This window comes from Bombyx mori, chromosome 14 (assembly GCF_030269925.1).
Source record: "Bombyx mori chromosome 14, ASM3026992v2".
In the NCBI taxonomy this organism is placed as follows: domain Eukaryota; kingdom Metazoa; phylum Arthropoda; class Insecta; order Lepidoptera; family Bombycidae; genus Bombyx; species Bombyx mori.
Genome location: NC_085120.1, coordinates 6,896,102 through 7,036,901, shown reverse-complemented (window position 1 = coordinate 7,036,901; position 140,800 = coordinate 6,896,102). Strand labels below are relative to the sequence as shown.

Below are 140,800 nucleotides of genomic sequence, written 5' to 3'. Positions count from 1 at the left end.
GAGCATAAAGCGACTCAGTGACGCACAATGCCGAATTATGCTGAAGCTTAGTTGAGCATTATGCCGCATAATGCGCTCTTGTGCTGTAATTGGAAAACTACCTATTTCATTTCATTTCAGTCCATATGATAAAAAGTCTTAGTTACCAAGTCATAAAATCCCTCAAAAAAAACAAATAAGATATGACCTAAAGGTCTATGTTACCAGGTCAATTAAAATTTAAAAGTGCATATGTCAATTGTCATAAATTATTTAAACACTGCTTAGATATTGGGAGCCGGCGGTAGTGTGTTTAAGTGTGTTTAATCATAAATATGTCTTATCTATGAGACTAATAGTTCTTAAACTGCTTAATATACGAAATCCGTATCTGCATTTAAATTGATTAATACTTGCTAGTTTCATTAAAAATATATCATTCCGTAAAAAAAATACAAAAGGTTATTTATAAACTATTTAAATTAGTGATTGAACAATTGAATATACCTTCAATACCAATTTCATAAGGTAAGCTTTACTATTATTGATTTAAATATGTAACTATAAAAAATACATTAAAACGGTATGAAAAATTCAATTCAATTTGACTAAACTTTGGAAAACGTTACTTAGTTATTCATCAAGAAGTTTATTTACTGTACAGATAATTGGGAATAATGCCTATTTAATGTACAACTGCGGCATTATTATAATTTCCATTAAGACATGATTTTTCAAATGTGGTAACAATACATTGTGTCATTGCCCTTTAGCCTGAATTAAATGTAAGGTAATAGTTTTGCTTACTAGACGTTCTGTTATATATTTTATTTAAAATTGTTTTGTGCCGTGTAATAACGCATCCACACAAAAATGTCAATACCTGGTGTAAACAGGAGTTTTTTTTGCAACTAAAATGCTTAAGGGGCCATTCCAGCTATACTCTGATAGGATTTTTAACACTGTAAAGAAATGGTAACGTATCCAGGAAATATTAGAAATTGACAAAGCTAATCAAAAAACCTTTATATTTCAAAATTTTCTGATTTTTCTCATCTCAATCCTATAGTGCTTAATAAAACGCTGTTAGGATTGCAATAGCAGAATTAACATAAAATGCATCTTATGTCTGTCATTATCTAGTATCTCTGAAGATTGAGATTGTGTTTTAGCTTGCATAGAATATCTTACAGTTCTCTCTATTTACTTAACTATTAATTATTTAATAATATGGTAAAGTGCACATGTGAGTTATGTTTATTTAATAATTTAATAGTATTAGCTATAGAGAAATAGAGAGCCAGAGAAATAGCAATTTAATTGCCATAGTTAAAGTCTGTATCATTCAATGGACCACAACATTACAAATTGGGGGCCACTTCAAGAAAGAGATGTTTAGTGTCAACTACTATAATTTACTACTTACATAGTACTAGGAGTGGGTAATATCGGTTTTGCCGCGTATCGAATCGTATCTATATATAGAGTATCAATATCGGATATTGAATCTATATATTTTCTGAATCTATATATTGATGGATGCTAGTAGATTTTCTCGATTCATGATATTTGAGATTTGAAACGATACGCTGATATAATATCGTAGTAGATATAGATTTCAGTCAACGTTATACGGTTGGTTTTCTGATATCAATTTATAATATGATTTTAAAGTAATAAAAAGAACATGAAAATAAAAATATTGTGGTGGGTAGCCATCATACTACGCAAGATAATTGACAGATGCCTGAATCTCGCTTACGACATTTTGAAGATAAAGCGCATATATACAAGTTCCGAACAACAACATTCGGACCGTCGGTCTACCGAGCAATATCACCCGCTCGGTGGAAGATCTTCCCTTTGTCGTATATTGCTACAACTGGTGACCCCGACGTGATAATCGCAACCTTCTGATTCATCATCAGCGCATCAAGAACTTCGGCTACCACAATCCCCGCATTCTCGCAGATAAAAGCAAGTCATCGACAGTAGTCCCACAGCAAGCCAGCATCGCAGCCTCAACAGGACCATCGCAGCCGACTCACCGCGCTTCCTGGCCCTACGGCACGCACCTACACTGCCTTATCGCGCAGCATTCAAGCTCAGTCTCGACTCACCGCAGACTTCGAGCAGCACTGGCGACAATCACGCAGCATTCAAGCTCAGTTTCGGCTCACCGCAAACTTCGAGCAGCACTGGCACTTGCAAGCTAATCTCAGCACGGACAACGATAACTAAAATGACACGACCTCCGGTCTCGGAGGGGAGTGATGTGGTGGGTAGCCATCATACTACGCAAGATAATTGACAGATGCCTGAATCTCGCTTACGACATTTTGAAGATAAAGCGCATATATACAAGTTCCGAACAACAACATTCGGACCGTCGGTCTACCGAGCAATATCACCCGCTCGGTGGAAGATCTTCCCTTTGTCGTATATTGCTACAATATCAAAAAAACTTTCCTTCATGCTTTTATCAGGCTTAGGACTGGCTACATTATTTTCAGTTTTTAGTATTTTGTGTCTTAATTTAAAATTACAAAATATACCAAAAGAGTGTAGATTTCAAAAGTTTAATACAAACACAAGAAATAAACTCAATTATTTGGATTCAACTAAAAAGAGAAAAATGTGTACTTTAAAAATCAAACACAAAAAACTTTTAAGTATTTATAAACACTTGTCCAAAAATTCTAGTTCAAGGTCAAAGCGCGTGAAATTAAATTCAACGATGCAAATAGGCTATACTGCATTCAAGTTAGGGTCGAAAGTTGAAACTTCTTTCCTAAATTGTATCCTGCTGATACGCTAAGAATAATCTACAGACATATGGACTTAAATATAAGGTTTACAATTGTATGGATAATGCCTGTTTCTGTTTCATTCATCACATGATATCCCTATCGTGCGCTCACTCACTCTGGCCGATTCGATACGAACCAAACGAATATTGCTGATATTCACGAATCGGTACGATATGCCGATGCGCATCACATCGAGCAATATCGTGTATCGGCTGATATCGATATATAGATTTCGATTCACGAATCGGTACGATATGCCGATGCGCATCACATCGAGCAATATCGTGTATCGTCTGATATCGATATATAGATTTCGATTCACGAATCGGTACGATACACAGTGCGTCGATACTATGATTTTAGTGACTTAGAGACCAACTTTGTTTTTTTATAAATTTTTTTATGTAGATAGATAGAGCTCGTTAATCTCAATAATAATTGTTTTGGGCAAAAATTACAAAAACTTTATAGTTTCGTCAGAAAAATGTGTTTTGTGATTTTTTTGTATGGAGCGGGTCACATTAAATTAAATTCCTGCTGAGTACCGCGAGGTCCCGCTTTGAAACTTTATTTTCCTTACACCTTGTCTAGTCTACTATCATTTGATGCTATGAACATGTGCATAAAGTTGCAATTCTACCAAATAAATGGATCGAAAAAAATGAATAAATACATAGAATAAAAACTTTTTTTTTTTTTTTGTAAGTGCTTTTAAGTTAAATTTGATATGGATTAGTAAGTAAAAGCACGTAATGATACCCATAATTACATAATACCTAACAACAATACATTTAGTAGGTCTCTAATTATGCAATCTCTCTAAGTATTATATATTTAGTTTCACCTTTCGATCTTTGGGTCAGAAGACAAAAGAAGATTGTATAAAATATCTTCATTAGTTGACGTTCTACTTATCTTTCTAGAATAACAACTCTCTGTATATTTCCGAAAATCTTTATTGGGAGCTTCCGCTACCTCTTCTGAGAGTTTACCTATACGAATGGCACCAAAGTTCTTCATTATTGTATATCACTGCCACATGCCAACAATTTATGGATACTGGAAGGCATATAATATAATACCAGGGATATAAATTAACATACAATTCCGCAGTATATCTAAAAAATTCGGAAAAATTGGAAACGTCCACGCGTTCTCCAGATGCAACAGACTGAAGAATCACGTGAAACCTCTCTATTAAATCATAACGTATTCCTGTTATGCGGGCTGTTTCTTCTGCATCCCTGAAAAATCTTCTGGCAGTATTGCCATCATTGGTTGTTCCTACTCCTTGCTTGACAACATCTATAAGTAAACCGCATTCCTTTTTAAACGCTTGCTGTATAGTGCTCTTTCTGATTGATATTTTTTCTTTGTCATCGTCCCTTGCAACTCCATTTCTTGAAGTCCAAACGATAAGATACAAACAAAAAAAGTGTCATTTCAAAAATAATCTCACAGGAAACTACATACGATGAAAAAATTGTGAAGTAATAAAATTATATTTACCGATATGAAGTAAGCACTCCACGCATCTTATCCAGGCATGTAAAGATGGCATTCCATACTGGAATATTTCTTCATTATTTTCTCTTTGATAAGCTAGTCACTCCAAAAAACTCTAACGGTTTTGCTTTGCAAATATCACAGACAGCAGAAAATGTTTCTGACAAATATGAGGTTATTTTGCCGTCTATCATCGTCATGTGCAATTGATGCTTAACTTTAACTTGTTTGATTTTTTATGGCTGAAGTCTTTCTATTTCTTCTATTATGCTAGCTTTTATAATTGTCACTGTTGACTGCGTTTCTTTTGTAAATTTAAACATTATTGGACGGCAATAGAAAGTTGATGAGGGTAGGTCGTTATCCCAAACAATTGTTCCATCAAATTTCTGAAGCCTTATAGGAACTTGACTGACCATAAAAATAGATGAATCATCAAACTCTGTTTCAGTTTTTGGTTTATAATTACTTTGACCTGGAGCTCTATCAAAGCCTATTTGCTTATAAGCAGTAGCTCTCTTGCCGAGTCCAAATCCGAAGTAACCACATCTAAATGCCTATATAGCGCTAAGTTTAGTAATGCTTGCATTTTAATAGCAGCTCCTTCTTCAGTAATAATTACCTCGTCTTTCCCTGGATAACATTTGGTCTTTTCTTGCTTAATTTTATATTAAGAAGGGTATAAATCAGACCCATTTTCACTAGCTGCTTCTCTTAGGTTTATATACTGCCACTTAATTTAAGTGAAACTAATAGTGCCTTATCGGGAGAATATGTACTACTTTTCACTTTACTTGTAATTAAACACTCCTTAACTTTTTCTAGATCTTCGGGGTGATTTGACAAGTGGTTCATTATTTCTCCTACATCTTCAATTCCAGTGTTTCTCAAACTAGCAATTGTAGTAGCTTTCATTTCATCCGGGGATAACGAAAGCGATTGGTAAATTTGTTCAATGCGTCTTCGTTTTTGCCTGGATCCCAGTTCTTCAAAAGGTTTTCGAGGTGTAAAAATAGATGTCGAGGCTTCTGTAGTACATTTGAGGGTGGTACATTTTCAATATCTTCAGTATTAGAAATCTCGAGCCTTTCCTGTGCAGTGTTGATAGCTTCAGGTATCAACATTGCACTGGTTCCTTCGGGCCAGTTTATTGCACATTCTAACCAATCACATTTTTTTCTTATAAACTGTGCTAACATGCGACTACTTCGTTTCCATATTGCACTTATATTAGAACAAAATTGCATACAGAATTTTTGGAGCTCAACACTTTTCTCTTCGGCCACGTTTATTTGATTTTGTAGGAATTGAAAGAGTTTTTTATTATCAGACAGCGACTGTAGTTGCTCTCTTAAAATCGTAAATAATTCTAAATTTTTATCAAAATTATCAATTATAAAGGAAACAGGAAGATCACAACGACAATCACGAGATGTTAGTAGTAGTACGAATAAACGAACACTAGTTAGTATATAATAAACATGGTCACTTTATACTTCCAGAGACAAACAAATGTTTACTATATTTTCTACTACCCAGTAATGGCTGCTTAACTAATTATCCTCATTAAATAATGTTAACTATCCTAATAATTAGAGAGATTGCTTAATTAGAGACCTACTAAATGTACTGTTGTTAGGTATTATGTAATTATGGGTATCATTACGTGCTTTTACTTACTAATCCATATCAAATTTAAGTTAAAAGCACTTACAAAAAAAATATAAAGGTTTTTATTCTATGCATTTATGAATTTTTTCGATCCATTTATTTGGTAGAATTGCAACTTTATGCACATGTTCATAGCATCAAATGATAGTAGACTAGACAAGGTGTAAGGAAAATAAAGTTTCAAAGCGGGACCTCGCGGTACTCAGCAGGAATTTAATTTAATGTGACCCGCTCCATACAAAAAAATCACAAAACACATTTTTCTGACCAAACTATAAAGTTTTTGTAATTTTTGCCCAAAACAATTGTTATTGAGATTAACGAGCTCTATCTATCTACATAATTTTTTTTATAAAAAAACAAAGTTGGTCCCTAAGTCACTAAAATCATAGTATCGACCCACTGTGCGATATGCCGATGCGCATCACATCGAGCAATATCGTGTATCGGCTGATATCGATATATAGATTTCGATTCACGAATCGGTACGATATGCCGATGCGCATCACATCGAGCAATATCGTGTATCGGCTGATATCGATATATAGATTTCGTGCGGGGCGATATCGGATTCAACGATATTGCTGCGATATATAGATATTGAATCTAGATACGATTTATATCACCCACTCCTACATAGTACTTAAAAATAGGAGAATAGAGTACAAGAAAAAGATACTGCCTTTAGTCATTATAAAAATTGTATTGATTTATACACATATCTTACATTTTATTTATTTATAGCATTGATTGTTGGATGAGCTCACAACTCACCTGGTGTTAAGTGGTTACTGAAGCCCATTAGCCATCTACAACGTAAATGTGCCACCCACCTTGAGATAGGAATTCTATGGTCTCAGTATAGTTACAACGGCTGCCCCACCATTCAAACCGAAAAGCATTACTGCTCCACAGCACAAATAGGCGGGATGGTGCTACTTACCCATGCGGACTCACAGGAGGTCCTACCACCAGTAGTTATGCAAATAGGTAGGCAGCGGCTTGGCTCTGCCCCTGGCATTGCTGAAGTCCATGGGCGACGGTAACCACTCACCATCAGGTGGGCCGTATGCTCGTCTGCCTACAAGGGCAATAAAAAAATTAAAAAAATAATAATTTTGCAGGTTTGATTTTTATTACATGATGTTATTCCTTCACCATGGAAGTCAATCGTGAACATTTTTTAAGTATGTGTTTGTATCTAGTGATGCACCGGCTACGTCTTATCTCTATCTATCTATATCTAAATCATCTACTATCAAACCGTGAGAACTTAGTTGCCCTGGTAATCAAAATAAGTCTACATTAATTGTTAAACTGTTTAATAAACTTTATTTGTTACAGATTATTGAAAATAAAATGGGTGTGTTTAGAAAATTTGTTTCGCATGCATTTAACAATGGAAAAATTGGTATGAAGAGCAGCGGAAAATCTGTAAGTTGATATATGGTCCTGTCAACTATCTAACTAGATTTTATTCTCTGTAGCCTTAAAATTACCACATTCTCTGTCAATATATTCAGACATCTGAATAATATGAAAAAATTTGCTTCTTAGCAGATTAATTAAAAGCACGGTAATTTAAAAAATAACTACACACCATTTAAATAGTCTTCTACAAAAGTCTATATGTATGTACCTTTATAATTACGATTTTATTAGACTCTCGAAAACCTAGGAATATACTACTCCTAATTATCTTGTCTATGTATCTCCTAATGTATGTATATTGACCTTGTAGGCAGACGAGCATATGACCCACCTGATGGTAAGTTGTTACTGGCACCCATTAACTTCAGCAGTGCTAGGGGCACAGCCAAGCCCCTACCTACTGTTAAGTACCCTCCACAAGTACTCTCCTCTTTTAAATATTTATTCGTTGTACGTTCAGTAAATATCCATATCTAGATTAATAATAAAATATAAATGCGTTTCATAACAGTAGTAGTACATAACCTTTATTATCTAAGACATAATTAATGATTCTCCTAGACAGTATCAAAATAAAAAGTCAACTAATGATAATGATAATAATACCTAATCTAGAATTATGATCACGTTTCTGCTTCATTCGTTATCAGCATACTGATCACGTGTGTTGCAATTGCAGAGTTCATTGCAGAATAAATTACGTATGGTAGTGTGACGGCTAATATTATTATTGCTATTACTAATATACATTGATACATTTAAAAAAAATGCTATATGCCGTTGAAATTCGAAATCCAGTTTCATATTCATATTAATCCTCTCTAGTCTTGTATTCAAGTCAAAATCGTGTATCACATTGAAAATTATTAAAATTTCATACCCGATCCTGTGGACTGAATGGTAAACACGACGAGGTCGCCCTAAACACGTAATTACGGATCGTCCCGATCTATTAACGGAACTTTTAGGTACCTCAAGCACCGGTCACCGTCCTCGCCGAACCCGTCGCTTGCGACGAAGGGCTCGACGAGTAAATTAACCCATAGACACAGCCCACTAAGTTTCTCGCCGGATCTTCTCAGTGGGTCGTGTTTCCGATACAGTTGTAGATTCTGCAAAGCACTGCCCTTGCTAGGGCCAGTGTTAGCAACACTCCGGTTTGAGCCCTGTGAGCTAATCCTCACGTCAAGGAGAAGCTGAAATAGCCTCTCGAGGCTATCAGCATTTGTAGGAAAATAATTTAAAATTTATTAATTAGTTTTACACAAACTACTTTTACAATCAAGCAATAATAGTATTGTGTGTTCTATGGGGAGGGCTTTGAGGAATTGTTCGAGATGATCCAGCCATCCCGTTTTTATTATCCCACCGCCCGCCATACCTTAAACCACTGCGTTCATCGGCAGTGCGTTTACAGAGAACTTTTCTATCTGGCTTTGGAATAACTCTCCTCGATATTTCCCGAGCGCTATGAAATGTCTTTCTTCAAACGAGGCTTGTGGAGTGTACTTAACGGTAGGCAGCGGCTTGGCTCTGCCCCTGGCATTGCTAAAGTCCATTAGCGACCACCAGTATCCTATGACATAAGATGGATTACGGCATTCACGTGATGGCTCCAGTACCTGCATGCGTAGTTAGTTCGTCTGCACTATTTAGCAAATAAAAATACAGTTTAATTTATAATACCAGCGCGTAACCCCGCCTTCGTTAACAGTAAAAATGATCAGTCACGTTAGTGGGGCGTCTATTAATAAGGAAACTAAACAGGTCAGCTGTACTGTTCAAAGTCTAGTCCTAGATAACATACGTCATAGCTGAAACGATTTAGATATACAACTACAGGAAACATCGAGTCTTATCGAAACATATAGATTTAATTTATTTTATTAAAACTACCCAAATACGGCTCGACAGTTTTTTTCCACTATTTTCGCGGTCTTCCCTTTATATGAAACTAGCGACCCGCCCTCGCTTCGCTTCGGAAACATTAAAACACACATGCAACAAAAAATAAAAAATAAAAAAAGTGTGTGTGTCCGCTCCGACGCACGACTGGAGTTTACTGGATATAAAAAATTAAACGAAACAATACGAGAAATAGTTCTATATTACGACAACACGATACACTACAGATTATTAACAAATTAACGAGACACAAAACAAACGACTAACAAATATATGAAAATACAATAATGAGAGAAACGCGCGATCAGTACGAGGCTTTGTGGCGGACTGCCGGCGCAGCAGCCCGGCGCGCATTTCGTGTGACATGCGCAATCAGGCGCATAACGCATTTCGTGTGACATGCTAGTACGATTTTGGTCCCCATAATTTTCATACCCCGGGCCTATATATGTAAATCGATTCTAAAGGAGTAAACTCCAAAAAAAAACGTAGCCTATGTTCATCAGGGACAATGTCGGCTTCTAATGGAAAAAGAATTTTTCAAATCGGTCCAGTAGTTTCGGAGCATATTCGAAACAAACAAACAAACAAATCTTTCCTCTTTATAATATTATTAAGTATAGATTAAAATTAATCAAAAGTAAAATACATACATAATCTTAGGTCTTGTATTATAATATAACATATCATATTTTTATGTATGGTCATCTATTTAAAATTTGTTCCCTTCTTTTTATTCCTTAAAGTGGTGGATGAGCTCCCAGCTCACCTGGTGTTAAGTGGTTACTGAAGCCCATTAGACATCTACATCGTAAATGTGCCACCCACCTTGATATATAAGTTTTAAGGTCTCGAGTATAGTTTAAACGGCTGCCTCACCCTTCAACCCGAGAGCATTACTGCTTCACGGCAGAAATAGGCAGGGTGGAGGTACGTACCAGCGCGGACTCGCAAGAGGTCCTACCACCAGTAATTACGCAAATTACAATTTTGCGGGTTTGATTTTTATTACACGATGTTATTCCTTCACCGTGGAAGTCAATCGTGAACATTTGTTGAGTACGTATTTCAGTAGAAAAATTTGTACCCGCCTGGGATTCGAACACCGGTGCATCGGTCAACACGAATGCACCGGACGTCTTATCCTTTAGGCCACGATGACTTCTGATTTGAGTTGATGGCGTAGTTATTTTTTGAAATTATCTTTAATAGCTTTGGCGGATGAAAGATCACACGGTCCATTAAACAGCTTGAGACATGAGATTGAAGTACCAATCGTATTGTATAAGGGCTGTCCCAACTTCCAAACCTTAATGAATAACTGCTTCATGCCACATGCTGTTTTAATTCGAATAACTTAGCCAAATTAATTTGACATTTCGACCTAAAGGTGTATGATAATGTATAATAAACAATGTTCTTTTTGATTAGTTTATCAACAGACAGACTGATCGATAGTCTGGACGTTTAAAAAACACTTACGACACAGAATTAAGTTTATCAGAACAGACTTTGCACCGTAGATAAATCATAAAATAACATTGCTTAAAGGAATTGCGATTGCTGACGACTCAAGCTGCGGCAATGAACTTGAACGTTCGACGGCTTCTAAATCACGCGGCACATACCCATTCGAATGTTTTGTTCCGTTTTTTTATTGAGAGATAATTAAAGAAACAGCCTTGAATGAGTTTATTGCCACCCTGGTTCTGTGAACCGGCTGTGGTACTGTAAAAACTGAGACCTTATGATTCATGTCTCAATGTGGGTGGCAGCATTTATGATCGTAGATGTATATGGGCCCCGGTAATCAGTTAACATCAGGTGGGCCGTGAGCGAGATGAACCACCTAAGAAAAAAAATCAAAGCAAACCTTTTGTAGTTTTTATGAAGACACGATAACTTAAAAACTATATACAAAAATAGCTTTTGCTCGAGTAGATATCCTATATACTAAATTAAGATTTATGTTATTGTGGGCCCGCTTCAAAGTTTTTGGAGTGTAAGTAATCGTGGCCTTCAATGCGGCAACAGAAGTATTCTGTATAATATTCCTCTTGGCTGAAGCATCAGTTAGAGTGACCTTGAGAAAATCTGGTAAAATTAACATAAGACACATCAGTGCAGCCGCAGTCGGATATATTTTATCATCTAAAATGCGTTTTTTAAAATTTTATTTTATACTATAATTGATGTTGAAGAGAAAAAAAGAACTGCGAATGACAAAATCAGTCTACATCGAATTATAACGTTTAGTTAGACGAATTGATCTCAAAAAACACAACACACGGTTTAAGTATCTTACTTATTACTTACTAATACTTACTATTACTTATACTTAGTACTTATTTTAATTCACATATTTCTTTCTGCATAAACAGCAATATCAAGCACACATTGGCTTGCACACGATTCGAATATGATTTTTTTAAATTTTTATTGCTTGGATGGATGGACGCGCTTCACAGCCCACCTGGTGTTAAGTGGCCACTGGAGCCCATAGACATCTACAACCTAAATGCGCCACCCACCTCGAGATATAAGTTCCAAGGTCTCAGCATAGTTACAACGGCTACCCCACCCTTCGAACCGAAACGCATTACTGCTTCACGGCGGAAATAGGCGGGGTGGTCCAGCCAAAAGACAATTGTGACGATTTTCATGTTAACGAGCATCAAATCGCTTGACTGTTTGTGAATCACAAAAGACACACAATAAATGAGCACTTTCCTTGTTTCTGTGTGAATAAACTATTGTAATTCCCGTGGACTAATTGTTTTATGATTGTCAAATAAATAAACGTAAACAGGATGTTGTCACGTAATTGCTATTCATACGATTTTTTTAACGATATCAAAGCATATTTCAATTCGTTTCGTTAAATTATTAAAGATAATCTATTTCATTTTCAAGTAACATTTGAGTTCAAAGAAATCAACGTGATCAAACCACGATTGTAAATTAATTCACCAATATTATTTTTAGAGAGAGACAGAGAGAATACACTTTATTGCACACCAACACAACTTTACATTAAAAAAAAAAAAAAATACAGTCAAAAGCACATGTACAATAGGCGGTCTTATCGCTAAAAGCGATCTCTTCCAGACAACCGTTTAATTTACAGAAATTCTGTAAAATATAAAAAATATAGCAGGTATGTTGCGGTGTACCATATACAATACATTATTATAGAAAATATATACATATAATAAACAGATATATACCGTTTACATAATATAATATATACCAATATACATACTTACATACAATACATACTAATATACTTACACACACATAATAAATCAACAGTATGGAAATTATAAATGATAATGATGCAACAAACAGCACTAAGCAGATAAATAGTGTTCCTTCACCATTCTTTTAAAACAGTTTAAAGTTTATTTTTATTAGGATTTTTCATTAGAAATAATTATTTTAAACCTATTCAGAAGTGTATAATAGTAGCTGTAAAAGTCAAATTTATTCTCGTTTATACTAAATAAGGGTAAAACACGAAGTTATGTTGGATATTTAAAATTAAACAAAATTTAAAGTAGTTAACAATATAATGAACAAATTCTGCTGATTACCAATATAAAAAAAAATCTATGTATTCGCTGGTCGTTTCGTGTCTTGGTCGTTTTTCCTTATGTGAATATATTTATCTGGGTAAGTGTCTAGCCCATCAAGGTAAATAGGTACTCTCAGACACAGCCCACTGAGTTTCTCGCCGGATCTTCTCAGTGGGTCGCGTTTCCGATCCGGTGGTAGATTCTGCGAAGCACGACTCTTGCTAGGGTTCATGTTAGCATCGTCGTCAGGTTTGAGCCCCGTGAGCTCACCTACTAGTTACGGTTACGTTGGAATAGCCGCTCCAGGCTAGCAGCTTAGGTAGGAAAAAAAAAAAAGTAAATAGGTTAAATAGTTGTTATATTTTCATAAAATTGTATCTGATAACGTATTTTTAAATTGTACTTTTTACAAACATAGTAGAAGGGCTAGGGTAACTGTTCGTGAAGCCAAAACAGTAATAAAATACCCACAAGATGGTATCCGTTTGCTGGACTAAGTATAATTACATATTGTCCAAGTAGTTTCATTGTATTTCGTTAACCCGCAATCGAAAACGAATGGAAATGTAATCTTAATATATATAAATAAGGGTTTGGGCCAATTTTCATGAAATTTTGGTTTTCTACTGTATTCGAGAATGGTTTAGCTTTACAATTCGGTCCACTAAAAATGCTTTCTTAATTATTACTTTTGTAAAAAAAAAATTTTGAAATTTTCGGATTTAGGACATGTCTTCCGTCGGGTCCCCTATTATAATAAAAATAAAGAAAATAATAGTAATGAAACTTTTTTTTCCACCTAAGCTTAGAGCGTCACCGAGTGAAACAAAGATTCGTTTTTTTATTTTTTATTGCTTATATGGATGGACGAGCTCGCAGCCCACCTGGTTTTAAGTGGTTACTGGAGCCTATAGACGTCTACGACGTAAATGCGCCACACACCTTGAGATATAAGCTCTAAAGTCTCAAGTATAGTTATAATGGCTGCCCCGCCCTTCAAACGCAAACGCATTACTGCTTCACGGCAGAAATAGGCAGGGCGGTGGTACCTACCCGCGCGGACTGACAGGAGGTCCTACCACCAGTAAAACGATTCATAGAATGTGTTAATAAAAATGATACTTAAATATATTATTCAAAATTATTATTTAATTTACAGTCGCCGTTTCGTTCTCTGCTATCATGCGCTCCGGTAGCGATGGTAGGCTTCGAGCGTAGCGCTCATTCCCAGGACATCACGAAGAACATTCAATACATTAGCAACGAGAAAGTCAAACTAACAACGGATCCGAAAACAATGAAGTAAGTGACGCCAGGCAAAAATGTGTTCTGTTTTAATTGGCAAGACGATCGTTATTCCAGTGAACTTTGATCGCATGTTTAAACCGTAGATTTTACGCAACAATAGGGGGAAAGGTTAATTGGAGCGGTGGATTATTCCTATTATAGACCGAGAATTGGAGTAAAAAGTATTCTTCGATGGAAACCGCGTCAACCTATTTAATGTAACATACTCTGACCTGACCACGACCAATCAATAATGATCTTAATAAATTCGCGACTCGCGTTGTATAACAATTGATTTGGTCAATTGACTATTACCCGTCGTATTTGTATTATCTGATGCAATGTGTACAGTATGCCTTATTTCTAACTAAAATTGGATATCTATTTTACTTTAATGTAAATTGAGGTCAATGTATAGTGCTCTACTTAAACTTATATTACACTATTTTTTATTAATATAAAAAGAAAATGATATTAAATAAAAGTGTAATATTTACAAACAATACTAACTATATCGTATCAAAGTCCATGAATTGTCTAAATTAATTTATCTAAATCCTTTTCTGAATCGGTGTATTTATTTAAAGTTTCTCCATTATATTAGTTAATAATTAGCTGTATATTAATTTTAGGAACATTTTAATGTTTTAGTCTACTTAACATCTCTATTCTTAAGCAGTTAAAAACAGAAAAGGCTCAACGTCCATACACAACTTGCCTACAAAGAATATTGCGGTATTTTGGTCATGTTGCACGCAGGGATACCAGCAATTTGGAACGCCTTGTGGTGATTGGTAAAATCGAGGGAAAAAGACCTAGGGGTAGAGGTCCCAAACGATGCTCAGACCAAATAGCGGAGGAACTGAAAACACCTGTCAGCGACGCACTCCACCAATCTACAGAATGGGATCAATCGATCGATCGAGAGACAGCTAGTTGACGGAATCGGACGGAGTCACGATCCTCAGCAATGAGGGACCGATTGAAGAGAGAGAGCCTACTTAATAATGCATACTTGTTTATTGAAGTGAAACTTCTTTATCGACGTAGGGAGGAAAAAACGTATGTAACGTTTTTCGGTTACGCGCCATCTTAATTTCTTCCGTTACGCGCCATGTTTATTTTATTTCTATTTAGTTTGTTATCAACAGTTGTCGCTGCACGTAAATTCAACAATTCCTGAATCGCGGTGACGTGATGTTACACAGTTGATAGACGTTCTTGTATTTCTCTTGCTAAATCATACCTACTTGGCGTCGGGATACCGTGATCATGCAGGCGGTTCCCTCGGGGTGCGGCTGTTCCATTGCACTGCGGAGTGGTTGACCCTTGCGATTATTTTTATATTTAATAAGTTTCACTTCTACCGTGTGTGACTTGCACACACACACACATTTTTTATTTATTATATTTTTCTCCATCAGACTGGACCAGCAAAGAGACAGGCCTCTCTGCATAATGATCAACTGGCTGCTGGCCCGACAGAAGCACGTTATGAAATACGCGACGTTGTACTTGGAGCAGGGGTTCGACGTGCTCTCGGTGTCGTGCACTCCGTGGCAGCTAATGTGGCCCATGAAGGGATCACAGGTAAATTTATTCCTTTTTTTTATTGCTTAGATGGGTGGACGAGCTCACAGACCACCTGGTGTTATGTGGTTACTGGAGCCCATAGACATCTACAACGTAAATGTGCCACCCACCTTGATATATAAGTTTTAAGGTCTCGAGTATAGTTTAAACGGCTGCCTTACCCTTCAACCCGAGAGCATTACTGCTTCACAAACAACGTAAATGCGCCACCCCCCTTGAGATATCAGTTATAAGGTCTCAGTATAGTTACAACGGCTACCCTACCCTTCAAACCGAAACGCATTACTGCTTCACAGCAGAAATAGGCAAGGCGGTGGTACCTACCCGTGCGGACACACAAGAGGTCCTACCACCAGTGAAGAGGTCCTACCACCAGTATTTCCCTATCAATATTTTTTTTATTGCCTTTGTAGGCAGACGAGCACACGGCCTACCTGATGGTCAGTGGTTACTGTCGCCCATGGACTTCAGCAATGCCAAGAGCAGATCCAAGCCGCTGCCTACCATAATATAGTACGTTAAACTGTTTTCACCATGTTTTATGATTCGTAGTCGGATTTCGTTCTGCGAAGCTAGCATAACCCCTCCATGTTACCAGAATAGGTAGGATAAAAAAAAAGTCGGATTTTTCACTTCTAAGAATATATATGAACATAATATGTAATGACAAAATAGTAAAAAGTTAAAATCGCCTTAAAGTATATCTATGTTTTTAAATACAGGTATACCGCTCTTCCAACATGTTAAATTTGTAATTTAGAAAGATTGAAGCATGTTGGAATTTCTGGGATAAAAAAATTCTTTGGATACTCTCTCGTTCATGAACTACCAGTCGATTTGTATATTAGATTCGTTTTATTATTATTATGATAATTAAAATTATCTTACCCGTCATTCCAGGTAACCTAGGTAAAAAGGTTTTTTTTTTCTTCCAAATAACGATATATATTATATATATATTTTTTTTGTTCTGTTTGTATATCTTTAATATCGAGATATACTATTCAGAGTTGCGTATAATTTAGTAATTAAATATTCCCTAAGTTTAAATTATCGCAGCAGTTCTAACATCCTCAAGATCCCCAAGGCCTTTAGAAATGATGATATTGATTCGGAAGACGAATAAATTAAAATTATTATATATTTTTTCCCTACCTATTCGCTGATTAGGGGGGCGCTGTAAAATTTGTAATTTCATTTACTTTATAGTATTTTAAATTTCACTAAAATTAAAACTCACCTACTACACAATAACGAATAATTAGTTTATATTTCTACCCTGTATGATGTTATAAAAACTTAAAATAATTAACATAGATTTCGTAGGATAGCCCACACACCGTACGCAATCAAGTTGTAACAAGTTTTTGCGGAACATGATCGCTGATAGTTAAAAAATTAGAGCAATTTTACCTTAATTACATTGCACCAGAAATTATTTTAAACATTAGAAAAAAAACTACCATGCAGAGTTTTAAAATATTACACATACGTAAACTAACACAAATTGAGGTTTTCTTTACTTTCTTTCTTGTTTTTAACATAAGGGCATTTTTCAGCATTTTCCTAGCATTTTATAAGAAATTACTGATGTAAGAATCATAATTTTTATATAAAATGGAAATGCGTATATAATTATTGTTCAAAAACTTGTCTTAGATTATTATTTTTTACAATTTACCCATTACCGTCCAATGTCAAATAGTATAGTAAGCCTAAACAGCTCACTTATTGAAAACGTTGTTTACTATTTTATTTCTGTATAATAATAGGTTGTAGCTTAAGTGAGTATTCCAGCTACGCCCGGACGGGTAGGTGAACTCACGGGCTCAACTTGAGAGACTTTGCTAACACTAGCCCTTGCAAGAGCAGTGCTTTGCCACCGAATCGGAATCGCGACCCACTGACTTATTTTTATGAAAAATGATAATTTGGAGTGAATTGAAATGAAATGAGATGAGATGATATGGGATGAAATATAATCTCAGTAAAATTGTGGCCATTTACTGAGATTTTTTTCAGTGGACTTTTTGGAGGATCCCGAGAAGTTACGTCCAGCGGCTTTGTTTCATTTTCCCACATTTGTGCACTTTCACAGATATTAAACAGTTAATAAACCCACGTTATTACACATTTAAACCTGAAAAAACACTAAATAGACAAAATAAAACAAATGACACAACTTCACTCCTCGCGTTCCCGCCAAAAAGTCTCACCATAACTAATACATCAAACCACAGATGACAAAAAATCTGTTTGTCACGTCGGCAGCTAGTTGCCGGTGACGTTCTCAAATTCATGGCTTCGAACGAGAATGAGCAGCCCCTCGTGGTGCACGGGTTCTCGATTGCTGGATACATGTGGGGAGAAGTTTACGTGCACGTCATGAATAATAGGAAGATGTGAGTATGAGTTTAATCTCTTTACAACGCGTTAGTATTTTTAGCTCTTATTGCATTCGATTAAGGTTGAATTTAGAATGGTCTTCTTGTGCTAAGCGTCATTTTGTTATTGAATTCGTTTTTCTGTTTACGCAAGGAGACGCGCTAAGTCTCAACCTTCAATGAAGACTTATAGCTAGTCTTTATAAAATGTACATAGAGAATGCAATATAACCCAGGTTATAATGCAAATCGTAATATTTATAACTGTGTTAATAGCATATGCTATGGTCGGTCATCGATTGGTTATTTCTTGGTCATGTGGTGGCCTAGACTAAACCTATTATAATTTAAAAAAAAAAACAGATTTCTCAGAGTATATTATCAATTGTCTGCAGTCGTTAATCCGCCTCTATATTGCCTGTAAGGGCAGATTAGCATATCTTGCTGATGGTTAGTGGACATCGCTCATGGAAGTGAGCAATTCCAGGAGCACAGCCAAGTCGCTGCCTATAGCTTTGATGTTGGCAGAGGATGAACCAAAACGGATGGGTGCCACCATCTTATCTATTGCTACTTTATGGTGGAACAACGGTCGTAGGACATAAAATTATTAACACAGAGAGAGAGAGAGAGTACACTTTATTTCACACCAAAACACAATTGACATTCAAAAAACAGTAAAAAAAGCAGATACATTTGTACAATAGGCGGTCTTATCGCTAAAAGCGATCTCTTCCAGACAACCGTTTCATTTACAGAAATTCTGAAAAATATAAATATATAGCAGCTATGTTGCAGTGTACTAAAGACAATACATTATTATAGAAAATATATACATACAATAAACAGATATATACCGTTTACATAATATAATAATTATAATAATATGAAATATATAGCTATACGTAATTTACATACAATCGATACTAATATACTTACATACGCATAATAAATCAACAGTTTGGAAATGATAATGATAATGATGCAAACAAACATTCCATTTTTCAAGGGAAATAGTAACTTCATGTTGACCATGAGATCCGGTAACTGCTTAACATGAAGAGGACCGTCAGCTCACAGCATTAAAGAAGTTGATTAAAAATTCCGCAGGTACCAACCGGTAATGGACCGCATCGCGGCGCAGGTGTGGGACTCTGCCGCGGACATCAGCGAGATCACGATCGGCGTGCCGGCCGCCGTCTTCCCGAAGAACCAGATCATGCAGAATACTCTGCGGGCGTATATGGAGTGAGCTGTATTTATTTTTACTGGTGGTAGGACCTCTTGTGAGTCCGCACGGGTAGGTATCACCACCCCACCTATTTCTGAAGCAATAATGCGTTTCGGTTTGAAGGATGGGGCAGCCGTTGTAACTATACTGAGATCTTAGAAGTTATATCTCAAGGTGGGTGGCGCATTTACGTTGTAAACGTACTGTTATACGGAATTAACAAATTATCTTTTTAAAAAAAAGATTTTATTGACGAAAATGAATATATAAAGATTTCACGACGATTAATGACGGCAACCGTGCCGTGTGGAATTAGGAATAGGACTGACTGGATAGGGAGGGGATTGTTCTCTAATAAAGGATCATAACTGCTGATGCTGTTCGGGAAAGGTGATGATGAAAGGAAAGCTAGGAACCAGAGGGCATCATAACAGCCCCCCGACCAGGACTAAACTTACACCCTTAATGGTGAAGTTTATGTATGGATGCGGATTCTAGGATTACTAGAGATAGGAGGTGATTCTGGATCTGGAGAGGCATTCGAGTTATGGGAAGGGTTGGATCTAGAAGGGATGCAACGGTTGCTGATCTTATAAAGTTTATAAACTAAAGCTAGACTTAAAACTATTACAATAGTGTATACAATTAGAGATAATGAATTATAATGATTATCGTCACTTATAAGTACTTGAGGTTTTTCAATGATCTTGTTAAGCTTAGTGTTAAGGGTTTCAAAGTTGTCTTTATAGGTAATTAATGAATCGAGGCTAGTATGTTTGAGATGAGTTCTAGGTAAGGGCACGGCTGAATTAGAATTATTTAGGAGGTTTGAATGGTATCTGATAATGTCGAAGTCGCTGGTAATGTGACTTATTTTTATTTTAACATTCTTTCTAGATGGTATTTGGATACCATTGCAATATCCTATACAGCCGTGCGGGATCTCAGCAATTCCGGTGCCACAAATATTAATTTCGTAAATATTTTTATCAGGACAATCGATTGACAACTTTGCAGTCCTTGACATTACAAATATCCATTTGTTTCCGCTTAGTTCCTGCCATACTTCAATATCTCTTTTTATTGTTTTAATCGAACAACTATCAGGCATGGATATTGGTGTCTTTGTAACAATTTCGCTTTCACATATAGGGTAGGTTATGCTAGACAGGATGTTAACATTTTTACAAATATAATTTTGAGATATTGATTTACATTTACTTAAATCATTAAAATGACAATATTGACTTCTGTCTCTTGAAAACGCAATATAATTAGTACTAGGGATAATAGTAATGTAAGATTCATTTTTAAATGACAATGGGTAAGGTAATACGCGATACATACTTAATTCTAAGGGGTTAACTAAAGGTATTTTGACAACAAATATGATCTTGTTATTCTCATAAAATGTACTTAAGCTAGATACATCCATTAATATATGAATATTACTTGGGTTTAAATGTATTGGAAGTTCTCTAGAACTGGGAAGGAATCTATAATTATCCACTAAATCGTTATATAGTTGTTGAGGAGAACATATAGCAGGGTAAAGCACGTTATTCTTACTGAACATTAAACCGTTAGCAATGTCTTCTAGTTTAAATGATAAAGTGATTATACTATTTTCTAACATATAAACAACTTCCATTATTTTAATTCTAATATTTAATTCAGAAGACTCTTTAGTCAAGTTTTTTGATGTTTCCAATAACCAGTTGACAGCGCTGTTCAAAGATTTTTCGTTGGCTACGAGGTTTTTGATAGTTTCATTGAATACTTTAAGAGTGGAAGTAGAAACGCATTCATTTTGTACAAATGTTTGACTCTTGTTACATAGAGTACGTGTCAGACTTAGGAACGCGTTTATATTGTCTAGGTGAGGCTTTATAAAAGATATGTCTACAGGTATCATTATACTTAGATGTTCGTTAGTTATTTTTATTGAACCGACCGGATCAAAATATAGGCCGATGCTTGAGTTGACCCTTTTCACAAAATCGGGATCACCGTATACAAGTACGCTGCAACCAAAACATAGAAATTAAACTAACGTTTATCATTATATTTACATTCAGTTAGATGATATTGCAGGTTTAATTTGATCGAAATGGTGTGTAACATGTCTTCTGTTGATGAGTAAGGTTACAGTATTATTATTATGTATTTGTAGAATTTTATACGGGCCTTTCCATGTTGGTGAGAGTGCTTTCCTAAGGCGTAAGTGGTTCCTGAGATAGACTAGATCTCCTACTTTGTATTTCATAGGTCGTGAGTGATTATCATAATATACTTTCGATCTTTCTTTAGAAGTCTGTATGTTTTTAATCGCTTTCTCTCTTGAAAATTTTAGTCTGTGAGTTAGCATTTTGAGATACTCTGGGTATGTTGGATCGGGAGTAGATTCATAGATGGAATCAGGTAAGTAAGGTTTGTGACCGAATAACAATTCGTAAGGGGTGTAGTTTGTCGTACTATGAACACTAGTGTTATAAGATAGCATGGCGGTGTAGACGTAGCGATGCCAGTTATCTTGATCTTCATTAACAAATGATTTCAGGTACTCCTTTAAAGTTGAATGGCTGCGTTCTAACGCGCCCTGAGTTTGTGGGTGATATGGACTCGACCAAAGCTGTTTGATTTTTAAAAAGTTGCAGGTTTTCTTAAAGAGTTCTGATGTGAAATTAGTCCCTTGGTCTGTTAAAATTGCCTTTGGTATGCCAAAGAGTGAAATAAAATGTAAGAGGCACTCACAAGTTTCCTCTGCTGTAGTGGAACGGGTCGGATAAGCTATAGAATACTTAGTGAGGTCATCTTGTAAGGTTAGAATATATTTAAGTCTCGCAGGGCCGGAATCTGGTAAGGGACCAACTATGTCCAGAGCTAGTCTTTGAAATGGAGTTGATGACGTAGTTGTGATTCGCATCGGTGCACGTGAGATTTTGCGCAGCGCCTTGTTTTCTTGGCACAATTTACACGATTTGACGTAATTTTCGACGTCACTACGCATGCCCTTCCAATAATATTTTTCCTGAATCCTCTTAAGCATTCTAGTACCGCCTAGATGACCAGCAATGGGTAAGTCGTGATTATCTTTCAAAATTTGTTTTATTTCGCGTAGAGTCGGATATCGTATATTATTATGATAAATGTGTATTTCGATGTTAGTGTTGTTAAAGAGATAAAGAATCATGTTGTAAATTTTAATGAAATGATGTTTGTCAAAGGGGGTCTTAAAATCGGAAATAGAGATAGCATTATCACTTTCGCTCAATAAGAGGATAAGTTCATTTCTGAGCGCTTTCAAGCTCTCGAATATGTCTGTGTATGAAGATTGGTCAAAATGATAAACTTTCGTAAACAAGAAATAGTAAGTTTTTTGTTGTTTAGGGTGTGTTAAAAATGAGTTTAATGTTCTTTCTTTTCTTAGAAATTGTTCTTTGTCTTCAAAGCTATCGATAATGTTTTCTGTATAAGGTATTGATTCGTCGAAGTCTATGGATGTAGGAATAATTATATGTTTGTGCGGCGAGTCTAGTAAATTTCCATTGTGTTCTATAATTTTGGTGTTAGGGTGGTAATTCCTATCAGTTATGATTTTAAGGAATTCTGAATATGTTTCTGACCTCAAGTTGGGACTATTCAGAGGATCGATTATGTCATTCGAAATATTAGGAGGGTTAGGGTCAGGTGTCGGAGGAAGATTAGGAGTTGGATTTTCATTAGGTTGATCTGGAGCATCGAGTCCTTCGAGGTTCAGATCTCTGAGGTCATCTGGTAAATCAAGTGGGTCTCCTGGATTTCCGATTAGAGAGGGTATGGCATCTGGGTTTAGGAGGTGATCGCAGTCAGGTGAATTTCTAGACTCTGGAAACAAGGGACTGTTGTCGTCGGTCACTGAGGGTCCTGGAGTAGGTTCAGGATTTATAGGGTTTACTAGTACCGCTTTTTCAGTCGGGTAACGTGAAAGAGCATCTGCAGCATTAAATTTTCCTTTCCTATATATTATTTCATACTCATATTCCTCGAGTTTCAGTCTCCATCTTTGTAACTTACTACTCGGGTCTTTGTGATTAAAAAGCCATTTTAAGGGTCGATGATCGGTTACTATTTGAAAGTGTCTGCCGTACAGGTATGGTCGAAACGTTTTGCAACCGAATAAGATGGCGAGTAATTCCTTTTCTGTAGTATTATAGTTACACTCGCTTTTATTCAGGGTTCTCGAAGCGTAGGCTATAGGTCTATCCTTGCCTAGTTCGCCCTGTGACAGAATAGCGCCGATGGCGTAATTAGATGCGTCTGTAGTTAAAATGAATGTCTTTGAGAAATCGGGGTATGCTAACAGAGGGGCTGAGATCAATTTTTGTTTTAGGGCGTCGAATGCGAGTTGTTGTTCATTTTCCCATAAGAAGGGAGTGTCCTTTTTTAGAAGGTTTGTCAAGGGTTTTGCTAACTTAGAGAAGTCTGAAATGAATCTACGATAATAAGAAACGAATCCCAAGAAAGATTTGATGTCTTTTGGAGTCTTCGGAGTGGGGAAACGTTCTACCGCTTCAATTTTATCGGGGTTTGGTTTAACACCTTGGTCAGTTATAATATGTCCTAGATAAGATACTTCTTTTCGTAAAAACTCGCATTTATCGGGTTGTAGTTTAAGGTTATACTGGCGGAGTCGTTTGAAAACATTTGATAGGTTGTAGATGTGATCATCGAGATCAACAGAATAGATAACAATGTCATCCAGATAGACGAAACATTGCATTCCTTGCAGACCCGAAAGTGCCGAATTCATTAGTCTTTGAAATGTAGATGGTGCATTTTTAAGACCAAAAGGCATACGACTGAATTCGAATTGACCTTGGGGAACAGTAAAAGCTGTCTTCGCAGAATCCTCAGGGTTCATTTGAATTTGATGAAATCCGGAAGCAAGGTCTAACGTGCTAAAGTATTTACTCTTACCAAGTTGGTCTAATATTTCAGATATGTTTGGAATGGGGTATGAGTCTCCGATGGTGATATCATTAAGTTTTCGGTAGTCTATGACTACCCTCCACTTCTTTTCACCAGAAGCGTCAGCTTTTTTAGGTACGACCCAGATTGGAGACGACCAGGGGGATGCTGAAGGTTTAATGATACCTTGTTCTAACATTTTGTGGATTTGTGTGTTGACTTCCTTCTTGTGGCACTCTGGGAAACGATACGTTTTAACGTGGATGGGAGTTGATGTTGTCGTTTTTATTTCATGTTTTATTTCATTTGTATATGTCAATAGATCGCCAGGGAGATGGAAAATATCTGAGAATTGTTCGCATACTTCGAAAAGCTGTGATTTTTCTTCGTAGTTTAGATGGGCGATACGAATTTGTTCAAGAACCCTTTTTGTTCTAAGGTATGCATTGTGATCATTAGGGTTGTTAGAATTATGTGGGTTATCCGAATCAATATTGTATATTTTTTGTATTTGTTCTATGTTATCGAGTGGTGTCAATTTTAGTTTTAGATCGGAGCTAAAAGATAGGGGTTGTTCGGATGTATTTACAACGGATATGTTGACTCTTGAATTTTCTTTGATTTTGACGATGCAGTTGGCAATGAGTAGGTTTTCAATTGGACGTTGATCTAAAATGAGGCCTTCATGGATTTCAGGGTTTAATACGGTGCATTCAATTATGGTTTCGGATCTTGGAGGAATTACGCATATAGGCTCGTTAAATTGTAGCTTAAATGGAATTTTATTTAATATTAATTGATGTTTGGTGTAATCGATTTTTCCGTGCATTACATTAAAAATGTCGTTCCCGATTATACCATCGTAAGGTAAATTCACTCCATCGACAATGTGAAAGTTGTATTTTAGTGCGTCAAATTGAACAGGGATATGCCCGAGGGTCGATTTTGTACCTGATGAGTCAATACCTTTGAATTTAATAATATGTTGAGTGATTTCAGGTAACGTTTCGATTGATGATTTTGATATTAGACTAATAGATGCACCTGTGTCGATTAGTAGTGATAGTGGTTTCGAAGAAATAGAGGTAATTGTTTTTATATAAGGCAAGTATTTATGGGAGATATTTGTGCTATAATTATAAATTTTAGAATCATGTGTCGATTCATTGATAGTAATCGTTTTAGTTAGGATCTTGGGTAAGTGATGTGTGCTTAAATTTTCAGGGTCGCGACGAGACCATGTAGCGGACGTCACTGTAGGCGATGTTTGTAGGAAATTGGATTCGCAAGATTTGGTATGTTGATTTTTAAATGATTTTGTGTCGGATTTTTGAATAGGGCGGCCCGACCGACACGATCGCGGGCCTCTACTTAGTTTAAAAACGAAGGGTCACACTCGTTGACGTTGTCAACCGTGTCTTCCCCTTCTTCCACGAAATTGACACGGTTTTCATTTGGCTTGTTTTGTGGAAAATCGTACCGTTTATTGTTATTGTACTCCCTTTTTCGGCAGTTTTCGATTACGTGTCCATTAATTTTACAATATCGACAGAACAGGGGATAAGTGCGTGGTTTATTTTGATAGCCGAAGTTTGGTCTAAAGTCTGGAGTTTCGTTTTTGGCCTTATAAAACGTTTTAGGCCTTGAAGTACTTGGCTCGTTAATAGCAATAGGTCTCCGATTCATGAATTGCAGAATCTTTTCTTCGGAAACTGCAGTGTTGACGGCTTCGTTAAGGTTTAGGGGATTTTTACACCGAACTATATTTGAAATGTTCGGCTTCAATCCGATTAAAAAGGTATGAAGGGCTAGGTCTTCCATAGCTGCTAAGCGACCGACTAGTTCGTTATCTTTTTTATTGCATAGCGTTATTTCCGTTAATAGTTTGGAAAGGCATGTTTCTAAGCGTAACGCGAATTGCGTAACTGATTCGTTTAATTGTTGGCGACATTCTTGTAAATCGGTTAAAAGGTGTGTGTAATGTTTTCGTTCTCCGAATTGTGTCTTGAGGAAGTCGTTTAATTGATCCCATGAGTCAAAGTCTTTAATAGAGCACGCAATTTCAGCTTTTCCCTCAAGTTGGGATAGAATAAATTTTAGTAGTATATGTTTTTGTGACTCGGAAGCAAGATCGATTGCGTTTTCGCAGTTTGTTAAAAAGGGTGTTAGTTTGTCACGTGATCCGTCAAAGGGCTTTATAAATTTGAACAATGTCCCTATTTGTATACATTCTCCCTTTTCGGTTTTTGTGGTTTGCGTTTCTTTTTTGGACATGGTTGTTAAAGTTCGAGAAATGTTTAAGCAACAATGAAATTACGACACGGTGTAATAGTCGGACCAACAAGTAATTCGATAACGCTACTGTCTCGACGAGATAAGCACCGGATGGTTGACGAAGCTATTCGATGGTCTCAAGGACTAAAATTGTAACTTAAGTTATTAAAATTATATCGATGTAATTTATATAATTTGATATACGGTTTTTGAACAATTTTCTTTGCTGATTATATTAATTTATTAATAAGGAGATATCATATGCTATTATCTAATTGTGTAATGTCTATAAATTTGCAATTTCTTGACTCGAGATAGCACTGTTTCACTTACTACATAGATGAACACCACCATAGGAAGAATTTCAGGAGCATGATGCTGTGTCTTCTGTTGCTTGGCCTTGGTGTGATGGATTGTGTAGTCTCAGGATGGAGATATAGTAGGGGCTCGGCTTCACCCAATTTGAGTAGACGAACAAAAGTAGACGGGCTCGAACAGGCGAACTTGAATTTTATTTTTTATGGTAAACAAAAGTTCTCTTGTTTTCAAAGTTCACACTTTTATTTCCACTTTTCACACTTTTATTTCCACTTTTAGTATTTGTTTTGCACTTTCGTTTTGATGATTTCTGGTTTGGAGGATACCGAGGACCTTTTGTTTTGATCCCTTTACGCTGCCACCAATTTGTTATACGGAATTAACAAATTATCTTTTTTAAAAAAAGATTTTATTGACGAAAATGAATATATAAAGATTTCACGACGATTAATGACGGCAACCGTGCCGTGTGGAATTAGGAATAGGACTGACTGGATAGGGAGGGGATTGTTCTCTAATAAAGGATCATAACTGCTGATGCTGTTCGGGAAAGGTGATGATGAAAGGAAAGCTAGGAACCAGAGGGCATCATAACAGTACGTGGTTTACGTTGTAAATGCGCCACCATGCGCCATATGGACTCCAGTAACCACTTAACACCAGGTGGGCTGTGAGCTCGTCTACCCATCTAAGCAATAAAAAAAATGATATTAGGGGACGTCCATTAATTACTTGAGGCATTTTTGAAAGTTTTCGTCTCCCCCTCCCCCATTAGTGAGATTTAGCTTGATCCCCTCCCCCCTAGAACACCCCACGTAATTAATGGGCGCCCATGGTTTGCTTGGTAGCTAACACATTCTTAGAGGATTGATACTTATACCTCATAACTCGAAGTGGGGGCGGCATTCGAGTAGTGTTGTTTATGGGCTCCGGTAACCAACTTAACATCAGATGGGCCGTGAGCTCATTCACGCGTCTATGCAATCAGAAAAATCTTTGCAATTCACTGTTGCTTATGTATGATATATACTAAGTGTTACCTGCGGCTTCGACCAACTGATCAAGGATAAGTGTCTGTGTAGTTTCACGTAGAAGTGTGTCTATGTCGCACTCCTAACCTAATATTAATCATTTTTAGTCATTATTAAATACTGTCATTTCATTGCTTCGTTTCAACGTGAAACAAGGACAAACAAACACACTGTAATATTTATAAAAGTATGTTATATTAGTTGTTATGTTAATTGCTTGTTCTGACTGGCTAATAACGCAGAGCCAAAGCCGCCGGGACTTTATATTGTAAGAATCCACTAAGTTTGAAAGCAAAAAGCGCATCTACTTGCTTCAAATCCGAAATAAATGTATACGTGTAAAAAAATACGATGTTTATTCGTCCCTGAATGTAATTTTGATATATATATATTTTTCCGTTTCTTTATTATCTTCCATCGACAATCAGTGGCGAGCTATGGCCATTGTCAATGTACACACGACCGACCTCGGCCCTGCCAATTAAATATCACTCACAGCGTAACGATCTAATAATTTCGATATGAAACTTGTCGACTGGAATTTAGAAGCGCTGATGTCCATGTTTACTTCGAGTATTTCAAATTGTCTACATAAGAATCGATTTTTATGTATAGTTTTTTTTTTTATGTTTATTGCTTAAAGTAGTTATTGCATCTGATATCGGAACCTAATGAATGGAAAAAGAAAATATTGTTTGTTCATTACGGGATTATCTTTTTAAGAATTCGTATGGTTGAGTAAATACTATTTGAATCAGATGTTATGACCTTTAAAACGGAACACATGGTGGATTAGTAGTGGCATCAATCTCCATTTCCAATACGCTCTGTCACTAGTAAATGCTGATAGACGATCACACTATGCTGGTCCAATACTACGGTCCATTCCCTGATCTCTGTGCGTCATATCGCACCTTTAAAATTGAAGTCTCTTCTTCAACCCGTGTCCACCCAATGTTGAGTGAAGGTCTTTTCGAATGCACCCCATTCTCTTCGGTCTCTTGCCTTCGCATCCAGTTCTTACCAACCACTTTGATCTGGTCATCGGTCCACCTCATTGGTTGTCTACCCACGTTACGACGTCGAGGTGTCCACAAGGTCTCCACTCCAGTACTTTTGTGCCCCACCGATTGTCGGTGCGACGACATATGTGGCCGGCTTGCTTCCACTTTTCCGAGCCATCACTGGCTATGTCAGTCAAACCAGTTCTTCTGTTGATTTTGGTTTTTTTTTTCTCCTACCTAAGCTGATAGCCTTGAGAGGCTATTTCAGCGGAACCTTAACTAGTAGGTGAGGTCACGGGGCTCAAACCTGACGAAGTTGCTAACACGAACCCTAGCAAGAGCCTTGCTTCGCAGAATCTACCACCGGATCGGAAACGCGACCCACTGAGAAGATCCGGCGAGAAACTCAGTGGGCTGTGTCTGAGGGTTAATTTACTCGTCGAGCCCTTCGTCGCAAGCGACGGGTTCGACGAGAACAGTGACCGGTGCTTGAAGTACCTAAAAGCATCGTTAGTGGATCGGATAAAAGTCGATTTGTTAGTGTAAAGTCGAGTGGGTATTATTGCTCGGTAGGCCAACGGTCCAAATGTTGTTGTTCGGAACTTGTATATATGCAAGCTTATCTTGAAAATATCGTAAGCGAGATTCAGGCATCTGTCAAATATCTTGCGTTGTATGATGACTACCCACCACAATTTTCTTAAACTTTTTAGTTAAGCCACTTCAATTCGAATGGTGCGATATATGAAGTAGATGGGTCTATTCTAGGCTAATGCAAGTGTAGGCTATGAAGTTATGTAGTTATGAAGCGAAGACTTTTTGGCGGGAACGCGAGGAGTGAAGTTGTGTGATTTGTTTTATTTTGTCTATTTAGGGTTCTTCGGGTTTAAATATGTAATTACGGTGGTTTATTAACTGTTTAATATCTGTGAAAGTGCACAAATGTGGGAAAATAAAACAAAGCCGCTGGACGTAGCTTCTCGGGATCCTCCAAAAAGCCCACTGAAAAAGTCTCAGTAAATAACCACCATTTTACTGAGATTATATTTCATCCCATATTATTATTATCTCGTCTCATTTCATTTAATTTCATCTCAGTTAATTAATGTCTCAAATTAATCATCTTCATTTCATTTCACTCCATATCATCATTTTTCATAAAAATAAGAATATAAATTAAAATAAGACTTGACCTTACTGACTGACTTGACTTAAAATTTCTTAAAAAAAAGTTACGAAACTACGGATTTTAAATACGTAAAAATGATAATATGGAGTGAAATGAAATGAAGATGATTAATTTGAGGCATTAATCAACTGGGATGAAATAAAATGAGATGAGATGATAGCTACGGATGTGTTGTGCCGGCACAGATACCACATGAAGACGTTCTATACGAGCGCGACGTCGCACTACATCCGCTCGTCCCAGCTGTTCCACTCACCGCTGTGCGCCGCGCCCGCGCTGTTCCTGCTCTCCCGCAGCGACCCCGTCGGCGCCGAGCCCAGCAACCGCAGCGTGCACGACTCCTGGTGCAGCATGGGGATTAAGGTAACGCGCATCTCTATACTATCGATACTAGGGATGGGCAAATATTTTGATAGTCGGGAATATGGCCCCATATCGCAGATGAAAATTTTACCTCGGGCCAAACAGTTTTTTTTTTCCAATTTTATATTGTGCGACTATTATGCATAATGTAATTGTTCAAATCAAATCAAATCAAATCAAACTTTATTAGCTAAAACACGGTTTACAAAATTGTTGATAGTTATTTTATAGAACAGCATGTTTCTACCAACCAGGTCGGCGTGCAAATATTGTTCATAATTATTTACATTAAATGCAGTAAATATGTTAATTAATTAAAATATCAAACAACAAAATAAATTAATTGAATAAGAATTAGTTATTTATATCATAAAACGAAAACAAAGAACAGAAAGAAGCAAATTAAAAATTAACATAATGTTTTATCATTTAAAAAATCGTTTACTGTATAATAACAATAACATCTTAAGGTTAATAATTTTTTCAAGTTCTTTTATCATAATTAGTTAGTTCAATTATCATAATTATATTTTCGAATAGGAGGCGCTGAAAAGAGCGGTTGTCCGGGAGAAAATTTTGGCTCCCACCGGCCCCGATAAATATATCAGTATTGCTTAATATTTTATCTAAAAAAAATTATGCACCAATTTATGTTAGACAAAAACTAATATTTGTGTTTTTAATAATAATATATACAATGCTTCACGGGCCAGACAAAATTCTGCCGTTTGCCCAGGCCTGATCGATACTGATTACAGTTACGATTGACCGACCAAATAAAGGCAGCTCTAAACGGTCCAGTCAACGAATGAAGTCGGGTGTTCGAATCCCGCAGGCGGGTACCAATTTTTCTAATGTAATACGTACTTAACAGATGTTCACGATTGACTTCCACGGCGAAGGAATAACATCGTGTGATAAAAATCAAACCCGTAAAATTATAATTTGCGTAATTACTGGTGGTAAGATCTATTGAGTCCGCACGGGTAGGTAGGAGCTCACAGCCCACCTGGTGTTAAGTGGTTACCGGAATCCATAGACATTTACAACGTAAATGCCGCCACCTACCTTGAGATTGAGTTCTAAGGTCTCAATATAGTTACAACGGCTGCCCCGCCCTTCAAACCGAAACGCATTCCTGCTTCTCGGCAGAAATAGGCCGGGTGGTGGTACCTACCAGTGCGGACTCACAAGATGTCCTACCACCAGTAAACCCTACCTACATAAATGTGTACAACAGACCCTAACTACAATACGATTTCCAGTGCACGTGGAAGTGCTGGGATAAGTCTCCCCACGTGCAGCATTACACTCACCACCCGAAGGAGTACCTCACCGCCCTGTACGCGCATCTCGACGCCAGTGGACTTATCTCACAGCCTGAAAAAATTCAACGAAGGATTGCTCTCTAGCCCTCTACACATTTAATAATTAGTTCTTACACGTTTTCCGATGTTCTTTTTTTTGTTTTTTTTTTATATTTCGTTACGATTTTAGGAATTCGTAGTTCCTATGGCGAGCGGTGGCGAATGAATGAAATTTGAATGAACGAATGAATGACATTTTTGTGATTTGGCGGGAAAATTTAAAATTCGAAAAATCTAGTATGTCGTTACTAGAAAATTAAAATTTACGCATACTCAGAAACGTATCCTATTAAGATTAATGATTCGCAAAATACTGTACTCTTTAATTTAAGTGTCAAAATATTCGGTCGTGTCTTTTTTTAACCCTTTTAGTGCTTGAACTTGTTTTGCAGAAATTGCTAAAATATTTTTGAAAAAACGTACCTTATAAAAAACTTTTACTTAAAAATAATACGAAAATGAATGCTAATAAAAATCATTTTAAATGTGTAGTTATTTATAAAAGTTATTAACTTATTAATAAACGTTATGCATGCGCGCGCTAAGTCACGTCCGTATAGGTCGATACCTATAATCAATCTGCAGAATAGTCGGTATTCCGACGGTCCGCACTTTATACGCATTAATAGAGAGTCGATATATCGACGGTTCGCGCTCTAAGGGTTAAATAGCAGCCATGATGTTAGCTTTAGGTGATTTTAGTGATATTTAATCTTTTTACTATTTACTACCTTTAGTTATGCAATTGCCGTTATCACGTACGCTTTTGTGTCTGACGTATTTGACAAGGGCCTGGAATGTAGAAATGAAAAATACCTATGAAACAATATCAATTTTATATTGAACTAGCTGACCCGGCAGACTTCGTAGTGCCTCAATCGAAAAATAAAAGAGCTAAACTTTTGTACAAAATAAACTTAAAACAACGACGGGGGACACATCAAAGGAAAAACAAAATTGTTATTTTTATTTAATTCCGAGCATTTTCATATTTATCTACCTTTTAAACCTTCTCTGGAATTCTATAAATAATTCAAGACCAAAATTAGCCAAATCGGTCCAGCGGTTCTCGAGTTTTAGCGAGACTAACGAACAGCAATTCATTTTTATATGCCTAGATAGAATATAGATATAGATATATGAAATCAATTTGTATTGAATGAATGGAAAGCGAGTAGGTCCGATTGGAGATCCACTAAGGAAAATTCCGTGGCTCCCTACGGCTTAGGAATTTTGAACCTTGTTGTCGGGCGCTAACGACACGCTTAGGAGTTCATTCGCAGCTCAGGTAGTATGGATGAGCTCGGCTCTAGGATCGACTCATTTTCCAAATTCCAATGATACCATTGTTTTTCTATTTACTGATGTTAAAAACGCGTCATGGAATATGATAAAAAAAAACATGACTGCATCAAAGTGAATGTAAATATATGATAATGTGCCTTGTTGCAACAACAATATTAAGGTCGATGGACGACTAGAAAAATAATTATATGAGTAATCAATACCTTAAGGTACTAAATTATAATCGTTACTATTTCGATTCTAACTCTCAATCGATTCTAATATTCAGTTATAACTCCACAAGTACCTACTAGGTTTTTATGGTTTATTATAAAGGTGTCAAACCAAGTGAAACATAATAAACTGTAATTGTTGTGTTCACGAATGCTTACGGTTGATTGGAACTGTTTTTATGGGTGTGGGTTGCACATTTTTTTTCCTATTTCTATTAAGTAGAGATTCGGTTAAAATTCTTGTATTGGTCTGAAAATATCTGCAAATCTGTGATTTTATTTAACATTACGACTCTCGTTTAAAACAAAACAAAAAATTGTGAAATAAAAATACATTTTGTACCAAAAACCTTTTTTTCTATTAAATGTAATCGTATTTAAATGTTTACTTACTTGTTAATACGTATCACAGAATATTGCTTATATTAGTTTAGTTAGTTTTGTGTAATGTTATTATAAGAAAGTATTGTTAAGAAAATTTTATAAAATTTAATAAAATGTTTTAAATTGTTTTTATTTCTTATTAAAAATAATTTCTCACTTTTGCAACACTAAACTGAACCTCTCATCCAAGACTTTTTGGCGGGAACGCGAGGAGTGAAGTTGTGTGAATTGTTTTATTTTGTCTATTTAGTGTTTCTTCAGGTTTAAATGTGTAATAATGGTGGTTTATTAACTGTTTAATATCTGTGAAAGTGCACAAATGTGGGAAAATGAAACAAAGCTGCTGGACGTAACTTCTCGGGTTCCTCCAAAAAGTCCACTGAAAAAATCTCAGTAAATGACCACCATTTTACTGCGATTATATTTCATCCCATATCATCTCATTTCATTAAATTTCATCCCAGTTGATTAATGTCTCAAATTAATCATCTTCATTTCATTTCACTCCATATTATCATTTTTCATAAAATTAAGAAAATAAAGTAAAATAAGACATGACTTAAAGGTCTTAGTTACCAGGTCATAAAATCTCTTAAAAAAAAAAAAACCTCTCATCCAAATGTATGAAATGTAATCACATCACTATTTTGCAAAACTTTGAGAAACTGATGAACGATAGAAAGGTTTGAAAGTTTTGAAACCATTCTACCGCTCAGCAGTCAAACATCCCTATTCTTGACAGTGGGTCGGTTGATACATAATACCATCTAGATTTCGATCTCATGTATATATGTTATAGCATACATAAATTCACTCGCCTCTTAAGATCAAGGGAGCCCACGGTGCAATTGAGGCTTGACTTGCCATAGTCAAGTTGTGATGTCTCCTCCTTGCGTCGTATTCCTCACTGCTGAGGGTCGTGACCACCACTTTTGTTTCACCTTCTCACGCACGATCTTTGATGTGTACGAAATTTGTGAGGGCTATGATGATGACCTGTGACCAACTATCACAAAGTGAGTCGTGAACTCTTTCAGGCGTCTACGCAACGTAAATAATCACAATGCGGCTTGCCACCACCAATGAAATTATTATTAGGCCGGGTAATTATTTTGTGATTATTGAGAGCTGTGCTGTGTGAATATTGTACCTTTTACTTATGGAGAGTACAGGTAAGGACCACAATCTTGTATAGAGTACAAGGTACCGTATGTTTCATGGGGAATGCTCTGAGGAATTGTTTGAGATGATACCATCATCTCAACCTCCTTCCTCCAATCTTCTTCAAACGAGACCTGTGGAAAGCACTTAACGGTAGGCAGCGACTTGGCTCTACCCCTGGCATTGCTGAAATCCATGGGCGACGGTAACCACTCACCATCAGGTGGGTCGTATGCTCGTATGACTACAAGGCAATAAAAAAAAAGTTGAAAAGGTGTCCATCTGTTAACAGAAATTTATTGTTGGAAGACTCATCGAAATAGCGCTAGTGTAGGAAGAAATGACATGAGTATAGCAGTTAGCTATGCAGTGCTGGATTGTAGTGAAGTGTGGTAGTTACTATGGCGCCACTTTTATTGGTTCCCTTACAGCGGACACTTTTTAATACACTGACATGGTGCTCCTTACTTGTATTACTCATTTGTAATTTTCTTCATGATTGACATAATCACTCTTGGAGAATTAAAAGATTATGTACTTTGTTCGCCCACCTGTCTGCCAGTAGCTTCGAGGGACTGTTTCGGTTTCACTACGACTGCTTGAGCTGGTAGAAGAAAGCCACGAGTAGAGGAGTCTGGAGAGACATATTCGAATAGACTAAGGCACACCCTGGGTTCTAAGGTCTAACATGATGATGATTATGATGGTTGGTGGACACACCTAGCTTATTCAGAAAGATTTTTTTATCATGTATCACCAGATCGGAATCGGGACCCACTGAGAATATCCGGCGAGAAACACAAGAGAGAGAGAGCGAGAGAACATACTTTATTGCATACCAAAACACATAACATCAGAAAACAGTCAACAAGCAGATACGTTTATACAATAGGCGGTCTTATCGCTAAAAGCGATCTCTTCCAGACAACTTTATTTATTTATTTTTTATTGCTTAGATGGATGGACGAGCTCACAACCCACCTGGTGTTAAGTGGTTACTGGAGCCCATAGACATCTACAACGTAAATGCGCCACCCACCTCGAGATATAAGTTCTAAGGTCTCAGTATAGTTACAACGGCTACCACACCCTTCGAACCGAAACGCATTACTGCTTCACTGCGGAAATAGGCAGGGTGGTGGTACCTACCCGTGCGGACTCACAAGAGGTCCTACCACCAGTAAACCAACTGTTTAATTACCCGAAATTCTGGACACATAAAGATACAGCAAGTATGTTGCGGTGTACTATTAACAATACATTATTAAAGAAAATACATACATACAATAAATAAATAGATAAATACAAGTCGATTTGATTTAGAGTTTGTGTATTTTTTCCCCTTTCAAATCTTTGGTAGCATAAGAGGCTAATCCAACTTCGCGCGGATCCTCTATCTATGTGTACCGGTGTGTAAGCGCTTCCGAGTAAGAGAAATAAATGTACCTACAGTGAAAAGTGATGACTAAACAAAAAACAACGCTGAAAATCTTAAGTCCATAGTAACTATAATATTTGCATTCGTCGGTAGACAACCTCGAATTATGTAAATAAATTCATGATTTATTTAGCATACACATTTATTCGTCACTAGCGACCCGCCCTCGCTTCGCTTCGGAAACATTAAAACACACATGAAACAAAAAAAATAAAAAAAAAGTAGCCTGTGTTCACCAGGGACAATGTCGGCTTCTAATGGAAAAAGAATTTTTCAAATCGGTCCAGTAGTTTCGGAGCCTATTCGAAACAAACAAACAAACAAATCTTTCCTCTTTATAATATTAGTATAGATAGTATTCTGCATACACAGACGTTATCATTTTTCTTTTTTTCCTACCTATCCTGATAGCCTCGAGAGGCTATATTAGCTTTACCCTAGCGTGTAGGTGAACTCTCGGGGATCAAACCGGAGGTTTTGCCAACACTGGCCCCTAGTACGAGCAGTGTTTCGCAGAATCTACCACCGGATCGGAAACGAGATCCACTGAGAAGATCAAAACCCTCTTATAACACGGTACTTCTACAACACGATAAAAAGATTTTTCTTTAAAATTATTTAGATATGTAATAATTTAGGTACCAGGAGCGTGGGGCGTCCTCCAACCAGGTGGACTGACGATTTAGTGCGCACGGCGGGAAGTCGTTGGATGCGGAAAGCGGAGGACTGCATTATGTGGAAGGCATCGGGGAAGGTCTATGTCCAGCAGTGGGCAGATAAAGGCTGATGATGATGATGTAAGAACTGTGAACTGTGAACACAATAAACGGGAATAACCGAAATTTTACTTATCTTTTATGTATAATAGGTAAAAAATACATACAGGGATAGTTGAGATGTTTCATTAAAAAATATTACTCTCCCCTTAGTACTGGCTACTAGTCATAACACGATTTCGCACAACACGGGACTTTGTTGGAACGTATCTACCGTGTTATAGGGGCGACCTGTGCGGGTATGGTGTTGTAAAGATAACTGTAAATGGTAATGTGACTTCGGCGAGTAAGTAGCACTACAAACGAATTTTAAAATACTTATTCTGGCCATAAATACTGTTACAATTAAAAATAAACAAAATATTACATTTGAATTTGGAATCTGTCATTTTATATGATTGCTCATTGAGTTTTCTCATTTTGGCGCCAATACATTGTACAATATTTTGCGATATTAAAATGGAGTGGGGTGATAAAGAGTACCGAATCGCTGTGATTGCATTACACAAAGTAGGTATGGAGCCAAAGGCAATTTTTAAAACTCTCCATACGCTTGGTATTAGTAAAATGTTTGTGTACCGGGCTATTAATAGGTGCAATGAGACCTCCTCTGTTTGTGACAGAAAAAGTTCTGGCCGTCTACGTAGTGTTCGTACGAAAAAGGTGGTCAAAGCAGTAAGGGAAAGAATTCGAAGAAATCCTGTCCGAAAGCAAAAGATTTTATCTCGGGAGATGAAGATAGCACCTAGAACCATGTCACGTATTTTAAAAGATGACTTAGGACTTGCAGCTTATAAGAGACGTACTGTGTCATTTCTTAACTGATAATTTAAAAGAGAATAGGGTGGTAAAATCGAAACAACTACTGAAGCGGTACGCAAAGGGAGGTCATAGAAAATTTTTGTACGGATGAGAAAAATTTTACAATTGAGCAACATTTTAACAAACAAATTGACCGTATTTATGCTCAAAGCTCTAAGGAAGCTTCACAATTTGTCGACAGAGTGCAACGTGGGCACTATCCGACTTCAGTGATGGTTTGGTGGGGTATTAGCTATGAAGAAGTGACTGAGCCATACTTTTGTGAAAAAGGTATCAACACATCGGCACAAGTGTATCAAAATACCATTCTTGAGAAGGTAGTGAAGCCCCTTAACAACACCATGTTCAATAATCAAGAATGGTCCTTCCAGCAAGACTCGGCGCCAGGTCATAAAGCTCGGTCTACGCAGTCTTGGTTGGAAACGAACGTCTCGGACTTCATCAGAGCTGAAGCCTGGCCGTCGTCTAGTCCCGTCCTTAATCCGCTGGATTATGATTTATGGTCAGTTTTAGAGAGTACGGCTTGTTCTAAAGGCCATGATAATTTGGAGTCCCTAAAACAATCGGTACGATTGGCAGAGAAAAATTTTCCCATGGAAAGAGTGCGTGCTTCTATTGAGAACTGGCCTCAACGTTTAAAGGAATGTATTGCAGCCAATGGAGACCACTTCGAATAAGCTTTTTATACTTTAAATTGTTTTATATTTATGTATTAAACTAACACACTGTAAAAGTAATAAATGTTATTTGCAATAGAAATTTTATTTTTTCCTTTGTAACAGTATTTATGGCCAGACTAAGTAATATTAATTATAATGCATAATTTATAATATATATTTTTTTACGTATTTCTCTTTTAATATAAATTCTTGGTAAGTAACAAACTGTTTCGCCATCATCCGTTTGTTTCTTTGATAAACGCGTTTTACTATGAATATGTAAGACAGTAAACGTAGACGTCACCCTAAACACGACATTACGGATCCTCCCGATCCATTAACGGTGCTTTTATGTGGCACAAGCACCGGTCACCGTCCTCATCGAACCCGTCGCTTGCGACGAAGGGCTCGACGAGTGAATTAACTCATAGACACAGCCCACTGAGATTCTCGCCGGATCTTCTCAGTGGGTCGCGATTCCGATCCGGTGGTAGATTCTACGAAGCACTGCTCTTGCTAGGGCCAGTATTAGCAACACTCCGGGTTAGAGCCCCGTGAGCTCACCTACACGTCAACGAGAAGCTGAAATTACTCTCAAGGCTATCAGCACAGGTAGAGGAAAAAAAATGCTTCGATCGACAATAATAACTATTGTTGTTATGTTAATATTGTTGATCGAAGCAGTAATGTGTCAGAAAAACAAGCAAAATTAATCATTATTCTTAAATTTAAATATTAATTAAACAAACAAGAAACATCTATAAAAACAAAGCGGAGGTATGACATACACAAGCATGCCCCGCGGTTACTTTCTCGATTTTGTAATTTGGTTCGACTTCGAAAAGAAAACTAACGAAAAGTTGTTCGACTTGGATAAAGCGGCTAATACCTTTACCTTACCCTTTTAAAATGCCTTTAACCATGCCTATAACCATCCTATAACTTTTGATATCGTACTTATTTACTAAGTATAATTTCAAAAGGTACGGTTGGACAGATTATCAAAACATGCTACATAAAAATACATCTTATCGAAGTGTCGTCCAATACTTTATCTGCACCTTAAGTTTGTATGAAAAGGTGCCGTTCCGGCCAATCCACAACACATTTTCTGTTGTAAGCGCGTACAATTTCATGTCAGAAAAGTATTTAATTGGCATTAAATCGTATTTAATTAGATTGGATGGAAGGATTGAATTAAATAGAAGGAATTCTTTGGAAAAGTAAGTCTTCATTACTATAGAAGACAAAAATAATAATGAAGAGAATCATTATAATTTAAATTATTTTATTCGTTTAATGTATGTATGTATGTATAAACTAAAATTAAAGGCTTAAAGTTCCGTACCTATAACATTACCAAACTATTTATACATATTTATCATTTTTTACAAAATCGGTTGATATATTTTATTTGAATTTGTTTTCGCTTAGTTAGTATTTAAATTCACCTCGAAAAATCAACTTGCACGATGAATATAAGATAACATACATTCTCCGTGAAGCCAGTAGTACTCTTTTCGCTTTTTCATCAAAATGAGCTGTTTTCAAGGCCGAACAAACTTATTCATCGCACATTTAGGAAAGCTCCAACTTTATTTGAAAAATGTAAGTAACCTTATAGACAATTTGTACAGAAAATTTCCAAACCGCAATTCGTATTTTAGACAGACTACCAAGTTTTATACTGTTTTTGAAGTTAGACGAGCGTACGACCTATCACCATCAAGTGAGCGGTCAAAGATGCAAATTAACATCAGCAATCCCAGCTGGATAGCTGAATGACACTTAGGACTCCTTTCAAAATGAAGGAAGGACACGTCAAAGTGCTCAAAAAACACCATTCATTATCGATGAGCAAAGTGATTCCATGTATGTAGTATGAATGAACTGGTCCAATGCCCACTTCGATAAAACGGCACGACACGAGAACCCTCTCATCGTGGCCGCCTGTAGCTACATTCCCAATCCTGCGGACAGAATGGAAAGCAGTCGACGTTGCCCAAAACACGTCATTTCGGATCCTTCTGATCCACTAGCGGTGCTTTTAGGTACTTCAGGCATCGGTTATCGTTCTCCTCGAACCCGTCGCTTGCAACGAAGTGGCTTGTTTTGAAGTCGTCGCGTCGTGGCCTAAAGGATAAGACGTCCGGTGCATTCGTATGTAGCGATGCACCGGTGTTCGAATCCCGCAGGCGGGTACAAATTTTTCTAATGAAATACGTACTCAACAAATGTTTACGATTGACTTCCACGGTGAAGGAATAACATCGTGTAATAAAAACCAAACCCGCAAAATTATAATTTGCGTAATCACTGGTGGTAGGACCTCTTGTGAGTCCGCACGGGTAGGTACCACCACCCCGCCTATTTCCGCCGTGAAGCAGTAATGCGTTTCGGTTCGAAGGGTGGGGTAGCCGTTGTAACTATACTGAGACCTTAGAACTTATATCTCGAGATGGGTGGCGCATTTACGTTGTAGATGTCTATGGGCTCCAGTAACCACTTCACACCAGGTGGGCTGTGAGCTCGCCCATTCATCTAAGCAATAAAAAAAAAAAAGAAGGGCTCGACGAGTACATTAACCCACAGACACAGCTTACTGAGAGTAAAATAGCCTCTCAAGGCTATCAGCTTAGGTAGGAAAAAAAGGGTCCAGTGACGGATGTGAGACGATATTGCGACGATATTATTTATTTATTTATTTATACTTTATGCACAAAACAAAACTTGTACACAGGCGGACTTAATGCCATGGGCATTCTCTTCCAGTCGATATTAGCAATCAATAGATCAACAGCAATCATAGCGTTGCTGAGAGAGGAATTTTGAGAATTGAGATTGAGAGTCCAATCTGGTGCAGTGTTTAGGATTGTATGAAGCTTGTTGTTGGATTTTACAGTTAAGCTTTCTTATAAGTATCAAAATATCAAGGAGTAAAATCACGGAGGTCATTTTGAATAAACTTTAGTGTCATAAGAATCTATGTTTTGTTAAGTTCATTTTGGTATATGAATGGTTACATAATGAATAAACTTGTTTCAATTATTTTACATTAAACATGTGACAGAATTTATGACCCGACTAGGTATAATATTATAACTATACTTATATCTCAGGTGGGTGGCGCATTTACGTTCTAGATGTCTATAGGCTCTAAGCAATAAAAAAAAGCCGTTAGTTCGTTCACCGATCTATACAATTCCAAAACTTGGAACTAGTGCAAATGCAGGCGACCTTAGGTACAGGAAGACAGAACCCTATTGATGATATTTGAGAGGCGGTACAAGCGCATTATCTCGGGTATCCATTTCGTCTTTCATAACACTAAAGGATGTATAATTTATTTTATTTTAATATATATATTTAGATTTCACAGATGTCCAAAATCACTTCAGTTCAGTTGGGAAACTTTGCGTTAATACAACCATTAAGCCGACGTGTTCATATACAAACAATAAATAAAAACATGCAATACATAAGCAATGATGACAGAAACATTAAAGTAGATTCTAAAACCATGAAGTGAGTACTTAGGTGTTTTATTTTTCTAATGTTGTTTGTTTTTATTGTTGTATTATTGTGTTGATTTGCAGAATATCTCACAGCCTTGAGACACGAGAACGACAAAAACTTCGCGGCAGAAATAAGTGGCAGGTTTTTGCCTTTTAATACGCCACTAATAACGCATTTTAATTTTTTATATTTATAAGTATATTATTTCATCGTATTAGTCGTGCAAGAAACTACATTGAGTACACTAAATCTTTGCCGATAATTCTCATATTTATCATATGATATGTATTTATCATGTACTCGAAATTGACCGGGTCATGTCATTTTACAGAATATCCTATCTAATAATACTAATATAGGTTATATATAAGTTTAATAAAAACAATCTTTGTGCGAAATTTACTCCAAATCCGTTCACCCATTTTACGTGCTAAAGAAAATAAAAAAATAAAAATAAGGGTTGATCGTATAAGAGTGAAAATTGAGAGTAATATGTATTTTTTTATTTTGAAGTCATGACAAAATAAAAATAAAAATGAAAATTTTGCCAAAAAATTAAAGTTTATAATTAACAAATAAAAAATAGGGGTTGATCGTAGAGGGGTGAAAATTTCAGAGTAATATGAATTTGTTTATTCTAAGTCATAAAAAATTAAAAACAAAATTCTAGCATAAAAATTTAAAGTTTTTAATTAGCAAATAAAAAATAAATGGTTGATTGTAGAGGAGTGAAAATTTAGGGTTGTATGTATTTTTGTATACTGTATCATAAAAAAATAAAAACAAAAAATTTTGTCTAAAAAATAAATAAAAAAATTAGGGGTGGACCACCCTTAAAATTATGGTCGATGAAAAATAGATGATGTTCGATTCTCAGCCCTGACCGATGTGCACGCTAAGATTCATGAAAATCGGTCGAGCCGTTTCGGAGGAGTTCAATCACGCACACCGTGACACGAGAATTTTAAATATTAGATATATAATAACAATAATAGATATTATTGTTTCGGCAAGTGCTTGTAATATCTAATAAGCGCTCTTAAATATCTCTCGGGATTAGAAAGTATAAATAATTTAGTGTTTCTTCGGACAACCCCATACAACGAAAACTTAACCGTTCGCATGTACATTTTATGTAATCCCTGTGTAGACAAGCAATCCTCCAATAAAAAGCCAACATACAAATTTTCTTTATAGATGCAAAATTACACTAGGTTAGAGCCTGAATCACACTAACGACATTTACAAGATAAATTTGCAAATATACAAATTTCGAACAAACAAAATTCGGTCGTGTCGGCACCCAGACACAAAAGGCCGTCTGGTGTAGTGGTAAGTGACATGGTCACTACACAAGGGGGTCGCGGGTTCGTAATCCCGCCAAGGGAAAATATTTGTATGATAAATATAAATGTCTTTTCCAGGGCTAAAAATCTTATATTTATATCCGTTATCTGGTACCTGTAACACAAGTTCTTTACGAACTTATCACGGGACCAGTTAACGTGGCGTGACTGTTAGTAAATATTTATTTATTATTTATTATTTACTTTAATTTACTCGTTGGAAATCCTTCTCGTTCGCAGTTTCACTACAACTTTAGCGATTTTGCTTAACTATATCTGTGCTGACTTGGATAAGTTTTCGATAAATAACAATTTAATATCATTGCAGAGCAAACAATTTGACTAATAGGCCCCTCTGTATAATCCTGAGTTGGATGCTAGCAAAGCCCAAACATGTACTACAGTACGCAAATATTTACTTACAGCAAGACTTCGACGTATTGTCTGTGTCATGCTCGCCGATGCAGTTCATGTTGCCAGTCAAAGGTGCAAAGGTAATCGTTTGAATCCATATTTTTATTTTTTTTATTTTTTTTATTTGCTTAGATGGCTGCACGAGCTCACAGCCCACCTGGTGTTAAGTGGTTACTGCAGCCCATAAACATCTACAATGTAAATACGCCACTCAGCTTAAGATATAATTTCTAAAGGTCTCAAGTATAATTACAATACAGTACATACAAATATACGGGAGATATATTTTTCAATGTTATAATTTGCTCATTTCAATGTTCTCGTTCCAGTTAATAGCCGCAGACCTAATGAACTTTTTAGAAAATAACCAAGCCTACGGCCCGCTTGTCATACATGGATTCTCTGTAGGCACTTACGTCTGGGCTGAGTTACTAGTTAAATCTTTGGAAAATATAAAAAGGTTTGATAAATTAATAATTTGTTACATTCACCTGTAGCTGAACATTCAGCAGAAGATTTTTATAAGCTCGACACTGGCAATAAGGGCACCGCAAGAAGCCAATTGCCATACTTAAAAAAGAAGAATAAGAAACGCCTAGGGGGCCGTTAGCTCACCCATATATAAAATATACATAATATATTTTTATTATAAGCTCGCTTCGACTATATACTACTTCATATTAAATATTAAAATTGAATTTGTTCTTCATACTTTCACGACTTAACTATTGAAACAGTTACCATGAAATTCGCATACCCTTTGTCATGGCTACAGAAAAGAACATAATCATAGTCGCATTTAAAAGTTCATCAAGTCACTATATTACCTTTTCTGTACATATTTTATTTATTGACCGCAAAAAAGTATATGTTTTTCCACATTTCATTTTTTTTTCACTAACAATTTTCAGATATAAGCCAGTACTTGATCATGTCACTTCTCAAATTTGGGATTCAACGACCTACGTATATGAATTACATCTCGGACTTCCTTACGCTGTGTTCCCTAATAATAAAATTCTCCGGAAAGCATTTACAGCGTATTGTGTGTAAGTCAACATAAAAATTAATATGAACGTAAGAATCAACAAATAGTTATACTAGAATTGATAATTAAGCAGGTGATTCTTCTTTATACATCAGATCGATTAGGTGATTATTATTTCTCTTTTACGATTGTTGCTTGCTATGTGCTTGTACACAGTGAATTTTGCTATCTTTTACAAGCCTAATTTAACCACGAAAACTGTCTCTAAATGTCGGAAATAATACACAAACGCAAGACTAACCCGTAAAACTAGAGAGAGAGAGAGAGAGAGAGAGAGAGAGAGAGAGAGAGTATTCTTTATTGTACACCAAAAAACAAATAAACAGTGCGAGCGATACATTAAACACAAAAAAGTACAATTGGCGGTCTTATCGCTAAGAGCGATCTCTTCCAGACAACCATCAGGTGGACAAGAATCATTTGGAAACGAAACGAACTAGTTTTAATTATAGCTACACATTCCTAAAATGTTAGTTGATATAGCCTATAACTATTCCTAAAATGATAGTTCTAAGGTGAACCGAAAACTGAGACAGCATGCTTATGTTTTTACATTATTTTAGTTCTCTCTCTGTACATGATATGAGAGATAAAGTCAGATATCCATGATATTACTGTCCTGAAATAGCGTTTGATTTCCCAAGATTTTTTTTTGCTTAGTTCTGTGGGTGAGCTCAAAGAGATGTAAATATGTAACACCGTTTTCCAGCGATAATCACTTATGTCAGTCAGATAAACTACTAAATCTGTCTATAATGGTTGGATCACTTTAAATTATTCACGCATAATAATTTATCCTGTCGTATTAATTCAAGAGAAATTGATGTCAACAATTTCAGTTTTCATTTGAAATTATTCCATAACACTGGGACGAAACATTACTTACGGGCGACGGACGTTTACCGCAACACACCTTGTCGAGCTCCCGGCCTGTTTCTCTGTTCTATAACGGATCCCATCGCAGCTGCCAAACGAATTAAACAAACCCACGACACTTGGAAATCTCTGGGTATCGAGGTACCTAATTAAGTTATTAATAAAATCAGACCCTTTTGAGACCTTAGACCGTTTGGTTTTATTTATGGTTTTGGTCATTTTGGTCTTTTATGGATCTCACAAAGTAAAAACGACAATGCTAACAGACCTTGCGCGTCGTGACGGCCTGTACACATAATATTTAAAATCACTATTTGAAAACAATGGGAAATGAGGAGCCAAATAAACAGCGGTAGCTATCAAAGAATTTCAGATAATTTCAAGATCTTACATTACGGCAGTCAACCGACTAATGTCATCCAGCTAGTGGAAGAACTTTTATTTTTATTTTTTTATTGCATAGATGGTTGGACCTGCTCACAGCCCACCTGTTGTTAAGTGGTTACTGGAGCCCATAGACATCTACAACGTAAATACGCCACCCACCTTGAAATATAAGTATAGTTATAATATTATATATAGTCTCAGTATAGTTACAACGGCTGCCCCACCCTTCAAACCGAAACGCATTATTGCTTCACGGCAGAAATAGGTGGGGTGGTGGTACTTACCCGTGTGAACTCACAAAAGGTCCTACCACCAGTAATTACGCAAATTATAATTTTGCGGGTTTGTTTTGTAACATTATACAATTTTATTCCGTCATTCGTGAATATGTGCTAAGTATGTAGTTAATCCACTAGAAAAAATGTTACTTACCTGCGGAATCTGAACACCAGCATATTCGCATAGCCAGGACGACTTCAAAAATTGTATTTGTTTTTAAATGAAATTATGTACTTAGATATTTGCGATGGAGATGCACTCCAAATAACATAGGTATGCATGCGAATTCGTAGTTTAACAAATAAGATGAAAGTACAAAGTAGGTATTTACGCTTGGCTCAACAAATGAAAATGTTTACTTTAAGGTCATTACTATTAATATTACTGTGTTGATAGCGTTGTTTATACGACCTATATGGTGACTAAAAATTAACTTTTTTCAAATTGGGATTAATTGTTACGCAATATTCGTAATATCTCATTTTTCAAATTTTAGGTTAACTGGAAATGTTGGGACGAGTCACCGCATGTAAAGCATTTGATTTACAATCGAGAAGAGTATCTTGCAGCGATCTATTCACATCTGCAGCAATCCGGGATAATGACTTCTGTTAGATAAATAGAAAACTCATGACCACAATTTATTTTTATTTCGTGTCGAATTATTTCTTTTTCTTCCAAACATGAAATCTCCACATCTCGATATATTCAGGTTTAACGCAGACCTGGCGGCTATCACTGTTCAGTTTCAGTGATTACTCCACAAGCTTTGCATGATCTTGCGAAGATTTTGCGAAATAACTGAAGCCCTGAAATTACCTGATGAGTTATCAAACGAGTCATATTTATTTTTAGGTTTGATACAAAACGATGCATTTTAAAAGGGTCTTGAAGAAGTACCCGTAGTTGTAAATTATTGTGGCGAATGATCGTGTTCCTGTGATAAAACCCAAAAATGGACTAGAAGGAGGGTAGACAAAATTTTCTGCTCTTAACATCCTACCCACATTGTCCCATCATGTTGGTCTGCCGTAACAAGGACGCTCAGTGTTACCGGGAACACTAAAAGTATAATATTAACACACGCTCTAATTGGTCTGGCAGACCAAATTTGCCTACCCAATCAGTTCTCGCTACAGACGACCAGATCGGACTGATCGGACAGTCGTTTCACGGACGTCTTCAAGTGCACACGGCTGTCATTATGTCGTTGAACAAAAATATATGGTGGTAACGCCTGCTGTAAAATGAGCGCCCGCGCGGCCGTCTTTCTTGGCGTTCCAGATCTTACAAATTAAATATATTATCTATGATAGATAATGCACTTAATATCCTAAGCACAACGAGTCGTAGTTTTTTTGGCCTAACTGTCCACACGAGCAGATTCGGTATAGAGCAACCATATCCGATCTGCAAACTAGCAAACTAAGGCAGACTCGATCTATAAAATTCGACACTTGAAAGGCAAACGTGACTAAGCGACAATAACTGCTTTGTACATAAATGATAGGCAATAACCATATTCGATGAGCAAAAAAAATATATTTCTAGGTCTAATAAAATCATTTCAATCCTACAGCTAAATTCGTTAAAATAGAATTTTTTTTAGGTATTTCAACTTTAAATTAGTCTACTGTAAAGTTCACGCACTGTCGCTTAGTCACGTTTGCCTTTCAAGCGTCGATTATTTAAAAACGAATTGCTTTTTTTTTTTTCCTACCTAAGCTGGTAGCCTAGAGAGGCTATTCCAGCGTAACCGTAACTAGTAGGTGAGCTCACGGGGCTCAAACCTGACGACGATGCTAACACGAACCCTACCCAGCAAGAGCCGTGCTTCGCAGAATCTACCACCGGATCGGAAACGCGACCCACTGAGAAGATCCGGCGAGAAACTCAGTGGGCTGTGTCTGAGAGTTAATTTACTCGTCGAGCCCTTCGTCGCAAGCGACGGGTTCGACGAGAATGGTGACCGGTGCTTGAAGTACCTAGAAGCACCGTTAGTGGATCGGGAGGATCCGAGATGACGTGTTTTGGGCAACGTCGACTGCTTTCCATTCTTTCCGCAGGATCAGGAATGTAGTTACCGGCGGCCACGATGAGAGGGTTCTCGTGTCGTGCCGCTTTATCGAAGTGGAGCGAATTGCTGTTCGTTAGTCTCGCTAAAACTCTAGAACGACTGGACCGATTTGGCTAATTTTGGTCTTGAATTATTTGTGGAAGTCCAGAGAAGGTTTAAAAGGTAGATAAATATGAAAATGCTCGGAATTAAATAAAAATAACAATTTTATTTTGCCTTTGATATGTCCCACGTCGGACGGATTCCTTTTTGTTTGTTTTTAGTTTATTTTATACAAAAGTTTAGGGTGTGGCGAAACCTTTGGTTCCGTCACGCGCATGCGCAACTAAAAAAATCTAGGAGGCCATGAGCCGCCATAAGAAAACAAATTGTACACTTTTTTGCATAAAAATAAGCACTTTATTATTTTATTTAGAGCCGCTTTTATTTATCGATTGTGGCACTACGAAGTCTGCCGGGTCAGCTAGTCTATACTTAATATTATAATTAATATTATAAAGAGGAAAGATTTGTTTGTTTGTTTCGAATAGGCACCGAAACTACTGGATCGATTTGAAAAATTCTTTTTCCATTAGAAGCCGACATTGTCCCTGATGAACATAGGCTACTTTTTCTAATTTTTTTTATTTTTTTTTTATTTTTTTCATGTGTGTTTTAATGTTTCCGAAGCGAAGCGAGGGCGGGTCGCTAGTTAATAATAATTATGTTCGCAAGACCACGCTTCAGACGGTCAGATCTGGTTTAGTAGCAAACCAAATTCGTGGTTTGTTCGAACCAAATTGGAGCGTGTATTAATTTTTTTTTTAACCTACCTAAGCTTTTTTTTATTGCTTAGATGGGAATAGAGAATACTTTAAATACGTATTTCATTACAAAAATTAGTATCTAACGGCGAGGTTTGAACACCGGCATAGTCGAAGTACTTGATACGAGCAAATTGAGTACCTTATCTTTTAGATCACGACAACTTGAAAACTAATAAAACATTAAAACTACTACAAAACTAATAAAGTCTTATAACAAAAATGAAATCCGCAAAAATTATAATTTGTGTAATTACTGACCGCCCTACCTAAATATTTCTGCTGTAATAATGCGGTTTGAAGGGTGTGGTAGCCGTTATATTGTAAAACTTAGAACTCATGTCTCACGGTCATTAGCGTTAATTATGTTGTGGATGTCTATGAGTTATGGTTAGAACACCAGGTCGGCCGAGAGCTCGTCTACCCATCTAAGCGACAAAAAAATCGTAACCAAAAATTAAAGATGCATTACATAAATTCGAACGTAATTTCAATAAAAATAAATGATAGCTTAAAAAAACGGGTGCGTGGTATAAGTAGTTATAAATATTTTATGAACAGATATGAGTGGAAGGGTTATTTTGATAATATCCTGAAAAGCACCCCACGCTTTTTTTACAATAAAATATTTTTTTCTTACACTATTCTTAATTCAAATTTATTAAAATTCATTTTCTATTTTTTAGTTGGATTCTCTATAAAACCGTAGGTATTTTGTTAGTTTTTTTAAACTATTATTTATTTTTCATTTTTTAGTTGAATTAAAATTTTTTTTCAATATCTTTTTCAATTTGTTTTTAAATATTGAATTGTCATCCGTCCTTAATAAATATACCAAATTTCAATTTAATCCGAAGTTTTAAGGGGGTCAAAATCATGTTCAAAGATTCCGTTACAAACATACATATATACGAACGTCTGAAGCTAATAAAAGCGTATTAAAAACGTCCAAGTCTTGAATGTAAGCCAGACAGACAGACACCTTATTTAGTCATGTAGGTAGGTTGACTGACTGACTGTGTGCGAGCGATGAAAGTCAAAGATCTCACATACATTCGTTATGTTGCTAAGTTCATTGCTTGCGTTTCGCATCAAAATCGATATAAAGCACTTGTGTGTCTAACTTGTTTACAAATAATTTTTAATAGTTGTGTATTGTATGGAGTGTTCATACAAAATAATTACGTAGAGCTGTGTTTTAGATAACAATTTCCGATTATATGTGCAACAGACGAATATTGATATAAAACTTTTATCTTTTAATAATGATTGAAAACAGACGTGCGTAAAAATCGTGTTGTACCTACTATATCTTAAAGTTGTAAGAGCACATTAGGTATCAGTGGTAAGAGTGTACCTACATCAATTTTGTCTACTTATCTTAAAAAAAATCCTTTTGATTTCTTGTTTTTTTCAACAAACTAGTTAGAACCGTTATACATAGATCCACGGATTGATTTGTATTGTATACGTGTGTATACAAACCACAATGCCGATATAATTAACACAAACTTTAAATGTTTGAGTTCAGTATCAAAAAGTTTTTATTATAATTATGTATATTTTGAAAATTAAAATTGTAAAAATGCTAATTAACTTCGTATTCGCAATAATATGCATATACGGAATTCTTATGCTAACATGTATTTTATATTCAAACGTATCATGTTCACATCACGCGGTTTGCACGACACATACGAGTGTATTATATCGTAGACATAATACCATTGACTTAATGTGAAATTAAAACAATTTAGGTACTTCTGAATGAATCATTCCAAAAATCGTAGCGATTCAAATAACAACAATACGCTCGTAATTTTCAAAGTTTGAATTTTATTTTGAGTATTTTATTTTTTCGAAACTAGCGATGCGTCTCTTTTTGTATGAATAAATTTTCATGCTTTGTGCTGTGTCAGTGTAATCCAGTACTTAAATACTATAGTTATAATAGTAAATATCTAGTTTCGTCTAGAACAATGAAAACATAAGAATGCTTACTGAAGAAGAAACTGTACGCAGACACCGCCACAGTTCGTGTTGAATTTGCTTCTTAGTACACGCATACTCCGAACAGATTCACGGTAAGAACAAATATTAAATATCTTTAAATTTTCAATAGTATTATTTCATAACAGTAATTTATCGTTCACATAAAAAATGGTGTGCCACAATAAAAAGAAAACTCATATAAATTAACAGCAGATTCATAAGCTCTGTCCACGAAACAAGGTATTTATTGGCATTAATTTGGAGATCGAAGTCACACCCCTAGCTATCATAATATTTATCATAACGTGGAATACCGTGGCCCATCTGGAGATATCTGTAGTCAATGAAAAAAACGAAGAATTGTTTGTGCTGAATAACGGAATCATAGTCTTGAAAAAAACAAGAACACATAACAGTTTCTCACTAGAAATTGGCACTATAGTGGCATCTACGAATTTTGACCGACATTTCCGTTTTACGAACAATATGCATGATAGAGGAGTGAGAGAGAATTATTATTATTCATAATAGTTAATAATTTAACTGAATTTCTCTTATATACATATTATAATTATATTGGCCGTTTTTATGCTTCGTTGTGTATCTTTTGGTTTTCCGCAGTAAATGAATTAAATGTGAATTAATCAATGTTAAATAACCGAATACTTAAAGAAATACTTATAGCCTGACAATTATCATTTGAACAAACATGAAACGTTCTGAACATTCGTCTAGTCACTCTAGTCGATACAGCGAGCCAAGCGAATCGTCGGTGAAGATTTGAGCAGACGCTTGTTTTACGATAAAACCATCATCTGAGTATTACACTTTTTGTCGGGCTGTAATTTTGAACGTCTTTAACATATTTTCATTTCCTTCTCACAGAGTGCTAGTGGAACTTAAACATTGAACAATATGAGACGTTTTCAATTTAACACCATCCAACTATTCATCAGTTTCGGAAAACGACAGACAAATGTAAGTTTTTATGTATCCTAATATCATTTACGCCATTTGCAAATCTGACAAAGATAAGAAAAAGTAGTTTTATAATTATTTTATTCGCTATAATATGCGAAATCAAAAGAGGTGCTGGTGGACATGAGGCCTTTTGACTCTGTCTAGACTGAGATCACAATAATATTGCAAAAGCGGCTGTCAGAATTTCCACACCTCTAAGGTCATGGCTACTTACTGAACAATTTCACAAATTAGAATATACAAGACACTGGTATATATTAAAGTGAGAAAAACAGAGCCAGCAATACATATCTATATATTTTTAGGAGGTTATGGCAAAGGGTATAAAGATCTTCCATCGAGCGATTCATATTGTTCGGTATACTGACGGCCCAATTTTTATTGTTCGGAACTTGTGTATATTCAAACTTATCTTGAAATTTTCGAAAGAGAGATTCAGGCATCTATCCAAATATCTTGTGTTCTATGATGGCCACCGCCACATATTCTTATCCAGGATATCTAGCGTAGCGTTCATGGAACAACATATGCCGGCAAACATCCAAATCGCGCTAATGACAAATATTCATGATAATCTTGCAATAAGGTCTGGCAATATACTTATATTTAAAAAAAAAGTTTTTTTTCCTGTACACGTAAATTTATTATTGCATTGGCGTTATTTTAAAGATTAAATATTATATGATAATAGTATTTTAAAAAAGCAAAGTACATTCAGAGCCATCTTCCCAGGACGTAATACATTTCATTACTAATCAAGGTTTAACTACCATCTCATAAATCTTATCTTGATACACTTGGTTCAAATACATTTTTTTCATTTATTTAACACGGATATTTGCAAGGGTAATCCTTGGAATTGCGGCTCTATAATAAAAGTCATTTTGACCGCCGATATATCGCACATCCTCGGGCTGTCGTCAATTTAGGAATGCATGCTATCATGGATAGCGTGTCATTGATATGCAAGATGAAATACTTGGGAGAGAGCAACAAGCCTTATGGAACGCCAGTGGTAAGGATCAAATTGTCAGAGCAGCAGCCGTCAACGATGATTGCGATGCTCTGTCTATCCAAAAAGATAGCGATCGACTTGTAGAGTCCCTTAAGGACTCCGCGAGCTCCGAGATAACTTCAACTGAAGTAGTCGAACAAATTCAAGAAATTAAACCGAAAAATTATTATAAAATGCGTGGTCTTATAATTCGATCCATCACCTTGAAAACCAAGGAAGGAGTCGCGACAGGACTGTAGCTCAAGGGTTCCAACCAGTCACCCTTTACGGGTATAAGGGGAACATGGGTAGTCTTTGAGGAAGATGGAACATTCTGTTGGTGCTATACAAAAGATGATTCAAACCGGTTAGCGCACATATCAATTCGGGGACCCATATTTTAGGACCAACTGCGGGAATGCAATTCGGCACATTCGACCTATGAAGTCGAGAAGTTTCTGCCACCGCTTGACTATACAATATCTGTTGCTTATCTCAGACAGAAAGCTATCACATCACACAGGTGGATGTTCGGTGTAGCTCCTCCGTCATCGAAAGTTAGTTCGAAATTAAGTTTCACCACAAATCAGCCTTCTCTTTCACACGATTAGCCAGATATACATCGAATTAAGTTAACCTAACTTAACGGGACTTCCCCGGACGCACGCGTTTTTTTTTTAATTGTAATTATAGATATATAGACTGTATAATAAATTCCGAATAACATTATTCGAAACGTCTGTCTACCAAGCGCCATCTTTGCTTCTTCCCTTTATCATTTTCCTATATACAGAGCTATATTTTATTTATGAATAAGTGAAATATCTGATCCTCGAGTAGTTGGAATATATTGGAATATATATATCAATATATATTATATTGATATACATATTTTGAACTCTCGCTTCAGATGTTTTAGGAAGCTATTAAAATGAGATAGACTGTTTTAATTTGTTCAAACTGTATCTGTTGTCACTCTCACCGACGTCATATTTCAGGTTTTTAACAATGGAGCAGTTCGCGCAGATTTTTTTGATGCAACGCTGCTCTCGTGCAGATCAGTTCACATGCAAAACATCAGTAAAAACATGCAGTACATAAGCAAAGAAGACAGAAAAATTACTTTAGACCCGTATACTATGAAGTAAGTATGTTTCATGAATTCTTTATCTTTAATACATAGGTAGATAGATTAATGAACATACCTAAATAGTTTATTCTGCCACGAAGTACATTACGATCTTACTCCCTATTTACAACACTACATCTTTTTAAAAAAAAAAAATGTGTGCGTGTACTAGTGTACACACGTAAGAAGTGAAACTTCTTTATGGCCTTATTTTTCGAAAAATGATCTACATGCAACTTTCTAGAAATTGGTTAAATAAAGTTAAATTAGATAAAGTTTAAACAAAAGGATTTTATTATCATAGACATGAATACAAAAAAGTTAAATTAGATAAAGTTTAAACAAAAGGATTTTATTATCATAGACATGAATACAAAACAGATGGCGCGTAACGGAAAAAAGTGACGCGTAACCGAAAAATGTGACGGTAAATTTTTTCCAACGCCGATAAGGAAGTTTCACTTCAAAAATCAATTAACAGGTAACATGGACGAAGCTATAAAGGTGTAGTCTGAATTTAGGATCATCGTTTATCTATAAGAGAGTTAATGTAAGTTAATATTTACAACAAAGATTACAACCACGAAAATCAGAAGTCAGAAGCTACATTTTAACCGTTTTTTTTTGTTTCTATACATTTTCAATCTTTCAAATACTGTAATATACTTATTACGAAACGTTTTTACTAAGTACGAACATTATAATATCTACTAAAATAACCTTTAATAAAGTTTATTATCATAGAAACGTTAAATATTTAACTTCATGTCTGTAATTTTTTATATTTCCACAAATTCGACCGTGGAATTTTGAATACAATTGTCGAAAGAAAACATTTGTTATTTATGTTATGTACTCAAATGATTTCGGTTTCACCCAATTCAATGTCGCTCATTAAAATAAATGTATTTTTAAAGCTTAGATGAGTGAACGAGCCCACCTGATTTTAAGTGGTTGCCAGAACCTATAGGAAACACAACGTGTATGCCACCACCTTAAGATTTGAAGTATAAGTCCCAATTTAGACTAATTAAAGTTTTTGCGGGTTTTATGTGTCAACATTTTAAGCTTTCATGGTAGAAGCCATTTTTGAATAGAAATACGTACTGCCTGCGGAATTTGAACACCGGCATAGCTGCATCATTCGATGCAATACACAAGCCGTCTTATTCTTTAAGACACGACATCTTACTAATAAAAATTAATTGTTACATGTTTATACCTATTTTTTAGACACTTTCGTCTTTCTTTCACTATGTTTGAAATTTATTTCAATTCCTTTTTGGTGGCAATAAGCAGAGAAGCTTTGAGCACACCTTATAGCTTTTGGTGGCCGCCGTTTCTTATCTTACAGTAGATCTCTTACAACTGATACACTGAAACCGATAATGTAAGAGCTATCTCAGTTGAAACACTTATAACACCATGCTTTTAAAAAATTGATAATCAGCTGCTACAAAATTGTAGCAGTTCCAATCATTAGTAAAGAACATTAATATGTATGCGGAGTATGGATAATAAATCCAATGTTACTTTTATCAGCTAAATAAACTAAACTAAAATATTTCTCATTAAAACGATTCACAATTTAATTAACCACCTGCGCATCCTATTGTTATGTTTTATTTAATTTATATTAAATATAACTTCGATTATATTAAAATTTATATTATACATCCGGTTCTCTCTTCAAAGTTACTAAAAAAAAAACAGTACCAAGATTCGGATATACAAGACTATGAGTATAGTCTTTTTTTTTATTGCTTAGATGGATGGACGAGCTCACAGACCACCTGGTGTAAAGTAGTTACTGGAGCCCATAGACATCTACAACGTAAATGCGCCACCCACCTTGAGATATAAGTTCTAAGGTTTCAAGTATAGTTACAACGGCTGCCCCACCCTTCAAACCGAAACGTATTACTGCTTCACGGCAGAAATAGGCAGGGTGGTGGTACCTATCCACGCGGACTCACAAGAGGTCCTACCACCAGTTAAAATCAGACCAATCTTACTGTATGGATGTGAAGCATGGACGCTTATACAGAAAGAAGAGACGAAACTTCTTGTGACTGAGCGAAAGGTCGGCACGTCCGGAAAAACAAAGATGTTGAAAGGCTTTTTGGTGGGCCAAAAATTCTAGGGTGATGAAGGCGCGGAGGCTCGGATGTCTCGGACATGTAGTGCGTGTGGAGCAGGATCGGCCTGTGAAACTGGTATATGCGGGTGTACCGGAGAGACGTCACCCCGTAGGGACGGCCAAGTATCGCTGGTCTGACGCTGTGGAAAGAAATTTCCTGAGCTTCAAGTGTCGGACTGGCAAGGCGTTGCGCAGCGCCGGGATAAATGGCAACGTTTATTGTCGGAGGCCAAGACCCATTTCGGGGTCATAGCTCCAGCGCAGTAGTAGTAGTAGTAGTAGTAGTACATATTTCACTTTCATTTTTTAGATCATATAAATAATTAGATTGTAATTAATATAAATTTATTAAGGGTTATAATATTGACGGACTTAGTGGTTCAAAATCGGACCTCTCGTTGAAAGTTCGGACCTCTGGAACTCAAAGTTGGAACTAAAGAACTACAGGGCTCTCAGTCGGATTTATTTCGAGCTAGAGGGTCCTATATAGGCTCTAAATTTCGAGTCGGAGGAGCAGGGATAACCACAGAATAGATAAATAAGGTTGGAATGGTAATGTAGGCGGGGCAAGCGTGCCACAGTTATGATTGTACAAACATAACTCGACCGATTCTTTCATTCACCGCGCTTAGTGTGCTTCGGACTACTTTGGCGAACAGATCTCCGCTTTATAATGCCGTGTTGTGCAATTATAGCTTGTAAAACAAAAAATCAGACCTCAAGTATAGAGCGAGGAGGTATATCTTTCGATCGGTAAGTCGAAATTACCATTTAATTACAATATTATTTGTCTAAAACATAAAGATATACTGAGCATTATGAAATTCCAAACATTAACAATATTATTGCAGCAAGTTATAAATAGCATACATTGCGCGATGTGTACTCGCCCAATGAACGCAATGACCAAGTCAGCTTCCAATGTACTACATGCATTACGTTCTCTACACTTCAATCTTTGAAATTTCGGCCTTTGCTCTGATTGGCCGTGGTGCAGTTTGTCGATAGTGAGGTAACCATGTGGTGAAATAAATCATCATCGACAGAATTCTCGACTATATTTACATTTGACATGGATAATTTTTGCATTATTTTATATTTAATTAATGATACCTAGTATATTCTTAGTGAGACGTATTTTGAGTAAAATAAATATGTATTATTATTATTGAATTATTATCATTGAGTTAAAGTGAAGGTATAATATAAAGGGACATGTAGACCTCTCATTTACGGGTATTTACTATATTGTCTAAGACGTATTAAAATCTAAGTAAAATGCTATTTGACTTATGCAGTAAATTAAAAATTTTAGGTTTCCTAAAGAACCTAACGCCAAGGAACAATGGATTGACGTGACAGGTAGAGGAAACTGGAGACAAAGACGAGTACTATTTGCTCTAAACATTTTACTGTAAATGATTTTACCATAAAAAAAATCAGAATACACTTAGTTTTGAAAAATTCATTCGCAATTAATAGCAAGCGCCAACTGCTTAACAAATACGTTTTATTCCAGCGACATTTGACTATTTGTAATTAATAAAAGTGAAATAGTTTTTTTTTTCAATATTTATTTCATGTTTCATTTTCTCCATTCATTCATCAGATAATTTATCGATAAAGAATATCGATTTTATCAAGCACTAGCGTGTGTGAACATTTTTATTGCCTTTTGCGTGTGTGAGTGTGTATGCCTACGGGTGTTTTGTGCTAGTTTGTGAACGAATATCTGTCCTGAGATTTATGTGTGGGTGTTTTTGTTGTGTGCGAAATACTTGTAATTACAATGTGTGTATGTGTAGAAATTAAAATAGTGGGGATGAAGCGGCGACACTAGTTCTAATACAAAATTAGAGCAAAGGCCTTTCCAACCTTATTTATCTATTCCGTGGGGATAACAATGAATACCATGAACACCCATCTTGAAACTTAGTACCAAATTCTCAATTATAATGTACAGAGAGGTAAATGTTTAATTGTTTAAATTTACGCACAGAAAACTTTGCTAAAATTATCCAAAGGAAACAGTGTCAAGACTGTATACCAAATCAACCAACCGCGATACACATAGGGGTCATCTGTACCAAATGCGCTTTCAATATATTGGTCAACATCGATATAATTTTCATATCTCTGTAAAGTAAAATAAAAAACACTAAAGATAAAATTCCGATTGTACTATTACAGAACAAACAATCCGATTCAAAGACCACTATGCGTAATGATGAACTGGATGCTAGCGAAGCCCAAGCACGTACTAAAGTACGCTAATGTTTACCTAGAGCAGGACTTTGACGTTGTGGCCGTATCGTGCTCGCCGATGCAACTCATGTGGCCAGTCAAAGGCTCAAAGGTATATTAATGTATCATTGTATGTAATATCAGCAGTGGTCGGAGTAGGTAAGATTGATTTTATATACTTGCGTCAAGATATTATAATATGGACATGCCATTTTATCCATAATGATTATTTTTTTAAATTGAAAAAAAAATTTTTTAATACTCATCGGATACAATTTCTATATTTATGAGATAAAGTAACAAAAAGCCCTGTCTAAGTTTTGTCTCATACTGGCAAGCGTCATTTCTAATTCAACAGAAAGGGACAAAATACGGTGTAACTATTCCAAGGTGTTTTTATATAAAATAAAATACTGATTTCTTTCACAATTAGCTAGCACTGGTAGCGTAAGTTAATATTATTAATACGTTTTTCACCTTAAACAGAGATTCATGCTAATTTCAAAATTCCGGAACAAATATCCGGTTCCGGTATTTTGGAGGCATATCCATATTATCCTCTACGTTTGACGTCAACGACCTTAAATCAATCTACTTACTACCTCTAACAGGTAATATGTAAAGAGCCGTTTAGTTTTGGCAGTTTAATTTCTATTAAAATACCTCATTTCAGATAATTGCGGCAGACATGATGAAATTTTTAGAAAACAATCCGTCCTACGGTCCTCTCGTCGTACACGGATTCTCAGTGGGAGCATATGTATGGGCTGAACTACTGGTTCATTCTTTAGAAAACAAGGAAAGGTTATTATTAATAATCAATATTTTATGAATAATTCAGTTTTTTAAGTCTTGTCAACCCTGACCACTATGTTTTTGCTACTATGCAAATTCTTTGCTAACTAAATTTTATTGTGTACATTCCCCTTCCATATATACATAATTGTGAAATCAAATTATATATTATGTTTTATATATGTTTATATGTGCAGGTACCAACCCGTTCTCGACCGTGTTAACGCACAAATTTGGGACTCACCAGCCGATGTGTATGAAATCCCCATTGGACTTCCAAATGCTGTGTTCCCTAAGAATAAGATCCTCCAGAAAGCTCTCAGAGCTTACACAATGTAAGTGAGCTATGTGAATACAGTGATCTATAAATTTAAATTTATTTATTATAAAAAAAAAGAACACAATATTCCTAACCTAAAAGTACATGTTATTATCCGCAACATGCTTCGTCAGATTACAGAAATAAAGTTATCAGCAACATGCTTCGTCAAAAAGTACAATACTTACTTTCAGCTGCAAGCGTCGTCATCTATAAATTAATTGTTACATCAGTTCAGAGGTGAAATGGAATTAAATAATATTTTATTTCAAGGTAGGGTCGCATGCGGTTCTGTTGCACGCGGCAGGTTCTTGCCGCGGCGGTAGGCTTGGTAGTCTTATCATAATCGTTTATTTCAATGAATGGAGACTTATGCGACCTCGTATATGAAATTGGGTGGTGACGTTCTCATTTAAATGCCGACGTTGACTCTTAACATAAGAAGGTCCAAGAGACGGCCTGTTAATCTACACAAAAAAAAAAACAAAGATTTTTTATACCCACTAATTAATATTTCCTTTTTCTCTTCTGGTCTTGGCCTCCAGCATTATATATTACTCTCTTTCACAATTTACAATTTTTATATAATATAAACAAAAAATCTAGCATGAACATATAATGAACTTCATAAATACATAGAATAACTTTAAATTACGATTTCAAATTTGCTTTAATAACTAATTATGTGAACAAAAAGCAAAAATTCTTAAAGATAATATTAATGGACAATGAGCGTGTCAAGCACCATGTTTTTTGCAAGCACGTGACTGAAAATAAAATTAAAACGATAATTAATTCCAGCTTTCATATGAAATTGTTAAATGATGTGGCGACTAAACACTACATGCGTGCAACACAAGTTTACCACAACACACCTTGTCGAGCGCCGGGACTGTTCCTATGTTCGTTGACGGATCCCATCGGCGCAGCCAAACGAAGTAGGCACGCTCATGACACGTGGAAGTCTCTGGGAGTCAAGGTAAATTAAACACTGACCTCATCTCCTCACCTCTGACCTCGGAAATTACATCTACAGAAGCTTCTCAATTATTCAGTAAGGTCTAAGGTCACATTACACGACTTCAGTGATGATTTGGTGTATCAGCTATCAAGATGTGCCGAGCCATGTTTTTGTATAAAAAGCCATTAAAACGTCGGCTATGGTGAATAAAAAGGTGGTTAAGTTTGTAACTCATTCTTAGTAGGTACTCTTAGCAAAACTCGGCATTGGGTAATAAAAAACGGAATAATAATAATATAAAGTATAATAGTTCTAATAATAATGGAAGCATATTTTCATACTGAAATTGATATTGTTATTATATCAATTAGAGTCAAAGGAATGTTATCTATTATCAATCTTGTTATCTTTGTTCTAGAATCATCTGATTGTTATTCATATCGTATTCTAAAGACGAGTTACAATATATTAATTAATATGATATCTATACTTATACTTAATATTATAAAGAGGAAAGATTTGTTTGTTTATTTGTATTGAATAGGCTCCGAAAATACTGAACTGATTTAAAAAAATAATTCAATGTTGGAAAGCAAGCGAAGCCGGGGCGGGCCGCTGGTTAATCATAAAGATATACCTACATTTTGACGAAGAATTATTTTCTCAAAAGACTTAATAAAGTACCTGTGACATAAAAAAATCCACCACCAGCTTACAATAAATAAGCTATAGTTTTTCAAAAAATACAAATCGATTTCCTAATCGTCATACGCACATAATGCATATAAGCCAAATCTAGGAGTATACCAAACTGACTTAATTGCGTTTTTAATACAGGTTAACTGGAAGTGCTGGGACAAATCTCCTCACATACAACATTTCATTTACCATACAGAAGAATATCTTGCAGCACTCTATTCACATTTAGGACAATCAGGGGTAATTAAGCCGATAGCACAAAGGTAAAAGTCTTAGGTAAACTATAAATAGATAATAATAAAAAAGAATAACAGGTCGACAAAAAAGAAACCGAATACCACATAATATATTTTTTTTATTTTGTTTTACTCATAAAGATCATATTAAATGAACACTTTACAGATTGTATTTTATTTTATTCCACTCTGTATTGATGCAAACTATAAAGCCTTCGTCAAACAGAACGCGTACTTAGCGCGCGTAATAGCGCTAAACTAAAGCCGCGCTATGACGCCGAGATGTGTTTTCATACTATGGTAACATAAACTATGGTAACATACCGTCAAACAGAGCGCCAGCGCTATAGCGCTTATAGCGCTGGCGCTCTGTGTGACGGTATGTTACCACAGTAGTACATCACATCTCAGCGTCATAGCGTAGCGCTCTGACGCGCGCTAATTAAGCATTCTGTTTGACGAAGCCTTAAGCATAATAATTAATTGAATCAATTCTGTAATATATGACACCACTCAAACCCGATTCTTGATATGCTGGATTCGTAATTTTTGCTAGGACAAAACTGCAAGTAGTAAGGACAGTCTTTTTTTTAACAGAATAACATTTCGTCGTTCTGTTTATCTTGGTTAGGATATTATATTATTGTATTGACATCGGGGTTTGATACGTGTGCAATTGTCAAATGAATCTTGTCTTGTCTTGAATTTGATGAAAATAGCGTTGAAAGCTTAGAGTATACATAAAATATATATACCCTAAGGTTGAAAGGTTTCGTCACGTAGGTAGATAGAAAATTTTAGCGTAATTTTAACACTCTTAAATTCAAGACGAAAGAAACAAGCAGGATTGTACCTGGTGCATTGCACCTAATGAGCTGTGAAAAGCTTTTCTTAATCTGGGCCTCATAGTTTTGTCCGCGCTCATTAGGGATTTAATTTTTTTATTTATTACTTATGTGGGTAGACGAGCTCACGGTCCAACTGTTGTTAAATGGTTACCGGAGCCTATAAACATCTACAACGAAAATGCCGCCACTCACCTTGAGACATGAGTTGTAAAGTCTCACTTTAAACAGTACAACGGCTGCCCGCCCCGCCCTTCAAACCGAAACGCATTACTGCTTTACGGCAGAAATAGGCGGGGTGGTGGTACCTACTCGTGCGGACTATTAATACATTGATTCGAAAAAATATCAGACTCGTGCGTTTTAGAGACGGGTAGGCAGGTAACGATTTATGCGTCATTGAAAATTACGTAAAACGTAACTATTGTATTCAAATTTCCAACGTCGAATACACGCGCCGGCCAGCTCTGGTTGTATTTATTACCTGTGTTGTTATCTGTAATGTATGTTTTGTTTACCGCTTCCCTAACACAAAAGAAAACCTGGGTCTATCGTCTTAAATGATACGTATAGTATTAAGGTTTTTGAAATAATAAAACATAATCTGTAACATATTTTACTTAACATACTTAATGTGTAATGTACAGAACTCATTGTGTTCGACGTTTATTCTTTTTTCTCCGCGACTCATTAGTCTTGTTGATCGGCTGTTTGGGCTGCTTGATCCTCTCCCTCGCCAACCTCTTCAGTTTCAGTGCGTGCTTGCCTTTCTTTTTCTCAATCTTCATGGCCTTTTTATGGACCTCAGCCTGTTCCTTTAACTTAAAATTACTTCTCATTTTATGTTGGGTTCCTTCCTTCGCTGTTAATCCGGTAAATTCGTTGACATTTTCTACTTTAGGATTTCTAACGAACCTACCGCTGCCGTATTCAGTGTTGTTCTGTTTATTCTTCTTATCGTATCTCCCTTTCTTTGCGTAACCTTCTTCGGGTGCTTTGTTCGCTTTTCTCTTTCTGTTTTTCCCGTAGTCTATGGCTCCGTTATTTTCTTGTTTTTTAGCGAGCGGATTGTTGGCGACTGACTTTTCTAGTCTCTTCTTTCTTGCGTTCAGAGCTGTCCGATCTTCTATTGAGAACGATACGATTGGTCTCTGTAGAAGAACAATAACGAATGAAACTTCAGTCACGACTTTTTTTTATTGCTTAGATGGGTAGACGAGATCACAGCCCACCAGGTGTTAAGTGGTTACTGGAGCCTATAGACATCTACAACGTAAATGCGCCACCCACCTTGAGATATAAGTTCTAAAGTCTCAAGTATAGTTACAACGGCTGCCTCACCTTTCAAACCGAAACGCATTACTGCTTCACGGCAGAAATAGACGGGGTGATGGTACCTACCCGTGCGGACTCACAAGAGGTCGGTCCTACCACCAGTATTAACCATTTATAAATGTGATGTGATTTAGTTAATCTTAAGGAGATTTTGAATTGATTTTGAAAAACAGACATGGAACAAATAATCATTTTTATAAAATAAGTCACAAAATAAATAAAAATTTCTACAATTGTTTTTTGTTGTTATACATTTTATGAAAATTGGAATGAAAATCGGGTATACCCACGTTATTTTTATCAAATATATCCGGATTATTGTTCAATTTCCTGAGACAGGCCAAGGCGTCTTCGTGTCTTGTGAACATCACGAAACCGTAACCTTTAGATCTGTAAAAGAGAAATTAGTAATATATTTGTAGAGCTATTTGATGAGATTTTTTTTTAAACTGGTTTCAAGAAGATGAATTTATATGAGTCAAGGGCGGTTTCACTGTCCACCAAGGCCTCAACAGCTACTGTGTGTGATGGTGCTCATCATCACTACAATGTGAACATTGTATTGTCCGTCTTGAGGTGTCCAATCCTCAACTAGTTTTATATTTTTGTTATAATAAAACCACTCAAAAATTGACATACTTAATTAGGAAACAGAAAGTATTGTGTCATCGATGAGTTCAGAATAGGTATTTAAGATGTGCGTATCACAAAATAACAACTTGATGTTTTTGGTAAAAAATATTTACTGATCCAAATTTCAACGACCGAGAATACTAATAATAGTAATAATAATACTGACGGATGTTTCCCGTCCCTCCCGACCGGCGCGCGGAGGTCCCGCATGACGCGCGCCTCCGTCAGCACGCCGCCCCTCCTCGCCGCGCCCCGCCCCCCGCCCTCGTCCATCCCCGCCGCGCGACTGCACACGCGGCGCAGCGTGGAGTCGTCACAGTTCGGCGGCAGGTTCGATACTACCAGGCGGTACCGCGATACGAATCTAGAAGAAAAGATTACAGTTATAGATCTTTTTTGATAGTATATGTTAAAATTATCTTTTCATCATCATCATTCTCCTGCCCTTCTCCCAGTCACCAGATGTCGACACAACATGTTTTCTCATTTCATACTCTTCTTCTTCTATATCGTTCCCTCACTACTGAGGATTGCGACCACATGTGACGTTCTTCCACTGTGTTTGGGTGGCATGGACCGCATGGTACACACTACCACCAAGTGCTTCTCTTACTAGATCTGATCATCTGCCCACGGCGCGCTTGCCCTCTATGCGACCCGCAATTATGAGCTTCTCTAATTCATGTCTGGGAGACCGCACTATACATATATCCGAAGAAGCTCATAACATATACCATTTCTTCGCTCACTCCCCTCTGCGCGCAATCCATCCATTTCTACTTAGGTCTACCTCTTCCTCTATAGTCTTCCACATTCATAGTTAACACTTTCTTACCAACCTCATTATCATTTCGTCACATCACATGTCCATACCATCCCAAATGCGCATTTCTCAACTTCTCTGTCACACATGCCACTTTCAGACTGTCTCTAACATATTCATTCATAAAAGTGTGTTATATTATTAGGAAATTACAAAAAAGTACAAAAAGTTTGGCAGGGGTGATTACTATTGAGATGCCCAGCTTGATGTGATCTACTGGAGATACGGAATTGAACTCTACATTGTATTTGTGAAATGGAACAGATGAGTGTTTCGGGGCAGAAATAGGTAGAATAGTGCTTCTCATCTGTGCGGACTCAGAATACGCCTTACCACCAGTGCATGTGAGTTGGCACTCGCAGTATTCAAGTGTAGTAATGAGAAGAATTATCTTTCTCAATGCTTAATAATTCACTGACCTATTCAAGTTCTTTAACATCTGTGTCTTACTTCGCTCTAAGGCCAATCTCTTAGACATATCGGAAGCGGATACGCCGACAGCTGCTTTTGTACCGGCCACTATGACTGTAATGACAAAAAAAAAAATTTACTAAACTACACAAATCCATACTAATATTATAAATAGGAAAGTGTCTTTGTTTATTTGTCCTTTAACGAAGCAACAGATTGACATGATTTTTTTAAAGAGATAATTTTAAGTCCGATAATTGACAAAGGGAACATTTTGAAGAAAAAAAATTGCCTTTGTAGGCAGACTAGCATACGGCCCACCTGATGGTAAGTGGTTACCGTCGTACGTCAGCAACGCCAGTGGCAGAGCCAAGCCGCTGCCTACCGTTACACATTTCGTGACATTTAAAATAAAATCATTAACCCTTTTCTTTAACACGCATGCGAATCCGGGGGTAACAGCTAGCAAATTATAAACAAGCTCCTCTCCAATAAATGTTTACAAAATATCAACACAAGTATTTACTCAGGGTGTCTACAGTTTACCCCATAGCCTTGTTTCCAAATCCATAGGCACCCCAACTTGTCTCTACATAATATGACCTCAAGACGCAAGGTAAAAAGTCCAAGAAACTCTGATATAATACACTAGCATTTGTATATTAACTGGAATAATTATTCCATTCCAGTTCCAAAGGTAGTAAGTAATAATAGTAGTGAAGGCAGCCGTTGTACTGTAAGAACTGAGACCTTACAACTTATATCTCCAGGTAGGTTTTTTTTTTTTTATTGCTTAGATGGTTGGACGAGCTCACAGCCCACCTGGTGTTAAGTGGTTACTGGAGCCCATAGACATCTACAACGTAAATGCGCCACCCACCTTGAGATATAAGTTCTAAGGTCTCAGTATAGTTACAACGGCTACCCCACCCTTCAAACCGAAACGCATTACTGCTTCACGGCAGAAATAGGCAGGGTGGTGGTACCTACCCGTGCAGACTCGCAAGAGGTCCTACCACCAATGGTTACGCAAATTATAATTTTGCGGGTTTGATTTTTATTACACGATGTTATTCCTTCACCGTGGAAGTCAATCGTGAACATTTGTTAAGTACGTATTTCATTCGAAAAATTGGTACCCGCCCGCGGGATTCGAACACCGGTGCATCGCAACAACGAATGCACCGGACGTCTTATCCTTAAGGCCACGACGACTTCAAACGGTGACGGCATTTATGTTGTAGATATCTATGGGCTCCGGTAACCACTTAACATCAGGTGGTCCGTGAGCTCGTCCACCCATCTAAGCAATAAAAAAAACACTTGACCAAAAGAACTACGTTGTGGACCGAAATATACCTCCTTCTTTGACGAGATATAAATTCCTGTTATCTTTAGGTTCTTTCTTCTTGCCATTCTGTAAATTTTCTTTCTTTAATGCCGGCTTCACCTGTAACACTTGACCCTCCAGCTTCAAATGATCTGCCGATGCTGACAGGATTTTATCTGCATCCTCCTTGTTCTGAAATTTAATTAAAGCATTCAAACTTTAAAGTCTCACAGTTATTGCTGAACATCAAGTGGACTATGAAATTATTTTTCCATCTAAACCAATAAAAATAAATAACTTTTCAAATAATCAGTTTACATCACCAATATTAAACATTAGCATTTTTTTGTAATTTCTTAACTAAGTTTTTGAAATGCCATCCTATCCAGGTTCTTACTCCAGACTCTTTCGTTACATACTCATTATATTTTTCTAGTGTCTTTTTAGATTTGGGAATCACTAGACTACATACAGTCTCAAATACAGCAAAACAATATTACATTAAATTAATATTATCTATATATATAAAAATGAATTGCTGTTCGTTCGTCTCGCTAAAACTCGAGAACGGCTGGACCGATTTAGCTAAGTTTGGTCTAAAATTATTTGCGGAAGTCCTGAGAAGGTTTAAAAGGTAGATAAATATGAAAATGCTCGGAATGAAATAAAAATAACAATTTTGTTTTTCCTTTGATGTCTCCCCCGTCGGACGGATTCCTTTTGTTTGTTTCTAAGTTTATTTTATACAAAAGTTTAAGTCTTTTATTTATCGATTGAGGCACTACGAAGTATGCCGGGTCAGCTAGAATTATTATAATTATCTTCTCGGGTGCTTAACTTGAAATTGACAACTCGTTAAAACTCAAAACAACTCACCACAAATTTAATAAAGCCAGTTCCTTTAGAATGTTCAGTGAGCTTATCCATACATATAAGTGCATATTTCACGGGCCCGATTTTCTCGGCGAAATCTCTTAACTGATCATTATCTATACTAAAAGGTATATTTGTTACAAAGACTGTGCATCCGTCTTCAGCATCGTTTAATCTTATCCTGTAATTAAAGTGTAATAATAAGTTAATGAAGTGTAATGTAAACTTTTTTTTTTTGCAATAAAATGCCCATGTGATGTAATATTGTTGTTAAATCCATTACAGTGATACAGCATGAATGTGATCACCTAGCTTGAGCTCTCTAATGGAATAATAGATTTTACTTCTGCTTCAGTCTTCAGAAGTCGTCGTGGCCTAAAAGATAAGACGTTCGGTGCATTCGTGTTGAAGGGATGCACCGGTGTTCGAATCCCGCAGGCTGGTACCAATTTTTCTAATGCAATACGTACTCAACAAATGTTGACGATTGACTTCCACGGCGAAGGAATAACATCGTACCACCGCCCTTGCCTATTTCTGCCGTGAAGCAGTAATGCGTTTCGGTTTGAAGGGTGGGGCAGCCGTTGTAACTATACTGAGACCTTACAACTTATATATCAAGGTGGGTGGCGCATTTACGTTGTAGATGTCTATGGGCTCCAGTAACCACTTAACATCAGGTGGGCTGTGAGCTCGTCCACCCATTTAAGCAAAAAAAAAAAACTTCTATCACATTATTGCTTGACAGTAAGTAGAAGTGGATTGGTACAGAATTTCTTACGTTTTAATGAATAGTGTAGACACGCCCTTTTACTTTTTTATTTTTGTGTCTTTTTGGCTTATTTTTCCTTAAAACTAAGCTCTATTGCACTATATGTCTTTTCTCATTAAAAGTGTACAATTTCCTAAAATATTCGAAATTGGGTTAATATGCGGAATCATTCAATATCACCAGTATTTTTCTCATAAATACTGTCAAAAGAGGTAGTTTCAATTAGATTTTTTTTTTAGTTTGCCTATTATTTGACTACTATTAACATTAATTCATAATTTTATCTTACTTTAATAGACAGATAATGTAACAGGTAAACCTTTAAAACACTCTCCTGTAAAATTAGCAAGTTTTGAGATTATACAGTTTTAATGTGAGTACATGATTGGTTCAAATAATTAGTATATTTAGTGAATCTAAAAGCAGCCTTTAAATTTACGCACAATTTTTTTTAGGCAATATTATAAGGAATAAGGGCGGATGTCGAAAAACATTTGATATGGTCACTTACGACTTTGCTTCTACTATGATCTACAGCTGATAATATAAAATAAACAATTGACATTTTATTTTATTTTAACATCAATTTAATAAAAATATGTTATGAATAATAGGCAATACCAACCAAAAGGTAGGAGTTCTAGAAAAGAAGACTGGTAACACTGGTAATTTCTGATAGACATTAAAATTTATGTTGTGATTGCTTCTATTGTTTTTATACTGTCAATGAAATTTACCATACCTTTTTGTTTCAGCTTGTGTGCTAGTCTGACTTAAGTTATCATCCATATCTTCCTGATCTTCATCAGCTGACTCTTCGTCTTCTTCTTTCTCATCATCACTATTGTCTTCTTTTTCTGAATCACTTTCTGACTTTACATTATCATCAGTGTCATCATCAGATTCACCTGGCAATAAATGTTCAGTTAATGATTTACTTGTTGGTACTTAAGCTAGCAGGCCAAGAATAAATTATTACAAGGTTTTTATCTAATTAGGTATTTAATCAATTTAATTTACATAATATTGTGGTGTCTAAGCTAGCACTCTGCAATAAAAGTGAATTAAACTTACTCTTAACTTCTGGTTTAATATCATCACTTGACAAATTCAATTGTGCTCCATCATCATCACTATCTGACTCCTCCTTCTTGACTTGGTCCTGAAGCTCAAGTTGTTGGTGCACGATGTGTTGCATATACTTGTCTTTCGGTACAGCCCAGTCCACTGATATTGGTCTGCCTATAACACAACACCTAATATAAGTAATACCAAATATCTAGAATTTCATTTGTTCAGTAGTTAAAGATATATATTCCCAGTATTTTACATCTTTTATTATTCAGTGTATTCTCAGCTCAATTTGGCAAATGATACAAATAATAAACAAATAAACGTGTAGTCTTTTTTCATTGTAGATTTATATACTTTACAATCTGAAATAGACAGAAACTTCAAAATTGCTATCATAATTGAACAAGTAAGAAACCTTTAAAAAAATTGAAAATGGAGATAGCTGTTATCAAAATAAATGCACATTACAGTTTAAGGTATCACTCAATTAAACTGCAGTAATTGAAGAAGACAAAATGAGGTAAGTATTCCTACAGCACTGCCAACAGACAGTAGCAGAAGAGCACTTGTGCACACTGCTGTTTGTACTCACCTAAAAAAGGTTTCATATTTGTATTCAATAATGCTTTCTTAGCCATTGGTACATTCTTGTAATGAACAAAAGCACATCCAACCAATTTTCCATCCGGCTTTTTTAGTAATTTCACCTCCAGTATATCACCATAAGGTGCAAAATATTCTTTTAAGGATTCTTCTGTGGCTTTAAATGATACATTCCTAATAACTAATCGAGCATTTCTATTAACTCTTGGTTTTTGTTTTTCTGGTTCAGTTTTGATTTCTCTTTTACCTGTTAAAATAGATAAAAGTAAGAAGAGATTATTATGCAGTTTAGTTTTTTGTTTTTTTTTTCAGGTTTTGAGATAAACATCAGAGGATCCATCCAGTATTATGCAATTCGCTTTTTTTTACATTAAACTAAATATGCTGGCCTTCAAAATAGGAAATAAATATTAAAACACCATTCCTATGATAATTATGGTATCCTCTAGCTTAATACTCTGTAACTTGGTTATATTTTGTGGCGGGTAGCCATCATACAACGCAAGATATTTGACAGATGCCTGAATCTCGCTTAGGACATTTTCAAGATAAGCTTGCATATATACAAGTTCCGAACAATAACATTCGGACCGTCGGTCTACCGAGCAAATATCATCGGCTCGGTGGAAGATCTTTCTTCTTCTTCTTTTAGATAATTTGGCTCCAACGCCTTTGGCATTGATTTTGCCAATGTCAAAGTATTTACAAAAATGACAGGTGCTTAGAGAGGGAAAAAATTACTAAATCTAAATACAAATAAATTTGGTCGGTTTTTCCATACGCGAATCTGTGGTTTTAAGAACAGCACAAACAAATATATGTTAGACTAACTACTTTAGAGATAAATATTATTAGCAGATAAAAATTTACACAGAATATTTACATGTTTAGAATAGACTAAAGTTAATAAACAATTAATATTAATAGGTCGGGGAATGTCATTGGGAAGGATATCATAAAGAGGGGATACGATATTGGGGCAGTCGAAGAAAATGTGATCCAGGGTACCCTCATCTAATCCACACTCACAAAGAGAATGGTCACGGACTCTAATTTTGGCAAGAAAAACAGGGGAGCACCATGGCCAAGTCTAAGACGGATTATAGCTGAGACAATTTTTTTAGGAAGATGGCAGTGGGAGGAAAACCAAGGCTTAGAGGGCAGGGTCGGTTGCAAGTTACCATAATGCTTACCTACTGACTGACGAGAAATCTGCCAGCTTTCATTCCAAGATTGAAGCATATCAGATTTTGCCAGAGAATGTAAATCTCGAGGAAAAATTTTGTTATACTTGTTACAGCCCATAACAACAGCCTCCTTGGCACAGGAGTCAGCAAGCTCATTCCCACAAATTCCGCTATGACTTGGGATCCAGACGAGAGTGACATCAAGTCCGGAGCAGTGACATTGAAACAGAGTTTCTTTAATTTTTAATATAATTTCAAAATTGACTTTTGAATGCGATGGAAATTTAGTTATGTCTTGAAGACAGCTTAAGGAGTCCGAAAAAATTACCGATTTACTTAGACCGCGGGTTTTAATAAAAAGAGCTGCTTCTAAAAGAGCAACAGCTTCACCAGAGTACACAGAGGAAGTCTGAGGGAGTTTGTATTTTAGGGAGATTTTAAACTTGGGGATCCATACCGCAGCACCTACAGGACCATTTTGGGATAGTTTAGATGCATCAGTGAATAGGTGATAATGATTAGGCCATTGTAGTTGTACTATGTTCTGAAATTGTAAATTTGCTCCTGGGGAGTCTTTATGGATCCCAATATTCAAGAAGGTAGTGGGACGAAATAAAAGACAGTCAAAAGAGAAAAGAAAGAGGGGGAATTTATCATATTGAGAAATTGGAGAAGCTAAATTTTGCAGTTTCTTATACGAGTTGACAAGAGGAGGTACAGATTTATGACGCCAGTATCTAGAGGTTTCGGTCAGTTGAGCAAGTTGGGAAAGTAGAGCTAAAAGGGGGTGGTTTGAGAGAGAAATTACTTTGTAGAAAAATCTATCAGCTAGAAACTGTCTACGCAAGGCTAAAGGAGGTTCAAAACATTCAACTTGTAGGGCATTTATAGGAGAAGATTTCATGGCGCCAGAGATGATTCTGAGGCATTTTGATTGAATACGATTTAGTTTTGTAAGTGCCATTTTATTACAAGGCTCCAAAACAAAGCAACCATAGTCAAAGTGACTTCTAATTAAAGCATTATAAAGAAGCTTCTGGCTGTAAGGATGTGAACCCCACTTAACACCGGAGAGTGCGCGTAGAACATTGATGCTCTTCTCAACTTTATTGCAGATATAGTTTAAATGGTGAACACCGGAGAGTTTAGAATCCAAGAGAATGCCCAAAAACTTAACTTTACTCAAGACTGGAATAGATTGGTTACAAATTTCAATATTTATTTCAGGGATAGCTCTCTTACGGGAGAAAACAACCGCAGAACATTTAGGGATGGACAGGGATAAGCAGTGATCATTCAACCAAGAATTCAGGTTAAACAAAGCAGAATTTAGACAATTACAAGCTTGTGAGAAAGAATCAGATATGGTATAGAGGGCAATATCGTCAGCATATTGGAGGATACGGCAAAAAGGGTTCACAGTAGTATCTAAAATAGCAGTGTAAATATTATAAAGCAGAGGACTGAGAACAGAACCCTGAGGCAGACCTTTTCAGGTCCGATGAGAAGAATTTTCACCTAAGATGCGAACTATAATAGATCTGTCATAAAACAAATTGAAGATAAAATTCACAATTCTAGGAGGCATATTCAGGTTAATAAGTTTTTGTCTAAGTAAATGAAGGTCGACATTGTCGTATGCAGAGGAAATATCTAGAAAAACTGCTATAACATGACGATTTTGAGAGAATGCAACACGAATATCTGAAGTGAGGAGGCTCAGGCTGTCCAATGTTCCGTAACCTCGTCTAAAGCCAAACTGACTATTAGGGAGAATAGACCTGTTTTCAACTATCCATTCTAGACGATTTTTTATCAAATGTTCCATAATTTTAGCTAGCACACTCGAGAGAGCAATAGGTCTATATGAACAAGATTGAGCTGGATCCTTGCCTGGTTTTAGAATTGGGATTATCAATTGAGTTTTCCATGAGGCTGGAACAGAACTGGAGAGAAATATATGATTTAAAAGATTTAGAAAGATTTTTTTAGAAGAGTCAGATAATTTTTTTATAAAAGAGTACGGGAAGCCATCTATACCTGGGGCTGAATCTCGGAGGTTGTCAAGAACACAGCATAGTTCTGCAAATGAGAAGCTGGAATTCATGGGGTCATTAGAGGCGGAGGAGGGAATTAAGGGACAAGGTTTAAAAGGCACAAAGGGTGGGCAGAGTTTGGAGATAAAATCAGGAAGCCAAGACAAGGAATTAGAATTAATATTATTATCAGATTGTGATTTACGAAATGCTTTTATTTTTTTCCAAATCAAGGAGGCAGGAGTTCTTGGGGAGAGAGACTCGCAAAAATTACGCCAAGCAAGAGATTTCTTTTGTCGCAAAAATCTTTTAGAGATGGCCGAAATTTTCTGAAATTCTAGGAAATTCTCTAAAGAGAGAATTTTAGAAAATTCAGACTCAGCCTCCTTGCGTTTTTGGACTATTTGGGAGCATTCAGCATCCCACCATGCTGGTGAGGGAATTTTATTTGAAGCTGAATTCCTTAAGGGAATGGTTAGTTCGGCAGCGGAGGATAAAATGGAACAAAATTCTAGGTACAAAAATAGAGTATTTTCATCATTTGCATCAGGAAGAGATTCAAGATTATTTTGAACTAAAGATGAATACTTTTGCCAGTCGGCCTTGTTAAGTCTGAATTCCAAAAGGGGTTCATATGGAACTGAAGATGGGATGGAAGAATCGGCTAGAGTTAGTAATATTGGAAGATGATCACTGCCATGGGAGTTGGACAGAACAGACCAAGAAATCGAGTTAACTAAAGAGGGAGAGGACAAGGACAGGTCTGGGGCACTTGGACTTTGGGATGGGGATACTCTACGGGTGGGAGTTCCATCATTAAGTAGACACAAATTTAATTCATCAAGTTTATCAAGAAATAATGAGGAATTTGAGTCACATAACTCAGAACCCCACATTGTATGGCGTATGTTAAAATCTCCTAAGACTAAGAGAGGACATGGAAGAGAGGTTAAGAGTGTTGAAAATTCTTGAATAAGGTTACTGTTAGGGTGAGGGATGTACACTGAAACCACTGTGATGTTAAAGCAGCGAACTGCCACAATGTTAATTGCTGAGGAATGAGGAGGAAGGGTAATGCGAGAAAAAGATATATTTCTTCTGACCAAGATAGCAGTTCCTGCCCAGCCGTCGTCTCTGTCATCGCGGAGACACGAGAACCCGGGCACCCTAAGCAGAGTATCCGGTCTCAACCATGACTCCGCAACAGCAAAGAGGACAGGGTTATATTGATTAGATAGATAAATAATTTCTTGTTTTTTATTTCTGATACTACGACAGTTCCATTGTAGGACCTTCGTCATTATGCTTTGGTTGAGAGTTGACGAGACTAGAGATTAAAGCGTGAATCTGAATCAAGACGTTGTTCGGTAGTATATCATTGAATTTTGATAAAATATTTAGAAGCAGCATTGACATTAATTCCGCGAGATTATCATTTGTAGCAGGGGCACAGGGGGTGGGAGTGCTAAGAGCACAACCATTGGGTAAACAAGAGTTAGGAGGGCTAATAATATTGTTGTGAGCATGACGATCATAAGACTTGGAAAGTATTGGTTTAGACGATTTTTCAATAAAAACAGTTTTTTTGTATGAAGTTGACGGAGTATGACGAGAAGATGAGGGGGAGGAAGACGGGAGGGTATTCGAAGATGGAGCTGATCGGCTCAGGAAGATAGGTTTTTGGGGAAGAGAAGAATTGGCAACATCGGCATAGGAGGTGCGGACTGAAGGAAATCTGCGAGCTGCCTCAATATAACTAATATTTTCTTCAGACATAACCATCTTAATTGATCTTTGACGGGCATGTTCGGGGCATTTCGGGTCAGAGGCGGGATGACAACCAGAGCAGAACAAGCAGGTTATGTTATTTTCTGAAACACTACAAGAATTACCTTCATGGGGGCCTGCGCATCGAGAGCAGCGGGCTTGCGATCGACATTGATCACGAATGTGCCCAAAACGACAACACTTTAAACACTGAATAGTGGGAAGAGTATATATGTTTACAGGGAGGGAAACGCTGCAACAATATACATGTTTAGGAAGAACTTGCCCAAGAAAAGAGAGGACAACTGTACCCGTCGGTTCCCATACTGTTTTTCCATCTATTTTCTTTTTCTTATTCATTCTTCTGGCTTTAATGACGGTGGTTGAAACAGACCGACACTCAATCCATGAGACTAGGTCCTCAAGAGACCACTCTACAGGAATTTGTCTCACGACACCCATCCTGGTAACTTGAAAGCGTGGAATAATTGCTGACAATTTGTTAGATGAAAGTAATGGGTTTGTTAAAAATGAATTCGCTTCGTTATATGTTTTAAAAATAATAGCAGCCCTATTTCTACCCATGTTTTTAATTTCATCTATCCCTGAGATCTTACCATTGTAAATAATTTGAGCAATTTTAAGGGTACGGGTGTGGTTCGAAACTGGGGCAAAGTCACCATCTGAACGAGATACATGGACAACAAAAGGGCCAGAGTCAGTTTCAGAGTAATTAAGAACTGAATTGTTATCAAAACCTGACCGGGTGTAGGTATGTTGATTAGAGGCAGCTGCCGGTAAATGTGGAGCTGATCTTTTTTCTGGGACGCTTAATACGTCTTCCGCAGGGCGTTTTTGTGAAGATTTTACAGGAGAATTAAGCATTAGAGAAAGATCGTCCATCTCTGAATCTAAAGAAGACCTCCCTCTGTCCGGCGGGACATTTTCGCCCACCGAGGACGACATTGACATAAAAAATACACTTACCAGTTAAATGAAACTTAAACTAATCCACCACCAACAAAAATAGGGAAACACAATTCTTAAAAACACAGAAAAAACGGGAAAAACACTAAAAATAATCGAAACGCGTGTGATCTGACAGATGTCCAACTACCCTCTCGGAAGATCTTTCCTTTGTCGTAAATCTCTCCAAATATTTCATTTGACAAGACCTTGTCTGCATGTGATAGTAACTAGTATTTCTACCAGTATGTTTTACATGCATTATTTTATTTAAATATACAGATATATATTAGTTTTTTATATGCAATTTATGAAATTCACATAAAACAACAGGTAACAAGAATACTGTTATGTTATGTTGATATTTGATGGTATGAACTAAAAATATTATACTTACATTTAATTTCACTTTTTTCAGGTTTACTCTTTCTATCATCTGTAGCTTCATTGTCCTGTCTCTGCTCACTGTATTTGTATCTAGGAACAGCCCACCCCACTTGTATCGGTCTATCTGGATATTTTTAGAATTATCAAACATATGTTCTTTATTTTCATATCAAATGTGAAGATGGAGTAATATTTTGGAATAAATAACTCTTCTTGTTTCTACTTTAGTCTTATGGAAATTTCAGGTCATTATCTGGCTGGATGTGTGGTGTCAGCCTATAATTTTCCTATGATTGTTGTAAAAGGCGACTAAGGAATTTACTAGAGAATGGGCAGCAGAATACTTTGAGTATTATTCCAGCTTACTGCAACTGTCAAGTCTCAGAATCTGATGCTGAATATTGTAAGCCTTATAAAATTATATAAATATAAATTGGTGCAAAAAGTCTCAGGACGGTATTCACATTGTGATGTCTATGGGCATTGCACTGGATGGGCCATAAGCTTGTTCTCATATCTTGAGGAATGAAAAAATCAAGAGCTAAGTTTTTTATTGATTTTATGCATGCACAGAATTTACTTGCGGGGTCTGTTGAAATGTTGTATTGGATATTATATAATTCTGTTTATTAGCCAATTTTCTTTATTGCCATATTAAACCCCTTATTTTACCTACTTAAGTAAAAGTGAAAAAAGCTAGTGGATGCTTACAACATGAAACATCCTAACCAACAGATATTTTGTAACCAGAGTAGCTTACACTCTGTGTTGATGAATTAGCTAGGCCACGTAATTACATATATGATATAAAAAAAAGTGAATTAGGTTGATTTTTTTATTTGCGTATATAGGTGAACAAGCTCACAGCCCAGTGTTAAGTGGTTACCAGCACTGATGGACATGAGACATGAGGTTGGAGTCTCGATTTTATTGCACTATGGCTGTCAAATTGGAACCATTGCCTCGCAGTTGACATAATATGTAGGAAGAATGGCAACCACTATTAACGCATGCACGATCTCTTCGTTTATTTGATTTAAGCATATCTGACGACAGCTGTTATTTTGGGAAGTAATATAAAACTAAAGAAATAAATATTATTGCGTGAAATTATTTAGAAATACATACCAAGAAACAGTTTTTTATTTGTAGCTGACAAAGCTTTATTTGCCATGGGAACTTGAGTGAAATGCACAAAGCCACATCCAACCAATTTACCATCTGGTCTCCTCAATAGCTTTACTTCTTCCACGGTACCATAATGTGAAAAATGTTCTTTTAATTCTTTTTCAGTGGCTTTGAAAGATAAATTTCTTACTATGAGTCTAGCATTTCTGTTCACCCCATCTTTGTATTTTGAATTTTCGTCTATAGAATCATTAGTATCGTTGTAATCATTTCCCATTTTCCAGTTTTAGAAGAAGCCGTTTTTTGACTCCAAATACTAATACAAGGTTCACGTGCGATTCAAAACATAACCTCTACTCTACACTAAAATAAATGTTTAGCATAGATTTTTTTTTGGTACGATTTTTCCTAATTAGGAAAGGCAAGGGGATCTAAGAGTATACAGCCTTATAACATAGATTATACACTTAGTGAAATTGCACAAGAGTTAACAAGTGTATAACCTGTGAGCTAACATACCACGGTTAATGCCAGGTGAATGAAGTTAGCCCCTCAAAAAAATTTTTTTTTCCTATTTTATACTTATTTTCTATTAATTCGTATGTTCATCATTTGTTCATGATTGTTCAATGTTAATAATTGTTTGTTCTGCATTTATTTATTTAAAAAAAATATTTAAAAATATACCTACAAGTTAGCCCCTCTAATGCAATTTTTAATATTTTTTCATCCTTAATGACTCGTAAATATTCATTTTCGATTGTTCTTATATAAAACACGTTTGTTCTCTTTCGAAATTACTCGTTTTTTGTTTAATTTACTATTTTTATTAGTTGAATAAATGTATGCAAAATATGTGTACTGCGCATGCGTCGACTATAATGCCTAAACTTTCTACGCAGTTTTAATCGTGAAAAAAAAAACAAATATAAATCCTGAAGGAGCAATTAATTGGTATACAGTTTAATTAAAAAAATAAAAAAATAAATAAATGAAATAATGTGCATTGGCGTTAAGTTAGACCAAATACATTTTTTCCATCCTCTTACCTATCGTATTAAAATGTTATTTTACTAATGTTAAGAATATAATTTCGACTGTGTAAAAAGTTATTATAATGTATACCTATATTATCTTTTGAAAGATAAATAATGAACATATTTACTTATTTGTTTATATTACCTATGTGAACTCCCTATCTTTTTTATACCTTCATAACGATAAGTAGGAGGATGGAAAAAATGTATTTGGTCTAACTTAACGCCAATGCACATTATGTCATTTATTTATTTTTTAATTTTTTTAATTAAACTGTATACCAATTAATTGCTCCTTCAGGATTTATATTTGTTTTTTTTTCACGATTAAAACCGCGTAGAATGTTTAGGCATTATAGTTGACGCATGCGCAGTACACATATTTTGCATACATTTATTCAACTAATAAAAATAGTAAATTAAACAAAAAACGAGTAATTTCGAAAGAGAACAAACGTGTTTTATATAAGAACAATCGAAAATGAATATTTACGAGTCATTAAGGATGAAAAAATATAAAAAATTGCATTAGAGGGGCTAACTTGTAGGTATATTTTTAAATATTTTTTTTAAATAAATAAATGCAGAACAAACAATTATTAACATTGAACAATCATGAACAAATGATGAACAAACGAATTAATAGAAAATAAGTATAAAATAGGAAAAAAAAAATTTTTTGAGGGGCTAACTTCATTCACCTGTTAATGCCGGCCACTGACATGCGCGCATGTGAAGGGTCGCCAAACATTCATTCGCAAACCTAGCAGCTGTGCAAATGGGTTCGGTACTCAATTTGCGAACCCGTTTGCGCTTCCTCCCACACTTGTTTACGAATGTATATATTTTTTTGATCTACATAAGAAATAATTAGACAGCATAAACGCATTTGTTAACAAAACGCTAGTAAATACGGCCATTGCCAGCTGACTAACAAAACCAGCGCATTCGCAATGTAGGCGTGAGGTGATGGTTTGCTTATTAGATATAAAATAATTAATAATTGGGAACTTAATTATTTTTATGATCGAACTATCACCAATAGTCGTCGAACAAACGATAATTGATCAAAATTGATTAATATGAACAATAAAAATAAAGAAAGGGAGCCAACTTAAGAGTGATCATTTGTTTAATTAATTATAAATAAATAAAAGACAAACAAACAATTTTTACATTCGAAAATTAACGAACAATCAACGAACAAATAATAAAAAAAAAAAAAACCGAAAATAAAAAAAGGAGGGCCAAATTCAGTGAGCCTTTAGGTCAAAGTATTCTCTAAATTGCCAAAGCATAGATAAGACATAATGACATTGGTAGTTTTCCAATTATAACTCCTCCTCCTCCTCGCGTCGTTTCCTCACTGCTGAGGGTCGTGACCATTATAATTCGACATGATTTTACTCCTTGTGATGTCCCGCCAGCGCCTCCGATCATTGGCCGCATGAAGGCCAATTATAACACAAGAACGCATTATGCGGCATAATGTTCAACGTTGAATGTTCCAACTACAGCAACGCTTCGCACTATCGAGCACTCTCAAAAGTACTGCTTTCACGTGATACTCGCAATCGATACCGACTCAGTGACAGAAAATTGACAAGTGTTTTTTCTTTAAGTTTGCATTGATCGAAATTTTGTTTATATTATCGTTAGTAATATTATTTAATGTTGAAAAAAATTGTAAGGCTTTCGTTTCGTCGTAGTTTCTTAGAAATAATCAATGTTAATTAAAACGGTGCTAGCTTAGCGCACTCTGCTGTTGCATTTGAAAACTAATTCACGTTCCAATTAAGCTTCAGCATAATTCGGCATTGTGCGTCACTGAGTCGCATTATGCTCTGTAATTGGAAAAGTACCATTATGTGCCAGATTGAAGTAGGTAGATACCGTCACAGTAGTACCGTACATAGTTTTAGCCACTGAAGTAGGTATGAAACCTATATTATTTCAGAAATTATATAGAACAGACAAGACTGTATGGGCTTAGATCCCCTTGCCTTTCCTAATAAGGATAAATCATAGAGTTACTATTCTAACTGGAGTGCTTACTTCGTTTGACATAAAAACTAAAAATATGTTTTATCTCTATGGCTTAAAGTTTATTTTTAAATAGCAAAAGATGTAAGGAAAAACGGTCTGAAAAGAGAATGATTATTAAGTGGTGGTGTCCCTCTCGCACATTTTACAAACAAAAAGCAGTGTTGCTAGCTTAGAGGATTTTCCATAAAATCTCGGAATTTGGACCCCGTCTTCGTTATCAAAAATGGCTTTTAGTGGTTAGTGGATTTTTTAGTAGCTTGGGTGTTGTTGAAAATTATCGAAAAGTTTAAAATCAATCCACTTTACAGGATTTTAAACATTTTATGACAATAATATATCTAAATACATATTATTTAAACGAAGTGACTTAAACTTAACTAGAAAATGTTGCGAGAATTTAGAATTTCCATCAACGTCAAAAATTAAATTGGTTCAAAATAAACGTACAAAGTTATGGTGAAATTAGTTTCTGATGATGACAATTTATTAAAATAAAAAAAAAGTGTGTGTGTCCGCTCCGACGCACGACTGGAGTTTACTGGATATAAAAAATTAAACGAAACAATACGAGAAATAGTTCTATATTACGACAACACGATACACTACAGATTATTAACAAATTAACGAGACACAAAACAAACGACTAACAAATATATGAAAATACAATAATGAGAGAAACGCGCGATCAGTACGAGGCTTTGTGGCGGACTGCCGGCGCAGCAGCCCGGCGTCACCTGCGATAACGCATTTCGTGTGACATGCGCAATCAGGCGCATAACGCATTTCGTGTGACATGCTAGTACGATTTTGGTCCCCATAATTTTCATACCCCGGGCCTATATATGTAAATCGATTCTAAAGGAGTAAACTCCAATTATATAAGAAGTATTGATTATATGATATATATTGATTTTTAATAGAACATCATATATTAATAAAGCTTATTAACAAAAAAATTATTGTTCTATGTTAATAAGAACTCTGTTTAATGGAAAATTTAATGGTAGGTACGTAGATTTCTGATGGTTTTCATGTTGAATTTGGTGGGAAGCCAGATTAATTGTTGGCATCACCGAAAAAGAGCTATGAATGGATTAAAAGAAAAATGGCGTCTATTTACGTTTGTAGTGCGAAGTTAAAATGGCACTGATACAGCTTGTGGCTTGTTTTTTTTTCGAAAATCGTGAAAGTTTCCGTGTAATCATGGTGAACACTTTTAATGTAAGTGGTTTTAAGCGAGAATCGTCTCCAGTTTGTGGAATATCCTTCCATATGTCAGATTCATTGATAAATTTTTACTAGTGTGAGCATATATTTTTAAAATGTGAGATATTTTTTCTCATTATAATATTTAATACCATTTGTCTTGTAAATTGTACTTAATCTATGTCATATACTAAATTTGAAAAAACAATCGTGAAAACTATAATTTTGCAATGTATTTTTCATATTATAAGAGCCATCACGTGGTATTTTTTGAACTTTTTTTATTGTATTGAATAGCGTCGCACGGAAGCATGTATATCATTTGCCTGACGTTAAGCGAACGAGTAGGATCTTCTAGTAAATATGACGTTGGAATTTCTGGAAAATGTCCTATATAAAGGTCAAACAAGAAGAATCAAGTACTCAAACGCAAGAAATAAAAAATACCCCGAGAAAAGCAAAATTACGACAAGATGTTAAGGTATTGAAACAAAAACTTAAAAGTCGCGAAATAGTGATTGTAAATATAAAGTCGATTTTAGATTTATTAAAGAAAAATGGCGATTTTTAATTGAATTGAAATTTAAATTGCGAAATTTTAATGATACTCATGGTCCACTTAGATATTGATTAAAATAAATTATGTATTTCGTTGAAAAAAAAGAATTTACTTAAAATAGAGGAAATGTTATATTATAAGACTACAGAAAATTAACTGAACTTAATAATAATAATATGTATAACCAATATTTTGTAAATAGAGATCAAGTACTATGTGTATCGTGTTATGTGTATTGACTTGTCATTTAAGAGTTATTTAATTGTCTACATATAACAAATAAATGAATTTCAGTTCATTTCATTTTATTACCCATTGTGTTTTATTTCCTAAAATGTAACTAGTAGACTTAATATACACGTGTCATTAAAATAGCACAGAAGTAAAAATACAAACAATTTTAAATCAATTGAAGATGTGAATGTAGGAAAAGAGCACCCGATACGCGCAGACCATGTGTGTTGCAGTGTCTCACTCAGTGTGTCAAATATTAATTTGCACGGCCCACTTAGCCAGTACATTAAAGTAGGAATTGCGTAATTAAGTTCAACATAATATATTATTTAAGTCGCGGTTGAGTATTCGGACGTTAAACACGAGTTTGAGGAAGTTTAAGTAATAGAACTGAGGTAATGATGTTTGTAATAAAACTCAGTGCTAGATTTTCGACAACGCAGCAATTTCCAAAAAAAACCGTCGAAAAAAAGTCACCATGACGACGAAGCAATGTTTAGAATTGAATTTACATAAATAAAAGGTTGCAAGCACGTGTTTTGTATTTACATAGGGTTACACAGAATTACTTAAGGTAAATTCAAAACTTATGCATGTGTATAATTTTGTCCTATAATTAAATTATATATGGTCACCACATTAGACAAGGACACCGCGACCAAAAAGTATTCTCTTTCGAGACCGATTTCTCGGCATTAGACAGCACTCCAGTTGTAGGTACTTATTAACTCCATGGGATAAATTGTACAAAAAAAAAGGTCTATATATTAATCAAATATAATAAGTGTATAATCTATGGTCTATACTCTATCTATGGTTTTAACCAACAAATTTAAAAATAATTCAACCTTAACTTCTTAACTAATAAAATAAAATATTTTAGAAATTAAACAATTATGGACATACCTAAAAATTCTCCTTAAACTAGTAACTAACACAGGAAGAAGTTATTTAAAAAAATGTAAAACCTGAAACTTTACTGCAGAGCAAAAAAAAAAGAGAAAGTAATAGAAAACAGGATAAAATAGAAATATATTAAAAAATCAGTCAAAATGAGTCTAATAAAATGTACGCAAATGAATTCTAGAATATTACTAAATATGTGTAAATACGATTCTCCTAGATTTTTAACTAGAGAATATTCTTACAAAACAATTAAAAGACCAGATCCAAGAACTCTGAAGATGCCGACGCCGGAATCTGCTCCGAATTTAATAGAAATAATAAAAGAAAAAATAAGATTAAATGGACCTATAACTGTTGCTGAATATATGCATATAGTAACTACTAATCCTACCGAAGGGTATTATATGAAAAAGGAAGTAATTGGGGAAGCTGGTGATTTCATAACTTCACCGGAAATCAGTCAGCTATTTGGTGAAATTTTAGGTATTTGGTTTTATGCTGAAACACAGAAAATGTGTGAAGCGAAACCACTACAGATAGTTGAACTTGGTCCAGGAAAAGCAACATTACTAATTGATATGTTGAGGGTAAATTGTTCTTCATTTTTATAATCAAGAATTGTACACACTCATTGCTGAATAATTGATAAATTGATTACATTTCCAGGTTCTCAATAAAATTGGCTATACATCACACGATTTAAGTATACACCTAGTAGAAATATCATCCACAATGCAATCTATTCAAGCTAACAGACTCTGTGTATCACATAGACCTGTAGAAATTGACATGCCACATAATCATGAGGTAATAAAAAAGTTTAATTCACAAATTTTTTAGTTGACAGCTAGATATTTTAGTTTAGCTAATTTCACGTAAGACAGTGTACTGCAGTCTACTATAGTACTCCTTACTATAAAATGCAAAAATGTATTTTGATTTGTATTTTACCCAAACGAGCATACTGTCATTTAGGTAAATCAGAGGCAGCAACAGAAATTTGGAAAGTGAAGATGATTTAAGAGTGAGCACTGGTACCATATATAAGTGATGTGAATATAGTAGCAGTAGCTTGAGTTGGTTGGGGCTTTCTACTCTGCCCTGACAACCTGTTGCTTGGGTGCCCTTAGCGTAGCACTGCAAGTCTGAGCTTTGTACTTGTATACTCCGATAAAAAAGACTATTCGAATTATACGATTTTATAACCTGAAATATGGCTGTATTATAAAATGTCTTCTTTGTATTTTCAGGGTGAAACACTCAGTGGTATCAAAGTATATTGGTATAATGATTTAAAGAAAGTACCACAAAACTTCTCATGGTATGTTGCACATGAATTTTTTGATGTCCTCCCCATACACAAGTTTGAAGTAAGTAACTTAGAATGTTTTTGATTTCAATCCAAGTTATAAATTGCCACCTTATAAAATATAAAAAAATCTCATTTATTTCAGTTACATTATCATTAATAAGTTAAACGTCAATGTTAATTCTGTCATTTAGAGAGTATAATCAACTCAACAGTAGACATAGTTTTAAGGTTATTGGTTCAGTGTATATAAACTCTAGTACCCACTGAGGATCAAACAGGCCGACCTACTGAGCCCATCTGTATATGTTCGTACCTACATATTTCTTATCAGCTTTAGTCTCATTTGCACACTCCCACCCCTGGCGTAGCTGGAATAGCTCCTTAGACTACCAGCGATTGATGCATATTGCATTATTAAGCCAAATAACATGACTATAACATACTGTAATAACATGACATATAGACAATCATCAATTGTACATCATTTCCATTCTCAGAAAACAGAAAAAGGTTGGAGAGAGCTTCTCATTGACATTGATGACACTGGAAAGCTGCTATACAGGTTGTCAGGTAATGAGACTCAGGCCGTGAAGATGCTTATTCGGCCACCCTTGGACTCTGGTGACAGAACAGAGTTAGAAATCAGTGCAAGAAGCTTGGGTGTAGCACGACAACTGGCTAAAAGGGTTGATGAGCATGGTGGTTTAGCGCTCATTGCTGATTATGGACATGAGGGTGAAAAGGGGGATACCTTTAGGGTTTGTATGTTTTTTAAAGTAAATTAAGCTAATTTTAATAATTCTCAAACTTCTTTATGAAGTTATTTGAAGTGATCATGTTATTTCTATTCGACCTAGAACAACTGCACTCATTCAAAGTACATTCAGAGTTAGTTTTTTCCAAATAAATTTCAGCTGTAAAATTAACTTCATTCAGTTGTATCTTGACCTCTACAACATAGCCAGTTTCAAACTAGGTTTGAAAATATTGCTCAGTGATAGGTAGCTACTTGTCTGTGTGACTGTGTCCCTATCATTGGTTGAAGTTGATAAGCAACAGTAGGATTTATTTCTGCATTTGTACAACTCACAGACATCACTTAATGACATCACTTAATGAATGTCACCACCCACCTTGATTTTTGTGGTGGAATTCACAATAACATTTCATAATTGCAATCCCACCCTTTAAATATGACAATCTGTTCATTTTATTTAATGCATTTAACTTTTCATCTAAAAGTCATGTCTCCAATATTACTGTATGAAAAAAATACATCTGTTAATGTCAGGAGGTGACATTTACAATATTTTTTTCTTTTCCTAAATTATTTTACACATTTATTTTTTGGTAAAAAATTCATTCATTCTAAATTCAAATCAATTGGGAATCAACCTGGTGAGACATGGCTATTTGAATTCCAGGTCTCGTTCACAACAAGCCCAAAGTTCGTTCAATGTACAGTTTTATTACAAACTCGCTAAAGGCATTTAATTCCTAAACTTCATATTACAGGCTTTTCAAAAGCACCAAGTTGTAGATCCTCTTGAAACCCCAGGCAAGAGTGACTTGACTGCAGACGTTGACTTCTCACAACTTCGTATAGCCGCTTCAAAGACTCCTGGTGAAGAGAACTATGCACTAGTTGTTGGACCAGTAAAGCAAAAAGATTTTTTAGAACAATGCCAAGGGGAATTAAGGCTGCAGGTCGGTTCAAATAGACAAAATATCATAGCCGGGCACCGTTAATCAAATACTTAACTTCGTTAATTGTCAATCCGATACAAAAAAAGTTACCTTCGTTAAACGTTAGTGTTACATTTCGGAAGAATTAACGCAAGTTAACGTTAATCGTTAATCCATTAACATGTGTGAAATTGCATCTTTATATCGTTGCGTCAACGAACTTATATAAGAAATAAACCATTGTACTTTTTGACGAAGCATGTTGCTGATAACTCTATTTCTGTAATCTGACGAAGCATGATGTGGATAATAACTTGTTGGTTTATGTTCAGGAAGTTAACAGATTAAGAACAAAACAAAAACTTGTATAATTCAAATGTGTAATTTAATCGCCGGGCATAAGGTGCATATTCCCCTTCATGAACATTAACATGTTGAAGTTCTCGTCTGCAAGCGAGGCTCGTTTTGGTGTTAAAATGTCTTTACCCGTGGAAAAAAGACATTCAACTGCAGCGCTTGAGGGCATAGTAGTATTGTATTTAATGAATAGATTTAATCCGCAGATTGAATATCTGTTCCCCGCGGAATGCAGCATCGTTGATCGGCAAAATATATCTAGTTTCGTTTTTTTTTTCACTCTTTGACACGCGCCGCCCGGCCCTTGTCGATGCCGTGCGGTAACTATTCGGCATTTGATTAACGATTAACGGACTTCTGCATATTAACGGAAGTTAACGTGTCCATTAACATTTTTAAAAGTTAACTTAAAAGTTAATCGGTTAATCAAAATGTTAAGTTCGTTAATTAACGAATAACGAGTTAATGCCCGGCTATGCAAAATTTAAACTTATTCTTTATAACTAGAAGTCGTCTATAGTTTTTATACTCATGATTTTATTTGTTTTCTACACTATTTGGCAATATTATCATTATATTGTTCATATTCATATATTTATAAATGTAATCTTTTTTCAAGCAATAAGTACATTCGGTACGGTTAATTCTTTCCTGAAAAGATTATAATTGTCCATCTGATGGTTGTTTGGAAGAGATCGTTTTTAACGATAAGACCGCCTATGGCACTTTTGTATTTAATGTTTTGCATTTGTGTTTATTTTGGTGTACAATAAAGCTTAGTATATCAGTTGTTCGGTTTCAGGTTCTTATTGACGCAGCAAAAAAAGATGAAGACAAAGAAAAGATAAAAAGCGCTTACGAAATGCTAGTCGATCCAAACAAAATGGGAGAAAGATTTAAATTTATGGCATTCTATCCTTCGACTATGGCGTCAATTCTTACAAAGTACCCACCCCTAGGTTTTTCAAATCTAAAACCATAGCCATTTAAAATAAAATTAATGAAATAACAAATAAAAGTGTTGTTTTTTTTTTCAATTCTTGGCTTTCACTCGCGCAGTCCATATTGTCAGCACAAAATCTAACAGAGCACATTTATGCCATGAACCAAGAATTTATCACCTTTGCAAAGAAATTACTCCTAACTGGTTAGACGTGCATATAATCCACCTGGTATCAAATATTCTACATATTATTACTAATATTCCACATATTTGATACCAGTTGAATGCACCATGCTTAGGTGGGTCGACGACCTCACGGCCCACCCGATGTTAAATGGTTACAGAAGCCCATAGACATCAACGTAAATGCTGCCACCCACCTTGAGATAATAGTTCTAAAGTATCGGTTTTTACAGTACAACGGTTGCCCCGCATTACTGCTTCATGGCAGAAATAAGCAGAGTGGTGTGGTACCTACCCGTGCGGACTCGCAAGATGTCCTACCACCAGTAATTATGCAAATTATAATTTTGTGGGTTTGATTTTTGATGTTTTACCTTCATCGTGGAAGTCAATCAAGAACGTTTGCTAAGTACGTATTTCATCAGAAAAATTGGTACCCGCCTGCGGGATTCGAACACCGTAGCATCGCTACGTACGAATGCACCGGACGCCTCATCCTTTAGGCAACGATGACTTCAAAACTCACGGCTCACCTGGTGTTAAGAGGTAACTGGAACCCATAGACATATGCAACGTAAATGCCGCCTCCTACCTTGACCACTTACGTTATCTTTCCACTGTCAGCATTATTTTAGCAAATATCCGTTCATCTATTCTTTTTGTTGCTTAGATGAGTTAGTGAGAAACTTTTTTTGTTGTTGCTTAGATGAGTGGACGAGCTCACAGCCCACCTGGTGTTAAGTGGTTACTAGAGCCCATTGACATCTACAGCGTAAATGCGCCACCCACCTTGAGATATAGGTTCTAAGATCTCAAGTATAGTTACAACGGCTGCCCACTCTTCCAACCGAAACGCATTACTGCTTAACGGCAGAAATAGGCAGGGTGGTGGTACCAACCCGTGCGGACTCATAAGAGGTCCTACCACCAGTAACAACATCATAAAAGTTGTAGATTTTGCACAAATTATTAAAAAGGAAAGATATATTTGAGCTTACTACATTAATGACACGAAAAGTATATATTAACGAATTACCGTAAAATAAGCTAAAATTGAAAATGTAGCAACATTAAGCGTTTCTGAATTTATGGATAATTTACAATAGAGGACAGGAGCACGAGTTTCTGGAGAATCGAGTGATGTTATACGGCGCTACTGTAGCAAAATTCCTGATTTTGAAAGTATTTGTCAAATATTATAAGCATTTTTTTTAATTACATTTTTTACCTTTTTAAGTTATGAATCTACTTGGAAGATTTCATATGTGCGCAGGATATTTGGATCACTGTGTTTTGTACAGAATATTTCAAATAGATTCCTCAAACAACTCTACAAAGAATAATTTCCTAAAGTACATTTCGTTTTTTGACAAAATATTATTCAAATCTAATATCTTCATAAAATTTGTTCGTAAGTTCTTTAAAATGTATGTCACAAATTTAAAGAAAACTAGATAGATCTAGGCCTTCTGCCAAAAACCTGTTCTTGGGGAAGAGACTTATGAGAAATTTAATAAACTACTCAAACAAATGAGCTTCTCTTTTTATTACAGAGTACCTTATTTTATGCACTTCAAGAAGGCCTAGTTTGGACCTCGATAAAATTTTTCAATATCTACAGACTCAATGCTACTTTATGATATTTAGGGGATTTTTTTATTTTTACTTTTAACAAAGTAGCTTAAACTATGTACAGTTTTGTTGAAGCTTGTTTGATTGCCCTTCAAATTTAGATTGGTGCACCAAATACTTAAAATCGGCGATTACAACAATTTTTGCAGTGACTTAAAGAATCTGTCAGTTTTTACGAAGTAGTATCGATTTTTCGTTTCATAAAATTTATCTATTTCATGTTTTGATATAAGTTTTAAGAAAATTAATTTCTCCTATAGAATATTAAAAATAATATGAATATTATGCTAGATTTCATATATTTACATTCAAAGGAGTTTTAAAGACCGAGTTGATATCATCTTTAACTTCCTATGACTGCACAGTGCACCCCTATTCCTTAAGTATATCTGTTTCTTTGAGTGTTGGACATTTTTTGTTTTTATTTCTCGTGAAAAAGAAAAATGGTATTCGATCATTTTAATATAGATTTTGTGATTTCGTATTAAATATTCAATAGTTTGTTGTATTTATCATTAATCTGTGAACAAGAATGTTTTTATAGAGATCATTGCAGTTCGATGTGCTGTGATGAAATGTCAAAATTTTCGTGGATTAGTGCCAGAGAAAATTCGATTTCATGAAAAATTGTGAATTAGACATAATCACGGATTACGACAAATTACTAATTTTTTTCTAGTGTTTTAATTCTATTTACCTAATAGTGCAACATTTATGTTTGATGATTGTGCACATTTCACACTGAAGGTAATTTAATTTCTTTTGTTGTGTGCTATTGTTAATAAAAGTTGTGGAAGCAGTGGGTCTTGTAAAGCTATTTTCAAATTTGACGACCAGTTTTATAAAATATTGTTTGTATTTACATTTGTATACGTTTTTAAATAAAAGAGATCACATACTAATCGAATATCCTAAACACAAGCATTTTGCAGTGTTTTTGATTGATGCGGTAATAATATTCTAGCAGTTTCTAATCCAGCGGATTAAACTAGACATATGGAGTTAGTTGACTATATTCATTTTGCATTCTAATTGAATACCTCAGTATAATACTGACAATCCGTTTTTTTTTGTATATTAAATTAAAATGTCAATTACTGTTTAATATTAGCCAGTCATTCAATAAACATATATAAAGATCTGGAGCTTGATTCATTAGAATTTTTCTTTCTTACTGACTTTGTTGCCAGCCCATTGCTGGACATAGTTTTTCACCAAGGTTCACTGTAATGACTGGTCCTGTGTTACTTCCATCTAACACACTCCTGTGACCTTCAATAGGTGGGTCCGAATTGGGAGACCTAGCCACACTGAGGATTCTCATATGTGGTTGCTTGAAAACGTGGTTCTCTGTTCATGTTGAACTGTACCACATTGCTTGTTAGTAATGTATTCTTCTCTCTAATATAATAAACTAGCAATCCTCAGACCGTATCTGTTACTGTGGTTCTCCGCTAAGTCCCCTCATTCTTAATTTGATCTTCTAGCACAGGTCACTCTATTGATCTTTTGGGTAATTTTGATACTTCTTATATAAATCATTTTGTGTGACCACATCCCTATCCAAACCGCCATTAATAATAAGAAATTAAGACAAAAACATATGTAAACATATGTTGTCATTTTTATTATATTATTATATAAAAAAATTCGGGAATTTGCCCTTAGCATTTAAGGACTAGTTTGGAATTACAAACTTGTATACCTTTAATGATTAATTTCGATTTAGTATCCAGATGTATTATAGTACTTATTTATGTAATAATAATAATAATAATAATTTACTTATTTCTCTCTTAAATATCAACAGAAATTAACCTTATAATTTATTTCGTAGGCCTTTAAATGATAATTATTAAAGAATACACTCAGTATTAAAATCCCACAGGCATGAGTCAATTTTTGAATGGAAATATTAAAAAATAACTTCCACAATGCAGGAATAACATTATCCAATAAAAATCAAATAGAAAATTCCAAATTTACATAAATACTGTGGGTAAGGCCTAATAGTTAACCTATCCTATGTATTTTTTTCTTGAAGCAATGGATTCTGGTGCCATAAGTAGTAGATAACTATAAAATACAATTGAATACTATAACTTCAAGGTGTGGATAGCATTCATATTTTTAACCACTTAACATGAGGTAAGCTGTGATTGCCTTGAGGAATTGTTGTTTGAGATGATTCAGTCATCTCCTTTTTACCATGGTCCTGTCTGCCACTGAAGTAGAGTTCATCCATACTATTTCGAACAGTGGTTTAACAGTGGCGGAACACAGCTTGTATTCCCAGGGCCTTTCTTGCGTTGTACCACTTGGCTTTGGAATTAATTTCCCTTGATTGTGTACTCTGACTGTTATGACATGTTCTTCAAATGAGGCTAGGGGCGAGTAGTTAGCGACTTGGCTGTGCCCTTCGCAAAACTGACATTCATCAGCGACAATACTGACACACAAAAGCAATAACTTTGACTTCAAAACCTAATAAAAAAAGCTTATTCACTGATCCATGCAATAAGCAAAAAATAGGCTAATGCTGGATAAGTACAGTCTGAGCATCATGATAGTAACATTATTAACAGACTGCTAACTGTTAAATTCTAACTAGAAATCATCAAACTGATTTAGATGAGCTTTAGAAAACTAGAAAACAATTTTAATTATTATGTCTACATAATCACTGATCCTTAATTCACTGACACTATTTACACATACGGAAGTGTGTAAGATGGACATTGATTCCGACAAGTATGTTACCAAATATATTAAGGATACTTTCTCATACAAAAAATCATTTTGATGTAATTGGAAAATGTTTTATAACATTGTTAATAATAGAGAAGCTGTAGCCTTATAGATAAGATGCTTAATGTACTCTTATCAAGTGTTACAATTATGCCAGAGTAACCAACTTTCACCAGTACATAAATGTGAAGTAAGTGAATTGAGTTAGGAATTATTGAATTAATGGCTGTGGCCAAAAAAAGAAATGAGGATGGCCGGATGGTACTGAAGTAGTGATAAAGCCAAATAAAGCTGGGGTTTCTCACATGTATTTTTTGGAAATTAGCCAGACACAGTTATCAGTAAAACCCTCGAACACGGATCTGCTCAATTAACCAAAGTCATCGTGGGCCAAGGGATAAGACGTTCGGTGCATTCGTATGTAGCGATGCACCAGTGTTTGAATCCCGCAGGAGGGTACCAATTTTTCTAATGAAATACATACTTAACAAATGCTCACGATTGACTTCCACTGTGAAGGAATAACATAGTGTAATGAAAATCAAACCCGCAATATTATAATTTGCGTAATTACTGGTGGTAGGACCACTTGTGAGTCCGCACGGGTAGGTTCCACCGCCCTATTTCTGCCGTGAAGCAGTAATTCGTTTCGGTTTGAAGGGTGGGGCAGCCGTTGTAACTATACTGAAACCTTAGGACTTATATCTCAAGGTGGGCGGCGCATTTACGTTGTAGATGTCTATGGGCTCCAGTAACCACTTAACACCAGGTGGACTGTGAGCTCGTCCACCTATCTAAACAATAAAAAAAATCAAAAATAATAATCAGTGTGTAACCAAAAATAATTCTTATCTTTAATCACACATTAACCTCCAATTGTGTCGAAAATAATGTGGGCGAACTTAGTGTCATAATGGTTTTTATGAATAAAATATACATTTTTGCTCAGGGTCCATAACGACTGGTGAGAAGTGGAGATGAGTACTCCACCGCCAGTGCAGCTGGAGGTCGAGGTTGGTGATGGCTCAATGGATGACGAGACCCCCGACATGATACCCGCCGACAGGTCAGTTGATACAAAATAATGTTTAATTTACGTTCACCAGTTAAAAATATAAAAAAATGTTTTTGGTTATGAAATGGTCTCTAAAGGGATTTGTTAAAAAAGGCTTCTCAGCAGATTCGGCCTCATAAACTACATCCTATTTCGCTTGGAGGGAGATCCTTACACAGGAGTGGGATGAAATATAGTTCTATATTCTTTCCTAAGGCTCATACCATTTCCATATTTAAGTTCATGAAAACTTGTGTTAAAACGTAACAGACAGACAAAGTTACATTCGTATTAATAATATTAAATTATCTTATTTGCTATTGAACTTCTGACAGTATAAGTAAAGGTAAATTACAAAATCATTCAATGTCGACATAGCATTTTTCAAGATTCGATTTTAATGAAACAAAGCTCTATGCCAGATTAACCTGCCTGTATGTGCATAAAAACTGTTAAGTAGATTTGTAGATGTGTGCGGACAAACAAACATACCGGATTCTACTGTTTTATTAAATATATTGTTGATATATGGAGGCTGAATGAGGTAAAGAGAGTACGCTCAAAAGAAGAGAGGTTTTAACCTTTTTTAATAAAAGTGGATTATCTAATATAGCATAGCGAATATATATTTTAATGTATCTGTTCGTAATCTGTACAACCTTTCATCTTTTATCCGAGCGAGTTGGTAATGTTGCTGTTGGCATGGAAAAATTAAGTCATAGAGTACTGCCAACATACGTGAGGTGATGTGTGAGCTTAACGAATGGGTATGTTTCATACATTTGGCGTTTATTACAACGTAGCCTAATCGTGCTTAACTAGTATTGTATACAATTTTGTTGAGATTTAATTTGTTCACTATTAAATTTTTATTTCAATCAATAAGAGAGCGTTTTTGTTTTATGCACAATTCAAAATATCCAATCCTCATAATAAACTCAGCAAGTATAATTTTCAATATTGCTAATAAGAGTTCGAATATAATTTTTCCAAACAACGTTGATATTCTGCATAGTTATTTCCCTGTTTTCTTGAGGTCTCGACCTCTTTGACTACGGTTTTTAAAATAACGAAAATTTTAAATTTTGGCATCATCGATACTTATTATATTAACTCTGATGTCGGGAAATAAATACTAATGTCACGTAGCAGCAAATACTTCAAAATCAAATCTAAATGCACTGGTTTTTTATTGTCTTTGTATTTTTTTCGACGTTTCGGATGCTTTCAAACCGCGAGGTTAAACCGTAACAGTAGTTTTTAATAGATTAAAAAATAATGAATGAACGCATTTTTAACTATGGACGATTAAAACTCCCAAATACCTAAGAAAATACTGGTTAATTAAAAAGAAAAAATTATCTGGTCATAGAAGCAATATTATTTGAAAACTTTAATTTTCTTGTAGAAGATCCCAACATACAAAACATACATCATTCTAATTAAACCGCAACCATAGTTTAGTGCACGGTAATCTTTTCAATGACACAAACGGCTCTATTTAACAAAGGCTTAATTCATAGAAAGAGAGGACAGTTCAGTTCATAGCACAATTTTTCTTGTCCCACATATGCTGATGGTCATGAGAGACCATTTTAGCGTAGCCTTAACTAGTAGGTGAGCTCACCGGGCTCAAACCTGACGTCGTTGCTAACACTAACCCTAGCAAGAGCAGTGCTTCGCAGAATCTACCGCCGGAACGGAAACGCGACCCACTGAGAAGATCCAGCGAGAAACTCAGTGGGCTGTGTCTGTGGGTTAATTTACTCGCCGAGCCCTTCGTCGCAAGCGACGGGTTCGACAAAAACGATGACCGGAACTCATAGCACACCTGATAGGTCTATATTCATCTCTCGATCCGCTAACCGCTTAAATTTTCTAAACTATGAATTAAATCAATAGTAGATTTTTTGCAATATCGACCGTCTCTGGCAGGCTATCAACTAATACACGTAATGATAATTTTACGTAAAGTTCAATGACCTGATTACAAAGTGATACATCTAACACCTGTTTAAAATCAAATGTTCATAATTTAAGATATGATAAGCGAGAAGATAATTTAATTACTTAGTAGGTATTGTGTTTTTCTTTTTAAATTTCCGTCGTCTAATCTGCCGTGCGCTCAGTTTGGAGGGTAGGACAGCGAACATTACAATAATGAATATACGAACCTACAATATAACTCGTCTGTAACGAGTTATTATCATACGGCAAGGCCCTTAAAAAACCTGTTCACCCATTAAATTCGTGCAATTAAATGAACAAAAAAAAAACAAATATAACCAAAGTTGAATACCATTTCGTGAATAACAAACATTATCTTATTTTTAAACAAACTATAGGGAATCACGACTTTTATTGTCATTATCTTACCATTTGGTTACTGACCTCGTCGACAACTACGCGTAAAAGTATGAAATCGAAAATATCCTATGTCTATAAACTATTGAGTATTGAAAGAAGTGCGCGTGCGCGTTTGGGATGGTATGACCATGTGATGAGACGAAATGACAATGAGGTTGTTCAGCGGGTTTTAACTACGAATGTGCAAGGCTTTAGAGGAAGAGGTAGACCTAAGAAGAAATGGATGGATTGCGTGAAAGACAATATGTGTAAGAGGGGAGTGAGCGAAGAAATGATATATGATGTAGCGCGAGCGAGGAGGGCAGGCGAAAACATGTTGCGCCGACCCCAGGTGACTGGGAGAAGGGCAGGAGAATGATGATGATATTTTAAACTATTTGACTATATTCGAATGATTTCTGTGTGGCCTTGAAATATTACACCAAACACACAGATACATACATGGTTCTATTTAAAATGATACTGTCGCTCTTCACCCCTATGTATAAATTTTACGCTAAGGCACAGCGTGTTGATTTGAAATTCTTAAAAGGATGAATTGCAGCGTTTTTATACATGTTTGTACTTTTTTAATATATACTGAAATTTTACATGCTATTTAACAATATTAGCATTTTGTCATCCATAAAACAGTCAAATTGGACGTTTCAGCTAACACTACTATCTCGTTATTTCGATGCTTTTAAGTTGTTGATGCTTTGTTTTTCAAATAAATAATTAACGAACCGATAATAACTCTTATCAGTTTCAAATCGTAGGTTTATTGCCTATCTTCATTATACGAACCAAGCGCTTGGTACTAATTTATCTATGTTTTAGATCACAGATTATGCAGTTTAAAGCTTACCAACATTGTTTGTGAAGATTACTCAGAAAACTATGCTCACGACCCATACCTAAGTTTTATCAGTCATATTGATTTTTATGCTTCCGTCTTATCGTATTTTTCAAGACTATCCAAACGGTTACAGTTTACTGCAGACAATGCTTGTGTGTAAACAAGACTTATTAACCCAATATTTCTTTTGCTTACAATATATGCTTTCTAAAAAAACACAATGTTATACTATTAAAGTCTTTTTTTTTCTTCCGTGAAATATGTTGCTTAAAGAGTTATTAAAAGCTATATGCTGTAAAGAGAAAAAATGGGATGCAGATGAATTGCGATTTGGACAAGAGATCCTAAAGTAAGAAAACAAGATTTTTTAATTAGTGCTAGATAAATTATAATTTTACTGATAACATATAATTGATTTTAATTATGACATTATACAGTTTTTGAGATCATCATTAAGACCATGAATTTGTGATTTTATCGTCTAGATTAATTAAACTGATTTTATCATTTACACAACACCAAATAAAGTGTAGTTTTTTGTATTTTTCTTGGAGTTTCGACTATAATTAAGACCTAATGTTTATTGAAATGTTGTTCTAAAAGGGTCTCATAAATCGAATACATTAGAGCCAAATACATTTAGCATTTTTTATCTCTAATGTCGAAAATTACTAACCGCCGTGAAAATGTGGTAGTTTTTTTTCCTTTGGTATTTGTATTAGTGATCGTTCGATAAGTAAATGCCTCGAACCTGTACCTTAGGTTCAAGGTATTTATCATTATGTATTCAGCATTATGTGAAATGTTTTATCGAATGCTCTTGGTTCGTAGTCCCTTAATGATTCTACAATGCCACCGCCCATTAAACCTCTAGCTTATCTGACAGCATAAGTAATAACAAATAAAATTTCAGTCTCTATTGTTAAATACCAGTTCAAGATACGTATCTGTGGCCTGAGCTAAAAAAATATGTCCGCGGTACGGTACGGACCACCACTGTAACCATTAATGTTATTTATGCATGTCAATATCAGCTGATCTGGTATCATTAGCAATAAATAAATGAATCGAGTTTCATAGACTATTTGAATGGTCTGTGTGCTTAGTGCGAGTTTTTTAACGTTCTCGACAGCGTAAAAGTTAATTCAAAAATTGTATGCAGTTGGAACAGCGCCCCCAGCGGTAAACGTAGGCAAACGTTCCAACTGCATACAAATTTGAATTAACTTTTACGCTATCGAGAAAGTTAAAAAACTCGCACTAAGCACACTGGTCTGATGGTATGGTCCGATTTAAAAAATATTCATATTTGTACACCTTTAGTGTCGTCCCTGGTACTATAGTAGATATATCATGCATGTCGGGATCGTTGACGAAAACCAATCTGAATTTTTCTTTTTATTTTTTTTATTGCTTAGGTGGATGGACGAGCTCACAGCCCACCTGATGTTAAGTGGTTACTGGAGCCCATAGACATCTACAACGTAAATGCGCCACCCACCTCGAGATATAAGTTCTACGGTCTCAGTATAGTTACAACGGCTGCCCCGCCCTTCGAACCGAAACGCATTACTGCTTCACGGCGGAAATAGGCGGGGTGGTGGTACCTACCCGTGCGGACTCACAAGAGGTCCTACCACCAGTGAGAAAGTCTGTGAGTGTCTATCAAATTTTTCTGTTAATCCTGCACTGGATATATAATTTTTGAATACGACATTGACGAAGTTGTATAAAGATTGAGGTCATTTAGGTAGTAGTAATGTGTAAAACTGTATTTGTTGCTGTCGCTAGATCAAAATAGTTTAACGATCAAAAACATTATCAGCAGTAGGTAAATAAAATCGTCTGTCTAGAAGTTGTTTTTTTTTTTCAATCGATTTTATCGATTTTATTATACGCAATTTAGTTTAAAGATTTATTTGTTTGTGTTTAATAGGTATTGCTATTTATTCTACACATTTTTATTGTTAATCGATATTTTTAATCTAAAATTGTAAATATATATTTTAAATGCGTATGTACCTGTTTTTGTTACAAAAACGAAAGCACACTCAACAAACACATTTTTTCTTTTGTGTCGACGCTGATCGTTTGTTTGAATAATAAAAATTATACATGTATAAATAATTAGAAGCCATTTTTATAGTAAAATGTATTCTCATTTTAACGTCAGTCAGAAGCTAGTGGTTAGTTTGGTGAATACCTGTGCAGATAATGATTCGAATAATTATGAAGGGATTCATAAATTACTTCAAGGTATTCATAATACATTTAGAACCATTAAAACCATAATATATTTAAACATTTTTCTTACGGCTTGGGTACGGAACCCTAAAAACATTTCATATTAACAACATGCGTTTAAGCAATAACAATACTACAATCTAAGATAGTTGACTTGTCGATGACCCGAAAGCTATTTGTTGAGTTTCTAGGTGAACTTTCATGAAAGCTCAATAGAGGATACACAGTAGCTTTGATTTGAATTTGTAAATTTATTTAACGTTATGGAAAATTACAAGAATAACTTAATTTTTGTAAATGCCACTTGTTAAGGCGACCCACAAGTTACCAAGTCACATCATATAATCATAGATCAATCGATAATACGAGAGCCCGTATTTTTTTGTCAAGTAGTGTGTTAATTTGTTGACTAATTCAATTTGACTTATTAAGTAGTTATTAAAACTCATTTGTTTTAGCTCACGTTGACCGATGACTATTTGTCTAAGCCAAGTATCGCTGTTTTTAATTTCCCTTTGCTTTAACTTTCTGTAACTTTTTCAAGTGTTCACGATTGTTTTGGAAGTCGTATAAAGTAATGTTTTGCACGCACCTTTTGCTCCTAAACTGGCTTTAGCGCGAAACGTTGTCCTCAATCGATAACTAGGCTGTGTATATATTCTTTTATTATTTGATGTAATGCGAATTATTTTCGCACATTGCGGTATTCAGGTTGTGTGCGGACGTTTGCACACGATGTGTTTAATTTCGTTTTTCGAACTGGGGTAATGGTTTTGCTTGTGTTATAATTTAGTGCTAGGCTAGATATTTCTAGTGTGCGTGTGACGAGCCTGTGTGACCTTATTAAATAAAAGTGACAGTATTTTTATCCACACACACACGCACACCCAAACTAATAATAATAGAATACGTTAGAACAAATTGTCTGATTCATCGTTTTATTTATTTTCTTAACTTAATTCTAATTCTTCTTAATTTTATTTACGACGCCCTAATGACTTTGATCTCATGCTTCGAGTGGGTGACTGCATCTAAGCAGTAGTATTTCAGTTACTTACCATTTAATACTTGATCTCTCGTGGGCTAACCAACGTCAAATTAAATAAATAATTAGAACAAAAATGAAAGTATATGGCACTTTAAAACGGTTTTAAACAAGTGTCATCTTAACTTGGTCAAAAAGCCTATACTTCAAATACAGTATGATACATTGAAAACCAGCGTGCGCATTACGAAATATGTTGCAATTCGCTTTCTAACTATGTAAATAACAGAGGCGGATAGCGGCGTTCATAAATTTAAATTTAATTCATATTAACATTGGTCACCTTAAGATTTTTAACTTATCTGACAACCTTTAAAAATATCTTAATAACAGATATCCAAGATCGTAACGTCTTGTTTTTTTTTTTTTTCTAATATAAATAGACAGCTCATCCTCAGTGGCTCTCTGCCAAAATACGTACAGTACATTGTTTACCTGCGCTTCAAACAGTTGTCCAGCGTTCATTAAGAGTTTTTGGTTACCGTATTCGCGAATACAAATTCTTGTTTTTAGCCAACGATTCTCTATCAGTGTTTAGATGATCTCATTACGAACCTCATTCTCGTTAGGTATATTGTGCTTTATTTGATCATACAGGGAAGCAAATATAAATGAATATATCAGAACGAATAAACAGGAAGCAAGCCCGTGTCTTGGGACCAAAAGTGGTGTGAGTCAATTCTCAAAGTATTGAAATGTGGACGTTTCAATCATCCGGTATCTACTTGCCAATTAGACGCTCGGCCAAATCAAAGCGCGGATCATTATCACATCAACCAGGGTCAGATGCATTTAAAATATTATTATCAGTCTAGTTAGTAAACTAGACATTGAGTGGAAGGGTGTTCAAGCACTCGATACGTATTGAGAAAATGTAGTTTTTTTCTACTGTAATCATTATTTATTTTCGTTGTCGTGTTTTTGGGCCATGTGAGACGAATAATCGAACCAATAACAAATTTATATCCTACTATAAAGTGTTTACTCTAAATGTTTAATGTTGCGGAGTGAAAATGAGTGACGAACCGGTCTCTAACAGGTACACGTTGCCGGCTCGCGCTGATGCTGTAGTGGAACTATGGCGGAAGAATCTGCAGGAGGGTGTACTGGCGCCCTCGCACTTTCAAGATCATTGGCGCGTCACCGTTCCGAGAATATATTCGCCACAACCCAACAGAACATGTTTGGGTAAAGTACATTATTATACTTTTCGCTTTGTCTCCAAGAATAAACTTATTAATACCATTAGCACATCGACCCGAAGTGTTTTTTGCACCAGATATCGTCCTGACGGTGTTTTTTGTTTTTAAACCGTGAGGGACCCATGTCACCCCTTCACATATCATTTTAGCGCTATCTATATAGGCGATCTCATGTTCCTTTTAATATCATGACCCCTTAACTTTTGAGGGGACTCTAAGAAAAAAATTCGAAGAATGTATTATAATTATTAATGTTTAATTTGCTTCAATCTGGAATTTTCGATACAGACTGGTCTTTCGACGAGGAACTAGCTGCCAAATTGCTCATCCAACCCCTAGAACAGTTCATATGGGGTACAACAGAAGGATCTCAACCGGGTCCCCCTCGTCGCTCTACACTCTGCGGACGGGTGTTCAAACAAGGCGAACCTGCATATAGTTGCAGAGAATGTGGTGAGTTATTATTACGTACTACACGATACACGATACAGTATGATATTTTCTTACACGATCCTGTGGAACGAATGGTAAACAGTCGACGTCGCCTTAAGTATGTCATTACGGATCCTCCCGATCCATTAACGCTGTTTTTAGGTACCTCGAGCACCGCTGACCGTCCGAGTAAATTAACCCATAGACACAGCCCACTGAGTTTCTCGCAGGATCTTCTCAGTGGGTCGCGTTTCCGATCAGGTGGAAGATTCTGCGAAGCACTGCTCTTGCTAGGGTCAGTGTCAGCAACACTCCCGGTTTGAGCCCGGTGAGCTCATCTACGCGTTAGGGCGCAGCTGAAATAGCCTCTCAAGTCTATCAACATAGGTAAAAAAAAGATATTTTCCTCATAAAACTAGTTTTACACAAATATTGTAATAATATTTTTATTTTTCATCACACGTAAACAGTTCCAGCGTCTGTTATTTTGTCTATTTTTGCGCAATGTAATCAGATTTAATCATAAAAAAGAGTTTGAGAACCATTAATGCGTTATTATTGTAATTTAGATTAGGAGGTCAAACACTTTTATCTATGGACGAGTCATTCACCTTATGTTTGGTGACCAAAGCTTCTAGTAACGCCTTAGTATCAGATGGATCTTGAGTTTCTCTGTCTATCATCATAAACTTCGATTTCAGGCATGGATAACACTTGCGTACTCTGCGTGGAGTGCTTCAAGGTATCAGCTCATAGACACCACAAGTACAAGATGGGGCAGTCCGGTGGCGGCGGCTGCTGTGACTGCGGTGACGCCGAGGCCTGGAAACGGGATCCATTCTGTGATTTGCATGCTGTGAGTTGAGTTAAGATAGATTTAGACCTGTTCCAAACCCGCAAAATTATAACTTGCGTAATTACTGGTGGTAGGACCTCTTGTGAGTCCGCACGGGTAGGTGCCACCACCCCGCCTATTTCTGCCGTGAAGCAGTAATGCGTTTCGGCTTGAAGGGTGGGGCAGCCGTTGTAACTATACTGATACCTTAGAATTTATATCTCAAGGTGGGTGGCGCATTTACGTTGTAGATGTCTATGGGCTCCAGTAACCACCTAACACCAGGTGGGCTGTGAGCTCGTCCAACCATCTAAGCAATCAAAATGAAAATACATTTAAGCATTTCCGATGTTCCGAATGTCTTTTAGTAAATCGAGATACTAGAGAACTAAAGAAATTAGTGGCATTAGAGAAATAGGCTAGATGGTTGTGTCTCGAGCGTATTTTTTTTATTTATTTTTTATTGCCTTTGTAGGCAGACGAGCATACGGCCCACCTGATGGTGAGTGGTTACCGTCGCCCATGGACTTCAGCAATGCCAGGGGCAGAGCCAAGCCGCTGCCTACCGCGAAGTACCGTATTCACATCTTGTCTGATGCTGCTGAACTATGTGCATAATAAAAAAAATGTCAATTGTATTTGGGTTAAAGTTATGTGCATTGTTTTGTGATGGCCTTCAATTGAACAAGAAATTTAAAATGAAAACCGAATAGTAATAAAAATGTGCAGATAACGCAAGCTTTCACTATGGCCTTGGTTACTGAATTTCGTGTCACGGTTATATTTTATCAATCGCATGCAGTTTGCCTATTCGGTATAGCTTGCTTGATTGATGGTCAAACAGAAAAAATGATTGGGGCTTATAGTATATATACCTAGTCAGGTCATAAATTCTGTCACATGTTTAATGTAAAATAATTGAAACAAGTTTATTCATTATGTAACCATTCATATACCAAAATGAACTTAACAAAACATAGATTCTTATGACACTAAAGTTTATTCAAAATGACCTCCGTGATTTCGAATTCTTCAATCTGCGTGGCCAGTCGTCTATCGCAGCACGAACGAGGTCCATGTCAACATCGGCGGCTGCCTTAATCAAGGATGTCTTGAGTGACTCTAAATTGGGATGAGGCTTTGAGCACGCCTCTTTTTTTTTTTTTTTAAGAGATTTTATGACCTGGTAATTGAGACCTTTAAGTCATGTCTTATTTTACTTTATATTCTTAATTTTATGAAAAATGATAATATGGAGTGAAATGAAATGAAGATGATTAATTTGAAACATTAATCAACTGGCATGAAATTTAATGAAATGAGATGATATGGGATGAAATATAATCGCAGTAAAATGGTGGTCATTTACTGAGATTTTTTCAGTGGACTTTTTGGACGAACCCGAGAAGTTACGTCCAGCAGCTTTGTTTCATTTTCCCACATTTGTGCACTTTCACAGATATTAAACAGTTAATAAACCACCGTTATTACACATTTAAACCTGAAGAAATACTAAATAGACAAAATAAAACAAATCACACAACTTCACTCCTCGCGTTCCCGCCAAAAAGTCTGAGCACGCCTCTTCCTCCAAGTGTTGCCATATCTTGTAATCTAACGGATTCAAATCTGGACTGGAGGAGGGCCAGTCTTCGTGCCGGATGAAGTCGATTTCACGCGCCGCCAGCCAGTCTTGTGTGCTCTTAGCTCTATGAGCTGGCGCCGAATCTTGTTGGAATACCCAGTGCCCGTTATTGAACATGGTATGAGAAACAGGTTCCACAAGGTTCGTCAGGACTGTATTTTGATACACAACTGCATTCGTTTTTACACCTTTCTCACAAAAATGTACCTCTGTTAAGCCCCAATAAGAAACTCCCAACCATACCATGAGCGAGGATGGAAAATGACCTCGTTGGACACGCGGAATACGGTTGCTCGCTTTTTCACTACTGTGTGCGTACACCTTATCATTTTGTTGTAGCTCTCTTCTACGGTGAAAATTTTTTCATCCGAAAAAAGAATTTCCCGATATTTTTTTCCCGCGTACCGCTTCAACAAAGCGCGGCATCTCTTCAGTCTCAGGTCCATTAGACGAGCATTCAAACGATGTCCTGTTTTTCTTCGATATGCCCGAAGCCCTAAGTCTTCATTTAACACCCTTTTCACCGTGGTTCTGCTTAACCCCATCTGAAGGGCCAACAGTTTCTGCTTACGTTTGGGATTTCTTTGAATTCGCGCCTTCACAGCTTTTATCACTGCTGGAGTCCTAACAGACCGAGGTCGACCACTTCTTGACCTGTCATCTACACTAGAGTCTTCATTGTATCGTTTGATGGTACGATAAACGAATCTTTTGGTTATATTCAAAATTTTCAGTATGTTAAAAATTTTAATTGGCGCGTAACCGCAACGATGCAACGCAATAACTGCAACACGGTCTTCTTTAAGCGTCCACTCCATATTTAAAAATGAGTAAAATTCTAAAAGTATACATTTTTATTGTCATGAACAGTTCGAAATTTCTAATTCAATAATCTTTTTTGTGGCCAGCATTCTAAAAGAAAAGTTTTGACTGTGTGACAATACTTATGACCTGACTAGTTATATGTATGTTATCGTCTTTATTGTACAAGAGCAATAAATAATGGAGAGCAGTGTCAATATTATTTGGGAATTAAGATGAAGAGTAGAAATATAGGTTTTGTATGGGCTTCAGAATTATAATGTTACAGCGAAGGCACAATATTAAATTTTGTAAAAAAACAGCTGTTTTTCCAAGCAACGGAGAATGCTATCTTATTGTTTATAGTGGGCATAATTTCTTTAAGAGACTTCAGCCCTTGCCTTGGGACTACAAGGCAACGCATTCAGGATACCTTAATTTTGGGTATGTGGAGTGATGATAAAGTGACAATGCTTTCCCCTACAGTGTATGTGTTGTATTGGTTGATAGAATAAGCCAAGAGTTAACCCCCTCCCCCCCCCAATCCCTGATGATGGGTAGTTGATCCCTAACTGTCTCTGATGCGCATTCAGTACCGCTCAACGGGAAACAGCCCATAGAGACTCGACACACTAACTTACATTAGCACTATTTCTTCCACACTTAATGATCATACTAAGTTATTTGATTTTGTTTTTAAGGCTCCAAGCGATCAACCGCCCGAGGCAGGCATAAGCGAGGATGTTATAAGAAGAATGAAGATCGTAGCATCAGCTTGTTTGACTTATTGTCTAAGGCTGCTTACACACGATCACGCTCCATGCTTGCCGAACGATCTCAGGTACGTTCCGATCCACACCTAACTGCATGTGTGTGTGGTATACTTTATAAGTAGTCGTGGCCTAAAGGATAAGACGTCCGGTGTACTTGTATCGAGGGATGCGACTGACAGAGTTCAAATCCTTCGAGCGCGTATCAAATTTTTTCAATGAAATACGCAATTACCTGATGTTCAAGCAATGTAGTAATTAATATCGTGTAATAAAAATTGAACCCGAAAAAGCAATTATTCGCGTATTAAACATGTAAACTACAAACAGTAGTCGCGGGTCGCGATCCGCAAGAGTTATCTTCCTTTTTCGACTGACTCGGTGGTGCAGTGGTCAGCGCGCCTGACTGTTGCACCGAGGGTCGTGGGTTCGATTCCCACATCGGTTAAACATTTGTGTGATGAACAGCTTTATTTACTGTTTGGATGTTTATTATTTATTTAAACGCATGTAATTATGTAACTTGGGGCCGGACGATCGTGCGTGATTTGTTCCTCGTTATTATTATTATTAGTTTGGCTAAGTTCTCTCTCACTCACGTGTTGTCTCGCGTACATTTTACAGATTGAAAGACACGGAGCGCGACATCCTGCAGATACTGGACCAGCCGGATTGTTACTGCACGGTGCTCTACAACGACGAAACTCACACCTTCGAGCAGGTACCGTTTGAAAATTAATAACTATGAACTGAACTGTTGCTCTGTGTTAAAGAGAGCTTTTGGCAAGTGACAGTTTTTTTTTAAGTAGATAACCTACAGCATGAGACACTACGGTTTCAAATAATTGCAGCGTTAAATGTGTTGAAGTGAAAACTTCTTTAGAATCGTTGTGATTTCAAACCGGATGCAACGGAAAAAACGACATATAAGAGACACAAATACAAAAATGTGTAGGATGAAGCCAGCAAAGAATGAGACAGAAATATACATACTATTTAATACAGCGCCATCTGTGAGATTTTTTTAATACTAACGTGTGTATGAAAGCTCTTGTAGTGAATTTTAATTTAGGATTATACGTGAAATTAAAATATCAATTCACAGAGGGCGCTACCTTACAATTATTTACTAATGACAAAATTTTACATATACTTAAGACGTTTAGGATAATTGTATTTTAATTTTGGAAGGTTTCACTTCTACCACGTGTGAATTGCACAAATTTTGTTTTTTTTTAAATACCAAAGGTAATTAATTCAATAGAACAGTCTTAAGAAAGTAATTAAATTATATAGGAGGTCATTTTATTTATATTTTCTAAAAAAGCTATGTGTGTGTGTCGCAAAATTTTAGAAAATTTAAGCAGTTCTCACTTATGGCCAACATTTTGTTACCGGTATATACTTCACATTTAAATAACATGTAGAGTACGTAGCATAGATTACATCGTCAACTAAACATGGTTTAGCCCACTAGAAACCGAGCGAATATCGTACATTCGACTTCCATTCATTTTTAACAATAAAATAGGTGATAACAACGTTGATACGCGTGACGAAGTGCAACCACCGCGACTCCGTGGAGCTGGTGAGCCTCATCGACCGCGAGGGTCGGGCGCTCATCAAGTGCAACTCGTTCCAGGTCTGCGACAAACTCAAAACGGACATCGAGATGTAAGTACTAGCTAATCGTATAACCACATGACGAGTTCATAAAGTCATATTTATTTTAATGCAAGGTCAGCAAAAAAAATACCATAAATTTTATATAAATATAAATATTTGCCAATAATAATAAAGAGTAATATGTGTGTTTCTAAACTATAAAAAATAGCGTACAACCGCATGTATGTACGTACGATCGGGAATTCTGGGCTCCGATCAGAAATCGGAACGGCCGAAAATCGGGTTTAAATATCTATTTTAGACATCCTTAGCAGTCTCGTCCCAAGTTGTCATTTTTTTATTTTTTATTTATTTATTTCGTAAATGTTGCGTTCCTTATAAAAAAAAAATTATTTAGTTTTGTAATACAAAACTATATGAACAAAAAGCGCCACTTTACATACAACTATTAAGTCAGCAGATAGAAGTTAGAGCGCTGTGACGTAGTATTGTGTGACGTCTTAAGTACCAAAACCAGATTTCAGAGTAGTTTCAGAGCTATCAAGGAAACAATTAACAGACTCACAAACTGACAAAATAATGCGTCGTTGTCCTCTGTATAGTTGGGTAGAAATGAGACGCTATAGTGAAACTCATTTTTAAATTTTAAAAAGTTTCATAAAAAGAAACAAACTTTTTTGCTTCAATATAATCTATACTAATATTATAAAGAGGAAAGATTTGTTTGTTTGTTTGTATTGAATAGGCTCCGAAACTACTAAACCGATTTGAAAAATTCTTTCACTGTTTGGAAGCTACACTATTCCCGAATGACAGGCTATATTTGTTATATTTTCAAAAAAATTAGGGATCCTTACTGAAACTCCAATAAAATGTAACCCAATGTAAAAAAAAATTACCTAAAATTCTTTACATCGCGTGCGCTACTTCCCAAGCGAAGCCGGGGCGCGCCGCTAGTTGGATAATAAGCTCACAACTTAGTGGCAGTTGAACCGGATCCCGGATCCCATAGACGTGAAAGCCACTATACACTTTGAAGTCATAAAGTCAAATCTCAATTAAGCTCTCAATCTCAAATAAAGCATTTGAGCTATCTATTACCCCTAGCTCGTTCCTTTTCCTCCCACATTTTTTTGTTATTTGACAATCATCCCCACCACCATATTTAAAAATCTTTTAAGAAGTGCTCATGAGTATTCATGAGTGATAGATTAGTGGTGAGCCTCAAGGTCGGTGGGCGGTTAGGGTAGTGCGCGTGGGTGGTGGGGTGACGTGTGGATGTTGCACTCAGCTGCACGGCGATGTTCGAAAGGTTCACGGCGCGCCAGAGCTCCACGCTGAAGGTGCTGGTCATGCACGCGCACGTCATCGCGCACCAGACCTTCGCCATGAAGCTGCTCACCTGGTCAGTACACAGCACATCACTCTTTATATCTCTAGTTAGTGCACATTGACAAACATCGCCTTTTCGCCTTAAAAGTGTACAATTTCCAAAAATATTCGAAATTGAGTTAATATGCGGTAGTTTTGTAATTTTCGGTAAATTTGCGGTAGGCAGCGGTTTGGCTCTGCCCCTGGCATTGCTGTAGTCCAAGGCGGACGGTAACTACTCACCATCAGGTGGGCCGTATGCTCGTCTGCCTATAAGGGCAATAAAAAAAATGCGTAAACATTTGGTTACGCCAGTATTTTTTTCATAAGTACTGTAAAAAGAGCGTAGTTTCGTTTTAATTTTTTTTCTTTTTTAGTTTACCTTAGTTTTGACTACTATTAACAAAATTAATACATAATTTTATGTTACTTTAAAAGACAGATAATGTAACTGGTAAAAAGTAAAAAAATAATGTTAAAAAGATGATATAAAAATGTTAAAACATGTTAAATCTCTAAAACACTCTCCTGTAAAATTAGTAAATTTTGAGATTATACAATTTTAATGCGAGAAGACGACATATCTGCAGCTTCGAGACAACCCTCGCTTCTCTGGATATAAGTGTGTAGATGAGACCGTAATGCCTATTGTTACCTCGAAGCAATCTTTCATCCAGGATTGAAAGAATGACCACTATTTTATTATAGTTCAGACGTCACTCTCGCGCCTCCAACCTAATGGCGCTGATTATAATGCCTTATTAAAATTATTTTATCGTCTCTTGTTTACCACGACGTATTCATAAGGCTAATGCTTTTTTCCCAGAAAATATTCACTATAAAATAAGTTTTAAAAAAAATTTTACTCATCTCCACAAATACCGCATAGTTCTAATGTCTCCCACTTTTTTACATCACTACATAGTATAAAACAAAGTCGCTTTCTCGGTCCCTATATCTGTCCCTACGTATGCTTAAATCTTTAAAACTACGCATCGGATTTTGATGCAGTTTTTTTAATAGATAGAGAGTGATTGAAGAGGAAGGTTTATATGTATAATAACATCCATTAAATAGTGGAGAAATCAATAATAAATTACAGTTTCCGAAGCGAAGCGAGGACGGGTCGCTAGTCAATAATATAAATTGAAGGTTTCAGAACATGTATTCGTAAAGCTAATGCTGTTTTCCCAGAAACTATTCACTATACAATACGTTTAAAAAAAAAAAACTCAACTCCATAAATACCCCATAGTTCTAATACGTCTCCCACTTTTTTACATCAATAATATAAATTGAAGGCTTCAGAACTTCGTAAGCCAAGAGCAGAGTCTGCGCATGGCCGTGTCCCACGTGGCGCTGGGCGAGGACATGTGGGGCTCGAGCACGGCGGTGGGGGGCGGCGGGGTGGCCGTCGGCGTCATGCAGAACGACTTCCGCATGTGGAAGGCCGCCAGGACCGCCTGGCATCGGCTGCTCATCGCCACCACGCTCATGGACTATTCTACGAAGAGAACCATGGCTATATTATTCACCAAAAATTATGGTCAGTTATTTAAGTAATAATTGGTCCTTCATAAGAATTTACGCCTTAGCTACTATCGCAGGCCACAAAACGCAGTCTATATGCGATGAGTGTTGTGCGCACTTTCAGCTTTTTTTCCCCCCTACCTATGCTGATAGCCTTGAGAGGCTATATCAGCTTCGCCCTGACATGTAGGTGAGCTCAAGGGGCTCTAGCCGGAGTGGTGCTAACACTGATCTTAGCAAGAGCAGTGCTTCGCAGAATCTGCCACCGGATCGGAAACGCGACCCACTGAGAAGATCCGGCGAGAAACTCAGTGGGCTGTGTCTTTGGGTTAAGACTTTGAGCACTGAGCTCCTTTTCTTGCGAAACATTTTCCAGCCAGTCCTGCCGTAGCGAAAGGGTTAAAAAGCTTCAAAACAGCTTTTTTTAATAATTATTTTGTATTTAAACGTAACGCAATATTAAAACATAGTATATAAAACATTATCGCCAATAATAATTCCAGGCTCAATACTGAAGGACTTCATACGAGACGACCACGACCACTCGTTCTCGATATCGTCGCTGTCGGTGCAGCTGTACACGACGCCGACGCTGGCGCACCTGCTCATCGCGAAGCACGACGCGCTCTTCGTCGTGCTCAACACTTTTGTGAGCGAGTGTAACCGACGCTGCAATAATGTGAGCGACACAAGTCATTTCTTAATAAATCTGTTTTTTTTTTTAAATTCGATTTCGGAATATTTAATCTTTATTTAAACCCTTCAATTGCCATTTAGGTCATCGGTGCCCTACGCGGCGCACTGAAATAATTATATCGATTTCTATTACTAAGGCGCCGGAATAGAATCTAGTCCACTTCGATAATAGCGGCACGACACGAGAACCCTCTCATCGTGGCCGCCGGTAACTACATTCCTAAACCTGCGGACATAATGGAAAGCAGTCGACGTCGCCCCAAACACGTCATTTCGGATCCTCCTGATCCACTAGCGGTGCTTTTAGGTACCTCAAGCACCGGTCATCGTTCTCGTCGAACCCGTCGCTTGTGACGAAGGGCTCGACGAGTAAATTAACCCACAGACACAGCCCACTGAGTTTCTCGCCGGATCTTCTCAGTGGGTCGCGTTTCCGATCCGGTGGCAGATTCTGCGAAGCACGGCTCTTGCTAGGGTTCGTGTTAGCAATGTCATCAGGTTTGAGCCCCGTGAGCTCACCTACTAGTTAAGGTTACGCTGATATAGCCTCTCAAGGCTCTCAGCTTAAGTAGGAAAAAAAAATCTAGTAGAATCTAGTAGACTCTGGGAAAGACGGATCCGAAGGTACTGAGAATAAATCTCTTTCTAAGAGATCTGAAAGACTAAAACATACATTAACAAATAAAAGAAGGCGAAGTTAGTCAATCCAGGAGTTTAGTAACAGAAATCAACATACAAAATTGCTTCAATGCGCCATGTAGAGCACCGGTGAACTATGGCAATCAAAGGGTTAATCTTTAATAATTTGAATCTCGTTGAAACGGAAAAGCTACACTACTATATTGATATATACAAATTAATAATAAATAAATAACAGCGAAAAATCACATTCGAACCCAAATTAGCATTTCCTGTACTATGGCAGCAAGATGCTGATACACATATTTAATATGTGCTTTTACATGTAAGTATACGGAAGCAAACATGTTCGTCACAAGACTGTTCGCTTGAATTGGAAATCGGACCCACGACCCTGGACTCAGCAGTCAGAGGCGCTAACTAATATACCACTAAATCATTCAATGTACACATACAAAGGTATATCAACGTATATACGATATTTCGTTGGCATATCTCTAAAAATCGATTGACGCACGACTCTTATCATGCATGAAATTATGATGATGGTATTCTAAGTTTACCCTGAGCTTCACCGTACAAAATATCTTTAATGTACTCACTCTGACTCGCTAACAGCGAACAAATGTCTTGAGAATACGGTCTACAGAAGGAAAAATGTAACTACATATACTAGAGACCTTAGAACTTATATCTCAAGGTGGGTAGCGCATTTATGTCGTAGATTTCTATGGGCTCCAGTAACCACTTAACACCAGGTGGGCTGTGAGCTCGTCCATTCATCTAAGCAATAAAATATATAAATATATTTTGTTAACAGGGTCGTCTAGAGTTCGATCGCAACCACGTGTCGGTGGCGTACAAGCGCGCCCAGTTCGTGCTGTTCGACGTGAAGTACCTGCTGGGCTCCGTGCCGGCGAGCTTCGACGACGACCTGCGGAAGGGTTTCCTGCACGGGCTCTCGTTGCTGCTCAACCTGTTCGTCATGATGCAAGGGATGGACTCGGTTGTTAGACAGGTGGGCGGAACCTAAAATCCTTGGGCCCGCGATCTGCTCTCAACACCTGCAGATCGTTGAGTCTCACATAGGTCGAGGTCCCCGCGCGCCCCTTTTGCGCGGGGACCTCGTAGGAGGTTCGGCCCTCTACCCGAAAGGTGGGCGGAACCACATATGTATCACTTTTAGGCCTGTGATTGTCAAAGTATAATTTATACTTATCTATCTATCTATCTTCTATATATATAAAAAATGAATTGCTGTTCGTTAGTCTCGCTAAAACTCAAGAACGGCTGGACCGATTTGGCTAATTTTCATATGTCATATGTTTAGATTTTTTTTTACAGTTTTTATGATAACCGACTTTATTATCAAAAGTTTTAAGTGGATCGAAGTTAATCGAGATTAAAGAACTAGAAATTCTGGAAATTACAAAAATATTACATTTCCAACATTCAATAAACTCATTGTAAGTAGGAAACGATCGAATTGTATTATATGTCATTAATAAAACAAAGAAATTTCACAGTAACTGTATGTTCCGAAAATGAAAAGAAAATAATAAAAGCGTGTATGTGTTCTCAGGTGGGTCAGCACATGGAATACGAGCCGGAGTGGGAGTCCGCGTTCAACTTGCACGTGAAGCTGGCGCAGTCCATCACCATGTCGCTGGAGTGGTGCGCGGCCGAGCGGCCCCTCACCGCCTCCGCCTACCGCATGGCGCTGCGCCGCCACGCCGCCGCCACCGCGCCCGCGCCGCGACAGCTCAAAGGTACACTAGCGTCATCTGCACACAATGTAATGTATTTATTATATACGCTTTATTAGATTAATATATATACATATATACGGAAGAAAAATATTGGAATTGGCAGTATTTAAATGAAACTCTAATCAGATTTCTTATAAAGGACACAATGAAATTATATTTGCTCTCAAGTCACATCAGAGTACATTAGCACAGTTGCACAGACAACACACATCAATTTGAATAATCTGTACCAAAACGTTTACAAATACTTTTATGATCTACTATATAAATTTATTTATAATAACAAAAAACCTCTGTACAAAGGCGAGTTAAATTCAGGTTTAATTTTTAAGAAAACTGTACAAAATAACAGAAGATAATGAAATGAGAAAAGCTAACAAATCCATGTACATATATCAAATGTGAAATCAAAAGATGTACGAGATGTCTTATTTTAATGCGGGAACGGTTTGCCGGCTGACATCGTTGTACATTACAGTTTTTTTGTTGCTTAAATGGTTGGACGAGCTCAAGTGGTTACTGGAGCCCATAGACATCTACAACGTAAATGCGCCACCCACCTTGAGATATAAGTTCTAGATCCCAGTATAGTTATCCCAATATAATATATAATATGAACTTATTATATGGATAAAAACAATTATAATTTACGTAATTACTGGTGTTAGGAAGTCTTGTGAGTCCGCGCGGGTAGGTACCACCGCCCTGCCTATTTCTACCGTGAAACAGTAATGCGTTTCGGTTTGAAAGGTGGGGCGGCCGTTGTAACTATTACTTGAAACCTTAGAACTTATATTTCAAGGTGGGTGGCGCATTTACGTTGTAGTTGTCTATGGGCTCCATTAACTACTTAACACCAGGTGGGCTGTGAGCTCGTCCAAACATCAAAGCATTAAAAAAAACGTATAAATAGAGCTATTTGGTTTGTTCAGAGCTGGGTAACCAGAGCGCGTCCGTGATCCCGTACGACGTCTCCGTGGACCCGGTGTCGATCCATCGTCCCCTGTCGCGGTACATTGCGGGCCTGCACCTGCTGCTGCACCGCCACGGCCTGTCCTACCACAGCCCGGAGTTCGATCGACAGGACAAACAAAAATCGTCGCCGGAGGAACTCATCGGTCAGTGACTTTATATATATACCAGTATTTTCCAAAGTGGGCGATAACGCCCCCTTGTGGGCGCTGCAGGCCTAAAGGGGGGCGGTAAGAGACCCGGAAAAAAATGGGGGCGTTGTTTAGAGGCTTGGGAGGTGATTTGTAATTTCATCTTGAAAGACTCTTAGACACGAGCTCTCGCTATAGTGGTTTTTAAGTAGGTGAAAAAATGGGGGCGTTAAAAAATAATTTATTCTCAAAGTGGGCAGTAGACAAAATAAGTTTGAGAACCCCTGATCTATACTAATATATAAATCTACAGTGGTTTTTACAGATGTTCCGTTATAACTACTTAACCACGTATCCGATTGACTTGAAACTTGGTATCCATGTACAAAATACATGTACTTAATGAATAGGCTAATATTTATATGAGTGTTGGATTCCCTACGCCAGTTGTGGGGGCGTTAATGATGAGAATCTTTGTGGGAGTGAGAAATAATAATGTTAATTTTAAATGCCCAACGAAGCGGACGGGTACAGCTAGTAATATATATAAATCTACAGTGGTTTTTACGGATGTTCCGTTATAACTACTGAATCGTGCATCCGATTGACTTGAAACTTGATATCCATGTAGAAAATACATGTACTTAATGGATATGCTAATATTTATATGAATGTTGGACTCCCTAATAATAATTACAATAAATAATAATGTTAATTTTAAATGCGCAGCGAAGCGGGCGAGTACGGCTAGTGTCATTATAAATTCAAACCGACCCCCAAAAAATATATCGTAAAACCAATACACTACATGCCATGGTTCTCGTGCCATGGATTGTTTTGTTATCTTTTCAAAATACTGTATCTGTGATAAAAAATACTTATTTATTATCACAAAAAAAAGCACAGACATGAGTGATGAGTCAATTTGCGGACCGAACTATTCCTTGGGCTGTCTCATATTCACATCGCACGATCCCAAATGCTTCTTCTAATTTATGAATGATTTGTTCGCAGAGCCAGTGCTGCAGACAATGGCGATGATAGCCCAAGTTCACGCCGGCATGTGGCGGAGGAACGGCTTCGCCTTACTCAATCAGCTGTATTTCTACCACAACGTGAAGTGTCGGACCGAGATGTTAGATCGGGACGTCGTCATGCTGCAAGTACGTATTGTATACATCATCTAGATATTACCTATTCATAAAATTCAGTGATACATAAAAAAATAACGTGTAAGCAAACAAGCAAATGGTTTATCGAATCGGTCGCTATTCACCATTAACATTAGCAATACCACGATATAATAACAAGCATTAATGCGTTTCGGTTCGAAGGGTGGAGCGACTGTTGTAACTATACTGAGATATTTTTTTTACTTTGGGGAATCCATTTACGGATACCGGTCGAGGGGGGTAACGGACCGGGTTATGTCGGACTCCGGCGCCTCCTGAGAGGAAGAAGGGGAGAAGAGAAGGGCCGAGGTCCTTCACCTCCCCCAATTTCTCAAAGGAGACTACGCCTTGGAAAAGGTTCGCGAAGCACTTGCCCCCCAGAACGAATACCGACTAAACCCCATCGAGCTCCACCACACCGACTACACGAAACTTACGGTACCGCGGTGCTCGCTGAAAAACTATACTGAGACCTTAGAACTTATATCTCAAGGTGGGTGGCGCATTTATATTGTAGATGTCTATGGGCTCCAGTAACCACTTAATAACACCAGGTGAGATGTGAGCTCGTCCACACATCTAAGCAATAAAAAAAACCTGCTCTATTGCTTAAACTTAAACAAATTTGTAAGGAATTATTACTTGTCAGAGCGATCGCACTGTTAAGACCATCGTCTGACATCATAGGGGCGAATAGCTAGGGTGATCGAGTTAAGAGAAATAGTGAGTGCACAAAACGCGTTTGCTGTCTTAGAACAATTTAGCAATCTTCTTTTGACGTTAGCTAATGAAAACGAATGACAGTTCTTGGGACGGAGGCACTGCTCTTCAAGAAGGCTGGTTGGTATCACATCACGATCGTGTTGTCATCTCTCGGAATTAGTGCTACGCTTCGTTTTGCTACCAAACGAATGACCGTCTCCGACATACATATCACTCTAAAATATCGACACTTGTTTCTAGATTGGCGCATCTCTAATCGAAAGCAACGAATTCATGATACACGTACTGAACAAGTACAACCTACTGGACTGGGCGTCACCTGAATTCGAGAAGCAAAGCATCGAGGACGACACACTGAGACACACAATTAGCATGGTGGAAGAGTTCCTGGGGCTACTAATTACTAGTTAGTATAATTTCGTACAATAAACTAGTCGTAGCTTTGATAGTACTGTCCAGAAATTAGATTGGTTGTAGGATCCAACTTGAATGATGTGATCGCTCAACCTCATAACTGAGAATCCAACCTTAAATTTAATAGACTGACAACATTCAAGGTTGTGTTGACAACAATCTTTATAGAGCATAGGGTTGTGTGTGGTTTGTAGTAGAAAACAACAAAGGACAATGCCCAAATGTGGGCCAACTTTATGTCTAAACTATTTGTACTTGAAAAACTATGCCTTATTTTTTCACGTTGTTTTGTTTATGTATCAACATTTCTTTCACCCTGGCATTGTTTTACAAAAAAATAAATTACTTATTTGATAACATCCCAAAACTGAGTGTCATAGTTTTTAAATTCGCCAATAGGCAAAGGGCTTAGCCCATAAAGCCTTATAGTAAATCTTTAAGCTGCCAAACGAAAGAGTTGCTTGTGACTTGAACAACAAATTAAAAAAATAGCTAATGGTTATAATTCACAGACTTTTTAGTTTATTTTTGTTCAATTCAATATTTATATATTGTAATAATAATTATTACTAAAACCATGAATTATTTGATATTTTTAGAGATTAATGATTCCATTAGTAAAAATCTCAATGGCCTACCATTACTCTATTCTTATTATATATGATCAGAGAGTTTTGGCAGCAACCCGAGTGAAACGTCACTTGAAGTTTTATTTTAATGTTTTTTTAATAGTTTATTGTGATATATATAACATTATATAAACTGGGTGTTGTTTTGTGTATTAAACGTCAATAATCGCTGTTCACGATTATTGAGGAATTGGAATAAAACTGTGGCTAACATAGCGGTGACTGTTTTTTTTTTTCAAGATATAAGGTCTGCGGAAATTCACGCTCACTCAATGTGCTATTCATAGAGTTGACGTCAAAACTCCCAAAAAGCAATAATAAGAGATACACCGGCTTTTTATTGACATTAAAAAAATATAACTACGACAGACTAGGCTGTATAGGCTACGGTCTTTGCCTAATTATTGGCGAATTTAAAAACAACAACAACAATATCGTTGCCGGCTTCCGGATTTTCATATCATTTTATTATTATTATGAGGATATAATAATAATAAAATGTAATTATGAGGATATAATAATAATAAAATGTACGTAAGGGCTTATTACTAGCAACATTAACCACAATTAAATTATTTATTACTATAAATAATGATGAGAGCGATTATTGATTTCGAAGAAAGCAATTAACAACTTAATTTTAGCTGCAGAAAAAAACAGATTCCTCTTAAACCTGGGTGAGAATATAAAAATCGTTTCCTTTACTGGTGGTAGGACCTGTTGTGAGTCCGCGCGGGTAGGTACCACCGCCCTGCCTATTTCTGCCGTGAAGCAGTAATGCGTTTCGGTTTGAAGGGTGGGGCAGCCGTTGTAACTATACTGAGACCTTAGAACTTATATCTCAAGGTGGGTGGCGCATTTACGTTGTAGATGTCTATGGGCTCCAGTAACCACTTAACACCAGGTGGGTTGTGAGCTCGTCCACCCATCTAAGCAATAAAAAAAAAAAAAAAAATATGAAACGATATTTCTTTGTCTATCAAATTAAGTTAAAACCATCATGACACGACAACTTTTTTTAGGGGCCCAAACGCCCATAGAAAATGGGCATTGTCCTTTGTAGTGATGACTCTGAACTCTATCTTAGACTTACTTCAATAAATTAAATTTAAAAATAACTAAAGAATATTATTACTAGTATTACTTATATGTATTTATTTTATGTATTTCATTATATATGTACGTGTATGTATATGTTTACGGTATTTATGTGTGTATATATATATATATATATATATATATATATATATATATATATATATATAGTCTGATATTTATGTATTAGTGTTTTTATTTTTATTATTGTTATTGTTTAGATTGTAAATTGATTAGATTGTATTCTTCTACCCACTCTCTTGAAGCTTTCCTTCGTTAAGAACGGTTAGCTGGTAGAAAACTCAATTGTTGAGTTAAGCTCGCCTTTTTTATATCTTATCGCAATTACTGTAATATTAACTGTGTGTACAATAAAGAATAAAGAAGAATAAACAGTTCTTAGGGTAAAGTTTCAGTTATATATTTCACGATTACCATCGTGAGGATTTTTTTATTGCATTGGTTAACTGAGATAACGGCATATCTATTGTTAAGTGATTATAGGGACCCTGAATAACCAGGTAATCATGAGCTCGGCCACTCATCGACAATTTAATCACATGATAAATGCTGATGAAATGCAGAGCTGCAATGTGAAAAATATTGACATTATATTATATTGTTTTAGTTGTCGGTTCTCGCCACGTGCCCGGCGTCGGGGAAGTGACCAACGAAGACAGAACAAAAAAAGAGATTATACAAATGCTCTGTGTTAAACCGATGCCACACTCGGAACTCAACAGGTAATGCGCGGATTTTAAATAAAAATAAATAGTGAATCAGAATCAGTAGAAAACAACTGCAAATGTAAATTTATTGTCTCATTATTATTGCTCTGTTGCTTTACAAATGTCTAATTGCTTAGTGTATCGATCATCTTTAAAATATACGGCCATGAAGTGTACATGAAATGAATAGAAGCGACTGATCTGTTTGCTGAATCATATAATATAGAGACGCTCTTGCATTCGGCCGATAAACCGTCTCACTCGCACACTCACGAGCCACAGACTAAATCTTTTTTTTAAGGTATTTTATGACCTGGTAACTAAGACCTTTAGGTTATGTCTTATTTTAATTTATATTCTTATTTTTATGAAAAATAATAATATGGATTGAAACGAAATGAAATGAAGATGATTAATTTGAGACATTAATCGACTGGGATGAAACTAAATTAAATGAGATGAGATGATATGGGATGAAATATAATCTCAGTTAAATGGTGGTCATTTACTGAGATTTTTTCAATGGACTTTTTCCGCCGTGAAGCAGTAATGCGTTTCGGTGCGAAGGGTGGGGTAGCCGTTGTAACTGTACTGAGACCTTAGAACTTATATCTCAAGGTGGGTGGCGCATTTACGTTGTAGATGTCTATGGGCTCCAGTAACCACTTAACACCAGGTGGGCTGTGAGCTCGTCCACCCATCTAAGCAATAAAATAAAATAAAAAAAAACTTTGGGAGGATCCCGAGAAGTTACGTCCAGCGGATTTGTATTATTTTCCCACATTTGTGCACTGTCACAGATATTAAATAGTTAATAAACTACCGTTATTACACATTTAAACCTGAAGAAACACTAAATAGACAAAATAAAACAAACCACACAACTTCACTCCTCGCGTTCTCGCCAAAAAGTCCACAGACTAAATGAATTTCCAAACAACCACAGCATGCTTAAAATAATTCTTAAATAAAAATGTTTAATTATTAAAAAAAAAATTGTTATTGACCACTCAAAGTAATTAAGACCTATTATGGCTACTGGTAAAGCTTAGGTTAACGTAAGGTTTTTGGATTTGGCTTTTTTTGTAATAAATATCATGCTAGTGGACGGTCCCGTGCGAGAGTATTAACTGTGTTTCGTAGGTTTTTACCTTCATGGCTTTTGCATTTAAACTTTAATGAAAGCGAATCCTAAGATGGATATTATTACTCAACAGGTGTCTACCAGAGGATCAACTGCACGAAACTGGTCTCGAATCTGTCATCAACGAGGTGGCGGACTTCGTGAAGCCAACGAGCGGCACGAACCGCGGTCTCTACAAACTCAAATCGCACTTGTACGATGAATACGACACTTTCTTCTATCATTACACAAGAGAAGAACTGTCCAGGAGCGAAGAGGAACAAAGGAACAGAAGGAAGGCTGCCGGTCAGTTCTATATGTTGTTTGTTCTGTACACGTGCACTGGGGCTGTCACTATAGTTTGGCAAATGTGGTTTGCGCGAGACAGTTGGCATGTTATATTTTTATGTTTACTTCTGTTCGAAAATAGCAATTATCAAACGATTTTGTACTTAAAAAAACAACAATATAAATGGAAGATTGTTTCCCTTTAAAGCTAAGGTCGGATGTTCATAAATTACGTGTTTCAGTACCAAATAAATAAAATGATTAAAAAATTATAGTCTAGAGACTTATGAATTACTATAAAAGTGTTTTTTTTTTAATACGCTTTTATCAGCCTCAGACATATGTATGTTAGTATGTAACAGAATCTTTGAACATGATTTTGACCCCCTTCAAAACGTCGGATTTACTCGAAATTTGGTATACTTATTAAGGACCGATGACAATTCAATATTTAAAAAAAAGGAAAAAAAATAATTGAAAAAATTGTAATTCAACTAAAAAATGAAAAATGAATAATAGTGTAAAAAAACTAACAAAATACGGCTTTATAGAAAATTCAACTAAAAAATAGATTTTTTTTTATTAAAATTTAATTAAAAATAGTGTAAGAAAAAATGATTTTATTGTAAAAAAAGCGTGGGGTGCTTTAAATCAATAGTTATAAATATTTTATGAACAGATATGAGTAGAAGGGTTAAAAAGCACCCCACGCTTTTTTTTTACAATAAAATAATTTTTCGTACACAATTTTTTTAATTCAAATTTATTAAAATTTATTTTCTATTTTTTAGTTGGATTTTCTATAAAAGCTTATTTTATTAATTTTTTTAAACTATTATTTATTTGGAAGATTTCTATAAGACTAATTCTGATTTCAGAGTTATTAGATCATGTTTGAATTGTGGACAAAAATAATAAATGATAGTACTGCACTGCTTCAGGCCTGTCGGAGTGCTGCCCGCCGCCGGTGCTGCCGAAGCTGTCGCCGCCGTTCTCGATGCTGGCGCACCTGCTGCAGAGCGACGCGGCGCTGCTCGTGCTGCGGACCGTGCTGCTGCGGGCCCTCGACCTGCGGGCGCGCGCCTTCTCCGAGACGCAAGTGCACAAGGTGCGAGTCACAACCCTCGCTCAGCCATTGGAACGGAAGGATAATTCGACGCTTGAAAGGCAAACGTGACTAAGCGACAATGCGTGAACTTTACAGTAGACTAATTTAAAGTTAAAATCTCTATATATAAAAATGAAATGCTGTTCGTTAGTCTCGCTAAAACTCGAAAACGACTGGACCGATTTGGCTAATTTTGGTCTTGAATTATTTGTGGAAGTCCAGAGAAGGCTTAAAAGGTAGATAAATATGAAAATGCTCGGAATTAAATAAAAATAACAATTTTCCGGACGGATTCGTTTTGTTTGTTTTAAGTTTATTTTACACAAAAGCTTAGGTCTTTTATTTATCCATTGAGGCACTACGAAGTCTGCCGGGTCAACTAGTACCTGATAAAAATTCTATTTTAACGAATTTAGCTGTAGGATTGAAATGATTTTAATAGACCTAGAAATATTTTTTTTTGCGCATCGAATATGGTTATTGGCTATCATTTGTGTACATAGCAGTTATTGTCGCTTAGTCACGTTTGCCTTTCAAGCGTCGATGTTTTAACGGCCGTCTGGTGTAGTGGTAAGTGACATGGTCACTACATAAGGGAGTCGCGGGCTCGAATCCCGCCAAGGGAGGATATTTGTGTGATAAATATTAAAGGTATTTTCCAGGATTATGGATTAAATTTAAGTACGTTTATAATAAAAATCTGACATTTATTTCCGTTATCTGGTACCTGTAACACGAGTTCTTTACGAACTTAGCACGGTACCAGTTAACGTGGCGTGATTGTTTGTAAATATTTATTATATTTATTTATTTATATTTATATTATATTAAGAGTATTCCACTATACCAATAATTGAGGCCGTCAGCGTAATGGTGGCCTAACCCAATTTTTCATAATCACGCTTATTTAAAATATAATTAATTTCGATGCAAAACCGGCCTCCGGCCTTTGATGCACATCCATAGTTTCACCCATAGATAACAGATGGCTTTGTAAACATTATATTTTTGCGCGTATTGTTTATTTGCCTGCTCAAATTCAAATTCATGAAAACTTAAACCTCATTGGTCCATAATAACTATGGTAAGCTTAGGCCACTTTTGCGCTGATGGCCTGAATTATGAATCCACAAATGATTTTAACAATTTGAAATCATTCATCTACACTTAGATCTTAACACATATTTTGTTAGTCACTAAAATATACATCTTAATTTAAATTCTGGTTCAAAATTTAGCTTCTAAAAAGACCCAATATCCTTTTGTTCTTTTTCAGCAGTAAACACGACCTTTTCCATAGACTCAGAAGTTTTAGACCATAATTAATTAAGTAGTTCCTGGTTTTCGCGAATCGTATATATAATTTAAAAGATTTGTACGTTCTTATTTTCTCGCGTTTTTTTTTTGTTTTCAGTTTATTATTTGCGTAAGATTTTTTTGTACTTTAAACCAATATACTGCTTCCCACAGGCGCTCCACTTAATGGGCTACGCAATTCGAGACGAAGAGAGCGGCCACTACGAATTCTTAGCGTTCGCCGAAAGTGCGAATCGTTGCGGCCTGGTGGCGCTGCTACAGAAGCTGGTGGCCAGTCCCAGAGTGGACGCGCACAGACATCTCGCCAAATGGGTGCTCACTAGGATAAAGTACGTGCTTGTATCAGATTTCTTCTTCGAGACTCGTGGCCCAAAGGATAAGACTATTGCCTTGTTTAAAGTATCCCATTTTTTTAATAAATGTTACCCTGTATGTGAACACGTGTGCGCGATAAAGGAGTGTGGATTGTGTGGAAAATACGCACTTATGGAGCATCGGTAATATCCACACCACTATGTGCTATCGTCTTCCTGCGTTTTCTGACCTCGCTTCAGTTGCATTTAATGTGAATGAGTATTCGATCTCCCAGTGGGATGGAAGCGTTCTTGTCGTGATGACGATACATAATATCTAATGTGAAAATTACCACAGACGAAATTAAATGTGAGGGTTGCCGTGTACTGTGATTTGCAATAATAACAAATATTTGAGTCGTCTATTATCAAAGGTGGCAATCTGTACATTTGGACAAACATTTTTTAATGATATGTCAATACAGATTAATTTGAATATAATCGTCTCCTTCAAAGAATACGGTTCAAAACCTGCATTAAATAAAGGTTAATAGTTAACCTGTTATTTATCTAAGATGTCGTTCCGAAGAGTTTTGTGACTGCCAATGGAATACAAAGTCAATAATTCGTTTTTCTGATTTACCAATCATTGTCCAAAAGTCAGATTGCCGGCTTTGATAATAGTCGACTCATTTAACACTAATCGTACCAACACTTACTGGTACCAGTTTCTCTCATAGCGGGTAGATAACGGGTATACGACAAGTATTACTACAAATAAACAAATAAAAAAAAAAAAGTATAATAACTGTAGATTAATTGGTAAGAAAAAGTCATGAAGTCAAATGTGCAAAAGCAATAAAATGATACGTGCTATTTCAATGCAAGTTCAAAATGGGTGGTTTGACCCGTTATGGTATGTTTAGTGTTAACCTAATTAATTAATAATTTAGCATCCAACAAACATAAAGACGTCTATTACATTTTTTGTTGTTTCGTACGTTGAAACAAACTTCACGAATTTAGTCATACTAGTGGTCCTGCAGTAGTCGAAATTCGACTATATTTCTTTATTATAATTTAATCTATTCTCAATTTGACCACAGACGTCAAGAACAAAAGTTTGACAATAAATAAATAGTATGCATGCGTGTGTGTGTCAAATACATGTAGTGTGTGTAATATTTTCTTTATTGATTTAATGTATCTTTTATGCATTATTTTAAAAAAATATTAGCATTGTGCACTTCTTCTCTATATTCTCTATAAGTGTGGAAAATTTCATACTCCTCCGTCCACGCAATTTTCGTAAAAAGGGATACAAAGTTTTTGCTTCACGTATTAATATATAGATTGTTGTTGGGATATACTGAAATTTTATTATATTTGACTTACAGAGCTCTGTTAGGAGAAACGGACGACCAAGACGAACAGAAAATGGAAACTGATCAAGAAGAGAAACCGAACGCAGCCGAAGCAGGTATCTTGGAAACTATACGTCGCATCACTGGCGTCAGTCATGTCTTCAGCCGTCGGATGGGTACCACTGTCCTGCCTATTTCTGCCGCAAACCAGTTGCATCCTCCTGTAGGATAGGCCTATTACAATACTATCAAGATTTCCAACTGGTGTCGTAAGATAGACGATAACATTTATATTGCGATGTCTATTAGCTTCTGTAACCAGTTAACACCCGGCACTGCCCAGAGATTGTTTGCCAATTTAATATAGTAAAAATATATTTGGTATGTGTTTGCTTGATTTCGTATCACATATTTGAAAAATTGTCTCAATAGGCTCAAACGAAAAATAAAGCAATTTGAACTCGGTATATTTTGTTCTGCCGGTTCCTCTGAGGTCCGTGGCTTTTACTTATGAAATGTCCATATTTTTCTCTATTAACTTGAAAAATAAAAATACTTAAATGGAAAACTTTTAGATAATTGAAATATCCTTAGTATTATTATTATTATTATCATTATTATCAATTCATAATTATACGAAAAACAGAAGCGGAAAAGGAACGTCGCGCGAAGTTAGCGGCGGAACGTAGAGCTAAGGTGATGGCGCAGATGAAAACTCAAATGAAAAATTTCATATCCAACAACGCTACATTGTTCGAGGAAACCAACACCGAGGTATGTACTTACTAAACATTCGATCGTTATTTGCGAAGGCTCAGCGAGGATTCTAATTGTTTCACTGCTTTTTTGTTTTACATAAAATATTGGTGTTACATTATAAAAGCGCGAGTCATCTTTTATCAAATAATCCGGTCACTGTCCTCGCCGAACCCGTCGCTGGCGACGAAGGGCTCGGTGAGTAAATTAACCCACAGACACAGCCCACTGAGTTTCTCGCTGGATCTTCTCAGTGGGTCACGTTTCCGATCCGGTGCTAGATTCTGCGAAGCACTGCTCTTGCTAGGGTTCGTGTTAGCAACCTCGTCAGGTTTGAGCCTCGTGAGCTCACCTACACGTGAAGCAGAAGCTGAAATAGTCTCTCAAGGCTATCAGCATAGGTAGAAAAAAATCGATGAATGATAATAAATAGTAGGTATTAATAAATAATACCTACTATTATAATAAATTTGGTAAGCAGCGGCTTGGCTTTGCCCCTGGCATTGCTGACGTCCATGAGCGACGGTGACCACTTACCATCAGGTGGGTCGTATGCTCATTTGCCTACAAAGCTACAAAGGCAATAAAAAAAAATAGTAACGGCATCTAGGAGCAGACGAACGAAATAGAATGACCGAGACCTTGACAATTGTAACAGGTTCATGGTAAGTGCCGAGGCCTGCGCCCGCAACAACGGTAAATCCGCCTCTGGCTGGTATCAACGCGCCAATATCAAACGGAAACTAAAGAGTATACCAACTAAAAAGTGACCCAACGTGAAGATTCAAGTGCACCAAGCGAGAGTTAAAATATACCCACTAGTATTAACGGATAATTTCAAAATCCGTACTAATTAAACAACTTTTTAGGTAACAGCTGAAGAACAGGACCTTCGGCCTTTGTACTGCGGAGCTGCTCTCGGAGTGTGGGGGGGCGGAGTCCCGGAACCTCCGCGGGTCTGCATCATGTGCCAAGAAGAGGTACGTATTAGATTAATGACATATAACTAAATATAAATAAGCAAAGACAACAGTTAAACACCAATTGCTTCTATGTTTGGCAACCGATTTCTTTTTGATTGACGACGTTTAGTGTTGTCCGGAAAATATTGCTTTTGATCGTTTTTTTTTCAATATGTCAAGTACAAAAATGGAAAATAAACACAAAATAAATCTTAAATATTTAGGTGTTACTGTTTGTGGTAAAATCACGCTTTTCCCTAAATGGTAATATTGTAATTGACGAATTTCGTGTTAATGAGACGTATTGAGTGAACGGTAAGAAGAAGTATTCGTATCGAGTGATGTGACTTTGTCTGTGTTCAAGTTCATGTACTTAATATGTGAGACTTTTTGGCGGGAACCCGAGGAGTGAAGTTGTGTGATTTGTTTAGTGTTTCTTTAGGTTTAAATGTGTAATAACGCTATTTAGTATCCGTGAAAGTACACAAATGTGTGAAAATGAAACAAAGCCGCTGGACGTAACTTCTCGGGATCCTACAAAAAGTCCACTGAAAAAGTCTTAGTAAATGACCACCATTTTACTGAGATTATATTTCATCCCATGTCATCTAATCTCATTTCATTTTAATTTCACTTCATAATATCATTTTTCATAAAAATAAGAATATAAATTAAAATAAGACTTGACCTAAAGGACTTAGTTACCAGGTTATAAAATCCTTCAAAAAATAAAACTTAAATTGCGATGGGCAGCTGCTCCGGTGTGCCCCTGGCATTACTGATGTCCACGAGCGACACTGACGTTAACTAAATATGACGTGGGACAGGACATATGCTTATGAATCTTTGACTGTTAAAAATACCTACTGGATCGGTCACTAGGAATAAGTGAGAAGGTGAAATAAGAAAATTATTGCTATGCCGCGATTGCAACCTTGCACTGATTTTAAATGAGACTAATTAATTATTCGTATAATGTAAGATTTACCAACCCTATAACAGGGAAGAGTAATTGACAATTATATTTAAGGCACGCGTCGACGGAACGGGAGAACCGCTAGTATTAGTGGCCTTCGTACAACAATCTGGTGTGCTGAGCCGGATCAGAGATGCTGGAGACAACGAGAGGAGTCGGGACGCCTGGCTGCCTGCTGGCATCAGGCCCCAGCCTCACGTCTCGAGCTGTGGTCATGCGCTCCACGCTCGCTGCTGTAGGAATTATGTTGATGCTGTACTTGAAAAGGAGAATCGCAGGTACAGCAAATATTTAATAATATATTTCTCCAAATGTAAATAGGTCTTAGTTTTGGTTTGCGTAAGATAAAACCAATTAATGTAGTGTGTCATGATATAATCACCAACAATATCGCTAAGCTAACTTGTATGATGCTTGAAGGAATGATTTTTTAAAAGTTATTATTCAGTTAATGTTTCATGTTGCAAAACCTAAAATCTATTAACTATAATAATGAACTTTAATAATATATAAACTACTACTACTATAAACTATAATATATAATTTAACTAAGAAATTATTTATTTGCAGACCGTATCGCGGCCGCCAGCCTGCTGCCTTCGACGTGGAAAAGAAAGAATATCTGTGTCCGCTGTGCGAGAGGCTCTGTAACACCGCCCTCCCGCTACTGCCCAGTCCCGCCCTCCCCGGAGGCACCCCGCCCCCTCTCACCGAGGAAATGTACAACGACGCCGTCAACCTCATCCTGAAACTAAAACACCAAGTGTGCTCCGAGTCGGTCCACGTGTGCACCGAGTTCTGCGAGGAGATGCACTGCCAGGCGCGGGCCAGGAGCGTGGGCGCCATGTCCTCCGACATGGAGGAGGAGTCCGCTGACGAAGCCGAGGTCTACGTCTCGACTCACTCGGAGAACTTGCTGTCGCCTGAATTCCTGGTGCACTTTGAGGGCGAGGTGCCGCAGTACAATGAGCTTACGAAGACGTTAATCGAAGAATTTGCTAGTGTAAGTTTCTTTTTAAAATTAAGTAGTTTGAAATAACTTAAGTGTGGACTCGTTAGTATAATGTAATACTAAATTAAACAGTTTCGCTTTCATTATTTAATATGGTAATAATAATTAGATTCAAATTTCAAACAACCATCGGTCATCGTTCTCGTCGAACCCGTCGCTTGCGACGAAGGGCTCGACGAGTAAATTAACACACAGACACAGCCCACTGAGTTTCTCGCCGGATCTTCTCAGTGGGTTGGGTTTCCGATCCGGTGGTAGATTCTGCGAAGCACGGCTCTTGCTAGAGTTCGTATTAGCAACCTCGTCAGGTTTGAGCCCTGTGAGCTCACCTACTAGTTAAGGCGACGCTGATATAACCTTTCAAGGCTCTCGGCTTAGGTAGCAAAAAAAACTAACCAATTTGTTTCTGATATTACGACATTACGATTCTAGTTTTAAGAAATTAAGCATATGAATAGTTCCAAAAAATGCTACAGGTTTTACCCGCGTCCGAGTACGGCGGGATGGCGTCCACGGCGGCGCTGTACCGCGCCACGTCGTACACCGTGCTGAGCACCGACGCGCTGCTGCGGGCCGAGCGCCGCCCGCTGCTGGTGGAGATCCCGTCCCGCCTGCGCGACGCGCTGCAGGCGCTGCTCCGCATGGCGGCCGCGCTGCCCGCGCTGTGGCCCACGCCCAAGCACCTGGCGCACCACGCGCTCAGCTCGCTCAACACCCTGGAGTGCACCTCGCCCCTCACCTACGACCCTTTCGGTACTCTAGTGGCCTTGGTGCTCTCCGCCCCCTCGCTCTTCTGCAAAGTGGCCGGTCCGGCCCGACCCACTCACCTCGCTCGACAGATATCCCTGCAGGCGTTCAGAGCCAGTATGGTCAAAGCCCTAATTGTGGCCGACCTCACGTCGTGCACCACCGAGGCGATGGAAGAACACGAGGAATATAAAGTCAAGCCCGATTTAGAAAACTTGCTGTCGCTCGTTAAGGAGCTCCGACGCGGGGATTTACCTGATAACCTCGATCCGAATAAAGTCTGGGATCAAATACAGAAACAGTGCCACTCGTTCTTAAGGTGTTGCTGCATATTCTACTACTTCCTCAGCGATATAAACCCGCCCACGGAACTCACAACCGTCGACGGGGACAAGTGGGATATCATGTGCGGGTATCTAGATCTGCCGCTCACTTTCAAGGATTTAATCGACAATCCGAACGGTAGAAAGAAGGCCTTCGCGTGGGCTGCGCTGTCCGGGGACTGGTTCAAGGGCGAGATCCAGGCGAGCGTGGTGCTGGAGCCCAGCGAGCCCCCGCGGCTCGTCCCGCTGCCCGAAGACTTCTCTGAACTGATGAACATCGCTTCGGACTTCCCCTGCCCTAACTCGGACCGCGAGGACAGTAAAAATCCAACGATGTGTCTCGTCTGCGGACAGATCTTATGTTCGCAGAGTTACTGCTGTCAAGCAGAAATTCCAAAGGTGAAATATTATTTATTTATTAAATCCACCTGTGAACGAGCCCACGGCCCACCTGGTGCTAAATTATTCATAGACATCACGTGAAAGCCCCTACCAACCTGAGACCAGAGGTATAAGTTTCAATTGCAGAGTATAACAGTTGTACCCGTCTTCAAACTGTAATGGTTCTTTCTAAACACGACTACAAATTAAAATCCTGTTTGTAAAACTTGGTAGCTTACTTAGGTTTATTGCCTTATGGGGCGAGGATACGTGAAGTCACATTTTGTATAACTAGTGATCGCCCATTGATTGGAATTCGACCATAATTCATTTAAATTATCTATAAGTTTAAACATTGTTATGGTTCTGTTGTCAATTTGACCACAGACTTTAACAATAATCGAAAAAGCACGCGTGTGTGTTTCAAATACGCGGTAGTGTGTATCATGTTTTTTCATTGAGTTAATGTATTTTTTATGGATAATTTTAAAATAATATTAGCATTCTAAACGCCTTGTCTATATAAACTATAAGTGTGGAAAAGTTCCATACTCCTCCGTCCGCGCAATTTTCGTAAAAAGGGGTACAACGTTTTTCCTTCACGTATTAATATATAGACAATGTATATCGGTGTGCTTAGTGCGAGCTTTTTAACGTTCTCGATAGCGTAAAAGTTAAGTCAAAATTTGTATGCAGTTGAAACGGCGCCCCTGCCGGCAAACGTAGGCAAACGATCCCATTCCATACAAATATAAGCAAACTTTTATACTATCGAGCCGGTCATCGTTCTCGTCGAACCCGTCGCTTGCGACGAAGGGCTCGACCAGTAAATTAACCCTCAGACACAGCCCACTGAGTTTCTCGCCGGATCTTCTCAGTGGGTCGCGTGTCCGATCCGGTGCTAGATTCTGCGAAGCACGGCTCTTGCTAGGGTTCGTGTTAGCAACGTCGTCAGGTTTGGGCCCCGTGAGCTCACCTACTAGTTAAGGTTACGCTGATATATATGATTACGGTCTTTTTTGCCACGTACCATTCGGCTATGGAATGAGCTCCCCTCCACGGTGTTTCCCGAGCGCTATGACATGTCCTTCTTCAAACGAGGCTTGTGGAAAGTATTAAGCGGTAGACAGCGGCTTGGCTCTGCCTCTGGCATTCCTGAAGTCCATGGGCGACGGTAACCACTCACCATCAGGTGGGCCGTATGCTTGTCTGCATACAAAGCTACAAAGGCAACAACAAGGGCAATAAAAAAATAAAAACAAATAGCCTCTCAAGGCTCTCCTCAGCTTAGGTAGGAAAAAAAAATGCTATCGAGAACGTTAAAGCACACGGATAGCGCAATAGATGAGTAGCACAAGTGAGGGTGTGTGTGGTTGCGCAGAGCCGCGGCGGGGGCACGGAGCGCGTGGGCGCGGTGGTGTGGCACGCGCTGCGCTGCGGCCGCGGCGCCGGCGTGTTCCTGCGCGTGCGCTCCTGCGAGCTGCTGCTGGTGGCCGCCCCCTCGCGCGGCGCCAAGATGCCCGCACCCTATCTGGACACGTACGGGGAGACCGACCAGGTACGTACCTACAGAGGTTTTTTTTATTTATTTTAATTGCTTAGATGGGTGGACGAGCTCACAGCCCACCTGGTGTTAAGTGGTCACTGGAGCCCATAGACATCTACAACGTAAATGCGCCACCCACCTTGAGATATAAGTTCTAAGATCTCAGTATAGTTACAACGGCTGCCTTACCCTTCAGCCCGAAACGCATTACTGCTTCACGGCAGAAAAAGGCGAGTTGGTGGTACCTACCCGTGCGGACTCACAAGAGGTCCTACCACCAATTAAGGGTATAGGAGAATGATTCCTGAAGCTATAAACCAAAATACTACTCTAAAATAAAAATAAAACAAATTTTGTATACAAGTCGATAGCGACCAAGTCATGTCGGCATTTGGCGGTTATTACATGAGTACATCAGGCTCAACACAAACCGAGAGGTGACGATTGCTCGTGAGGCACATAACATCTGTCCACAGCAATGATACTGAATAACGACCACGACCGCTCTAACAAGAGTGATACGATAAAGAAAGAAAAATACATATATACATCTCACTGATTCATATTCATTAAATGAACTTGCTTATCATAATTTTTTTTTAAAAACGCAGATTTATCACCAAGAAACCATTCCCCCGAAAAATCTATGTAATTCTTTAAGCAAAGAAAGAATAAATTAAATAAATAAAAAAATAAAAATAAATTACTGGTGGTAGAACCTCTTGTGAGCCCGCACGGGTAGGTACCACCACCCCACCTATTTCTGCTGTGAAGCAGTAACGCGTTTCGGTTTGAAGGGTGGGGCAGCCGTAGTGACTATACTGAGACCTTAGAACTTATATCTCAAGGTGGATGGCGCATTTACGTTGTAGATGTCTATGGGCTCAAGTTACCACTTAACACTAGGTGGGCTGTGAGCTCGTCCACACATCTAAGCAATAAAAAAAAAATTGTAACTTAGCCGTATCTGCGAGCAGCCACACTTATACTTTGAATGGTTGTCAGGGTCTGTCCCGCGGCAACCCGCTGCATCTGTGCCACGAGCGGTACGAGGCGCTGAGGATCCTGTGGCTCAGCCACGGGGTGCACGAGCGCATCGCCCGCGCCCTCGACACCAACATGCTCGTCATCACCACCTGGCAGAACTTCTGATTCACTCTGGAGCAGCTGCAGCAGGCCGTCAGGGACATCGGCGTCGCGTGATGCCGACTGATCTACGTGACGGGAAGAACATATTCGACACTGTAACCCGACGCTATTTCAATATATTTTCCAAAAAACATTTAATATTTTAACGAAGATTGCTCGAAGTCTAGTATAATTCCGTCGTGGAATAATGAATTAGAATAATATCTCCTTTCTGAAGATTAAGCTTTTCAACGGTGTTACAAAACTATCATCTTATTCTGTTTGTGTGTCACGGAATGTGGCTCATTTATGTTTTTATCTTGGCAATTAAAGAAACATGTGGTTTCAGAATTTTGTATTAAAATACAGTGTTGATATTCTTGGCAAAAAGTGTTTTGCGTCGTTTCTTATCTGCGTAATTTTTTTCTTGTTAATAAAGTTGATAAATTAATGTCTTGAAAATTGTTTCAATTATATTGTAATGTAAAATTGGTGTAATCGTGTTTTCTTCAACTAACAAATTTGTACAATATTCTAATAATCGTTATATTTATTTATAATAATATAAATTTTGATTTATAAACAAGCTAAAAAACCTAAAACCTATATACACCACATTGTTGTGTGAGATTCCATATAGAAATTTGCATTCAGAAAAGTTAACTAGTGGCTATTCGAAATAACAATCTAGATTAAATAATTGACATTCTAAATGTTGCGAGAAATGGCTGTGTTATACTCAATATTATTTCTCGTGTAGGGCGTAAGACTGAGCACACAACAGACAGACACTGTATCGGAAATAAAGTTATTTGGTTTAATTGATGTTCGAGCTGGTTGAGAGTAAGCCCTTTACTGAACTCGTAGCTTTTGACATTGGATTCTCAAAAGTATTACTATTAGACATAGCTTAGTCTAGCTCAATCTAAAATAAGTGGTTGTACTTGACCATGAAATTAAAAAAAATATTTAATATGTAATCTGTTGATCGATAAACACCCGGTCTTACGCAATAGCATTAGATTCGTTATCAAACGAGCTTAAATTAGGTTGTAGTTTGTGTTAGTGCAATTGATTAACAATGTTCTTAATTTTAGTGTGCGTTGTTTTATCTAACATTTAATATAGAATGTAAAATAGAAGCTAAATATAGAGGGTTTATTGTTGATGGATCTGCTGTAATAGAATATAAATAATAATGATTATAACTACATCATATACGTATATCTAAATCAAAAGTAATAACTTTTCATAAGTAATAGAAAACTTTATATAGACTTTGAAAACCAATATTACGAAGAATAATAACCTAAATATAAATAATCTAATAATTCTGCCCTCTTGCGTTCTAATAGCCTATGAAGGCTTAATTTAGTTAGGTTGTAAAATTTTAATTTTCGTCCTTTACGTGATGTTAAATAAACATCCAAGTTAATAGAAAACATAATAATATGTAGAAAAGAAATCTTATAAAATATGTATATCTCACAAATAAATTTTTGAAGATGACGATTAATTCACTTACAAAACTTACCAAAACAAAGCATTAGTGTACATAGCGCTCAGGTTTGCTTCTTGATTGATCAAACTTTTCTCGTACTATAATTTAAAATGCTTTGCCAAATACTATTAGCACATATAGGAATATTAGTCGTATGCGTTTTGAGTAAATGTAAATATTTACCATTTTTACCACCATATTATGTACCATTTACAAAAAATATTACTTTTTTTATTATTAAATATCATTATGAAAATGGATCGTTTCATAGTCATCTAATAATAAAATTATATGAATATTTTGATGTCTGTGTACTAGTGTCCGGTGTCCTTTAAAACGTTTATCAATAATTAAATAAGCATTGATTGCATTACATAATAATATTGTTTTATTTAATAATTCCTTATCCCAAAATATTATATTCTGAGATACAGAGATATCTAAAAAGTACCTACTCTATTCATGCTCATGAACTTAAGTCGCAAGTTATGCCCGATCGTCATATTGTAGTATTTTAAAAGATTAGAAAATGAGATAAAACTTATTGCAATGATATATTGTGGAACAAAAAATAAATTTGACCCCGACGTGATTTGAACACGCAACCTTCTGATCTGGAGTCAGACGCGCTACCGTTGCGCCACGGAGTCGCTGAGAGACGATTTCAAAAGTGGGAATGTATAAGTGAAAAAACTTAAAAGAAAAGCAGTATTATTCAAACGTAGCAATTCTATTTGAAAAGTATTTACCGCCCTTTTAAGACAAAATATACAGTAAACATTCTTTAAATAGTTTTACAAAAATAAATGCATTGTTACAATGCATGCTTGGGCTTATTTATAGGATATTTCGAATACGTTTGGAACACCAGAAAACATCAATAAAACTGCAAATACATAAATATAACATTATTTTAATAAAAATTAAATCTTCAATAATATAATAATTTAAAGTTGTAGAATCTTAACATTTAAATTAAAGTAACAAAATACATCATAGACATTGATTTGCATATTATGTAGATTGCTATGTTAATTCATATAAATTCATTTGGCCTCATATTTATCTTTTTACAGTGAGATCAGTATTATTATTAACCAGGTAAAGATTATTACATCTTTGGGGGATTGAAAATAGTACGAGTTTTATATATTTCCTACTAGATAGTCCTGATTTAGACTATCCATTCATGGATTCATGGTTCGAAATTGATTTATTTTTTATGTCACATTTATTTTGAATTTTTTTCTGTACAATTTAAATAAAAATTTAAACATAATAAACGTAATTACCGTACATTGGGGGGAATCGGGACCCTTTCCAAATCCAACACAAGTGTTTCAATGATTTTTTTTAGGGCAACACCAATAAAATTGAGACTAAAATAGTTCCGGAGGTTAAATTATTTTTTTATGTACGATGCATTATTATACATAGGTCATTACAATACACAAAAACTTAAAAAACTAGATTGACCCGATTCATCTTGGCTTTGGGGTGAATCAGGTTACATATGGGGACAAGACTTTTACGAAGAGGCTGGCACTATTTAGTTGTTAGGTAAGTTTACCTAACTTTAGGTAATTAACTTCTTAAAATCTTTAATGAGTTACAAAACTTTGATGACTAAATGAAACCATTTAAAATTCTTAAACATCTAATATAAAACTCATTTTCAGTTCAACAAAGTTAAATCTAACAACTCAACAAAAGTATTGACATCTCAGATTTGTCCCTATTCTAACTCTATTATTCCCCCCAATTAGCTTTGAACCTTGGTGTGTGACTAAAAGTCGACACGTATATAGGAAAGGTATTTTCCGTTATTGGCCTTATTTGAGAAATTCCATTTATGCCAACAATAATATTTAAAGAACAGTAAGTTAGGTTACATGTTGCCATCACACTGGCTCATAAGGATATAAACTTTTTTACTACCAAAAACGCCAAGGGCTATACAAAACCGCTCAAAAAAAGTTTGAAACGTTTTCAATCCTATGGGTTGTAGGTATATTTTTTTAAATCTTTTTATTGCCCTTATAGGCAGAAGAGCATACGGCTCACCTGATAGAGGGTCGTCAACGTCGCTCATGGACGTCGGCAATACCAGGACAGAGCCGAGCAGCTGCCTACCGTCAAATCCTTTCAAACAACGAATAAATATATGCGCATGTTGACAGCATGCCGCCGCTGTGGGCGTACGAGAGAGACAGCATGATGTTGACATTACGAATCAGCTATTAGTTTTAGTCCTAAAAAATAAAATTGCTAAGGCAATTCAAAATTAATTCATGTATAATTTAACGGAAAATGTTTCATTTGATCCCTTCCTGTATTTATGTTGGGATCATAACTGACCGACGATACTTTCATGTTTCAATGTTATTTTCAGTTGCATAGACAGCTATTCTGATCGGAACTGCAACCAACTTTCCTCTGTCTTGACAATGTGACCACACCCTTACTGACTTCTCCCTGAAATCATTGTAAAGCTATGTGAAGATTATAATATTTCTCATATGAAATTAGTCTTATATGTATAATTTTATTAATATTTTATATATTTTAATACAATCAGAATAATCAATAATGATTGATAAAGTCATGAAATTTTGCATACATGTTTTCAGGGGTATAGAACAGGACATATGGTGCCTTTATCCTGAAAAAAATTGTATTCTGAAGTCATATGATGCATTATGCATTCATTTTTTTATTACTTAGATGGGTGGACGAGTTCACCTACCCGTGTAGACTCACAAGAGGTAATACCACCAGTAATTACGCAATTTATAATTTTGTGGGTTTGGTTTTTATTACACAATGTTATTCCTCCACCGTGGAGATCAATCGTCCCAGTAAGTTCTACTTATAATTTTGTTTCACTTCATACAGGTTACAAAATTAATTAGTAAAGTTGGTGTTATATTGTAAGTTGCTATCCCACTGATGGTATTTTATTAGATCCAGAATTCATTAAAGATGGTTTCAGGTTATTTTTGTCATCTAAAGATGTAAAAGATTTCTTTTAGTTATATTGATTATCTTCCTTCATTTCTCGTTACTATAATATCATTACTATCATTTCGGCACACGGACACATGTTGCTGACACGTTTTGATTAATTTTGGTATCAGTATGATATGGACAAAAATGTTCATAGACACATGCCTAGTTTAAACCATACTTTACTGGGTGTTAGGAGACCACTTCCGAAAACGAAAATTTCGTACCTAAAAAGTTGTAAATTTTGCGGTGCGGTATCGGCGCCACGCACCCGCCGCGCCGCCGCAGCGTTGTGCGTGCAAAAGAAACGTCGCGCCCGGGCGTTCGTTGATCCGAGCATCAGCTGTTTTTGATTTTGTGTTTCGTTTCTGGTTTTTTTCAGTAAAATATATTTTTTATGAAACTATCGTTTCGATCGAGCTTAAATAATACTAATAAAATATTTTAAAAATATGTTTTATTTTTTAAAATCAGTATCGATTTTTTTTTCTATACCATCATCAAAGGTGTCATAAGTACTATCGTCTGTCTTCGTTTTCGGAAGCGGTCTCCTAAGACCCAGTATAGGTATTTTTAGTATAATTATCTCTATTATAATTTACTTACCGCCACACTAATAACTCTCAATGGCTGTTTAGAGTACAATTTATGTGCTAAGGTCAAGAATATTGACTCCACATTATCACATTCTGAATCCAACAGTGCCGATGTTTCAAATAGCTGAAAAAATTAACTTTTATCAATATCATTGTACATATTATTATGTATTAAAAATGAGGTTTTTTTATTTTATTTTAAGTCATTTAGGGTATCATATCATATCATAAGGTATCATATTAGGCAACTGGTACATACTCATTTTATTTATTTAAAAGTATAGCCAATTTTTCTTTTTGGCATCATAGGTGTTTAGTCATTAAAATTTGCCTATCTATATTGTATACAACAAACAGAAGTTTACTTAATTTCATTATGGATTTTCGTACTTACAGGCATGCCATATTTATCAGCTAATCTCTGAGCATAAGTGGTGGCTAGCCTGGATTCAGGAGTACCACAGTCACATTTATTGCCCACAAGGACTCTAGGAGCATTCATTAAGCCATGGGATTCGATCTCTTGCATCCAAGCTGATATAGACTGAAATAACAGTTCATCATCATTTAGCTGTTTTTTAAACTAAACAATTTTTAGGGAAAATTTATAAAAAGGCAGAGACACAAAATTATGACTATGTGTGGTCATTGTTTTTTGACAAACTTATAATTGTACAATATTTTTACATTTTTTTATATGTTATTAATGTTGTTATGATAATGATTTTTAATAAATCATTCAAATAGTTAAGATATCAATAAAATTCCATAAACACATACATGAAACGTTTCTGGCTTTGTAACATCATAAACAATGACAACTGCATGAACATTTCTATAGTAGTGCTGCACCATTGATTTTCGAAATCTTTCTTGTCCAGCAGTGTCCCATAACTGGAGCTAAAAATTGTTTTAAGACTAATTATTATATTTGAATCCTACTTTTTAAACCATTGCACTGCTCAGGGTCATCAAGTCTTGGATTTTCTTTTTGTCTTGTTGTCTTGTGGTTCAATGTTATTGTTTTTTCTTGAAATGTTATTGTTAATTAACATCTTGCTTAGAGTCCCTTAAAAAGCTATGGGACAAAAAGCATTGATAGCCCTGTAGTTTCATATAGACAACAAAAGTGGGCGTTAAATGCCAGTATTATTACTTAACAAACGATTTTATATACAGCTTTACAGAACATATCTATACATTTAATTGTGTAGGATCGCTTTTACAGATGGCAACTAGTTTCATGATTAGCTTTTAGTATTTATGATTTAGAAATAGTTTATTTTGTACTTGTTTTCTTGTAACAACTTTACCTTGATATCCTCATTACGAATTTTAATGATTCTCTCTCTGAAATCAACACCGATTGTAGCTTCAGATTTATTTAAAAACTGGCCCTCACAAAAACGATAAGTTAGACAAGTTTTCCCAACACCTGAATCACCGAGAACTATAATTTTAAATACTTTTTTTTGCTTCAATCCAGGTATATCCTGGCTGGCGTTAACTGACATTTTTTTTTTATATTTCAAGTTTTACATTTTTATCGTTTCGGTGGGTAAGCATCAATGTTTGTGTTTGTTGTCCGTTGTCAAATTCTGTTTTGTCACAAAGTTTTGTGTAGGAGGAAATCAAATGAGCATAGATTATACACTTAATATATTTGACAAATGAGGATGAAGGTTATAATACAGATTACATACTGTATTACTGTAGGATATACCTACGTGATTTTACTTACTGTGTATTTACGAATATACAGCATGCTAAACAGCTATGTATGATATTATTATGTATGTCTACACTAAGTTAGTGTATCTAGCTATCTGTCTGAAAAAGCTATTCCGCCATGTACAGATAAAGTTTGTGCTTTTAAAGATTTTAATTGTTAATAAGCTTCCTGAACATGTACCGGTAGCCCTAAATATAATTACGATAAAATAAATCTAAATAAAGGAGTGACAACGCCGCATTACTTGTCAACACACATCGTCTCTTCATTTAAAAACTAGATAAAATACGTATTTAAATATATTATATATCTTCCTCGGACTTATCCTTCATTGAGGCAAGTTTATAAAATAGTGCTCGGTAATACAGTGACATGGCATTGGCTATGTCCAAGGGCGAGAAAATATATGCGTATATATGTATAACCACATATGTGTGTGTGTAATTGTGTATAAAACCACATTTTAAAAATCCACACATGTTATATGAATGGAACTAGAAAAGAGGTTAGATAAAGGTTTTTTGAGTCTGAGATTTTTCCTGAAAACAATTACCATTTTAAAAACGCACATTTTTTTGTTGAAAGCAATTAAAAATTAGTACCCTATAGAATTTTTCCGTAGTTTGCCTAGAACTTGTCATTCGGAAATTTTAAAATTTAAACCTAAATACCAGTCTAATTTTGACAAAAATATATAATTTGTAAGTTTGTAAAATATATAATATCTTCTATTAAACCATACTTAGGAACGCATTTTAGAGGGTAAGGTGATAACGATGCAAGGACTGAGGACACCAATCTTGGAACTAGTCAATCACTTTTTGGTGGGTATTTAAAGTTTAGTATTTCGTCGTAAAACTGTAATAGCCTAAGAGCCTGCGACGATCAGCCTCTTGTTTTTTTTATAAAAGTCGACAGTTGTTTTGTGCATGTGCCCAACATAGGTGTGAACGATCAGCGACTATTGTGATTGGATTATGGTTACTGGGGCCGATAAGGATGCGAGTGAGATAGAGAGTTCAGTCTATACCAA

General features: G+C 36.4%; 7 protein-coding genes, 1 long non-coding RNA gene and 1 other non-coding gene across 24 annotated transcripts; 5 read left to right on the top strand and 4 right to left on the bottom strand.

Annotated features, from left to right (window-relative positions):
• Nucleotides 1–232: 232 nt before the first annotated feature.
• On the top strand, nt 233–33,897 carry LOC101743157 (uncharacterized). Its single transcript, XM_004922617.5, has 8 exons — nt 233–507; nt 7,311–7,400; nt 14,037–14,179; nt 15,589–15,754; nt 18,029–18,159; nt 19,252–19,389; nt 30,324–30,501; nt 31,767–33,897. Exons 2-8 carry the CDS (start codon nt 7,326–7,328, stop codon nt 31,911–31,913), a joined length of 978 nt encoding a protein of 325 aa, XP_004922674.1. The 5' UTR covers nt 233–507; nt 7,311–7,325; the 3' UTR covers nt 31,914–33,897.
• Nucleotides 33,379–38,761, bottom strand: LOC134200105 (uncharacterized). The gene is made up of 4 exons (XR_009974866.1): nt 37,252–38,761; nt 37,011–37,179; nt 35,482–35,564; nt 33,379–34,765 (listed from the first exon to the last, which is right to left on the bottom strand). It is a non-coding gene; the product is annotated as an uncharacterized LOC134200105 (long non-coding RNA).
• Nucleotides 38,762–39,727: 966 nt separating this feature from the next.
• Nucleotides 39,728–47,131, top strand: LOC101736122 (uncharacterized). Of its 6 annotated transcripts, none has more exons than XM_038015474.2 (7): nt 39,728–39,848; nt 41,996–42,150; nt 43,816–43,981; nt 44,231–44,361; nt 44,813–44,950; nt 45,789–45,966; nt 46,988–47,131. In XM_038015474.2, the coding sequence occupies exons 2-7, from the start codon at nt 42,005–42,007 to the stop codon at nt 47,108–47,110; spliced, it is 882 nt and encodes a 293-aa protein (XP_037871402.1). In that variant the 5' UTR covers nt 39,728–39,848; nt 41,996–42,004; the 3' UTR covers nt 47,111–47,131. The 6 variants fall into 6 exon arrangements, with proteins under 6 accessions (XP_037871402.1, XP_062528063.1, XP_037871403.1 ...); XM_038015473.2 differs by lacking the exon at nt 39,728–39,848 and adding an exon at nt 40,054–40,233 and having other exon boundaries at nt 42,005–42,150; XM_038015471.2 differs by lacking the exon at nt 39,728–39,848 and adding an exon at nt 40,056–40,233.
• Nucleotides 47,132–50,361: 3,230 nt separating this feature from the next.
• On the top strand, nt 50,362–62,026 carry LOC101742817 (uncharacterized). 8 transcript variants are annotated; one of them, XM_021352147.3, is made up of 9 exons: nt 50,362–50,716; nt 51,240–51,455; nt 52,249–52,341; nt 54,337–54,482; nt 58,798–58,963; nt 59,525–59,655; nt 59,844–59,981; nt 60,767–60,944; nt 61,764–62,026. In XM_021352147.3, the coding sequence occupies exons 3-9, from the start codon at nt 52,279–52,281 to the stop codon at nt 61,890–61,892; spliced, it is 951 nt and encodes a 316-aa protein (XP_021207822.1). In that variant the 5' UTR covers nt 50,362–50,716; nt 51,240–51,455; nt 52,249–52,278; the 3' UTR covers nt 61,893–62,026. The 8 variants fall into 8 exon arrangements, with proteins under 8 accessions (XP_021207822.1, XP_037871233.1, XP_021207824.1 ...); XM_038015305.2 differs by having other exon boundaries at nt 50,366–50,652; nt 51,291–51,455; XM_021352149.3 differs by having other exon boundaries at nt 50,366–50,716; nt 51,291–51,455.
• Nucleotides 62,027–63,308: 1,282 nt separating this feature from the next.
• On the bottom strand, nt 63,309–78,577 carry LOC101735989 (RNA-binding protein 28). The gene is made up of 11 exons (XM_038015304.2): nt 78,032–78,577; nt 76,914–77,027; nt 70,550–70,807; nt 69,958–70,125; nt 69,626–69,791; nt 68,115–68,292; nt 67,268–67,430; nt 65,917–66,022; nt 64,841–65,038; nt 64,332–64,431; nt 63,309–63,857 (listed from the first exon to the last, which is right to left on the bottom strand). The coding sequence occupies exons 1-11, from the start codon at nt 78,306–78,308 to the stop codon at nt 63,357–63,359; spliced, it is 2,229 nt and encodes a 742-aa protein (XP_037871232.1). The 5' UTR covers nt 78,309–78,577; the 3' UTR covers nt 63,309–63,356.
• A 2,518-nt stretch (nt 78,578–81,095) lies between these two features.
• LOC101742577 (protein arginine methyltransferase NDUFAF7 homolog, mitochondrial) lies at nt 81,096–88,392 on the top strand. The gene is made up of 6 exons (XM_004922612.4): nt 81,096–84,606; nt 84,686–84,826; nt 85,270–85,389; nt 85,829–86,089; nt 86,847–87,038; nt 88,177–88,392. Exons 1-6 carry the CDS (start codon nt 84,166–84,168, stop codon nt 88,354–88,356), a joined length of 1,335 nt encoding a protein of 444 aa, XP_004922669.3. The 5' UTR covers nt 81,096–84,165; the 3' UTR covers nt 88,357–88,392.
• Nucleotides 88,393–90,346: 1,954 nt separating this feature from the next.
• LOC101735857 (E3 ubiquitin-protein ligase UBR1) lies at nt 90,347–134,814 on the top strand. 4 transcript variants are annotated; one of them, XM_038015233.2, is made up of 28 exons: nt 90,347–90,879; nt 93,830–93,946; nt 101,468–101,616; nt 101,919–102,083; nt 102,764–102,918; nt 106,045–106,184; nt 106,738–106,834; nt 107,645–107,787; nt 109,052–109,144; nt 110,412–110,656; nt 111,144–111,319; nt 112,796–112,993; nt 113,558–113,744; nt 114,677–114,862; nt 115,862–116,010; nt 116,983–117,148; nt 119,509–119,623; nt 120,826–121,037; nt 121,961–122,127; nt 123,598–123,773; nt 125,135–125,217; nt 125,748–125,875; nt 126,727–126,837; nt 127,850–128,073; nt 128,366–128,798; nt 129,284–130,276; nt 131,640–131,816; nt 132,810–134,814. In XM_038015233.2, exons 2-28 carry the CDS (start codon nt 93,858–93,860, stop codon nt 132,954–132,956), a joined length of 5,304 nt encoding a protein of 1,767 aa, XP_037871161.1. In that variant the 5' UTR covers nt 90,347–90,879; nt 93,830–93,857; the 3' UTR covers nt 132,957–134,814. The 4 variants fall into 4 exon arrangements, with proteins under 4 accessions (XP_037871161.1, XP_037871158.1, XP_062528062.1 ...); XM_038015230.2 differs by having other exon boundaries at nt 109,031–109,144; XM_062672078.1 differs by having other exon boundaries at nt 90,519–90,578.
• A 197-nt stretch (nt 134,815–135,011) lies between these two features.
• TRNAW-CCA (transfer RNA tryptophan (anticodon CCA)) lies at nt 135,012–135,083 on the bottom strand. Its single transcript has one exon. It is a non-coding gene; the product is annotated as a tRNA-Trp (tRNA).
• Nucleotides 135,084–135,330: 247 nt separating this feature from the next.
• LOC101739850 (putative Ras-related protein Rab-33) lies at nt 135,331–140,272 on the bottom strand. The gene is made up of 5 exons (XM_004933756.5): nt 139,349–140,272; nt 138,816–138,935; nt 138,430–138,579; nt 138,046–138,159; nt 135,331–136,908 (listed from the first exon to the last, which is right to left on the bottom strand). The coding sequence occupies exons 1-5, from the start codon at nt 139,547–139,549 to the stop codon at nt 136,822–136,824; spliced, it is 672 nt and encodes a 223-aa protein (XP_004933813.1). The 5' UTR covers nt 139,550–140,272; the 3' UTR covers nt 135,331–136,821.
• Between the last annotated feature and the right edge of the window lie 528 nt (nt 140,273–140,800).

Excerpts from the sequence above, each read along its gene's own strand:
- LOC101736122 (XM_038015471.2), top strand. The coding sequence starts at position 40,162 with ATGAGCTGTTTTCAAGGCCGAACAAACTTATTCATCGCACATTTAGGA. Across the intron at positions 40,234-41,995 it reads TCCAACTTTATTTGAAAAAT|ATTTCACAGATGTCCAAAAT; the intron begins GTAAGTAACCTT and ends ATATATATTTAG. Across the intron at positions 44,951-45,788 it reads GCATTTACAGCGTATTGTGT|TTTTCATTTGAAATTATTCC; the intron begins GTAAGTCAACAT and ends CAACAATTTCAG.
- LOC101743157 (XM_004922617.5), top strand. The coding sequence starts at position 7,326 with ATGGGTGTGTTTAGAAAATTTGTTTCGCATGCATTTAACAATGGAAAA. Across the intron at positions 14,180-15,588 it reads ACGGATCCGAAAACAATGAA|ACTGGACCAGCAAAGAGACA; the intron begins GTAAGTGACGCC and ends TTTCTCCATCAG. Across the intron at positions 15,755-18,028 it reads GGCCCATGAAGGGATCACAG|CTAGTTGCCGGTGACGTTCT; the intron begins GTAAATTTATTC and ends TCACGTCGGCAG.
- LOC101742577 (XM_004922612.4), top strand. The coding sequence starts at position 84,166 with ATGAGTCTAATAAAATGTACGCAAATGAATTCTAGAATATTACTAAAT. Across the intron at positions 86,090-86,846 it reads AAAAGGGGGATACCTTTAGG|GCTTTTCAAAAGCACCAAGT; the intron begins GTTTGTATGTTT and ends TTCATATTACAG. Across the intron at positions 87,039-88,176 it reads AAGGGGAATTAAGGCTGCAG|GTTCTTATTGACGCAGCAAA; the intron begins GTCGGTTCAAAT and ends GTTCGGTTTCAG.
- LOC101742817 (XM_021352147.3), top strand. The coding sequence starts at position 52,279 with ATGAGACGTTTTCAATTTAACACCATCCAACTATTCATCAGTTTCGGA. Across the intron at positions 54,483-58,797 it reads TTAGACCCGTATACTATGAA|AACAAACAATCCGATTCAAA; the intron begins GTAAGTATGTTT and ends GTACTATTACAG. Across the intron at positions 59,656-59,843 it reads TCTTTAGAAAACAAGGAAAG|GTACCAACCCGTTCTCGACC; the intron begins GTTATTATTAAT and ends TTATATGTGCAG.
- LOC101735989 (XM_038015304.2), bottom strand. The coding sequence starts at position 78,308 with ATGGGAAATGATTACAACGATACTAATGATTCTATAGACGAAAATTCA. Across the intron at positions 69,792-69,957 it reads TATTAAACCAGAAGTTAAGA|GTGAATCTGATGATGACACT; the intron begins GTAAGTTTAATT and ends ATTTATTGCCAG. Across the intron at positions 67,431-68,114 it reads CTGGCTTTATTAAATTTGTG|AACAAGGAGGATGCAGATAA; the intron begins GTGAGTTGTTTT and ends ATTAAATTTCAG.
- LOC101739850 (XM_004933756.5), bottom strand. The coding sequence starts at position 139,549 with ATGTCAGTTAACGCCAGCCAGGATATACCTGGATTGAAGCAAAAAAAA. Across the intron at positions 138,160-138,429 it reads CTGATAAATATGGCATGCCT|CTATTTGAAACATCGGCACT; the intron begins GTAAGTACGAAA and ends TAATTTTTTCAG. Across the intron at positions 136,909-138,045 it reads TGAGAGTTATTAGTGTGGCG|GGAGAAGTCAGTAAGGGTGT; the intron begins GTAAGTAAATTA and ends CAATGATTTCAG.
- LOC101735857 (XM_038015230.2), top strand. The coding sequence starts at position 93,858 with ATGAGTACTCCACCGCCAGTGCAGCTGGAGGTCGAGGTTGGTGATGGC. Across the intron at positions 113,745-114,676 it reads CGCGCCGCGACAGCTCAAAG|AGCTGGGTAACCAGAGCGCG; the intron begins GTACACTAGCGT and ends TGGTTTGTTCAG. Across the intron at positions 117,149-119,508 it reads CCTGGGGCTACTAATTACTA|TTGTCGGTTCTCGCCACGTG; the intron begins GTTAGTATAATT and ends ATATTGTTTTAG.